Source organism: Thunnus thynnus, chromosome 5 (genome assembly GCF_963924715.1).
Source record: "Thunnus thynnus chromosome 5, fThuThy2.1, whole genome shotgun sequence".
In the NCBI taxonomy this organism is placed as follows: Eukaryota; Metazoa; Chordata; class Actinopteri; order Scombriformes; family Scombridae; genus Thunnus; species Thunnus thynnus.
In genome coordinates, this window is record NC_089521.1 from 19,230,114 (window position 1) to 19,374,292 (window position 144,179).

At 40.3% G+C, this 144,179-nt stretch overlaps 5 protein-coding genes and 1 long non-coding RNA gene across 11 annotated transcripts; 2 read left to right on the forward strand and 4 right to left on the reverse strand.

Annotated features, from left to right (window-relative positions):
• The first annotated feature begins 27,212 nt into the window (after nucleotides 1–27,212).
• Nucleotides 27,213–41,669, forward strand: bnip2 (BCL2 interacting protein 2). 5 transcript variants are annotated; one of them, XM_067589805.1, is made up of 12 exons: nucleotides 27,214–28,311; nucleotides 33,298–33,393; nucleotides 33,497–33,564; nucleotides 34,555–34,731; nucleotides 36,653–36,835; nucleotides 36,952–37,054; nucleotides 37,135–37,266; nucleotides 37,418–37,504; nucleotides 37,601–37,699; nucleotides 39,104–39,160; nucleotides 39,737–39,764; nucleotides 40,902–41,669. In XM_067589805.1, the coding sequence occupies exons 1-11, from the start codon at nucleotides 27,944–27,946 to the stop codon at nucleotides 39,756–39,758; spliced, it is 1,392 nt and encodes a 463-aa protein (XP_067445906.1). In that variant the 5' UTR covers nucleotides 27,214–27,943; the 3' UTR covers nucleotides 39,759–39,764; nucleotides 40,902–41,669. The 5 variants fall into 5 exon arrangements, with proteins under 5 accessions (XP_067445904.1, XP_067445905.1, XP_067445906.1 ...); XM_067589806.1 differs by having other exon boundaries at nucleotides 27,220–28,311; nucleotides 39,104–39,139; XM_067589803.1 differs by lacking the exon at nucleotides 39,737–39,764 and having other exon boundaries at nucleotides 27,213–28,311.
• A 554-nt stretch (nucleotides 41,670–42,223) lies between these two features.
• gcnt3 (glucosaminyl (N-acetyl) transferase 3, mucin type) lies at nucleotides 42,224–43,183 on the reverse strand. Its single transcript, XM_067589808.1, has one exon. The coding sequence runs from the start codon at nucleotides 43,166–43,168 to the stop codon at nucleotides 42,236–42,238; it is 933 nt and encodes a 310-aa protein (XP_067445909.1). The 5' UTR covers nucleotides 43,169–43,183; the 3' UTR covers nucleotides 42,224–42,235.
• A 657-nt stretch (nucleotides 43,184–43,840) lies between these two features.
• Nucleotides 43,841–64,255, reverse strand: LOC137183770 (proprotein convertase subtilisin/kexin type 5). The gene is made up of 17 exons (XM_067591071.1): nucleotides 64,166–64,255; nucleotides 59,625–60,009; nucleotides 56,631–56,834; nucleotides 56,257–56,325; nucleotides 56,038–56,080; nucleotides 53,146–53,291; nucleotides 51,560–51,754; nucleotides 50,077–50,163; nucleotides 49,794–49,992; nucleotides 49,455–49,678; nucleotides 49,095–49,337; nucleotides 48,033–48,278; nucleotides 47,125–47,320; nucleotides 45,995–46,200; nucleotides 45,720–45,820; nucleotides 44,799–44,970; nucleotides 43,841–44,719 (listed from the first exon to the last, which is right to left on the reverse strand). The coding sequence occupies exons 1-17, from the start codon at nucleotides 64,253–64,255 to the stop codon at nucleotides 44,337–44,339; spliced, it is 3,189 nt and encodes a 1,062-aa protein (XP_067447172.1). The 3' UTR covers nucleotides 43,841–44,336.
• Nucleotides 60,950–98,804, forward strand: otud7a (OTU deubiquitinase 7A). 2 transcript variants are annotated; one of them, XM_067589800.1, is made up of 13 exons: nucleotides 60,950–61,131; nucleotides 77,054–77,185; nucleotides 79,890–80,043; nucleotides 82,906–83,091; nucleotides 83,204–83,422; nucleotides 85,547–85,648; nucleotides 86,208–86,335; nucleotides 87,009–87,121; nucleotides 88,517–88,644; nucleotides 88,733–88,882; nucleotides 94,394–94,508; nucleotides 95,141–95,225; nucleotides 95,605–98,804. In XM_067589800.1, exons 3-13 carry the CDS (start codon nucleotides 79,959–79,961, stop codon nucleotides 97,168–97,170), a joined length of 2,877 nt encoding a protein of 958 aa, XP_067445901.1. In that variant the 5' UTR covers nucleotides 60,950–61,131; nucleotides 77,054–77,185; nucleotides 79,890–79,958; the 3' UTR covers nucleotides 97,171–98,804. The 2 variants fall into 2 exon arrangements, with proteins under 2 accessions (XP_067445901.1, XP_067445903.1); XM_067589802.1 differs by lacking the exon at nucleotides 60,950–61,131 and adding an exon at nucleotides 74,227–74,328.
• Nucleotides 98,805–106,203: 7,399 nt separating this feature from the next.
• Nucleotides 106,204–124,715, reverse strand: klf13 (Kruppel like factor 13). The gene is made up of 2 exons (XM_067589809.1): nucleotides 123,909–124,715; nucleotides 106,204–112,335 (listed from the first exon to the last, which is right to left on the reverse strand). The coding sequence occupies exons 1-2, from the start codon at nucleotides 124,345–124,347 to the stop codon at nucleotides 112,019–112,021; spliced, it is 756 nt and encodes a 251-aa protein (XP_067445910.1). The 5' UTR covers nucleotides 124,348–124,715; the 3' UTR covers nucleotides 106,204–112,018.
• Nucleotides 124,716–128,142: 3,427 nt separating this feature from the next.
• Nucleotides 128,143–133,574, reverse strand: LOC137183058 (uncharacterized). The gene is made up of 3 exons (XR_010928411.1): nucleotides 130,018–133,574; nucleotides 128,577–128,652; nucleotides 128,143–128,470 (listed from the first exon to the last, which is right to left on the reverse strand). It is a non-coding gene; the product is annotated as an uncharacterized lncRNA (long non-coding RNA).
• Between the last annotated feature and the right edge of the window lie 10,605 nt (nucleotides 133,575–144,179).

Below are 144,179 nucleotides of genomic sequence, written 5' to 3' on the forward strand. Positions count from 1 at the left end.
GATGAAAAAGAGAATCAAACAGCCACTTTCACACGTCTGCCCTCCTCTGCTGCACCCCCCAAACACAATAGGAAACAAATGTTGTTAAAAGAGGATCGATGCCATTCATCCTAAAGCAGCGAATGATAGCCAAACAATATTGTCACACTGAATCGAGTTGAGATATGCTGCCACCCAGACCCAGAGAGGGGGAAAAAAACTACTATTCAGGGAACGATTAAGAGAAATTTAAAGCTAAGAGCGATGCTTATTACACAGGGAAACACACATTCATGGAGTGAGCTAATATTTGATAATGTATAATAAATATAAACAATCGGATTTCTATTATAACTTTTATTTAATACCTAACATTTGGAGATGTGAGTACATTTTTTTGGGGAGGGGGGATCAATTTAGGCTTTATTTCTGGGGTGATTTAAAATGTATGTGTCAGTCAGTCTTTACTACATTTTCAGATCTCTCAGAGCACTCGTGGTGCTGACTGTATATATGAAGCCTTGACTTCAAGCAATGTAGATTTAGGCCACTAACCAACTAATGAATAAACAAATTATTGCTAGAGGTGTACAAATTCGCATTTTTAAGGCAGAAACTTTCCCTCCCCAGTGAAATATAAATGTAATCTTTTATCATTTTAGATGCTTCATTTTTTCCCCCCTTTATCATTAGCAGGTCTGTAGATTTAAATGGATTTGCTATCGACTGGCCTCTGTGTCAAACACACGCCTCAGTGTGACAGTAACGCAAGTAAAACACAGTTAGTTTCTCAGACTCTCCAACCAGCCAGCCAATAGTCCTGTGCTTCTAATTAAGTCCGTGGTGATTTCAGCCCCCAGAGATGTTTTACGGTGCAATTAAGGACGCGCTGATGATATGGTATGAATATTCAGCAGAATGACAATTAATTAGCAGACAGAGGGCTCTCTCTCATAAGAACCTCCTCAATGGCAAATTTAGCCCATATGAGGGCATATTCACACTTCTTGAAGGCCATCTTCACACTCTGGCCCCCTTTAAATATGAATTATTGACCAGGAAAGGAAATCTGTAGCCAATAAAAGCATCATGATATCATAATTTTGGTGAATATATACATTTTTTTTGTTCATGTTTATTTGGTCAAACAGCGGGATTAAGGTCCTCCTCGCAGCAGCACTCCATTAGTTGTTTCTGGGTGACATCAGAGAGAGGGAGTACCTGGAAGAAGACCTCAGGGCATTCAGAGCATATGCTCGGATTATGCTTAATGGTCTAATTACATAAATTAGGCATTCATTATACGGCACATCATCTGTAACAGATATCTCAATTGTACAGAGGCGGGAACATCTAATTCAATTTGTCTGTGAATATTTTCATCCAATTAAACACTGAAAGACATGAAAAAAAAAAGGCGAGGAAATATCGACCAGTAGGCTTGATTTGTGGATTTATTTTACCCAGAACACCAGGGGGGTTTTGTTTTTTATTTTGGAAAATTAAATTTGTTTTGGGACTCCTTTTTTTCTGTTTTGTTTTTTTTTGCTCAGCAGCACTCAGACTAAAAAGAGGCAGCAGTTTCACTACATGACCATCAGATGGGGACAAGCTCTGGAGTCTGAGCCAAGAGTTTTCTTGGTTAACACACAGGCTGATAATCACATTCAAAACTTGTCAGCTAGGCCAAGTGATTCAATACATCAGTTATTTTACAAGGATAATTACCAGGTTAAATGAGTCATATTGGTTTTCCAGGATGAATATAGCAATAAAATGACAACTGCAATTGGAAGTGAAAATGAAAAACATCAGCACATCTTTCTTTCTATCTGTTTTATTTCTATCTATCTACTGTATAACTATGAAATTGTGTCTGCAGGTGCATGTGAGTGTGTGCATGTGAAAGTGTGTGTGTGTGTGTGTGTGTGCAGGAGGGCTGTCCCAGTTCATTGGCTCCATATGGTGAGAAACAGCAGGACTGATGAGTGCACTACCTGAGGTCCGTGTTTGTGCTGTCGACTGTAACCAAAACAGAGGCCCCCTGACCCCCCCTGCATAATTCATTACAGACAAGACAGTGGCGCTCACACTCTCATTTCATCATTTAGCTTTTTGGTGACAGATGACTCGGTGACAACAAATCATCCTATTAAACTACACACGATACTTAGCCACTGACAGATATAAAAGGGAAGGAGCAAAGAGCAAGAAGACAGCAGCTCCGGAAGAGATGGTGAGACTGAAAAAAAAAATGTAAATGGGAGAAAGATGAGAGGAGGAGAAAGCAGAATAACAATATGACAGAGTACATTTCAATATTGAGAAGAAAATGCAGAAGCCCTCACTACTATACTATGTATTATAATGAACTAGTTTCATATGAACAATAATCATGGAAATTCTATGTTATATTGTTGAAAATGAGAGAATAATGCAATATTAAGCTTTGTGAGATCATAATATATTAACAACAAACTCAACAGGAGTGAACTTTCACCGTGAAGCAGAAAGATAAAAGGGCTATTATGCAAAAAAAAAAAAAAAGAAAGAAAAAAAGATTTGAATTAACATAGTTCAATCGCATACAAAGTGTTACCTTTCGCAGAGGATACAAATGAGACAGAAGCCTTTGAGATGGATAATCATGAATCTGTACAGCTGCACAATGAGGAAAGGATGACAGGATGAAATAATATTAATGGAGGGAGTTTAAAGAGAGATGTCTTTAAAAAATCACAGTGTAGAAAACATCAAACAGATGACAGGTGACATATTAACTGAAGTGGCTAAATGGATCGATACACTGGGTCACTTTAATTATGACCTCTCGAGGTCAGAGTTGTAGGTTTAACCTTTCACCCCTCACTTCTCTGCTGTGTTTACTTTTCCATTATCTGCTCATTGCAGAGAAAATGGTTATTAATAACAGTAGAAAACAGAAGCTTTGCCTGTTTTTCCCCAAATTAATTACACCACCAAGTTTGTAAGGATGGTGAAGGATAAAAAGCTTTGAACTCTGGGATCAATTCAGAGGAAGTTGATATTGTTGTTTGTTAGACGTATCCTCGGAGAAGCCACAAACACGTCTCTCCTTTGGGGGTTAGTGTGCAAGTCATCTAACTGAGGCAAATCCTTTTTATTGTGAGCTTGCGTGGTTGGAAGGCACGGTCCTTTGTGTGGCTCATGTTCATCCAGACCTTGGCAGTGATCAGGACACACTTAACCAACTGGGACCAAATGAGGGGCATTTTGTTCTGTCTTTCATCTTATACATCAGGGAAAATGCCTGGTCTCCAAGGATGGCTAACCGAGCCAAAGAGCAGAACGACACAATACACAATAACAATACGTGAGTGTTTACAACGCACGTAAACAAAAACACACGGCTGATGGTGAGGACACCCACAGGGAAGGTAACAGAATTTAAAAAAAATGAAAATATGAATAAAAAAAGTTTGCAAACATAATCCATGCTTGGACATCTACTTGTCTAAGCTAAAGAGAAGCAAACTGGAACACCTAAATTAGGTTTTGCTCTTCCTGACCTCCATCTTCAAGGTGGCCTGTCCAGAAGAGACAACCTTTTGCTTTAATGTCACTTAATATTTGTATTTTACAAGACAGGACTGTAGCCACCACAGTAATGTTGAGCAATGTATTGCTCATGGATGACTAACACAATGACCAATCACCAAGTGCCACCTCTATTGATATATTTTAATTGGTGTGTGATATATGCTGCTGTAAGGCTCAAATTTGCATTGCTAAGCATAAACAAGCCTCACAGTAAATCACAAAGAGCTTTAAAGAGAAAACGCAAACAAGCAGTGTCGCATGGTACGCTTCGCACTGCTCCTTTATGGTTGACCAGCTCAATGTGCCTCCTGCTGAAAGGTAATATGCATGACACATTTCCAGGCACTAATTCATTTGTTTAGTAATAGGGGAGCTAACCTGTGCTGAAAACATGGGTGCAGTGAGGAAAACATAAAGGTCCCGTTAATCCACGGCTAATCAAAAGGGCACAGGAAACAATCCTGCAGAAAGGATTTTGTCATATTAATTAAGGCGAGACTTGAATATTTGTGCGTCTATAAAAGCACGCTCGTAAGGCAGGACACAGTGCAGACTCGGCATCTATTATTCCACCTGACTGCTGTGACACTGTCAGTGTGAGGATGCAACCCCCTAGCTGGTGGTCAAGGACCTCAGAAAGCATGGCTAATATCTAGAGAAAAATATGTGTTAATGTGTCTGAAATCTTGTTGATTAAGGGTTCTTGAAGCAGCATTGCAGCTGATATATGAGATTTATTTTTGAAGGATAGTAGTGATAGAACTGATGAACTGTGATGTTGATTACTACACCCTTAAGGGTCCGCACTTGAAAATAATGTTGTTGACTCTGACCTGTTCAGGAGCAAGTACTTCAGATGTGACAAAGCATTTGAATTATAGACGGGAAATACACACAGACTGCATGCACACAAAAGAATGCAATTACATTTCTATCAAACAAATTTAATCTGGAGTTGAGGTTTACGCTATTATCACAGACTGATGGAAAAGCACAGGAAGAATCCTATGAAATGTCAAGTACTGCTGCATATCAGGAGAGATCTTTATTGGTCACAGCTACTGTAGGCACAGAGTATTAACAGCGTTATCAGCTGGGGAAATGTTCAGTTCCCCTGCTTAAACCAAAGCTATTACAATCCCAAATAATTAACTTTCAGCAGAATTGCCATGTTGTCGTGTCAACTGGGATGTAGAACATGTAGAACAATTTTGAAGAAATATCTGTGTTTCACAATGGAGACAAACAGCCGCTGTGGAAGTGTGTTTCTCACTACATCTCTACAACTAACCGGGTTCAGACACCAGATGATAATGACAAAGTACATTTTAACTTATATATCATGTTTTGACATGAAGAAGTCATCAAAAACAAATTCACAGTCTTGGTGTAAATGTTTCCACCTTCTCTATCATAGCTGTCATACACTGTATCTCTCTAACGTTTCCATTAGTTGCCTTTTCTGAGAGGAGATATAAAGTCTTCAGCAGTTTGGTATGATATAGATTTAGTCAGCTCATACAACAAAATTGATTCCATTGCTATTGTCTGTGCATTGATCTAATAAAATCAATGAAAGTGTCATTTAATGAGCTGATTGAAGAGATTAGCACACTTTATTCCCATATTAAGTATTGCTGGTGTTAGATGTTTAAATGTGACAAAGTGCAGCACATAATCAGCTACTGACTGCCACTGAAATACTTCTCATCACCTGTTCCACTTGTTTTTTTCTTGACTCGTTTGTCTACAAAGTTTTCAATACGTTGTGAGTCGTGCAGTCTTGCACAAACACACCCATGGAATATTTAGGCAGGCGTCTTAATGTTGAAAGTTAACAGCCATGACTGGGAGGGAGACAGCATTTCCTTTAAAGTTAGTATATTCATGGTTTATTCAAAGAGCCGAAAGTCTGCTCCAGTTCTGAACTGCCCCCAAATCAGCACTGTTATTCAATCATTACTCTGTTTATGTCCTCATCCCAGTGACAGACTTCAACAGGCGTTAAACCAACTCAGGTAATATGGCCTAATAAATCGGGACCAATAAAAAGCATTTAATCGTGAGTGTCAACATGATTAATTGTGCACTAAAATCCATGTGAGACCTCCTAGTCATGGGGGCAGTGAAAAGGCATTTTGCATTTCAGCATAACTGGCACCAGGACAAGCAGTTATGTGAGTCTACCATGGAATGATATGAATATCAAATTAATAATTAGTCATGTAATTTCTCCTCAGGAATTACTATGCCTCAAACTGGTTGGCGAATTTAATTATTAGCAGCCTTTTTGTTTCCATGTCCCTCTCATTACTGTCAGGATTGATGTAACGTAAACTTCATTAAAAATTAAAGCAAGAGTCTTAATTATGAGGCTACACTGACTGAAGTTAGAATTAGCCAACTCAGTGATGTGCAAATGAGAGCATTATTTAAGAAACATGCTGGAAGTAGTTATGCTAATTTCAAGAGTTCACAGTAGCAGACCTTTTCACTTGCAGTTGCATATTCATTAAACACACTATGCAAATTTAATGTAGCAGTCTTAGTAATGCCTTGTTAATTTATTCAGATTTATTGAGTACGACTTGTAAAAAGTACCAATTTAATTACCCTATCTCCTTGGAAGGTAAGGGATATGGCCAAGGTTTTAAACTGTGTAAATCAGGATTAGTGTGGTTTGATGGAGAAAAAGGGAATGAAAGGACACTGCTGTTAATAGCCATGCATGAAAGACATATTGATTTACTTAAGACATGATTTAAGTAAGAATATCTAAAGCGTACTCAGGCAGCCAAAAAAAAAAAAGTAAAGATGGGCAGCATATATGAACTGTTACAGTTGAGATGGAGTTAACAAACTAATGCATAGTAATCCTGTCAGATAATCTAGCACCAGCTTCCTGTCCTCTGTAAAAAAAGGTGTGAATTTATAAACTTTATGTATTTGTCCAGTGAGGGACATGTCAGGGTTTTGCATAATACCTACAGTGGAGTACAACATCAAGCCTGGCTCTATGGATGGCAATATCAGTCAGTCCAAAATATCTTTACAACTGTTGGATGGATTGCCATGAAATTTTGTACAAACATTACTGTTTTCCTCGAGCTTAATCATATTGGTGATGCCTTGACTTCTCATCTAGCGCCTTCATCAGGTCAAAATTTTAAACTAATACTTTGGTTTATGACCAATACCTACAAAACTGATGACATTCCTATCAGCCTCTAATGCAAATTAGCAAATGTTAGCATCCTAACTAGGGGTGTGCTCAAATACAAATACATTATTTGGCAAAGCACAAATAGTGTTTTTTTTTTGTTTTTTGTTTTTTTATGAATAATTGTCACAAATATTTTTTAAATTATTTGTTTTCAGGAAGAAAAAAAAAGTCAAATACCAGCGTGCAGGTTGGTTACATCGCTTTCTCAGTCTCTCTCCTCTGCTCCGCTGTTACATCTATCAGCAGGTCTCAATGAGGGGAGTCACATCCAGCTGCTACATGATGCACATTTCCTTATTTGGACATCACTCTTGGAGTTGGGAGTGTTCCCCAGAGATAAAGCTGAGCTACTGACATATGCAAAGTGCTTTCAAGGGACTCTCCATAACCTGTTGTTCCCCTTCTCCTTTCCACAAAGTTATTTTGCAAAACATAGGCAATAAATTAAAAATGCAAAGCAAGAATAACCTTTGAAGTTCTTCCCTACACATTACATGGTATGCTGTCTCTGTGTTATAGGTGTATAAATAGGTAGAGGTCTGTCTGCAATGAGGCGATGAGTAAAGTTTTAGCTCAGTAGTCAGCACAGTCGTCTATGTTCTGGGAGACTCCAGTTTGAGACCCAGTGTGGGGACCTCCTTCCTAAGGTAGTGTATTGTTTATTCATGAACACTTATTGTAACACATTAATTTTCTAAAATGAAAAGTGTATTAAAAAAAAAAGATTTTTAGGTCTCTTTCCACTTTTATTTGAATACAAATACAAATACAAATTATTTTGCTGCCTCAACAAATACAGATACAAATACAAATACTGGGCCCTCTGTACATTCCTAATGCTAACACACTAAACTAAAATGATGAGCATGATAAAAATTATACCTGTTAATCAGCAGCATTTACCACTGTCATTGTGAGCATGTTAGCATGCTGACATAAATATTTGGCTCAAAAAATCACTGTGCCCATAGAAGGTACAGCTCACAGAGCTGCTAGTGTGGCTATAGACTCAATTAAAGCAACAATCAAACCTAAAATAAAAAAAGGTCTTTCATTCATAAGAAATGACTCAATTTATTCAAAAATTTGTAGCTGCTGTTATCTGTCATTTCATTGACAGGGTAAAATACACATGTAAGAGGTTGAAATACTGTTCAACTGTCTTTTTTATTCACACATTATCAGTAAATTGTACAAGCACTTGTCTAGAGAGTATATATTAAGGGGTAAGTACAACAAAGTACTCACTCAACCAAAAGCATTGAAAAAATGATTTTGCTCATTTGCATCTCTTCCCTTGTAAAGGGTGGCATGTAATTAAGGAAATCCTCTGTTATAACTTTATCTCCTCTAAATAACAGCTTGTGACGGCTGAATTAAGACTGGACTTGTTTAAAAGACATCTGAGACTCATATTTTCTTGGCCTCATTGGATTCAGTTGTAAAGCTGTTTCCACAGAGCGCTCGTTTATGTCTGCTATGTCAACAATGAATGGGGTTGAGTATAGTGCATACTAGCCAAAACAATGAAAGTAAGACACAGACAAGACAAAATAAGAAGATTTTCATTGGCAACTCTCAAAAAAGTGCAATGAATCACTGTACAAGACAAATGTACTGTCTCCAGCAATAAGTTCTATAAATGTATGAGCACCATCTGGATTGACACCCTGCCAGCAATAGCGGGCAGAAAAAACATGACACAACCAATAGATTCATTTAATCCCTACTTAATCAGAGATTATCAACATATTATTATTTTAGTAAAAAATATGTAAATGCTTCTTCAAAGACTGTGTTGTAATGTTTGCTTGTCAGTAAAACACAAGAGCATAGAAACCTTAACTGGAAATGTCATGAGTCACAGCAAGTGTTCATGCTTTTTATTAAGTGAGCTTTTTTGAAGAATCTCCTTGAAAAACAAGTGTCACCAACACAAAGGACGAAAATGTACCACTTCAAACAAATCATGGACATCTTCCACTATGGAGCCATATAACTCTTCATTACCATCCAACGGTGGGTCCAATCCTATGTTTTGCAAGTCACAAGCACATCTCAAGTCTCAATGCTCAAGTCCCAAGTGAAATCTCAATTTACTACGTTTAGTTAATAATGTCAATAATGCACTCTTCACCAATGTTGATGCTATTTTAAAATGTAAACATGTGTGGGCACTGATGGGCCCAGTACCTTTATTTTATTGTGTATGTCCACAACTCTGGCTAAAACAGCATAATTTGAGCTGGAGATGGAAAAGAACACATTTATCAAAGTTGAAGGCCAAAGCAATAGTAAATAATCTACAACATATCAATCACTGTGTGGTTTTGTGAGGATTTACTGTTATATGATTATATTGTGTGTAGAAATGAAATTTTCCACTACAGCAGTTGGTGCAGTGAATAACTAAAAAAGCACACATGCAGTTTGGGAAGTAACTTTAATAAATACTACTAAAAAAGTAGTGTGTGAAGTAAAGTGTTACCAATGCTTCCAGTTTTACTTCCAAATAAGTTGTTTGGCTAATATAGTAAATTGAGTGTTTGCTCACAATCTGTCTGATCATCACTGGACTCCAGTCTGGGGTTGTTGCTGTGTGCCCAGATCTCAGCATAGTAGAGAAGAGGAATGATAGACGATGTATGAAAAATAATCCCCAAGGTTGTATTAAAAATGTGGTTTTCCTTGAAGTGCCACCCTCTGTATTTCAATTTAAAATATTCCCAATTTGCAATCTGTAACTGTTGTGTCAGAGCATGTAAAATGCTGGTTCAATGAAAGGTGACTATTACAAACAACACAGCAATAAACATTTGCATCTGAGAGCATGTTTACTGCATTGGATCAGATCCAAAGACTTACTGCACAAAGAAAGGGGTGTTAATTAATATGCACTTTTAATTCAATATGTAAACCCCTGAAGAAGAAAATAAACATGTCCGCACACATCTGGGCACTGCCAGTTTATAATAATAAACCTACATTTTACAGTCACATATTCTTGTGGAGCAGATTTTGATCTGTAGACTAACAACAAACCAACAAGACGTCAAGAAGAATGTCTTCTCAGGTAAGAAAGACTTTTTTTAAAAAAAAGGAAATAAATGGACAGCTACTGCTCAACCAAATAATCTTGTTAGTTTGAAGTGGTATGGTCAGTTGTCAGTGACTAGATGTTATAGTCCTCAGGGACAGAGTTGAAAGGCTGAACTGGAGAAAAACATCCTTGGGGCTTACACTGGAAGAAGCCCAATCATTGCAGTGGTAAAAACAACCTGCAGACGAGCACTGAGGGCCACACAGCCCTGACCGTAGCACAGCAGAGCTCACTGACTACATACACCACTTCAGGAGATAATTACACTGACTGGGTGTCTATTGCTTGGGTCTGTTCATCACCCCCTGTTGTCCCTCAGGAGTCCCTTGGGGTGTGTGTGTGTGTGTGTGTGTGTGTGTGTGACACTGTGTGTGTGTGTGTGCTGGGGGACCCTACAAGCCAACAGACCAACATTGAAATCAGCTCTTACTGTTTTGCTGAATGAAAATTAAATGTTCATGTGTCTGACGCAGCCATCCAAACAAAAATAGAATAAAGGCAAAAAAACCTGTTAAAACACACTCTGCACAATTACGTTGCTCAGGGTTATATTTATTTTGAACTCAAGGCAAAGGCCTAACTTGTTGTTTTTTTATTACTATCTCCATAAATAAAAAAAGCACTCTGAAGAAGCAAAATCTAAGTGCCTGAAAATATTGTACACAGTATAAACTACTGATGTGTGTAGGCGTTGTAGCGCTGTACCACAAACACCTCTGAGTTGATTACATAAATATCACATTACTCAATTATTTATGTGTTATTAATTAAAAAACACTTACTTGAAAAGGAAAATATTTGTAAGTAGAATCACTGGACTTTTGTTTAATATATTGAAGCATACTTTAGTAGCATAAACATTGTTATTCTGTATGCTTGGGGTCAAAAATGACCCGAAATAAAGTTTGAAATTCAATAAGAATAAATAAATGTTGTCTTTGTAATAAAGTGTAATACTAGTAGTAGGTGTTATAGGAGAGAATTTAAATAGTATTTACATGTAATTCTTCAATGGGTTGAAATGTTTGAAGAGTTGTATTATCTGTAATGCAGAAGCTTGATTACATATCTTATTTTTACCACCATATGAGAAATATATATCACTGAGTTTAAACATTGTGCACAAGCTAAAATAAATCACAAAACTCTCTTATTACTATATTTATTCAGCCAAATATATAAATACATATGTACATCTAGATGTGGTCATATCAATTGACATGCACTGACGTCTATCCTCATAACAAAACACTGTACATAATGCACACGCACACACACTTACACACACACACACACACACAGACGCATACACAGTATGTTCATGTTTAGATAGGCAGAAAATACTAGAGTCAGTTGTCATTATCTCTGTATACTTTGTTTTAGTAGATGGGGTTGTGAGTTCTCCAGTGCAAATGATGGTATCACATCTACTGCTGCTGCTATTTTTCCACATTATTCTGACACTCTATAGTGTTGATGTCAGAATTAAAATGCTGATCGTATTCATCCCTGTTGAGCCGCCAACCAGCAGATGACTTAATATACATCCTTTATCATCTTGAGGGGAATCATTTCCATTTTTCTCACTAAGACTGACAGATGTGAACCATCCCATTGACCATAATTAATCTGTGTTTAAAATGAACAGGCCGCATCGTAGTGGAGGCATAGCCCAGGGTCTGAGGGCCCGTGTCACAGTGCTATCTGTCTGGCCCCATGCATCTCAGTGTAATTATCCCATTGCCATGAATAATGGGACAAGGGGGATCAGAGTGATGCTTTGATAGAGATGAGATTAGTTTAATCAAGTTCATTGCTTGGGCTAGGCCACCGAATCTCATCATCCTTCCTCTCAAATCACCAGACCCTCACCCCACCCACAGAAGCTCCCTTTACGCCTGCCACATTAGCCAGAAAAATTTATGACATCGTTAGTTTTAAGTGCTACCTCTGTTAGGACAATGCATACTTAAAGCAGAACCCTCTTCCAAAAGGATTCATATCAAACAGGGCAACAGCAGGAGCCCTGAATCTGTGGCCGGTACTGATATCATATGGTCTGAAGGCACAGTTCCAACACAGAAAAATTTTTTTAGTGAAGTTATTATATTATGGTATAGTTGTGCTAGGAGTCTGCTTATATTAATAAAACTGCTCAATGATATTCTGTACTTGTTTTCAAGTTAGATATAACCTTGCAAATAACTCAATAATCACTGCATCAGATTCATTATAAAGAAAAACTGTTGGTTTTGAGTAGTTTGGGCATCTCTCATTAAAAAGTCAAACATGGGATTTATCACTGTAATGTGTTGTCCCCCTGAGGCAGATATTCATGTAAAACAGAAAGAACGTCACAGGGCACTCTGTGTATTTACAGACAACAAATCATGTTTGTCAAAACTGACAAACTCAGCGTGAGACAAAGGCGGTGGACTCCTAGTGATCTTAGCTAGGAGAAATCCATAAACACATGTTCCCTGCAGCGCACCATCACTCTCTGCAGCCAGCCTGATGTCAGAGGAAAGGGCTTAAACTGTCCACAGAGGACAGCAACTTTGCAAACAAAGCCCCAAGTCCAGCCTCTCAGAAGTCCCGACTTTGACTTTCTCCTAGCTTCATGTCAATACGCTCCACAGCTCTTCTCGCAAAAAAAAAAAAAAAACACCACTATTACAGCACAATTTGGGAGTCATTCATCAAATAAGACATTGGATTAATTAAGCCGGAGGACTGAATTAGCCTCCCTCTTCACTCATCAAGGTGTACCCTTGGCCTGGGGTTGGAGATGGGAGGGGGGTGGGGGTGTGGGGGCTGGTGGTGAGGGGTGTGGGGGCAGGGATTTCATAGCACTACCATGTGTTTAGTACACCGAACATTCATGCTTGGACAAAAAAATTGAAAATCCCTTTATCCCCAATTTACATATGATGTATGACAATAAAAAAACTCCAGAGGGGAATGCTACCACAGTGCTGTTCATTACATATTAGTTTTATGGCAATATATTTATAGGCATGAGACACTTTGTAGGAAAAAAGTTGCAAAGATTGAATAAGAAAACTTCTGTCACTGCAGGTATTTTTTCACACCAAAACAAAAACACAAATCTGTTTCCTGTGTGTATCAGCTGTTGAGGGCAATGACTATCATCCCTGATACATCACAATGACATACGGTTTTCAATATTGTTTTTAATTGAGCAGTTTCACATCCAACACAAGGACAATGACAACAGGATCACACCAGACAGACCAGACTCTTCCCTTCATACTGAAATATGATGCAGGTGCTGTATGCTTTATGTGATGGCCTGTTATAAGTAAATATTTCCTCCCCTATGTACAGAGATATGACACACATACAGGTACATTCTTACCATGTACTGAGTTCATTAGTCCATAGCATCCTGTCTCTCACTGCAGAGGGTCATGCTTTTGATGAATGGACTGTGTGTAGCTTGTAGCTTCAGGCTAGGATTCAGCACCTCGAGAGGCAGAGAGGACTCAACTCTGGTTAGGGCAAAGAAAGAGAAGAAAGAAAGGAGGAAATGAGGGAGTGAGAGAGGTGGAGAGAAAGCGAGAGATGAATTTGGATTACCCAGGAGTTCTGTCTCCCCCGAGTCCTGTATCTGAGAGACATTAGGAATCTAATGTGCTATTATTCTCTATCACCCCCCTAAGCCTAAAACATCTGTCCTTGGGGTGTCTCCGGTAATAGACAAGGGCTTTCGGACCCTTCGCTAAGACAAGATAGCAGCTTCTACAAGGGCCCTTGACGTCCTGCCGACTTAATCTGCAAGTACTTCCACAAAATTGACATTGCCTAGAGAGTAAAGCAATCAGCAGACACGGTGTTACAGAGCATTTATATTTCTGCTGTGCTTCCAGAGACAATGAAAGCTGACCTTTAGGAGGCCTGGCAAAGAATTATACTTCTTTTCACTGGTTTTTCTAACTTTCAAAAGGGATTGTTTTGCAAATTTGAGTTTCTTCAAGGTTAGCAGGTGGGTGAGCTGTGTGTGTATGTGTGTGTGTGTGTCCTCTGTTTCTATGTACCGTGGAAATGAAAAGGTATTATAATGGTTGTATTTGTATCCCAGGAAGCTATTAGACAGCAAAGCAAATATGACCATCTGGATGAATCTCATATGACATCGAATGTTTTTTCTCTTATAGTTTTAATGTATAATGGCCTTATAACAACAGTCTGATCACTGATGGATTGAATCAGTCAATCGCAGTCACTTATTAAAGTGCTCTAACGAAGAACACCACCTCGACTTTCTGTTATCTTTGGATGTTTCATCTAAGAATGTAAATCCAAATCTTTAGATAAACTCTGATCCCTTTCTTAGATTGTGTGTTTAAAGGATAAGTCTGGTGATATTCTGTATTTTAGTTTAGTTCAACAAATCCCATGAAAAGACTAAAACAAACAATGAATAATAACAAATACTCTTATTCCTCTGCCATAGACCTTCATTGTTGTCTAAAAACACATCAGTGAGCCACACATTTGCAACGACTAAATGTTCTTTCCATACAATTAACACAAAAACTGCTATTTTGAATCAATCCCACATATACCCTCCTAGTGCAGTAAATAACTCACTTGTGCAGCAAATCTGCAGTTGAAAATAGTGCACAACAAAAACATGTTACTACAGTACCCAGCTTTTTTCAAGGAAATTATTCAGCCTTTAAAAAAATGTAATAAAATAAAAATAAATATCTGTGATCAGTTTTTTTTTTAAATTTACATTTTCAATAGAAACCTACGGGCTTAGGGTTGAACGCCACAGAGAGGTTAGGGAAGTTGAAAAGTACTGAGAGACGGACTAACACATGGTTTTGGTCTTTTTCATTGGATTTGTTGACAATAGCAAAAATCAGCCTTAGACTTTAAGCACAAAATGCTAGAAAATTCCATGCTGATGATGAGTGGATGATCCAGACATAAACCAGTGCTCTGTTTTCACCACCACGTGACCTCTGATCCAGTGTAGTATTTATCATTTTGCCGCATTAAATATGTTGTGTGAGGTGCCATTTCATACCAAACCAACCAGTGAATATGTGGATATTATAGCCCAGACTTTTAGCTCGGAAATTAAAATAAAATATAACACTACCTGTACAATAGAGAAATTACTTATACAGTTTTTTTTTTCTCCACAGCATCAGAGAATAATTGTTTTCATATGACCACAGATGCAATATTCATGATATTCATTTTTAACATGAAAGATCAGTTAATGGAGGCATAGTATTTGATGTTGTATTTCTACTAATTGAATTAAATCTAGTCAAAGAGCAGAAATATTTGTCTTAAAGGCTTTTGGGCCCCCGAGCTCTGATTATAAATGCACCCCTTTAAATGAAAAGAATATATCTTGATTCATTAATTATTGATTGGTAGGAGGAAAAAAAATACTATGGGTACTCATTAATTTAAGAGAAATAATGTCTCATCTTTACGCAGGACAGCATAGCAACAATTCTGTGCTGGGAGAAATGACGAAGTCCCAGTAGATCCATCACACAGGATAATGGAAACCATGCAAACTGTTTAAATAAAAAGTTTCTCTGCTAAAGAGATGGTGTAGACGGAACAGATGGCCAAACCTGTGCCTTTCACTACTGCTTCTGTTGAGCAATTAAAAGTTTCTGGCTGTTTTTCTCCCTTCCCCCCAAAGTACAGATTGCAAACATGACAAGAGGTCAAATATCTGCAAGGGAAAAAGGAGTGGAACAACTGTTCCACTGAGCTGCTTTGGCCTCAGCTGGTGTGCAAGCGGACGAGTATTCACCTGAACGAGGACTGGTAATCACCCAACACCGAAGTGAATAATTAGTGTAATAATTACCAGGCTTAAAATGAATCTGCGAGCTGCCCTCTCTCACAATGCCATCAAGAATAACAGGTGTTGAAAGTGCCTTGAAGGGACAGAGATTAAAGATTATTTCGTTATCCTGGGTCTCCTTCAGGCACAACTGTCTTGTGTTTTATCCTGTCATCCACAGTGCGGGTCGTGTGGGGGCTCATTTTCCTCTGGCTTGGCAGTTTTGGGAGCTAAGCATTTGACAGAGAGTGAATGTTGTTTAATCTGGGAGTGTGAGCCGTCCTTGAGCTTCCTGGACACTCCATGTCCACATAACCTCCAGCTACATGGAGTTAGGTTGTACTAATGGTTATTATTAGCTGCCACACTGGCTTTTCCTCATAATAAAAAATCCTAGATATACTGAAATATCTTATGTTTTGTTGTATACAGTATATTACTATAATGTAAACAAAACTGTGAAAGAAATGGAAAGATCACAATCCAAATCCAAATAATTACATGCAATAATGATGCTTTTGTAAACTGATGTCAGTGTCACCAAATTCATTTTGTGTTTACACCCTTTCCAACAACACAATAGCCCTATATTCTCCAGTGATGGCCATGTAAGAACATGAGATTTCTTATTTAAAGACTGGGCACTACTTATCTGATTTCCTTGGCAGCCTAGTGGCTGTATGTACTCTGTTTTGACTTAAGCAATGAAGCAAGTGAGCCTAGGGGTGTTTGTTCTTGTAAGAATTACTTAAAGACTTGTCAAGATGCCACAACTCGTGCTTGGGTTCCCAGGCTCTTTCTGTGTTTGTTATTCAGACTTCCTGTGTGTTTTTGAAATTGCTACAGCAGGTGTAACAGATCTTAAACACAGCAAATTAAATATTTGTTTCCAATCTTTAACAATGTGTTTTTTGTAGAGAGGCTATAAATGGTCATTATATTTCCAGCATCACTATAGTGGGGTGGCCGGGAGGAACCATAATGTCATTATGATCCTTGTGTCACACAAAAGGATCTTATAAACAAAGCTATTTATACCTTAGTGTTTCCATGTGAATGTCTATGCAAAATCAAGATGAATGTGCAGTTGAAACAGACATTGGTTGACTATAGTATCAGTATGACATCCTGCACTTTATCTTTCACTGTGCCCTGTTGTCTTATAATGTTGTATCATTAGTTTCCCTGACAGTGATTTAGCATTCAGCCTCCTACCCCATTGACCTGTGCTGTGTTTAAATGTAACCTTCTTTTAGCCCTGGCCATCATTTGTCACTTCTGAGCTGTCAAATACACATAAATTGGACACAACCTGCCGTGGCCGGTGACAGCAAGACACAGAGGGGCTGCAAAACAGAAGCAGGGCAATCAGCTGCATCTATTACATTTACATGGTCTGGGAAGGTTAGCAAGTTGTTCCTGAAAGATTACCACCTCTAATTTCTTTGGGGAGGATGGGACCTTGGTTCTGCTGCCAAGCCTGCTTTTCAGGTCAGGGCCCCCTGAATGTTAACTAAGACCCAGGAGCAGGTCAAACAGGCAGGCCAAGGGACTGGAGGAAACCCTGCGCCCTGCTCTTACACTGGCGGCCAGCAAGTCGTGCAGAAAGTCGCCATCCATCTTTGGCACGATGCTAATGATCCATTGTGGGAGAGGTCTGTGGTTTGGAAAGCTATCCAGGTAGTTCTCCACTGGTGCCTCCCCGCTGATAAGTGCAACACCAACTCTGAAATCTCTGCCAGCAAAAAAAAGACAGGCTCACTTAACAAAAATTCTCTAGTATTTCTTCAATAGGAGGCAGAAGTGTTTGATGTCCTCACAACTGCTCGTCAACCCTCTGGTTGTCTTCTTTAAGCTATACTGCAAGAAATTTTCATGTGGCGCCACAAAGAGCCCCTTCTGCTTTCACTTTTTTTAAACTTTTACTTTGATCTAAATTATTAAACAGTTTCAAGTCTATTTCAAACTGCGATGAGCACTGCAACTATTGCAGCCCCAACAAGTCCTTCTGTAACTGTTGTAGCCCTAGGCCTAGATCATGCTTTGAATGCCACTCAGTGTCTTCTCTATGTTGTAGCCTTAGACTGAGTGAAACAGATAAGCAGAAAATATGTAATTAAGTTCGACTTTGAGATGATTGCAAATATTACTTTACATGCATATATGTGAAATCAAACAGTCACAGAAGAGTTATACATTATATGTGGACATAAACAGCTCCCTCATATGTATACATGCATTATAAGAAAATTAAAATTATGTATTCATTAAAGTAGAATGAACTCTAACTACATTCAGTAAATTTAACATCTGCAGGAAATTCAAACTCTGTTTAAAATCCTATTAATTTTTTTCCACTACAGTGCGGACATATAGTATTTACATAATAAACATTGCCCAATATATACTGTCAAAAAGACCCTCATAATACAAATCTATATTATAACAATACAAACATTAATAAACACCTATGTTTGCATAATAAACAGTACACGTCACAACACCCACCTTTAATAAACAGGTCATAATAAACACCTATATGGACATAATGTAAGCTTACACCTTGTAGTAAACGTGCACATGTAGATATATTTGTTAGTACTGTCAGGTCCCGCAACACTTTTAGATTATATCCTTTATGTTTGGTGAGGAAAATATAATATCATTTATCATGGCCATATATCATTAGAAATAAAAAGGTAAAGAAGACAATACACTATCATATTCTTGAGCAATGTGCTTCATGTCATTTTATCTAATTTGGTTTACAATGAAATGGCCAATTAAAAATAACTGCATTACTTTGTTAATAAAGCACAAGACTGACTCGGGGGAACATTTCATTGGCAGTTAATTATGCAGTCTGGTATTCTCAGATGTTCTGAGCAAATGTACAGTGAGACTATAAAGCTGTTATTGTGCTCTGCTTCCATTTCATATTTGCATAACAGAAAGAGCACCATGTGTTTTGCTGCTGCCACCACATGCAACGGCTCAGCATGTTTAGAAAAACGCTGGTGTTATTTCTATCAGTGGAGAAGCATTAGCAGAGCGTCATACCTCACTGGATTCAGTTCCTGTGACATAAGGTGGTAATCCCTGTTGTTTGATTTTCAAAACATGAGTATAATCATATATTTATGTTGTTGATGCTCTGTAATCCACAAGTACACTTACACAATTCACTGAGGAATTTAAGTCCACTATGTATACAAGCTACTTAATGTCTAAATGTATAAATAAATGTGCAGGAATAAAATACATACAAGTTATGGTGCATCTACATCTAAATTTCTACAGTCTATGAACTGAACTGAATTCTTTAATGCTTTTACTCAGTGAGTTGTGCAGTGATGCTTTCTGTGTTCATGTCTTTCTGAGGTAAATGATGCTTGAACAGCAGGGAGATCGCTCACTGTTAACCATATGGTTTTGTGCAAAAGGTCACCAATGTTTCTGAGGGTTAATATCAAACGCCCAAACATAGACAAGAGGGACTTATGCATATTAATGACAGTCTATATTCCCTTGTGCAAAGAAGGCACAGCAAGGTGCCAAATAATTCTTTTTTTAAGACAACTGGAGTGTTTTTACTACAGTTTGAATATCTATATGAAACACGATTAATAAATGAGTACTTTTATCACAGTCTGTTATAATTACCTGACTAATATGATGATTTTAAAAAAAATAGGCTAATGTGAAAAAAAGTCTTACGGCAACAATAAGAAAGGATTTTTGTTTCACTTCTCTTGCAGTATGTCAGTTATTAAACCGTGTCACATTACACTGGGATGAACTGAACTCACTCATAAAGTTTAAATATATAAACTTCACAAAGAGTTACATTAATAAGTGATTTTTCTCCTAGGTATGATTTTTCCACTTTCTTTTGTCGACATTTCTCTTTACATTGACAGTGAGAGCGAGATCAGCCTCCCCTCAGCCATAATAAGAAATATTGGCTTTTAACAGCCACATTAAAGCATATGGATGCTCAAGGCCATTCCAATATTGTGTAAAAGCCTGAAGGGATTGATACAGTGTTGTTTCCCACAAATCTGCAATGCGCACCAAAACAACTATCACTTTATGTGAGAATTAGCAAATAGTTATCATTTCTATGGCATAAAAGGGTCCACGCCAACATGCACTGAAATAATAAAATATTGAAACGTCTATGAAACATAAATGTGAATTCTTGCTACATCTGTCTCTTGGTAATTGAGTTGCTACCAAGAATGTTAGTACTCTGGAGAATAATTTGTCAGTGCAAAACATCGAATGGACCAATTTATTGGTTGCTGCAGGCTGTAGAGTTCCAACAGTCTTTGATCAACCTTTTTAGGTCAGTATCTCTCGAAATACAGAGAGGAGAATTACATAGCAGAGAAAATATTTCATCTTTTTTAAAAGACAAGGAAAAGTATTTTTGTAGTTACACTGTGGCTGTAATGGTGAATAAATTCTTTAGAAGGCTTGAAGCCAGAGTGGGAAAACAGCAGCTTTTGTGCACAATATTTATTGTTTTGTGTGGATGGTAACTTAAACATTTATCATAAAAAAAGTGACAGAAAGAGTAATTATAAGTTTTGCTTTTACTCATCACTCACTGAATGGAAGACATGTGTGCTGACAGTTACCGGTAGGCTTTTCTGACAACACTAAATTAAAAAGGTGGCTTCAAAGAGTTTTGTGTTGGTTGAAAGGTTGATCAGTCTTTGATTTTGAATTATTATTGGCATTCTAACAATGGATGTACAAAACAGAGGTTGTTTGATAGCTCAGTCAAATGTCAAAATGCAGTTTTGCCTCAAAAATACAACAACTCTTTACAGTTATACAGTATGCAAGTCTTTTCCTTAGTGAACCTCATATCAAGGCAAATTCACTGTTACAGTATCAATAGTACTGTGCCTTAATGCATATGAGAAGAAACAAACAATCTTTTGAATCTGAAAAATTATAGTTATGTTGCATGTCTTCATTTTTAATAGGACAGTAAAATGATTTAGCGACAGCAAAAGTTGTGCTTATCATAAGATATCATTCACACTGTCGTGAAAAATCAGAGTTTCAGTTCATGTTGTAATTCCATTTTAATAGACAGATTATAAACAGACCCCCTTTAAATGTCATTATCAATTTCTCTTTGGACAGTGATGTCTAAAAATGCAAACTGACCAATGCATCATTATAACCAGAGTGACAGTAATGTGAAAACATAAAAGGTAATTGCACATATTGGTAGCCCAAAATACAAACAGAGGTAACTGTCTGAATACTGAAGACTGAGAAATTGGGAAATCATGTGCCCATATTCAATGTCTACAGTGTCCAAGTTCAGACTAGTACTTTTACATCTCCTAATAATTTGTTAATATTACTTACCTGACATCAGTGCACTGCACACACCTTAGACTTACATTTCTTCTTTGTGTAAAAAAAAAAAAAATTCTTCTGCAACTCAATAAAATGCTTATTTATTTGTCTTTTTGTTAGTCAATTCCACAATCTCTCTGACCACCCAAGAACCTGTGCTGTTTCTCCATAACAACCCTTGATGAGTATAAAGACTGTTTACTATTTGTAAAGACCCTGCTTTAGCACCAGGCACCCTGGGCCTTGTTACCATAGAGACAGACAACAAACCCTATAGTGACTGTTTTAAGCCATTTTCCTTGTTTAGCTGCATTGTAACATTTCACAGTAACAACTGACTGCTGGCTAAATCCAACTATGTTGGGAGTTTCTAACATAATTCTGATACAAATAGTAAGACAATGTATTCTCTAAAAATCTAACATATTTATTACAGTAGACATGTGACATATTGTATTGTAATAAAACAAGATAACATCTGGCTTTTCTCTTATCATGCACTAAAAATGGCCAAAGAGTCAATGCTGATCAACACCATATCCCATTCATTATACCTGTGAATGGTCCCTTGGTCACATGGCTGGAAACTGCAGTTATGCTATAAGGAAAAGTCAAGTGGTACATTCAAAAACGCTGAATTGCTTTAATTAATTTGGGGATGGTACTGGAAAGACTAGACTTAGCTAGTGGAAGCTTATTCTCCTGTGTCCCTTCAGAAATGCTGTCTCAACACTGCCAGGCCATTGCTTTGTTTGACTGTGCCCACATGAATCTAAATGTACAGTATCTTTGCTTTATTATGTTTATTTTCTCCATTGGTTTTCAAAGAAATTTACAGAGATGCTTGCTGTTACAACATAAAAGAGATGCTGGTGTCTTGGTGCAAATCAACAAAAAATATTAAGTGATACAGCAACAAATACCTTATGTTTCAACCACTATCAAAACATAATCACAGAGCAAATATCTGATTCACATTTCATTTTTAACATAACCATAATGGAAAAAAGTCAGAATCATCAGCAGAGGACAGACATATAAACTAAAACATGTTTGCTCGGAAGATATCCACACTCCATAACAGTGAGGTCATATTATTCATTTCTACTCAAAACATTTCAACGAGGCCCTCAAGATAAGACATCAGGTTGTACAGCGCGCTACATCATTAGCTCCCACATGTACAACGTCTCAGAGGACCTTTAATTTGAGTAGGAAAAGTCTGTTCCTTCGCTATGAGGTTAAAGTGTGGGTGACAAGTGAAGAAAATCACAGCAGAATGCATTAATTAGGTAGACCTAAAAGCATATTTATCAAAGGCTAAGTCATATGGGAATTATCTTAGAAAGGATCTCATAAGGACAGGACAGGTTAATAGAATAAAAAGCCTTGAATAGAATGTGTGCTTATACATAAAATATCAACCTGATCTCACATGTAAACGAATCATTAGGATGTAACGATTAAATGTTATGGCAAGCGGATCCTTAACAATTGAAATGACCTTCATGTGGTTTGACAGTGACAATTGGCTTCTTATGTTCACTCTGATTAAAATGTCAAAGCCTCTGACTTAATTCATCTCGGCATTTGAAAGATTCCACATGAAACGGACCAATATTTGCTCAAAGTGAAAAGACATGATTACATGAAGTCGAACATGCTGAGATAAAAAAAAAAAAAAAAAAATTCATGAACTCCCTTAATCACAAAACAGCACACCGGCCCACAGAGGAAATAAACAGCCCGTGATTCTGACTGAATCATCTAAATGGTGTCAATCACAAGTGAATATGGAGGGGCTCCCGTCCCGCCTGGTGATGACTGATGGCCCTTCAGTGGCGATGGAGACAGACGGAGCTGATTGAGAGAGCTTATCTTTATGGTGGAGCCATGGAATTGTTAACAGGATGTGATGGCTTGCGTCCGCTGAGTTGAGCTGGGAAATAAAGCTGTTGGGCTCGGGCTGCCTTCCCATCATTCACAGAGGTAATGATCTCTGTCTGGCTCAGAGGTAAGTAATAGTCTGCCCACAGGTTAGTGAGGGCATGACACAGCGAAGTTGAACTTGGACAGACGAACGCAGGTCAGTACACTGTTACATTTTTAATGCATTTAATAGGCAATTTAATAAAGATTGGAATATATTGTAAAACCTAAGGTTCATGAAGTTTAAGTAAAAGATGACTGGCACTAGATTTCGAGCCATAGCCAGTTTTAGATTTTTCCTTATGATCCAATAATAATGTAGAGTAGCTGTGGAGGAAGATGACTGCAAAACTAAAATACAGCCCCTAAAAAGTCACACAAAGAGGTGTTCATGAGCAAGGTTATTCATTATGACCACATACTGTAAATGATGATGGAAATTAATGGATTGGAAGGCAAGAGCATGTTGAGAGGAAGCAGTCAAATATCCAGCTTCACTCAATTATCTTTAGCAGGATAATTAATCAATTCAGTATGCACATCCAAGTCTCAGAGGCGTCTTTGAGATAATTGTTCTCATTGACTTGAATAATTATTTGTTTGCTGATTTAATTATTTTCGCATTTGGAAAACAAATGAACGTGTGCTGGTACATACTACAGTTTGGTTTTTTTTCTCTTTTGATGTCAGTAGGTGAAATTCACAAAATGTGCTGTAGATGCAAGTACCACACTGAAACACTGATGTTATGATAAATCCTAACGCAGAATGTCTCTTGAGAAATTAACTGCAACCCTATTCACAATATGTGTTTTTTAAGAACCTTAACCTCAACTTGAGGAAGGTCAATAAAACATGAATTGTTTCTGCCTCGTGGCATCAATACAGACTAGCTACACTGAATCAAAGGCTAATATTTCTCAGCTATGAGGTCAGCCCTGGGTTACAGACACTATGTCCCTATATAATGACTGGCGTGTTGAAAACAATCGTCTGAGTCCTGAGTTCACACCATTATGAGTATGAATGAGACCTTATGGAGCAACTACTGCAGCAAATAGCACAAATTACGAGGGCCACTTTAATGGCACTCACTACTATTTATCATGCTGTTTTAAATGTTTTGCTCATTTGTTTCCATTAAATATTTCATCTTCCCTTAAATATTCATTTAACTTCGTCTTTAAATTTTTTACCAGTCTCTTTGCTGTTGCTATCTTCTTGCCTCCCTTTTAGGCTTTGCAATCATAAATAATTATTCATCTACACCCAGAAAGAGATTGCATAAAACATGCACATGAATCCTTTTTGTCTTTTCTCATTAGTGATATACTTCGAGTTGCCTAAATACTTCCCGCTACCCCACTTATGGAAATTGGTTGGAGAACCTTCCTAATGATTCTGCTTCACAAATAGGTTACAGCTTCCATCTCTGATCTCAACGTTCATCCCTCCTTTCATCATGAAAGGAGGGGTCTGCTACAGCATCTGCATTGAGATCTGGAGTTCTTGTGTTATTTTTAAAAAAAGAAGGAATTGGATACATCCTGCATCTGACAATGTCACTTTGTTTTTTATTTTTTAAACCAATTGGTATAGTGGACCTACATGAACAACAATAGCTGCTTGCTGCTACTTAATTGTGCACTGAGGAGAGAGGTTTACAGTAATGAACAATGCAGCACAAACACTACAGCATTGCTCTTTCACAAAGACGACTTTCAATCTACTTCTTCTTGCTTCACAATATCTTATACTGGTAGCAATTTTGCTAAAAATCTTCCTTATCATCATTTATCATAATTTGCATTTTCCCACACGATTTCAGGATTAACTTTTAAAAATAAAATAAAGGACTATTTTCTTTGAAATTTTGGGTATTAATGAAGTGAATTTACAAGCAGTATTCATGATGAATTCTTCTATCTGTGTTATGTGTGTTAATCCTCAATAGATTTATCTTGGATAAACAGGAAACATTTGTCTTAATTTGTTAGATAATTGCAACATGACTCATTAGCAAACAGCACCACGGTGGAAGGTGGAAGAAGAAACTCTCAATTTGACTGGATTATCCTTTTGTGATGAGGCCTAATGATCCAACAGAGTAAATAGCAATGTGTTAATTAGAAATTACACTGAATGATCCGCTGCACACAGAGGAGGTATTAACCAGGCGGCATCATTATATTAGATCTATAGCTGTCTTTCTTCCTTTTTTTTTTCTTTTTTTTTTTTTTTTACCATGATGTCTGAGTAAAATGGCAATTACAAGTATCCCCAAAAGAGAACTTATGGAGCATTTGTTACAGTTGACTCCCTTCTGTTTGGAAGTCAGTGTTGCTGATTGAGCTTAAATATAGTCTGACACTCTCTCCTCTGTCCAGAAATATTAATTGATAAGGCCACACCTGAAGGGTGATTCCAACGGTATTAATTTGAGAGTATCACAATAAAATAAGATAAATGTAATCATTACTGAATTATAAAACAGTATGTAAATGCTAAATTCAGATAAATAAGGGTTCAATCTGTAAATTTAGGTTAGAAACTGTTTTTTAATGTAATTGGCCAAATTATTCTCATTACATCTCACGCTTTGGTCCAGTTTGCTCTTCTCAAGGGTTTGAGTTGTGGCAGATTTTTACCAACAGGGCATCCTTTAGACTGTAGTGTTTAAGTGAGTATCTGCCTCCACCTAGTGGCAAAGATTCACCACTGACAAGACTTATTGAAGTGACTAGCTGTTTCAAAATCAGATTCAGATCTTATTGTAAAAAAAAGTATAATTAACCACAAGTTATTTGTATTAGATGTAATAAAACAAATACAAAATAAGTATTCAGATATATTATATGTCACAAGTTAAAGTCCTACATTCAAATTTCTTTTTAAGTAGAATTATAGAGGTATGAGAAAAAGTAAAAATACTTGCTATGTGTTATTATATGTTCTGTATAACTTGATTACAATAACTGATTCATTAAATGTAAGCAGCAAATCAATGTTGAAACTCGACATAGTGGTGCTAATTTTCACAACTTTATATATTGGGTTGTTAAGTCAATAACAATGGATCATATCTTGAAAAGAGATCAGACGTTTTATGATCTGTGAAGTAACTTACTGTACCGTAATGTACAATAGCCCACTTCTCTCTGAAATGAAGTATAAAATAGCACAAAATGAAAATAGCCTATGTCAGTCACATAAGTAGCCTACCTATAAATTATATTTCTTGAGTAATGTAATTACTCTCCACCACGGTAACAGACTTATTAATACAACTTATGCACAACCGAATTTTCCGATAATTATGTTGAATCACAATGTTTCACAAATATTTAAAGACTGAAATTGAACTTTTAGCGAGACCCGATGCAAAGCTAACGCATTGCTGTCTATAAACTCGTAGGTAAATAAATGAGTAAAATGAGTAAAACTCGAAAATGCACATTTTCACGATCAGGAGAGAGCAGTGAAACCATAGACGGTCAGTGAAACCTTGCTGGGGAAGTGACACCTCACGGAAGAATCAAGGCAGGGGCGCCAGATTTGTTCATTTTCCATGGAACAGTCAAACACAGGATACTGATCATCATACCATATATGAAGCACTATTCAAGTCTCTAACTCTAGTTATTTAAATTATTTTCAATTTTGAATTGTAAGTTAGTGAATTTTGGACTTGGAGAACAATGCATTTCATCATCTTTGTTTTGATCGTATAAACTTTTGTGGCATTATAAAGTGACAGGCCTATTTCATTAGAAATCAAATAAGTAATTACACAGCAAGAAGACATAGTGAAAAACATTATTTTCATAAGTTGAAAAACAATCCGCCACATTAACATGTATTGTAGCTGAATGTGTTTTTAGTATGTTTTATGCTTGACATATGGAGGTAGAAGTAGCCTACTGACAGGAAACACAACTGGCAACTCCACAGTATGTTTGCTACCGCTGGCTCCCTGGAAAAAAGGGTCGTGTCTAGATGGTTACCCTAGATTTGCCATCGCGAGATTTGTACGCGTTGTTTCTTCATTGTGCGCGCTGTACAAAATAATTATTTGTTCTGATGTGACAACACTGTGGTTGAGGTCTGGTTGGGTTTAGGTGCAAAAACCACTTGGTGATGGTTAGGGAAAGATCATGGTTTGGGTTAAAATGACCACTCTCGCGAGATCTTTCGCGAATCTAGGGTTACCATGTAGACACGACCCTGGAAAGGAACAGAGCGCTTCTCACTTACCGTAGTTAGTTACCGTTGTTAGCAAATTAGTCTTTTGTCGCCGCTTGGCTGAGACCCGGTTAGTTAAATCAGCTGGTACTGATTTTATACTTAACATTGATCCAGAACAGTTGTCCTAATGTTGTGTCGCAGTTGACAACTGACTTTTATGGATTATAACCGGCGTTTACTGGACAACATGTCTGTTGCTTTGGCTAAGTTACGTTAGCGAACTGTAGGTAGCTACAAGCTAGCGTGAGCAACGTCTGTTACGTTTGCAGGAGAGCATTCTGACTTGGGAGGAAGGAAGGAAGGAAACTGATCAGTAGGATCACTGCGCACCGCAGCTAATGCAAAGCTAGCATTGTTTTTGGACTCCTGAATTCACCCTGTGACGCATTTAGGGAAGGTGACTATTTCTGCACCCTGTGCGACATTTAACACTATTTGGTTAATAAGATATGCAGTTAGTTGTCAAAGCTGTTAACAATAACAACAGCAGTCGTCTTAGGTAGCTGTAGAGCGGACGAGAGCTAGCACGCTAAACACAAACTTCTAAAGAAGTTGTGAAAGTCTGATGCAGCTATCTGAGTGACTTTGTTAACTTGAAAACCGGTGTTTCAAACGTCTCGTTGTCGGACCCTTTTTCACTCTGAGCGACAGGAGAAAACTCATGGCATCGGATGTGATTGAGAGTGAAGCGGTGCTGAAGGGTGTAAGTGATATGAATTTGAACAATAGCAGCCCAGATTTTGTCACACCCAGGCGGACTCATGAGGAGTTGGGAAACAGACATACGTCTAGTCCCTCGTCCTCTGGAGTGTCGGGAGAAGGTGATGAGGAGGAATTAGACGATTTACAAAATAGCACAGCTTCTACAGTGGAAAATGGCGAAGAGGCACTCCAGGAGAGTCTAACCAAAACAAGAGGTACGCCACAGGAAAGGACAACTCCAGACAATGAGCAGAAACAGCCGGGAGCAAGAAGCTCTACCCCAGTCAACCTTCCCCAGCCAAGCTCACCACCTGGACCCAGTGGAAGGTCTGTATATCCCCCTTTTTATGTTTGACAGTCTGACAGACCAGTGATTCTTTCTCAAGTAGAATTGCAAATACAAGTCCTTATTGCTATTGTTTGCTGTGTTCAGCTCCTCAAAAGAAACACAACTGTTTGACCCAGTTGTGAAAATTAAAGTTCCCCACACTGCCTTTCAAACATAATCTTTTATAGCCTGTGTTCAGCAAGTTTACAGATGTTTTTTTTTTCCTAAATCAGTGATTAGCCTACAAACAAGCATTAATACCAAAAGAAGAGGACATATCCTTTTCAAACCTTTTGGCATTCCCCTATTTTAGCAAGCTAGACAGAGGCGGGTGTAAAATCTCTTTCCTGAGTATATAGTGGGTGGACACAATAACAGAATCAGTCAGATTTATTGCAAAGCAAGTTTTCACATGCAAGGAATTTGTCTTGGTGTAGTTGTGCACAAAAGTCAAAACATTGAAGGTAAGAGAAAAAACAAGTATAACTACCACAAAAGACAGTTGGTGTAAATATATAGAAATTTTACACTGTGCTAGATGTGATGAGTTCACAGATGTGCAATATAAGATTATAGATTTCACATCAATATGACATGTAGTAACTAAGAGCGGGATAGAGTCCATGTCAGTGGGGTCCCGGGCCTTGTTGATGAGGCCAGCAAACTGTTCTTGTGGTTAGAGGTTTTGGTCAAGATAGACTGCAGCCTCTTGCCGGAGGGGAGTGTTCGGAAAAGTTTATGTCCGGAGTGGGAGGGTCGGCCATGATCTTCCCTGCTCGCCTCAGTGTGCTGGAGGCGTGCAGGTCCTGGAGGGACGGCAGGTTGCAGGTCACCCTCTCAGCAGAGGGAATAATATGCTGCAGTCTGCCCTTGTCCTTGGCAGTTGCAGCAGTGTACCAGATAGTGATGGAGGAGGTGAGGATGGACTCAATGATGGAGGTGTTGAAATGCACCATCATTGGCTTTGGCAGGTTGAACTTCTTCAGCTGTTGCAGGAAGTACATATTCTGCTGTGCCTTCTTGGTGAGGGAGCTGATGTTCTGCTCCCACTTGAGGTCCTGGGTGATGATGGTTCCCAGGAAGCAGAGGGACTCCACTGTGTCGAGTGGGGCGATCAATGGGAGTGGGTGGGGCTGGATTCTCTCTGTTATTTTGTCTATCTGCAGACAAAACATAATCAAACAAAATCATATTACATTATGATGCCATCCAGTATAACGTCAAAAACTACCAGTGTTCAATCAACAACTTTCTGGTGCAGTCTAGCTACTTCGGTCCTGGTATTGTGCATGCTTAATCACTGTCACACTGTCATACTGAGACACTTGGAACAGAATAGAGCCATTGTTTATGTTATTAGTAACGCCTGTGCTTTTTCTTCCATTATTAGTCAAAATGTCCGCTGTGGAAAATGCTATATATTATATTGTACTCTATCGTACGGGTGTTCCTGTCATTGTCTCCAGCCCTTGTAGGCAGTAAGCAACCTCTGTGGACAGCTGAGCAACATTACATACACACAGCATCAGAGCATCACTTGGCTGACCTTTGACAGACTTATTAAGAAGAAGTGTAGCAAACGAGTGGATCAGTTATCACCAATATGATTGGAAATCGATATATGAAAATAGTTACACCTGGACAACTGCAGTGGGCGAATTTTTATTTAACCTTTAACAGATGACATTTCAATATATTGTCATTTCTGGGAAATGCTCACATTGCTGTGGTGTGCCTTTGCCCATTTAATCATCATGTACAAGAACCAGCAGTTTTACTGACAGAAGAAACATATATTTCAACTTAGAGAGTGCTTCTCTATCTGACGGAGACAGGTCTGCTTATGCTGTGCCAGGCAAATTGGAGACTTTCTTGCTGTGGGTACAAACCAGCTTGCACTGCATTGCTGTAAAGGAACTAAATATGAGGCGTATATGGTACCCCGTCCTTTTCATCATTAAGGTGTGAGAAATGTTTTTATGCAGGTATTTTGAGCAAGAAGCAGAAATCATGTAACAAAGATATCAACATTAAAGACTTTTTCTGTAAAGACTGATGTTAGAAAAAAATACTATCAGTTAAACATTTTGGTCAACCGATCCAATCTTGTTTTGACGTTTCTTTAAACGGGTTTGTGGCTTGTCTTGAAGGAAGTCTTGCCCTAGAATTGCCTGCATGGTCAGAATCAATAGCCTTAAACCATCTACCATTGATCTGCAGCTTAATTCAGCTCACCACTAAGTGCATTATTATTATTATTATCTTTTCCATTTGACTCTCTAATGCTGATTCCATCTACAATGTTTCTAGGTCTTCATTGCATTTTCAGGAAACCACATTCCTGTAGCACTTCTACCTCTCTGAGTTGGATTGCAAATATAATGTGGGGATTAGCACTATACATAAGCAAGCAGCTAAACTGTTGTGTACCAAATGCCCAGAATGTTTTTGTGTCTGGGAGCCAAAATGCAGTTGTGTATGTGATTAATGCATCAAAGGGAGCTCTGTACAGGAAAGATACAGATACCATGATCTGCATTAGCCAGTAGCCTTATGGTTTATAAACTAAGCCCTTAACACAAGCTTGTAAGCTTTTCAAGAAGCCAGTGATCTGATTATGTGGCCATTTGCAAGCTGAAACTGCTAAGTAGATTCTCGATGCACATGCAGGACTTTGAATTATGTATTAATTAACTCTGCCGCACACTGCATCTGTCTATTACTAATTAGTGTAAGGAAAGTGCCATTGTTGTTCCCTTCTCATATTTAAGTAGTTTACTTGCTGAAGAAAGGCAATAAGTCCATGTCACCTTTGAGCATTGCTGTGTTTGATAGTTAAGAACTACATACTGCGTCGTATAAATAGAAATAAACAGGGTTTTCTCTGACACAGTGTGATGCTGAGGTGATGCGTAACAGGCGGGGTTCACCATGGCACATTAAAAGCTCTTTATTATACAGTATGTATTGGAGGTTTGAGGTTCACCCTAAAAGCGCTAAAGGCCTTTTCCACAGATTTGCTAAGGTGTTTGAAAAATGTCTTTCACACTTTTTATAGTATGTCCAGCTGTGAAGTTGAAATTAAAATTTAATGTTGTAAATAGTGTGTGAATACAAAAAGTTACATGCAACATGTTTCATCTCATGTTGCATTTTGTCATCTGATATTGTGGCTTGTAAACAAAATCTCATCTAATACAAACTGCAAAGTGGGGAATAAGCTATATTCATGTTGGGTGTTACTGAGAAGGTTGTTATTCAACATATTAGCCAGTTCATACCAAGTATTTGACAATGCGTCACACACAATCTCATATCAACAGCTCTTCAAACAGATTAGCCAGTTATACAAATATGTATGTTGATAAAAAATACACATAATCAGGTCAAAGTGTTGAATCAGTTTATGATAATAAGCTCTTAGGACCGCCAACCCTAAAATATTAGAAACCAAGGGAAACAAAAAGTTATTACATCAAATTTTAAATGTTGATCTACAAACTTAAAGAGGTTCAGTGAGACTGTTAGTGGAAGCTGCTGTTTGCCTATCAGAAGAAAGATGTTATCAAGCTTACATGTCAATATGTAAATGATGTGGTCGGACAGTTTTCTGTTTGTGCAACCATTTCCTTTGACTACTTACAAACGAAATCAACTTTTTCTTAAAGAACCTTAATTTTAGATCCCCACTCTTAATTGTACACTCTGTAATCATGTGCATTTTTTGCCGTAAGGCAAGGCAAGTTTATTTATATAGCACCATTCAGACAAAAAGCAATTGAAAGTGCTTTACAGGGGGTTTTATAGAAATACATTGAAAATAAGACATTAAGAAGACATTAAAATTACATTTAAAATACAATAAAACACTAAAGCAAAACCAAGCAGATAAATAAAGATTAAAAAGAAGTCACATATTTAATTTATTGGAAAGCTGCAGCAAACAATAATGTTTCAAGCCCTAATTTAAATGAGCTGACAGTTTGTGCAGACCTCAGGTATTCAGGAAGCTTGTTCCACAGGTGGGGAGCTGTTTTGATCCAGGGAACACTGAGTTCAAACCTGTCCCAGATGACCTGAGGGGTCTGGATGCTTCGTATTGTACAAGTAAATCAGAGATGTGTTTAGGCCCAAGACCATTTAGTGCTTTATAGACAAGTAATAGGATTTTAAAATCTAACTTTTGACACACAGGAAGCCAGTGTAGTGATTTACCGGTGCAATGGGCTCCACTTTTTTGGTGTTAGTGAAGACTCTGGCAGCAGCATTCTGGATGAGCTGCAGCTGTCTGATTGATTTTTTTTTTTTGCTAAGACCTGTGAAGAGACCATTACAATAGTCTAGCCTGCTGAAAACAAATGCATGAACACGTTTTTCTGTATCTTGTTTAGACAGAAATCCTTTCGTTCTTGCTATGTGTCAAAGGTGATAGTTGGCTGATTCTGTAATTGCCTTTATGCGGCTGTTGAAATTCAGGTCCAAGACTACATCAAGATTTCTGGCTTGATTTGTAGATTTTAGTGTCATGGAGTCAATGTGAGCATTGACTTTTAATCTTTCCTCTTTTGGGGCCAAAAACAATTATTTCAGTTGCAGTTCAGTTGTAGAAAATTCTGGCATTAAGTACTTTCCACTTTCCCATGGCTTTTATCTTTTAGTATTTCATCTCCGTCCCTGTTCAAGTCCAGTAATTTTGTAGAGGTTTTAGTCACTGACGTGTTAACCCGAGAACAAAAATTGCTATTGACTCTTGGCAGATCAATAGAACTTCAACATTTCCCCCATAATCCTCTGAGGATTGTACAAGTCACAAGCAACTGTTGACAGTTAAGCAATTATGTGTTTAGATTTTGTTGGTCACGTAATTTCTACTAGCCCTTCTCTGAAACTCAATATATTTATCACACAAGAGGGCCTTTTAGCAATCAGACATCCTTAAACAGAAAAGATAGCATAACCCTTTTTTTTGTTGTTTTTGTTCCTAGCCTGGAGCGCCAAGAATCCGTCGCCACAACAGAAGCCCGCCTAAGGATGGAGGGAGTTGAGCTTAAGGAAGAGTGGCAGGATGAGGACTTTCCACGGTAATGTGTCTATCACTCATAATGTTGTAAATCATGTGTTTGGGTTGTGAAGGTCACGTGTACAGTAGAACTAATGAAGGCATGATCACTGTTTGATTATTAGGCCTCTACCTGAGGAAGAGGAGCTTGACGATGAGCTATTTGCTGGAACCTCTGAAGAAGGGGACCCCGGTAAGGAAAACAAATAAGTATACATTGCTACAGCGACCCAGGAGAGCATTAAAGGATAGGTTCAGAGTTTTTAAAGCATATCTAAAAAACATACTTGCATACCCATTCCCATATCGGTTGCTGTGATAAGGCATACTTTTCTGGTGCAACTTCAATTAAAGAGAAGAGGGACAATATTCATTCTTGTTAACATACAAAAATGAATTGTATGAGGATTTCTTCCAACATTATAGTCTTTTTATGTACAAAATTTTCTCAACTGTTGCTGTGCTGAGTTGCAGTGGAGGGATGTAACACAAATTTTGTATTAAAGAGACAATTTGGAAAATGTCCACTTGATTTGTGCAACTTTAGACTGATGAAGCCTTTGGGGCTGTTCAGATGTTGTGTCTAAAAACATGTACAAAATGCCAGCCGTGCGGCTTTCATTTTTTTATCCAAGGTGCTTGGGAGGTTGCGCCACTGTCGCGCCTGCCGTTACTGAGCAACCAAAACTGCTTGTATCTTTTTGGTTTTCTAACAGTGGTTGGCATCCAGCGTTGGTTGACCTTCCAACTGGATGTTGTGACACCCTTGGATGGAAAGGATGAATCAAGTCCTGTGGAGCTGATTGGTTAATTCTTGTCACATGACCTGTTGTTTTCTTGCTGCATTCAAAAAAGTTGAGATTTTTCCATCTCGGTGTGCTGTGGACACGCAACGGGTGCGCCACAACGAATGTGTGCCGCAACGGCGACGCTTTCGATTTGTGTATGCAAAAAACGCAACATCTGAATGGCCCCTTATATTGGCTTCAGCAGATCTTCAGAAAACAAGCATTGTTGATTTTGTGCTGCATCGCCAACATTAGAGTTGCACTAGGAAGGAATATCCTCACAACATGTGAGTAATTTTTTAGGATAGACTTGAAAGAAATCTGAACTTATTCTTTAAACTGGTCTTACAAACAGTATTACTCTACAACTACTGATGACTCGTCATCTACCCTAGACTATGCAATGAACCACGGCAAGAGGGCGAAGAAAAAGCTTGCAGCTCCGGACATCAGTCTTACACTCGACCGCAGTGAAGGTTCTCTTCTCTCTGATGAGCTGGATGAAAGTACAGAGCTGGATCTAGATGACATAGACACACCTTCAGACAACAGCAATGAGTTTGAATGGGAAGGTAAGGAAGTTTTATAATGTGATGAAATGAATAGTTTCTAGTTTAATAGTTTAATAGTTTTAGTACTTGGATAGTGTCTTTCAAGGCTGTTTGTTCCAGTTATGTTAATACAGAAGATTAAAATGTTTTAGGTTGACTTAATGTGATGAGAGGTGCATTTTATACTTAAAATATGGATGTAGGTGAAATCCACAGTGCTGTGATTTGTCTATGAAAAGACGTAATGCAGGAGCAAGTGTGTTGTCAGACCAGTCTTTTATGTCCTGGTTCTTGGATCGTTTGGCATATTCCTTCCTTGATTTTACAGGTTTGGGTAAGCAGTCAACTCTCTGAAGTGTAGTTAAAATATGCTTTGTTGTGTTTGTGTTTCCACACTGCTGCCTTCCTCTTTTTCACTAAGAAGAATTGTTTCCATTCTCTGCCTGGAAACAGGCCGCAGGCCAGCAACAGGTTTCTCTCTACCTTGTGGTAAGGTCTCGTGGACAGCCCCCCCGATGTTTTTTCTGCCAACCACTGGTCAATCAACCCCTATTGTCCAGATTATTTTCTGTCTTCAGTTGTTTTAACAAATCATGGGGCGTTTCATTTTTCATACCCTTTTCATTTTCATGTTTCTGTGCATGTCATTTTTCCTTTTCCTGAAAATTTCCTGTTTGAGGAAACAATCAGTTGCAAATTTTCTGTTAGGATGTGGTTAATCCATGCAATATTCCTGCAATTAACAAATATTATATTATAGCCATTTTAACTTTTGTGCAGTTTGGTTATTAGATTTTATAAGATATCACACAAGATACAAGATAACAAGAAATGACAATAATAAAAAAAAAGTGTGCCTAATGAACTCAGTTGCAACATTAACATGTGCCACTTAACAGAACAACTAAGATCCACATTACATGACCTTTTTTAAAAATAAAAAATAATCATTCATTTCATAGTAAATGATGAACATATGACCCGTTATTTTTATATCTAAGTATGTATGTGTGAATCATATGTTGCTACAAACAGAAATATATCAGTTTGTTTCATTTGGTACATTTGCTATATGTAAGGAAACATGTTCTCACCACTTCATAAAAGTGTGTTGATGTGATCTGATTTAATTACACTATTTACTTGTTTGTAATCCTGCTTGTTGCATGCTTGATATTTTCCAAAGACACATTATCATTTGAACATTTTGTATAATACTTGCAGGATGTGCAGAATTCTGCATTTTGCACATCCTGTAGCTCTGTATCTTACAAAAGATTCACCTAAAAATGTGGTCACATTAGCCTTCTGTCCGACGAAACTGCCCCTCATGCAGCAAATTGTAAACAGTCTGTAGTGGAAACAGGGTGATGGCACACATTAGAGTAATGACTTCTCCATTTCCTGCCACCCCGCAATTTGCTGAAGATTGCATTGAAAAATTAAATGTTCATCAATTGAAACGGATGTGAGTCGGAGCGAATATAAGTTGGGTGGAAGTGTAATGAATGTGACCGCACCTTAAATCTTCACGGTTTGTCCTCAGGTAATTGAGAAGCAATTCTTCCATATGAATGGTTGTTTGCTTTTTCAGCACATTTATTTGTATGAGAGTTACACCATGACATGACTGGCTCATCCAGTAAATTACAACAGTCACCTTTCTATATGGTTGCAAGATATTTGTAGCAAAGAAAAATGCTTAACCTGAGTGAAAGAGGAATATGAATCAGAGAAGGCATGCAATCCAAATGGAAAAGATGGAAATTAAATGTATGAAAATGTCGACTGATTAAAATGCATGCGATTAAAAAGTTCAGTAATTAATTTTTTTAATGATTTGATCAAAATAGATGTGATTTGATAAAAACCTGGAACCACTCACATGCAGGGGGTGCAGTAACCAATCTGTAAGTTGAAAATGCCTTTTCTCCTTTTTTAGATGATCTCCCAAAGCCAAAAACCACAGAACTACTACAGAAGGGCGTGGAGTCCGTTCAGGAATACTCCGCCTCAGAGGAGAGGGATGAGGGTCGGCGCTGGAGGGTGTTTCGTATCGGAGACCAGGAACACAGAGTGGACATGAAGGCCATCGAACCTTATAAGCGAGTTATCAGCCACGGAGGTCAGTGGCAATACATGTTTATGTTTTAATCAAAGTCAAATGTCATTGTAAATAAAATGGAAATAGCATCTCGATACTGAAACATCTTTTTTTTAACATTTGATAATTCACTGCAGGTTACTATGGAGACGGTTTGAATGCCATCATTGTGTTTGCTGTGTGCTTTATGCCTGAGAGCAATCAACCAAATTACAGATACATCATGGACAATTTATTCAAGTGAGTGTTTATTTGAATTCTTTTGGCCTTGTGAGCAAACATTTCAGAACCGTCGCTAATGGAATTTTCCCCCGTCTCAGGTATGTCATCGGCACACTGGAGCTTTTGGTCGCTGAGAACTATATGATCGTGTATTTGAATGGAGCGACGTCTCGGAAAAAGATGCCAACCGTCGGCTGGCTCAGGAAGTGTTATCAGCAGATTGATAGGAGGTGAGTCTGAGTGGTTTTTTACAACAGCTACAATAGAGGCACACCCCATAATATGAACCCAATCCGAAGACTGTAGGTCAATTTCCAACAGTATCATTATCAGGGATGCGTAATAAAATGGTTGACAACTCCTCTCACTCCTTGTTTACAGATTAAGGAAGAACTTGAAGTCTTTGATAATTGTCCATCCCTCCTGGTTCATTCGCACCCTGCTGGCACTCACAAAACCTTTCATAAGGTAACTTTAATGTTGAGAAAAGTTCATTAGAATAGTAAAGTACTGATCTGCTTGGGTATGTTTTTAGATTCTAACGTTTTGTTCTTCTTTTCACAGCTCAAAATTTAGTCAGAAAATCAAGTATGTGTACAGCTTGACAGACCTTGCAGAACTGGTTCCAATGGAGTATGTGTCCATACCAGAATGTATCAAACAGTAAGTGTGCTCAACTCAAACACACATGCACTTTTCAAGCTCTTTTTAAACAAGAAATAGTTGTAAGTTAATAAGGCTGTAAAGACATTTTTGGGAGTTGGTTCTCTGACCAAATTTACGGTCCTGTGATGAAAATGGTGCCCAAGAACAGAAATACTTGTTTTCTTTCCATATGAGGTGACTCTGGTGATGGCTAATTTTACAAGATATCCCCTCCAGACATGTTTTGAAGACAAAAATACTTTGAATCATAATTTGTGTCTGATATTACTTTGTTAAAAATCAAATTAAAATTACACCTTCTCCTTCTCGGAATCTCTGAATTTGCAAATATCGGTTATTTCAAACTTCTATACAAACATCTGTACACAAGATGTGTCCTACTTCACTACAAGGTCCGTTCTCAGTGTATGTGTGCCAGAGGCTTCAAGCTTCCACATCACACTTATGTAAGTCGCATACTGGACCACGATTGGCTGGTGATGTCACAAAATCCTGGTGGTACGTACTTGTGTTAAACTGAGATTTGAGGTGAGCGCAGAGAAACTTCTCTCCTTCAGCAGGTGAATGTGAAAACATCCCAGTCAAGGAACAAGGAGAAAAATTCTCTGGAGTTTGACTTAAAAAAAAAAAAAATACATGGTTGCTCACCTGAATTGGTAAATAAATAAAATATGACCACATGAGTTTAGGTCACCTTCCATTTCTTCCCTTTTGCAGATTTCATCCGGTCCTCACCAAATTTGGTACAAAGTATAGTTAAACAATCTGTGATTTGCCTGCTGTTTTCCTCTACTCGGCTGCCTATTTGGCATAAACTGTAACGCTTTACAGTTTTGTGCAGATACACTATCAGCTCAACTGATGCTGCAAAATGTGATTTCCTTTTGTCTGTAGGTGGTGCTATAGCCATTTTCTGTTTTTCCTGTGTGACCAGTGTAGACAACATGTCAGTGGTTGTGAGTCTGACTCATTTTGCATTAGTTTATCTCCTTAAAAAGCCCTCATATTCCCAGGCAGGTTTTAAATATCTTCCAAAATCACGTATGATTGTCTGACATATTATGATGGAGAAGAGATCCAGTGTAGACTACAAATATTTAAACACTGTCAATTGTAAAATTATACATTTAGAGGATAGTGTAGCCTTGGTGGTATGCACTAAGTTCTTTAAGTGTCAAAATTACTGAAAAGAATACAATCCGAGTGCATGCTGAGAAATCGCTCATGCTGTATTCTTCTTTGATATGGCTTAACCGGATCCTGTATTCTCGCAGCATTCGAACAGACTTCAGCACAAATACTTATCTTTATAAAAATGTTGTTGCTCTTTTGGATGTTTGGTTGCTGTTGGCTGTGTGTATTTCTCCTTTCCTTAACTCCGTTTCCCTGCCCCCTCTTAAGGTTTGACGACGAAAAAAATAGGAAAAGCCGTAAAAGGTATATGCACTTTCACCCAGGGTCAGTCTCAGCTCACTTTTTTTTTTTTTTTTTTTTTTTTTGCTTTTCACAAAACTAACAAAGAAATGATCCGTTGGCTTTCAGAAATGCACCAATACACCTCATTCTGTCCCACTTTTTTTTTTTTTTTTTTAATTGATTGGATGATCTATTGTTACCTTCTGGCTAAAATCAACAACTTTCTTCCCCGATGTCCCACATTTTCAACTGATTGAGGACGTCCCTGATAAGCAGGCTGATGAGCTATTTGATTGGTTTCTAAAAATAGGTGGTTTGGTGATGTTTAACCAATTTAATCCCATTTCTGAGCCAATTCAGTTAATCTCATAGCTAATTCATGTAAAATTTGTTCTCTATTACCTCAAAACTATATCAGCTATTTGTATGTGGTTTAAAACATACCAGATGCTCTTATAGCTTTGTCATTTATTATATTTATTTTTAGATAGTGTTTCTTCACCGTGATGCTGCTTGTCAAAGAATAGTTATGGGAAAAGTCATTTAATTGCTACTTGTTGATGTGAAAGTGGGGGCATCAAGTAGCATTTACTCCAATGTGTCTTTTTTTAAAAACAGGTTTAGAATGGGGATTGTTTAATATTTGGTAAGTTTGTTCATGTTTTGACCTGAACTGGGTGGAACAAAAAGGAAGTAACTGGACTTAGTCACTTTGGTGTGTGGTTGCACTGTAACCATGTCCTCACATGGTTCCCCACCAGCATGTCCACACACACACACACACACACTCACAGCTCTTTGCATGACTCACTGCATATTTAACTGCCTGCTGATGTTCAGTCATCGCCACAAACCTTTGTTGGCTTTTGTCATGCACACAGAAATGTTCTGCTCATTACAGATAAGTAGTGAGTGTTAAGTTGCTGAGGTTATTCATTTAATTTGCAGATAAGGCGTGGGATGTTTAAACACTGGAAAATTACAGTAACCATGTTATTTTAGAGGGCACATGAGGCTGTAGAAGAGACTAGTATTATTAATAGTATTATTGTGTGTTCTCTTAAGATATGAAACCCTGCCACAGTAAGTTGTACTTCTTTTATTAGATAAATGAGATTTTAAGTTGACTTGCATACTTGCAAGACAAATGCAGCTGTGCTCTACAACCTAAAACATTACCATGGAGTTAAAGCAACATCAACAACAAACAACAACAAAATTGAACAGTTTAAACAGTACTTGATTGTTTACAGGTATGCAAAAAATGCAAAAATTGCACATATTGTACACATAAACTTAATTAGCATGGAGTCTACCACTATTTGCAGTGTCCTGCAGATAACAAAGGCAATCTATGCACTTGCATGGATTTTGGTCATTGGAAATTTTGTTCCATGTTAGTGCATTTGTCTTACAACAACTGATGTTGACTGATGTGTATTATTGTGTGTATGTTTGTAGTAACTAGAGCATGAAGCATATTTTAGTTGTTTAAGGTAGAAATGATAGACAGACCAAATTAGACATTTATTCTGTGAGAAAAGGTCTGGTACATTTAAAAAAAAAAAAAAAAAAAGATCCTGTACGGTGCACTTTGGTAAATACTCTTTCCCTTTGCAGTGGTGTAAAGGTTATGATCACATTCCAGGATGAGATCATATGAAAAGTGTGTTTGTGGGCAGTGTAGTCGCCTGTTATTACTCTGATTATTAGTTAGCCTTGTTAGACGCGATGCCACCGCAGTCACACAGGCGTCTGATGACTGTTGAATTTGTCTGCGCAGAATCGACCAGGACATGCACGGCAAAGTGGAGATCGCAGCTGCTGCTGTTCCAGAGTGACCCTGCTGGCAATGCAAGATCTGGAGGAAGAGAGCGATGAGGAATGTTCAGAACCACAGCCACTCTTGTGTTTATGTTCTGGGCCACATGACTGGAGACTCTTAGTATCAGGAAAGTGCCCTTTTGAAACTATGCTGCCTGTTACATTGTGGAACATCTTGCTGTATTACTGTGTCAAGCAGCTTGATCTTCAGCCTTTTTCCACATGCTGTCTGAAACCTTTTTAATCCTTTTTATTTACTGCCGGTATATCATGTCAAATTTAGCTTATGGTTGTTTCCTAGTTACTGTTGTATCTACACTTTATTTAAGGCACTCTGTTAAAATGGTTGATGCATGTTCTGCTTTAATACATTTAAATATATATTTATATTCAAAAGGTGACAAAGGAGAGAAATTAATATATTTTTATGGTTGCTCTGATTTTAAACTACATTTCAGGTCTCTGACCCACTGAGTGGCATTTCATAGAACAAGTTTTGACCGCACCTTTTTCACTGTTCACTGCTGACGTCTGTTAGAATCCTGCCTGGGGAAAATAAAGTTGTTGGGTCTTTTTTTTTTTTTTTTTTTTTTTTTTATATATTACCCCTCACTTGAATGTGCCCTCAGACTTGTGGAGGGACAACATTTCTGAGAGCAACAATCTGAAACAAATCTGTAGGTCTTAAGATAACATTATTTACTCCAAGTAAAGTCATGGATCCACATCATCGTTTTGTACTTTTTTTATTCCATATAGTTCCACTTTTGCAGTGGTAACAAGATAGAGATGATTATACAGCATCAGTAAATGCCTATGGCAATGTTGTGAGTATGTTAGAAAAGATTCAAATAATAATCACCAAGCCACTGAAGGTAATGTAGTGTGTGTAATGAGTATCCACTAGATGGCAGTACTAATACAGATTTCATTGAAATCATATGAAGGCACAGGAATTACATGACAATATCATTAAAAGGGACAGAATATTATAAGAAATTACATGAGATCCATAGCAAAGTTTTCACAGCAACATTTAAATCCACATATTACATATTACATTCATATTACATGTGAAAATAACATTAACAGGCACATAATTAAGAAAGGACAAGATCTTAACTATTTTTGATAATAAATTAATATGGTTTCTGTAAAAGTGGTTCCTGTAATAAGTATGAAGTTTTGCCTTATCTCAAAAATTACATTTCAAATCTACATTTCAGGTCACTCAGAAAAAAGATTTTAATCTCAATGAGACTTTTACTTGGTTAAATAAATGATATATAAGCTTCACAAAATGTTGGAGTATTGTTCAATCAACTGTGGTTCACGGTCCAAAGCTTTGAAAAACAGAACTGACTCCATACACCTCAGGGCGATGTCATCAACCTCTGGATCAAACTTATTTGCAAAGAGGTGGTGTTGTCTCAGGAGCCACTTGAGGTCCCCAGCTCCGTACACACAAACTGCTCTTCTATAGATCCCAGTGCATGGATCGTACGGGGCTCCGTCTCTCATATCTCCTGCTAAATAGCTCCACTTCACCACACGAGCGATGGCTTGCATGTCTGATGTGTCGTACTTGACATTAGCAGGCATGGATCCAGGAACGGAGGGCATCCTCTGCAGAGTGGCCCACAAGTGCTCATCAGGGCTGTATGTGTCCTTCTCCCACTCCAGTAATTTCTGAACCTCTCTGTCCTGCAGCACATGTTTCACAAAGGCCCTTGTGACCACAAAGTAGGCATTTCCTGAGAACATGGGGCTCGTAATGGGAGGGGGGCTTTTCCTCACATTCGTCTGGACAACTTGGTTGGTGACATTGTAATGATAACGCCAACGGTTTTTCTTGTAGTCATTGGTGGCCTCAGATTCCATGCTGTTTCTTCCGTTGAGGGACTTCAGAGCCTGAACCATCTCTCTATTGGTTTTGATGGGGAAGTCAGTCCCACAGGTGTTGAGCAGGTACCTCCACTGGACGTGTGACCCCAACAGATCTTTCATGCAGTTGAGATCCGCCTGCACTCTTGACCATGAGGCATATACCACTCTTTCTAATCTACTGGCCACAAACACATTAGGTAAGCAGGAAACAATTGCCTCTACAGCCTTCTGAAATTCCTTAGTGGATTTCTGGTCCACATGCACACAGTAGATGTTCTGAGGAGTGTAAACAGCTCGTAGAAGGCGCTCAAACATCTCAATCTTCTCATGGATCACCATGGAGTAGGCAATGGGAAAGTCTCTCTCCTCCTCACTGAGAGGTGTTGTGATGAAACCTCTCTTTTCAATGTAAGCTTGACAGTCCTTTGTCACATTAAGGTAGAACTCCTCAGATAACAAACTCTGTCTTTTCTTGGATGCCAGAAGCACTTGTAATTTGTCTTCCTTGCCCTGAATTTCACCAGAGATGATAGCCGAGCAGCCAGGCAGGTCAACATGGTATTGCACTGGTATTTTGATATCAGGCAGTGACTGTGACCTTTTAAAGTCAGTCTCAAAAAGAACAAAAGAAAGCAACATACCCAGGAGAACGAGAAACAGGGTCCTCAACAGCGACTTTGCAAAAGCCATTTCCTTAATTTCCAGAGCTTCAGTGTACAACAGAGGTGACCTTCAATGCAGATAACAGTTCGGCCAAATGAGGAGAGGCTGCATTGTATCATTTAATACAGCAATGACAATCGAATCAGCCCTGAGTAGGTGTGTCAAACTAAGGTGTGGAAGGAATTTCTTGACTATACGCAGTTCTTAAATAGGATGTAGCCTATTGACAGTCCTAGATTCTACATCAGTGCTGTATTTACTTAGTTTAAATGTCACCAACAGCTGAGGTTGAGCCTATAGAGAACATTTTCATATGACTGCAAAGGAAAACTGGATTTTCGTGTATGGTGCACGTAATAACCTCCAATAATACATTTTCTACATTACCAGCAAATATTCTCAGGATAGCCACCATAAGTTTTCAAGGTGCACTTGTCAAGTATAAAAGACTTTATTACATGTATATTTCTATTTACAATAAATGATGTTGGAATTCACTTATCATACATGATCATTTCACCGTTTCACAAATACTTTAATTAGCACGTAAAAAAAAGAAGAAAAAGTCATATTTTATGTTTTTATACATATACACACATATATGTATTTTTTTTCACTATTTACTCACAAATGCTCTTCTAGGAATTTGCATTACAGTATACAGATACAGGCACTTTGTAGAATACAATAAACACCATAACTCATCATTCCAAAGAAAAATACCACCACATTCTATTTTTAACATTTTTAACTAAACTACTTTGAATTCATCTAATATGAGCCTTGATATTGTAAGCATCCACAGTATTTTCCTCAGCTACTGCAAACTCTAGGTGGGATTCACCTAAGACTGGTTGAGACAAGTGCTCTCGTCCACATCCTGATCCGCATCTGTGTCCTGTTCATGGATGAAGCTGTAGCGTCGATATACCGATCCTCCTCTACTGGTGTACACCACATCCACCTCGTCCCCACTCTCTGGCTCGGGCACGCCGTGAGGCATGTTGATACTGGCACTGCCACTCAGTCTCTCATAGCTCTGGCTCCAGCAAAGCCTTTTCCTGGCATGAGCCTTGACTAAGGCAAACACAGCCAGAGCCAACCCCAGAGCCAGCAGCAACGCAATAGGCAAGGTGGCTGAGGTGTGCTTGAGAACTCTAGATGATGTACTCAGGTCTGTTGCCCGGTCATCTCCTGACTTTGGTTTGGGAGCCTCCACACACAGAGCTAAAACATAAAAAAAAATGCCTTTAGTAGTTGGTCTATCCAGACAATCTTATGTTGCTTATGATAGGCAGGACTCTACCTGAACGGCTGTCACAAACACAGCAACCAGTTTCATTCCCTCCAGCCTGACAGCAGCGGGCACAGCGGTTCTCCACAGCGTGAAGACCAGAGTCTCGGTGACATGTCAGACACTGGTCAGTTCTAGGGCCGGTGCAATGCCTACATGAGCTGTCACATGGCTCGCAGGTTTCCTACAATGGTACAACTTAACAAATGAGTGTACTGGAAAAATAAAATAATAAAAAAAACAAAAACAGTTGTAGACAATAGGCCAGTCAGGAATTTGGACTGTGACTTGTGAAGCACATTGTGTTACTTGTTCTAGGAAGATGCTACATCAGGCAAAACCCCTGAAAAACAGGGTTTTAAATCTTAAGTATTTCTCAATAACATTGAATATCGATTCAAAACCTCCAGCTGGTTGTGGTTTCATCACATTTGGTTAACAGTTGCCTGGCAACACAAGCAAACAATCAACAACTGTCATCAAATATTGCTTCATCCTGATCAGTGCATGGAGGCGTGTTACATATTTTTTCAGCTAAAACCAAATCAAATTCAAATGCACAAATACAGAATTTGAAATAACCAAAACTGTTCTAGCTTTGAGAGAAGTTTTTGTGATCATAAAATCACCCATAATACAAAGGTGATTGAGAAAATAGGTTTTCAGGTACTTTAATTATTTACTTATATATGAATTTGACATGCAAACAAAGGACAACACAGTCATCTAAGCATTTCATTTATGAATATAACAACCACAGCAGAACCACTTTTACGATGTACAATACGGCACTGATTTACTGAGAAAATAATGTGACTGCTTTGCTCTTTGTATTAGATTAAATTAAGAGGGAAACACTTTTCTTTTGACTTCACTTTTTATGATTATAATAATCAAAGCAATACAGTACAGCACACTCAGCTCAGAACACACCTCTTCTGAGAAGTATTGCCCCTCCTCACAGCGTGGATAGCAGATGTTGTCCTTAAGAGTGCTGCCCCTGTCGCACGTTAGACAGCCCTGAGGTGAGGCATCTGCAAACACAAGCATATCTCACACATTACGCAAAGGTGAAATATGAGTCAAATATTGACGCGTTGGCAATAGACTATAGATGATGTTTAGTAGCACGCTAATATCGAATTCAAACAAAAAAATTGTGCAATCAGCTTTTACAGAGCCGTAATTAACAGTTGTTTGATATATACCTGTGCAGGTCTGACAGCTGATGTGGCACTGTTTGCAGATGTCGTCAAGCTGATAGAAGCGGTGCGGGCAACGCTCCAAACACAGCTTAGTGCCCTGCAGCTCCAGAAGAGGAGGTAAACAGGCCCTGCAGGACTCAGGCCCTGGTCCCGTACACAGCTGACATGACTGGTCACATTTCTCACAGCGGGAGCCCGCTCTGTAATACCTGTGGAAATGCATCAAATTATATAAATATATATATACACATATATAACAAGTCAGACATGTACATAGATTTCTGATTCTTGCAGACTTATTTTCAAGATTTATTAGTAAGCGTCTCTCTGTGGTAAATTCAAAGTGAATGTAATCATAAGTCAAAAGTAAAAATCCCAAATCAGCACCTAAAATCTTACCACGGGGCTAAAAATACAATTTCTTTTTGCTATAATAACTTCTAATATCTCTGTATATAAAAAATATGATTACATGCACTACCAGTAAAAAATTATGCCTCACTTTTTCCAGTTTCTACAGAGATTTACATAGTTTAATGTCTCAGTGTACTCTGAAATTAAAGCATAGAACAAAAACAGATTTAAAAAAAGAAATCATGGAAATTTTTTGTTTGACAAAACTGAATAGAAATCACTTTTTGCAGTAAAGCAGCTGAACACACTCGTGATATTCTTTCTTTTTTTCAAGGTAGTTCTGACAGCCTGGAAGTATGTTTTGGATCATCATCTTCCTGTAGGATGAACCTTTTTCTTTTTTTTTTTACCTTTTGGAAATTTGCTACTCATTTTTGTACCATTTAAGGCTATTCACGCGACTTGGACTGCTTAAATTTCAATAAAAAATTGGAAAAATGGGAGTGTCCTAAAACTTTTGAGCGGTAGTATGTATTGATAAATTTCGGTCAAATTATGTCACATTTGGAGTTGGAAAGTTCCTGAAGGAAGTTGCTTTATTGCTGATAACATTATGGAGAAACAATGTGATTCTGTTGCAATCTGTTGGCTTGTTTCCAAACCAGGAATTCTCTTAGGACTCTTTTACCAGTGGACAAAGGGTAAGGAGGAAGTCAAGCTTGTGTTTCAACACAAAGTAAACATTTTCTGAGATTATGATGGAGCATTCAGCTTTGTACCCTGTGGGACAATGGGTGACACATAGGTGAAGGAGACGTAGGTATCCTGGGGAACATGTGAGGCAATCTTTTGGTGATGCCCCAGTGCAGGTGGAGCAGACGTGGTCACAAGGCAAACAGAATCCCAGCTCTGTTCCATCAGCCTCCTGTCTCGTGTTGTATGTACCAGCTGGACACTCACTCACACAGGTGCTGTCTGAAAAATAGCACACAGACACATTCCACCTGTTAGTTTGCTTGCTTAAGTGAAGCCATATAATTTTCATAGTGCTAATATTTACTTCTTTATTACACCTCTCTGTTATTTGGACACTTTTTTGGCACCTGACAATTGTTTTGGCTTAGAAACTGAAAGATGAAATTTTAATCTCTATGATATGTTTGCCTCTGTTATTTATTTTAAATATTTGTTCTAGTTTTAAGATATTTACCTTTAACTTATTTTTTAGGCTCCAAAGAATTAACTTTTAAGTGTTACTACATATTTTTTTTAAAAAGAACATGTAAATTAAGCCTTTTTTTAGTCTTACATGTACATTGCAATCACCAATGTATCCAGTCACTGTTGTTAACTGTTGTTCAATCATATGCAGCACATTAAACTACACTGAAACTGTGAAATATTCTCAGGAGAGCCATCATAATGTAGCCAGTTTTCAAGATGTATTGAGGCAATTATGTAGAAAGACTAGTTAACAAAATGCATGACTTAAATTCTATTACTCATCACGGTGATAAAGAGCATTATCAAGTTCCTGAAAAGCTGATAGTTTGAAGAGAAATTATATTGCTTTGCCATATGGTCGCATAATAAATGCACTTATACTATCTTTGCTGCTGATGTTGGTTTATTTTATACCCAGGACAACTTCAGTCTGTGCAGGTGAACTTTAGTGCAAAATTCTCACTGTGAAGGTATTTGGGTAGGGCACAGGTCTGGCATTCATCGTTGCTCGGTCCCTCACAGGAGTAACAGTGCTGGTGGCAACCCATGCAGGTGAACTGGTCGTCATGTAGGTAGGTTCTTGGTGGGCAGTCTGTGTCACCTGTCACACCACATAACAGTGTGTTTGGATCCAGCACAAGTCCCTTTTCGCACTGGGTGCACTGGTTTGCATCTGGGCCGGAGCAGCTCATACACGTCTGGTGGCACTCTGCACATAAATCAAACAAATCAGGTTGCATCACTGGACTGTCATATCACAACATTTACAGGGGAGGGTGTGATCCCTGTCATGTTTTAGCAGTGAATGATTATCAATAAATAAATACTGTATATTGTTATCACAAAGCTATTACAGATAATACATGGCAGTGCGGTTGCGGTTACAGATACTAGTGTCTGCACAAAATAGATGTCGTCATACAGTTGTAAATGTTATCTTCATCTAAAGTCCCCAGTGTCGCCAGCTTGTTGTGAAAGATGCTGTTCAAACATCACTTCTCTGATAACCTTTAAGTCTCTTTAACCTTTAACTGATTTTGCTGATCAGCCAGTTATTAAACCCCTACAAGCCTAAGCACAACACAGTCAGAGATCTTCCAGTTATGCTTGGCCCCCTTTAAGATTCATCATTTCAGATACAGTTTATGTAATGATATTTCTCTTTCTTCCATTTTCTCATTTTATTACTTTGTCTTTGGTACCTAGTGCATCTTTCCAAACCTTAATGTTTTCAAGAGTCTGAATCGTGCAGCCACAATTCTGTGTTATATCCCCTTATGTTTTTATTTTTTAACACAGCACTCTTCTTGTATTATTATTGTTGTGTTAGAAGCCATATAGCTCACTTTTAATGTGTATAAAAAAGGAGCTGCATAAACTAAGGTAAATAAAGTTTCATCAGGTAAGATGCACCTATACGTAAACAATGGGACCTAAATAACAAGATAGCCCAGCTAGATAACCCTGCTTATTCAACACTACTTAATTACCAAACCAAGTCACATCAAAGTACCGAGATGCTCACCTTGACATTCTGTAGCTTCAGTCTCATAGTAAGTGCCAGCGGGGCAGTCCTTCGAGCATGCACCTTTATAGAGTTTGGGGCTAAATGTTGAGCAGGTCTCACAGTCATCTGCCAAAGGCCCAGAACAGCTGCCACAGGTAGGGTGGCACTGACCACAGCGGCCCTCCTCCATGTCCTCATAGTAGCCCATGGGACAACTAGCCTTGCACGCACCGTTCAGCATCAGGTAAAGGAAACTGCATTCTGAAATGGTAATCATATGGAGTAGGGGTGGTAATTTTGTGCCACAAACAAGCCATTTCAGAATGTGCTATAAAGGCATAAAATTAATTTTAGCTGCGCAGTGAGCTAATAACTCACTGAAACAGGTCCTGTCGTCTGAGCAAACGTCACAATGGGGAGGACAGCGTCTGCAGGTACCGTCATCTGCAGGGTATGTCCGCAGTGAACAGTTCAGTCTACACAAACCACTCTCTAAGTAGTGGCCATCAGCACAGGACAGACACTGGGACTTGGTACCATCACATGTCAGACAGGAGCTATCACAGGCTTCACACGACCCCTCTGCAGTCTCGAAGAAACCTCTGTAAGTAAAGTCAGTAGATATTTGGCATAAAGGGGGAAATACAATAAACAAAAACACACCGTCATTACAAAGGTTTTTCTTCATTCTATTGCTTAGTGTATACAACAGCTTACTCTGGGCATTCCGACCAGCACCTCCCCTGTTGGAGAAAAAGTTTATGGCTGCCTTTAGAGCAGCTGATGCAGTTGTCACTGGTGTCCACACAGGCTTCACAGTTGGGTGAACATGTCTCACACAGTTGAGTAGCGGAGTTTGCATAGGAGCCAGTTAGACAATGCATTACACAAGAACTGTCCTGGTCCAGGAAATATCCTATCACACACACAAAAAAAAAACACTGAGTGATAATATTTTAGTTTATTTTGGCATGCTGGAAGATAATGTAAATATTTGAACCTTTGAAACAAGATGAACAGTCCTGTGGTTGTGGGCCAAAGCAGGTATCACAGGATGCATCACATGCGTGACATTCACCATATTTTCCTGAAATTAAAACAAACAGAGTAACATTACCAGAGCAAAACATCACATGGACAGGAAACAGAGATACATATTGAATCCTGTTAAACCTAAGGCACTATGACTTGAGAATGTTTTGCTTTACCTATCTTTACCACTAGAGGGAAACATAATAAGCTATAAGCATAGCCTTGCTACAGTGTAAAAGTCATAGGAAATGCTGAATAAGGTGCTTGTTATCACCAATTGCTCAATACTGTCAGTCAGCAGTGCAGGCACATTGTGTTAGTTTGTATGGGACCTGCAAAATGTTACCTGCTATTGTAGAAATCTACATGTCTAACATGTCTACGACCACTCTTCCATTAAGCTGAAAATGGAGGGCGTTGTGTGTTTAAAATGTAATTTTTTAATGGCCATTTATAAAAAAAAAAAAAAAAATTATGAAAGGCGATGTTTTGGGGGAGCTTACTGCTGAGATGAGGTAAGAAAGATTCTCACAATGGGGAGGCCACGGTGTGAACCATGATAACATGCAAACCTTTGATGTTTAGCCATAATACCCTGTATATGAATAAGGCTACCTTTCATCTTGCACTTGTCGTCTTTTTTTTTTAATACTCTGTATTGCAAATGTAAAACTAAAATCCACCTTGCAATGCAACATATTGCTCTGAGGTTACAAAATCTACTAAAAGTTTTTACTCACAATGGTCAGCAGTAGGAAGTTTAGAAAATTAACTAAAACTGCTCTTGATAGTGTGCATCAGACTGACAGATCCGTGCAGGGATGTTAATAATCAAACCAGTAACATCAGCCTGATTCCCATGTATGGTTGATAACAATGCAGTACCATATTCCTATCTTTGTTGACATTAATAATACTGTTGACTCTGACATCGAGGGGGTAGCAGGTAAAGAGTCCAGTGCTTGACGCAGAGAAGCCTTTTAAAATTGCTCCATTACTAAAATGGCTCTTGAATGAAAGGTGACGCAGTACATGTGCAGCAGGGTGACACAGTGAGTAGCAGACCGTCCTTCAACCTAGAGGTCCTTCAGCAGGGTTCAAGCCTCTGTCTCAGCTGCAAAGAATCCACCTTGTTAATGTGTCCTTGAGCAAAACACTGATCCCTCCAAACTCCTGGGACACTATACTGACGTCTGCTCTGACCTCCCGTTAGAGAAAAGTTCAAAAGGAAATTATTGCCATCAGGGAACCAACCAGCCAAGTATCATGTTATTCAGTATAATCTCTGACTGATGCCTGATACTCATTTGCCATTCTCATTTGCGATCAATCACATGGGATTCACTAGCATATCAATTTACTCATCTCTAAAAAGGCAAAACAGTTTCTTTGAGAAGAATTACCAAGATTAACAACTATAAATTAGGCCTTATCATAAAAGTCACCCTTACCATCAAAGTATTGTCCCATTGGGCAGTTCATCAGAGGGCACTGCCCATGTAGAGGAGGGTTCCCACCAAGACACAAGTCGCAGTCTGTTGACCGCGGCCCGTGGCATGTCTGACATGAGCTGTGGCAAGGCTGACAGCGCCACCCACTGGAGTCACTGAAGGTTTGCTGTGGGCACTGTTTAATACAATCACCTCCTGATGGGACAGAGCAATACACACATGAAAAGACATTATTTTCCAGTACAACACTTGATACATCTGCATTGTTTATTGTTTATTTGTTAGGATCCCCATTAGCTGTGCCCTAAAGCACAGCTAGTCTTCCTGGGGTCCACATTTAAAAACATACATTAAACATTACAGTCAACACAAATGGCATACAAAAGACATATATTAGAGAATAATGTCAATATATATGAGTAGAACTTACACAGCAAAAACTACAAATCAGCATATGCATAGCATCCTACAAATATGTTGTTCCTAAGTGTGTCCTTATTTGCTTTTTAAATATAGACTTCTGTTAATTTAGTCAGTGACAGTGATAAAGAATTCCATGTTTTCATTACTCTATATACTACTGTATGTTTAAGGAAATTAGTATTTGCCTTGGGAAGTGAAAACCGGCCTTCTGTTGCCTTTTTAGTGGCATATGTATATGACTCTAAATTGTGTTTTAATTGATTGTACTGATATGATGACATTTTGGATTGTAAAACTTTCCATGTTGCATCAGCATTGATAGTCTTGAACAACCTGGCAGACACAATATTATAGATAATATCTCTATCTTATCTTTATCTCTCAATTACTGAGACATGAATCATGCAGGGTATGTGCATGATAGCACTAAAAAGTCTTTCTTTAAAAATGCAAAGCACAATGTTTGGGATTTTTTTAAACATCTCATCAATAAACTGGTAAAGTCGACAAAAAAATATCTGTACATGTCTTCAATTGGTTAAAAACTGTGCAAATCCTTCTCCTCTGTCTGCTCTTCTAGGATCTCTCCCTCTCCAAATTCCATCCAACTGCCCAGGCACAAAACAATGACCTAGATCTTTTGAAACTGGACCTTGTCAATGAAGGGGAAATAAGCAGTATAACCCATGATAGATCCTGTCTGACACAATGTATAATCACATGCCCATCAAATATGTACCATAACTGTGCATACTAAAATCATATTGATAGTGTGGTGGTGTTCTTGCTTATCTTCTTTTTTTTTACAGCTACAAGCTTTATTTACAATCTCAAAGCTTTTACTTGGATGCCCATAGAGAACACAACCTAACAACACCATATTCATTCCTTGTTTGCATAAACCATATATTTACATATCTCATGTTACAGATTTGCTGACATGGACATGATTTGCAATCCAAATGAAGACTCAGGAGTGCCATCAGTTGTCTTTAACAAGAATGATTGATTATTCTCACCTACGTACTGATTTAATTTAAGAAAAACACAATATCCACCAGTACTGTATAGGATGAAAAGGTCTTCTGAATGATGTTGAGTATGAGACATTGAGACAATAGTAAACAATACATAGAGAAATTATTATTCTTGGCTACTTGTACCATTCAGGAAGTAACCAGGCTGACAGGCAAGGCAGTGTGCGTTACTCCTGCAATCTGTGCATGGTGCTGGGCAGGACAGACACACACCCCTGCCCCAGTCCTCATATGTGCTCCGGGGGCAGTGCTTGCGACACTGGTGTCTGAAACTATAAAGTGAAACGTTAATTCAAAACTAAAAATCAAATAGAATATTTATTGATAATCCATAACAATTAAAAAACCATTCCAAAAACCATCCAAACCTAAGCTTGGTCTACGTGTGTGAAACAGGTCAATAACTGATCGACTAAAGCTGGCTGTCACAGCTATTAAACAAAAGGAGGTTCTCTTTTTTTTGTAAAGCAAACATGCAGAGCAAAGCTATTGAAATATCAAAGACCTGATGAAAACTATTGTGAGTTAATGGCATTTTCAAAGCTTTTACAATGAAAGAAGTATAATGTTGCTGCAGGCAGCTTCTTCCTACATGGATGAGTCTGAGGCTAGATGAACTGAAACCAGAGAGAAGACAAAAACACACCACATGCAAGAAGCAATCCCAACATTCACTGTGTCGGTCCACAGCACACCTGCAGCTGTATTGTTGACTACAACACCCTCCTCAATCAAAAAAGGTGCACTTTACCATCAGTAAGGATGGCAAACAAAAAAACCCAATAGAGGCTGCTTTTCTTCAAGCTTATCATGAGTCTATTCTTTTCTTAAGGCAGAAAGTTAATTGGTGTTTTATTTGTAGCCCAGAGGCATGGGGAGATTTCTGTCATTAACCTGTCCTACCAGTCCTTTGGGGCTTAACTGAGCTATTAAACATGAGACACTGTCCTAAAAAATAAAATCTAGCCCAAAGCAGCTGATATTGAGTTGCAAAGATGTCACACATAAAACATTAAAGCAAGAATAACGCCTACTTTACAGACTTGCCACTCTAAATGAAACAAGCTAAAGAGCAATAAGCCACTAACTTATATAGTACAACATCCTCTGCTGCCTCCTCTGCCACCTTCCTACATGAGAGAATCTGACCACTGACAGCCCAGGCTGCACTCCCCACTGTGTCGCTGTGAATTTGGCGCTAAGATGCGTTGGTTGTTTGAGGAGGAACAGCTGGAGGCGCCACACTGCATCCATCAACTCACTCACAATAGCAGCTGGTGCAGACCAGGCCCTGTCTCTGGCCTGGAAACAGTACACTACTTAAGAATCTGCGGGATGTTTAAGAATCCCTCTGTGCAAATATTAGACTATCCATTCCAGGAGAGTACATCAGCATTTCCAAAGCAACTTTTGTTTGGGGTTTTTTTTACTCCTCAGGTTAAAGCTAAATGGTAAAAAATATGCTGTAAGTACTACCTGAAGTTAAGAAAGCTTGAGGAAATGAATGGTATAACATATTGAGAATGAATCGCAGCAACTTATTGGTTTAGCTGCACTTAGCTCCTTAGAGAATAAGGTAAATGTCAATAAATACCAAGCATCCATCACGCAGGCAATGATTTATGTGAGAAGAACATTCGCCCCACAGATTGAGATATGCCAAGGCTGTCTAACATTTTTCATTACCACTAGCAAACCTCAAATAGTGGACTTTCTTTAAGTGCTGCAAACGGTCATAATCTATCACAGCGAGGCTCATCCTGCAGTTCATGATGGCCCCATGTTCTATTGGGTTTCTTTTATTGGTGTTTGCCTTGCATGGTAGATGCATTAAGTACTGCAGCCACAGAAATTACTGATACTGTTATTCAAAAGCTCTAAAACCCTACTATGAAAATAAAAGTTACTCGAGTAGATGCAGAAGAAGACTGTGTGTCTTACTGCACCTACAGTATGTAACAGAATTAAAAAGAGGTGAGGGCAGTGGAGTGGTAGATATTCCTTAAAGCTTCCTCTGCTGTGATTCACATGAGTAGTCAGTGAAGTCAAGATAGTGCACCCTATATAATCACACCCTGCTACTGGCTATGTTTTCCACTTATGCTTGCTCCCTTTCTCCCTCCTTCTCACAAGTAACATAAAAACACACTCTGTTAAGTATCTCTGTGAAGCAGACCTCTCTTCTGTGCACAACCGTGGCTCAGGTAACAGCGTATAACTCCGAATGGAAGGTAACCTGACTCACACAATACCAGGAGGCCTAAACTCGGGGGAGAAGTACACAATTGGAGGTCTGTTCTAGCTCTCTAACCTGTGTTACACACTGTGTCCAAGTGATAAGCTCGTGTAAACAGAAATACAGGTGAAATATAGTTTATTGTGGCGTGGAGAATAACTAACCACAGTGTGCAAAACAATTATGGAAAGGTATATTACCCACACACTGAACAATGATTTACTCAACTCTAAATCTAGCAAAATGATGACAACTCAAATAAAAACAATTACAAGGTCATTTTGAGGTTAATTATTTTTAGGCAGCATATTTAATGCCCATTAATCTGCTGAAAAATGTTTGAATAAATTATTGCACCATTATGTCTACTTTATGTGGAAAAGACAAAACATTCATTTTTCTGTATAAAGGATTTGACAAAACATTAATTAGCAACAATTTTGATGAACGATATACAATATGTATGAGCCATTTTTAAGCGAAAAATTCTCTTCCAGCTTCAAAAATTTGAATATTGTTGCCTTGCATGATTGCGAACTTCATATCTTTGAATTTTGGACTGTTAATAAGGCAATACAAGCTATTCAAATTTGTTGATTAACCAAGAAAATAATGGGTAGATTATTCTATAATGAAAATAAACGTTAGTTGCAGCCGTGGTACCAAATGTTAGGTATCTCCAGTAATACCTGAGAACGCATTTGATTTTGTATTAGGGAATATGGGCCACCAGAAAATTTCACTTATTAAAAGATGATAATAAAACAAGGAAAAAAACTCACAGGAAGTAACCTTCAACACAGCTGTTGCAAATCTCAGGGTCTCCTGTGTACAAATGAAAAAAGGTGATTAATTATTCCACTAAATTCAAATTATGATGCACTGTGCACTATTATCACTCACACACACACAAGTTTTAATATACATTGCCAATTCTCCACACATTAAGGAAGAAACAGTATAGTGGTGTTAGCCTGATACAGCAAGCATGTGTGACCTACCTGTGGAACATGTTTTGCATCCCATCTCACAGTCAATGCACTCTCCTGTATCAGCATCCTGCACCTGCCCTGAAACACAAAGACCCAGCGTAACAAGCATGAATGTCTTTCTCTTAAAGGATAAGGTTGGCGATATTCTATATTTTTCTTATTGTCAATTAATTCCATGAAAAAGAAATGTGTTAGTGCATCTCTCAGTACTTTCTGGCTTCCCTAGCCTGTCTGTTGCTGTCAGCCCCAAGCTCATTAGCTCCTTTTAAAGAATATTTAAAAATGGGCCACACATATGTTAGTATTTCCTTTGGATTTGTTGACAATGAGAAACATGTAAACTATCAACAGACTTATCCTTAGAGATTCAGCTTCACATTTACCTATGTCACAGAGCGCTGTTTGGCAGACCCCATTCTGGAGTTTGTAGTGTTCTCGACATTTAGCACATATGTTGCCATCTGTGCAGAGTTCACAATTGGCTATGCAGGGCAGGCAGGCATAGTGACCCCTGTCAGGATAGAGTCCCCGGGGGCAGTGTGTCCGACAGCGACCTTGGTGGAGGAAACGTTCCTGTCCATCTTCATCTGAGGAGGAGGACACAGAGAACTTGTTAAAATAAAGCCTATTCCATTTTCTCCTCTGATGAAGATGCCATTAGCCATGTGGAACTCCCACCTGGAGACATCCTTTCCAAAAATCTGGACTCTTCTGAGAGTGAAAATCAACGAGCTTCTCGTAATAAATACACAGGTAGAGACAACTGGGCTCGACAAGTACATGGGATGTAGGAAAGATGAAAGTACGTGCTGCCAACTGTGTGAAAGATCGTGCCTACAGGAAATTACAGCCTAACACATATCACAGGGATCACATTTTTTTTATTGAGAGGAGAGAGATGTCATGTGGTTTAACAACTGAACTGCTGGCAATTCTTATATGTGAGGAAACTGAGGATTCATATAGCATTTCATTACACATTACTGACAAACAAGACTAAGAATCTACAGCCATGCTAGCAGCTCTTTGAGGCTGTACTGCGTAATGTGGTGCTTTGAGCTAAATGCTTAAGTCAGCATGCTAAAATGCTCACAATGAGAACACTAACATGCTGCTGTTAAGCAGGTATAATGTTTACCGTGTTAACAATCATAATTTAGCCCGTTTCATTGAAAATCACAACCTCATGGTGGCAAGTAGAAACATTAGGATATCACCAAAGTCCTTTTCGATTCATCCACTGGGAACCATGAATGATTGTACAAAATTCAGTAACAATCCACCTAGCAGGTGTCGAGAAATTTCAAAAGATAAGTGAAACCCTTAACCTGCTGCTGGCACTAGAAAAAAAGTCAGAAAATCACTAAAGTCAGTAGAATTCATCCTCTGGGGACCATGAATGCCTGTAGAAGATTTCATGGCAAACCATTAAATAATTATTGAGATATTCCAGTGGTGGACGAACCAACCGACAGACCGACATTGCCACACCTGACACCATGCCACTAGCATGGCTAAAAACTGATAATAATGGCAGCACAAATGGATGTCAACCTCATAACTGTGATAAACTGATAGCTGCAGCCCAGCACATTGACTGTAGGCCTGCAAATAACAGATCACAGTGTGAAATCACTTCCTGACTGATGATGCTCTGACTAATGTAAACAAGGGCAATCACAGGCAGATGAGAGATCAGAGCTGTGGGCAGAGACAGGAACTGGTGTTAGCCCTAATGATTAATACTCTGCCACCTGCCACTAGGCTAGCTGTGGCACCTGAGGCGTCTCTGGAAGCAGCTGAGTTACAGCATTGTCTCATCTGCTCAGCTCTGTACACAAGATGTGTGAGACAGGGAGGAGAGGGGCCACAAGCTGCTGCTGCTGCCTTTCTAACCCTTCCACTTCTTAGAGGCTCCACCTCAGCATAAGCAGAGAAATGTGACCTCTACATGACAACAAACCAAAGAGAATGAGGAGACTTTTGATGTTCTTTCACAAAGAACATCAAATTTATTTATCCATTTATCCTTTACTTGGCCAGGATGGTCCCATTGAGATACAGGATCTCTTCTTCCAAAGAGTCGTGGTCAAGACGGCAGCATAAGCAGTTTCACGTTAAAAAAAAAATTCACATGATAGAACACATAAAATACATAAAAGCTACACAAGGGAAAGAGTAAAAGAAGAGAGGCATATAGGCCATAGCATCGATATCCATAACTCAGTCCACCTCAAGTCAAGGTTATATAAAACAGCAACATTTTTCCTTCATGGCAGTTTGTAAAGGACCTTTGAAGGTATTCAAAGAAGGGAGTGCTTCTAAGGTAATGGTATTTTGCAGTTCATTCTATGTCCAAGGTGCATAAAAGGAGAAAGCAGTTTTACCGAGCTCTGAGTGCACACTGGGGACATTTAAACGAATCAGATTAATAGATCTAGTATTATAGGATAAAAGGCTGGAGATATAAGTGGGTAGTTTACCTAACAATGTCTTGACAATGACACATAAATATATAAAACAAAGTTTACACACAAAACAATATCTACAGTAATATACGTAGATGTAGGCATTAACAGCAGACATGCATGATTGTGTCATGTCAAAATGCATGTATTCAATGTGTGTGTGTGTGTGTGTGAGTTAGAGAGAGACAGAGAGAGAGACTCGCAGGTTAAGCCCATTGAACTGCAACAGTAATACTTCTAGCCTGAGGGGATATTTTCTCCTCTCCCTCTGATTAACAAAGGCCCCATTCTGACATGATCAGATTACACTGTGAAAACTCAGGAGAAAAATGATCACACCTTCATTTCTTACCAATTTCAGAAGGTGCCTCTGCGACAAAAACAATCAACAAGTTTCTACAGCCAATCCCTAACTGTTTTAACAAGGGTAAATGTTAAACCAGAGCTGAATGACCCTCCTCTGATTCCAAAGCCTTTGAACAACTTTGCTTTTGGTAACCATTAAATAGTGCTGCACCTCCTTTCCTGCTCGATTAATGAGTCTGTGACATGGCTGTGTTTTAATCTAGCATCTTTGCCAAAAACATTTTAAAAAAGAGGAATTACATTGACCAACTGCAAGCAATTTAGAGATCATATTTGCACCAAAATACAGCAATACACATATGTGAAATGTATCATTTGAAGACCGGAGTGGCCTATTGTTTAACTTAAGCCTTTGTTAAGCTGGTGATTTTTTATTTGTAGCCCTTGTGAATACATTACTTTACAAAACTGTTAGGCTATATCAATTGTATATGAAGAAAATAAAAGATTGAACATGTATATAGTTCGGTTTTTTTTCCCTTTGGCAGCACCACCCATCATTTTTGCTGTGTTACAAGTACGTATGTAGGAAATCCTACTCACCAACTCCACAGGTAGTGCATTCAAACAGCTCATGTCCGTCGCACTCAGAGCAGGTGGGATGACAGAGGACACACTGGTTCTTCAGCATAAATTGTCCACTCGGACAGGGGGACGAAGGTTTGCATCCAACAAATCCGACGTAGTAGAGAAAGATCAAAATCGCGGTGAAGCACCTCATGGCTGTACCAGAGGACTTTCGCTGGAAGTGAGAAAAAAGGCACTCAGGACTGTCTCCAAAGACGCAGTGTCCGTACAGCCGCAGGTATGCCGGTAGATCGATATGAGGCTCTGTGACACCAGCCCAGAAATAACTTGCTGGACCAGTTCGCTCAAGAGAAGCGCTGGACAATGAACGTGGACTGCGGTCAGCATTTAGTAAACGATCCTAACAGAAAGAGGGAGAGCACCCAGCCTCTGTGTCACAATAGATAGAAATACCTGATAAAAAAAAAAAAAAAACACCTGTGTGACTGCAGCAGACACAAAATATCAATATTTATAACCACCGTGCTGCATACTCCGTTTGCTGTATAATATTAAATAATAATAATAATAATAATATATTTAATTTGTGCCGCAATTTTCATTCGTAGTGAATCTCAAAGTTATGCAGCATTAAAAACATACAACAAACAATATAAATAAGATGAAGAAAGTAAGTACAATAAGATGAAAAAGAATTACTGAAAAGAAATGTTTTAGGCTTCTTTTTTTAATCTCAAGATTAAAGGTATAAAACTGGAATTATATGTTTGATTTTTTTATTTTATTTTATTTTATTATCAATTACAAATAAAACATATATCTACTGTCAGGTAGATTTTAAATTCATACGCCACGAATTTCAACTGTAATGTTAGCAAGAAATTTAGGATTCAGCTCAATGGCATAAACAGAAAGTAATTTCTAGTGGCTTACAGATTTTAGTTATGAGATTTTGTGGTTTTTGAGGCTAAAGAGAAAACTATAATATCGAAATAAAGAAAAAAAAACGATTCATAGGCTTCTTTTGCCTTTTTTGTGGGCTACTTTTCAAGGTCTATATTGCTTGGCGGAAGAATAATATTTAACTGCCATTAGCTTATTACTCACAAGCTTTTAGACGTCTTGCATTGATTGTGGTTTAAAAGTCAAAGACGCATGCAAAGGTGTCTTAATATCGTCGTTCTATATTCCATATTTATATATTGTATATAGACCTCAGACATTGTAGAAAACTCAAGCTATTGTGATTTGTCTTTGCTCCGACACAGCGGCCTCTCGCGGCTCCTCGCCGGACGTGTCTCGAGGGCGTGTGTGTGCGCCGGCCCAACCCAACCCCTTCGCCGGCTGACGTCACGCCGCTGTTCGAGGAGGCGTGGCTTTGTTCTGCTGCAGCGGAGAAATATGACATGGGGATGAGCGAGAGAGAGAGGGAGAGAGTGAGACAGCCTGATAGGAATTAACGGTTCGTCAGAGGTCTGGACTGAAAACGCTACGATGGGGAGTAATGACTGAAAACAGAACGGTAAGAGACACACTTGTTTGTTTTGTTTTTTTAAGTGTGTGTGTGTGTGTGTGTGTGTGTGTGTTTCATTACACGGCGCGACAGACCGATTCATGGCTCATTTGATACTGAACACAATGGGGCTACCACTGCAGACAGGTGCACCTGTCTTTATGCGAGTACGTGCCTCGATACATTCAACTTCAGTTTTCCGTGCGAATACCTTTTTGTATTTTAGGTCGAAGGCAAATACATCGAGGCCACACATCTCATCGACGGTCTGGGATGAAATGTTAGCCGGTGTCTCAGAGTTAAATGCTGTAAACATGGATATGGTCGTGAATCTCTATGCTTAGTCACATACCTTTTGTGATGTACAGTAGCAATGTAATATAGCCTATATATACGTGTGACAGCTGGGTATATTATGTGATGGTAGCTTAGCCCATTAGCTTATTGAAGCCTATGAAGTCTTGAAGGCTATGATTGTATTTACAGACATGGAATATTAATCATCACATTGTATTTTGGGGGCAGATGGCTTAACATGTGATGAAATGCATAACAGCTGCATGTTTCATAAAAGATAATGCATAGCAGGCTCACTTCTAGCTACGTTCATTTTCAATTGAAGGAAAGCAGCCTGGTATTTTATTCTGGTGCCCATATGCTGTATTTTTCTCTTATTGTTGGCCTAGTTCACAATATCTCCCAACTATGCCTGCGTGTAAATATGGTGAGGCCACTAATTCACCTCATTCATTGCATAGTATGTTTAAGATCATATTCCTGTGCCTTAAAACCTTCAATAAATCATGAATGTCAGCTTATATTCAAGCTGGGTGCAACACTAAGTGGAGTAAACTCACACAGCGTTTCCACCTGTTCATTTTTTAAGATGAGGATTTACATCTCATCAAGTTGTTTGCTGTCTCACCATTACAACATATTCTGACACCTCTTACCACTGTCCGCATCCTGCCCTCGGCTTAGCGAGACAGGCAGCTGACAGTAGTCGAGTCTGATTTGGAGACAGCTCGAATAGACGAGGCAGAGCTACAAACCGGGGCTGCCAGGCTAAGCCAGGCCATGCCAGCTCTACGGAGGGCTTCGGTGCAGCAGGGCACTGGGGAGAGGGCGCTTGGCACCTGATCAGTTACCACAGTGAATTCTGTTCCTGTCACTGGCATTTAGCTACAGAAAAGCAGAGCAGAGATGACGGTTGTTGTTGAACTCAGTTGGGCTTTCATGTCACTGTGGCAGCAACGTTGTATCAAACTGCTCTTCAGCTGATACAAAATGACATTCCTTTGCAAACATCTGTGCCAGATGCCCACTACCCACTTCAAAAACCATAGCAGATAATTTATCTTTATCAGCTATGATTGTAAAAAAAAAAAGCACTGGTTGCTTTGTTGAGAAGCAACAGCAAAGGGGGATAAAATCTCCTGTTTCCTTGTTAAAAGAATTCCATGTTCCATGTTCCCAAGTTTAGTCCTTCAGGGTAGATGAAATGAGTCAAGTGCCCATGGTAATCATGGTCCAATCACTGCACGGCTTTGAAGTGGGCCCTGTTCTTCAGACATCTCTACAGGTGGGTAAGCAATGTTAAGTGTCCCGTCTGCAGGCGGAGGGAGGTCAGCTAGAGGCCATGGAGGCAGGCAGAGGGGCTCCTCTCACACATCGAAGTAGGGGAGGGTGGAGGGGATATCGGTCCTGTGTGAGTCTGTACACGGGACTTGATGTTGGATAGATACTTTTGGGGAAATTTGTCACGGTTTGAGCAAATCCATTTTCAAATATATGTGTGAAAGTAAATATGAAATATACCCCCAAATCACAGACAAATTAAGTCGTAAGCCTTGTGCCATAAAGCTGTAAATCCTTACACTGCGGTTCCCCTCTCATGCTGTGGTAAAGGCTGAAACCACCGAAGTGTTATAATACATTGACTGCAGGAACCATTTAACAATGATTTATGAACTTTTTTTAATAGTGAAGCTAGATGTGAGAGTGTTAAACTTGCAAGGTCAGAGCTTGTGTTTTCTATGTGTCTGATTTTGATATCTGAATCATTGAAGGGGTCCAGAAGAGATCCCACATGTCTTGTAAATATAGTCTGAAGGGACCTATAGACCCTTAGTTTTCTGAAAAGATATTAGGAAACTTGAATTTAAGCCCATGTTGGTAACTTATTGTGATTAGAACATATAGATTTAAGCCAAAACGAGGAATTCGGAGTTAAATTGACGTGGGACAAGGAAGTCGCAACCACTGTGGTTGTTTGTGACAGTGCGAGACACCTGTTTCACCCTTAATGTTCTCTTCAAGAGTAGTATTTTCTAAATCAACTGACTCACTTTAGCTATATAGTGACATTAGCTTGGGGGAACTGTATTCGCGTCGGCTTCATCTTTCAATTATGAAGGCTACTGTTTGATTTCTAAAACCAGGAATGAGCTTCTCAGAGCACGGTATAGTCTGACACCTCAGTATCAAGTTGTTGAATCCAGATGTTGAAACCAACACGTACAGGTTTAAAACACACTGTCTGCGCATTTAACCACACGTTATGTCGCTTTAACAATATAACGCTCTGCTACTCAGGAGCTACAAGAACTCTCACTGCCTATGTGTGGATTTGACTTTTTGATTACATAATAGCAAGGTTCATTACAGTATTTATCGTGAAATACTGCTTAGTGATTGTAGCTATTATTGTGTTAAACAGAGATAGCGGTTACTGACGTTCCCACAAGATTTGCAAAAGATGATATTTCTGTGAAACGTTTTCATGACGACCAAAGCTTGGTGTTTTCAGTCGATGTTTTTTGGCTTAAAACTGTACCATATACACATTTTTTTGCTTAGTTTTCTCCTTGTTTTTACAGTTGCACACAATATCTGAGACGACCAATGATCGCCCTCAGAAAGAAAGAGAGACCACAGGTTTGTCTGTAACAGCCATGGCCTGTGTGTGTGTGTGTGTGTGTGTGTGTGTACGCGTGTGTGTCGTCTACTCCTCCTGCACCTAATTGCATTTGTGTTGCTTCACTTGTCTGGTGCTGAGTCTGGGAGCAGGCTGGCTGCGGGAGACGTCTGCCATTGTAACATTCTCCCCACAAGGCCCAATGGGCACAGCCATTCCCCGTCCTGCCTCGAATCAGCATGGGAACACTCTCTAAATCAAACAAAACACAAATGCAGAGGATACCCTCGGTGACTCAATTTGCAGGCCCACAGCATAGGTCATTTTCATTCATCCAGAAAAAGAGGTCAGGCCTCCTTTTCTCTGCGAAAACCCAGCTGCATTTGTTGGGAACTCAATGTATCTCCATTTTGTCTCTGAGTATTTCCATTGATTTAGATGTTAAAAAGGGAAGTGCAGGTTAGACACTACAGAGCAGAAGCACTGTTGTTCAGCGTGCTCTCTACGTCATTCATTATCTTAAGTAGAGAAAACAAATGCTCTGCTGTCTGTCACTGTCACTGCCCTTTATTTCATCTTTACTCCATCAGAAACAGCACATCTCATCAAACGCTAAACAAAACAGTCATGGAACACTGGGGAGTAAATTTACCCTTCTTTCCAGCTCTAGTAATATATTCCTCCTATCTTTGTTGACTTCTTCCCGGCGTAATGAAGAAGAAGAGATCTGAGATGACTAAAGAGGGTCAAGAAGGACTCCTATATAGCCTATATTTTCCTACACTATATTTATCCAATGAATGTTTTCAGGGTGTCACCATATGTTAACAGTCATACAGTTGCATATACTATAAAATCAGTTGTATTCATTTCACAAGCAGCTGGGGTCTGCACTGATTATTCACCCTGCAGCTACTTTCCTCCCACTGCTTCTTTATGCCTCCCACATACTCTCATAGGCATATTGGCCTACTACTCACCTACATATTTTCTCATCTTTAGGGTCTGGACCCCATGTGAGGTCTCTTGATATGTAATTGGGGTCACTGGAAATTTCTTAAATGGATCTATTGTGTTTTGATAGATATAGTCTATTTGTTCTAATAGTTAGTCAAATTTCATACAATTGGTTTGCATCCGTCCATGCTTCTGCAAATAGAATATACTGGTACAAGTATGTTCAGCTTGACAACTCTGCTGCTGTGGTCAAGAGAATCTTAATACCGTAGAATCCAGGTTCGGGGTCTGAACAAGGTTGAGAAGGCCTGAGCTGCAGTAAGATCTTGTACTGCATTCGTCACAGTTTTAGAGTTTGTTAATGTCACATCAGTGACTTATAATGATTGCAATGAAATGCTTAGTATATACACTAAAAGCGGGATAAGGTGCTGTCTTTGTACGGCACACATCATTGCTGCTGGCATATCTGAAATAAAATTATCAATAATCAAAAGAATGGTATATAATATTACTCTTTCTGGATAGCTCTGATGCAAGGAACTTAAATCAGGAACTTAATTGGCTTTAAACTAGCAAATTACAAGCTTACATACTGACATACAAAAAGCCTTTTACAAAATTAATCAGACCACGCCAGATCAGTGAATCACTTAAACTAAACATGACACATCTTTCTTCTATAATGCACCCACACCCACTGAATGCCCTCTATGTGGGTGCTCTTGAGGCCGGGGCGGAGAACATGCATCAGTTCTCTAAGTCCAGGATTTTCTTTTCCATTCACGAGGACAACTTAAAAGTTGACATCAAAGATGTTCGTGGAGCAGGCTTGGATCCATTAATCTCCTGTGCTGTTCCTGTGTAATGGGAGTTAATGACACATTCATCAAATTCATAGGATCTGCACTTCTTTTGCAGCGTCCATTAATTGTTGACTTGTGCTCTGGTCAAGTGTTCTCAGCAGGCACAGTTTGGGTGTCAGATAAAATGAACCGTTGCGGTTAGCATCAGTTCCATTTGGATGGTTATTTGTTGTTCCTTCAGCCAAACTGACCACAGTTAAGTGCCGGAAGCACTTGGGGCACTTTTGTAGCTTCCTTCATCTACAAATGTCAGACTATATTAGTGAGCAGTGCAGTCTGTCCTGTCTTTTTGCTTAGAAATAGTATTGTTGATATTGTGCAGCACTCAGATTATCATTTGAACAACAGTCCGTCTTGTTCAGCAAATTCTTATTCATGTTTAATTCTGTACAATTGTTTGCATCTGGAGAGCTTTGGCATTTATCTATTACCTCTGACAGAATATATTTGCTAAGGTTACATTTAAAGTACAGTATACTGTATGTGTTGTTGTTCTTGAATATTCACAGCCACAATATTTTTCCTGTACATGCAACAAAGACTTATGTTCCACCAAGGACAGGCGAGTTTATTCCAAATTCAGGTTTTTATAGAACAGAGACATTTTTGTTGCCAACAAATGGTGCAACTCAAGCTACTTTCATGTACTGTATATAATGTAGCTTGCAGAAAAGGTGTCTTTTTGTCTAAATGTGCATGTCCGATAAACCCAGTGGCAGTGTCATGAGGCCAACGGTCTGCACGAACCAACTCAATTAAATTTCATTTTCAGAGAAAATGCAAATAGATTTTGCCCTCTAGCCAGTAAACATGCATGTTTCTCAAACCGTGAGCTAAACAATAGCATGTAATGATTAACTGACATTACATAAAACTAATAATTATTATTAATTTACCTTTAATTGACTTCATTCACCTACAAACTGCATCCCAGGTGCTGGTATCCTTGAGACCTGCCTTACCCCTAGATTATGTGGCCCTCTAGTGGGAAGGACACCAGGAAATGAAGAGTTGTAACCAATCAGTATTTGTGGTCATTGTTAAAGTGCAAAAGTGTTGAAAGGGAGGAAAGATCACCACAACATTCTTGTGATTTAGCTGCTGGTGGCTTTCTATTGGCCGATCCACCACTTTGATCCAGACTAAATTATTTCAATACCTACTGGATGGATTCCAGTGAATTGTTGTACAGACATTCATGACCTCTAATGCTGCAGGTTGACACTTTTGGCTTATTGTGAAATATCTCAACAACTATTGGATAGATTGCCATAAAATCTGGTGAACATATTTATGCCCCCCTCAGGATATATTATAATGACTTTCCTCCCCTGACTTTTCATCCAGCACTACAATTAGGTCAAACATTTTTATTTGTCCAATACTTCAGTTTATGATCAAATACCTGCACAACTAATGATATTCCAGTCAGCCTCAGCGATGCCTTGTGTATAATGTTAGCATATTAACATGCTACACTGGTGGTGAACATGGTAAACACATCAGCATGTAAGCATCTTCATTGTGTGCGTGTTAGCATGCTGACATCGGCATTTGTTTAAAGCACCGCTGTTCCTAAGTCAGGAACTAGAAGTCAAGAACTGAAGAGTTTACATGGGGTTTTAACGCCTTTCTGTGCAGAAACTAATTTAAGAATTAGGTTATGTGATATTGCCCTCTCCACCTACTTGAGTGTATATGCACAACCGTCCATGTGCCCACACACACACACACAATCAGCCCTATAGTTGTGCCACACTGTGTAATACAGGTATTGTGAGATCAAAACAATCTCTTCTAGTGTTTCCTTTGTTGTTGGAGCTTCTGTTAAGATAATAAAACTTATTTTTGGGTGTCATTGTAGGACGAGGGTGTCATATGATTGAGTTTCATCAGTGTCAACTGTGTGTAAGTGTTTCACAGAGATTTAATCTCTGTACATCATAAACACTTGTAAAAAAAAGCTACAATAGTACATGATTCTCACTAACATGACATTGTGCACTGCTGTGCAGGGAATGCCATTTTCCTATTTTTTTTTTCATGGTATCAAAATGAAATAATCAGGTTGACAAGAGAACATGAAGTACTGTATAGCTTCTTAGTTTAGCTCTATCTAGCTGTGTGTGTTTCCTATCTGAAATGGAAAATGTGGATAGCAGACATTATTACAACCTACTGCACATCCTCTGGGCTTAGATGTAAAAATATACACTATATATACAGTAACAGTAAACTCCCAATAATCACTGATCGGTGTGCAATGACAGTAATCTTTACAAATGAAGCCTATCAATACCATAATATTCAAAGAAATGTTCAGAGTGTGAGCTGCATGTAGGTCTTGAGCTGGGCGAGGAGTGTGGTAGCAAGCAAAGGATTCTGTGTGTTCAACACTTGAGAGGACACCCTCCCTCAGCACAAACTCAAATAGGAAACACCAGCTGGCTTCAGCTAGTTGGTCTGTTTATCTCACATGGGATCAGAAGATAAATATTCAGATAGCAAGCAGTTCTTTACTTCTCTTCTGTGCACACCTGAAGTCTTAAAAACTCCCCTTTAACCATGTCATTAATATACCTGTTAAATGTGCAATTTATAACCACAGCATTAATGGTTTCTGCTTCTTTTTTTTTTGTCTTCTTCAAATCAACAAAAAAGTGAAGAACCTTCTGCTCTAGAAGGGCTTTGGTCTCTGGTCACAGCTGTCTGCTTGTGGCACTCAGTCAAAAAGGGTCCAGTCGGGAAAAGAGGTATTGGCTGCTGTGGTAGCGGGGGCTGGAGGGACTGACATTTTAAGGGGTTATGATCTTGTGCTGTGCCCCTCAGCAAGCAGATCTTTGTTTGGGTGCATGCTGCTGCACACACAGCTGAGCTTTGTCTTTAGCTCTGTTGGAACTGAAGATATGACTTGACTTTAAGGTCAGACATAAGAATTATTTCTTTCGTTGTTACATGGATTTATCGCTGGTGGTGTAAATGCTGAGCGTTGCTTTTAGCGATACATGTCGTGCAACCTTTTGTGTCTGTAATCTATGAGAGGCACAGGTGTAGCGGTGGAAATTTATGATTGTGACGGTAAATTTTAAAATTGTGATTCACCTGGCCTCTAACAAAAACCGAGTGTCCCTCAGGTGCATTGCTCTCGCCGTCCACTGCGGCATTCATTGAAATCGACCTCAAATATTAATGCGATGATGCATTTAGTGCAAATTGACAACAACTCTCCACTCCATGCATATGCTGTGCTGGCAGTGTGCAGCGCAGCAATGAGATGCAAAGTGACATTATTGCTTCTAGCAGCATCTTTTCTCCCTGCATGTGAAGGGCTGCTGCACAGAGACCAGACAATTTTTTTTTTTTTAAGTTTAGAGAAGGATTAACAGAAAGAGAGACAAATTATTTGTGTAAGTGCATGAAGTCAAGACTTCAAAGTATTACATCCTCTTTCTGCCTCGCATCAAACAGGAGCGGTAAATGTTGGTGAGTGACGTACGGAGGATCTTTACTTCCTGGCTTTCTTTCTGTATCTTCTTCCCCTTGCTGTCTGTCTTTCTCAAAAGGGGGCGTGGAGCTCAGCATTTGATTTCTCAGGGTGACAGGGTGCTCTAAGGTCACGGCTATGCCATCTGTGGGTCCTGAAGGCAGGGGAAGTCCCACTGGTGAGTAGAGCGTAATGGAGGGGATGAGGAGGGACTCGGCACACACCCAGGTGGTGGGTGAAGAGAGAGAGACAGAGATGGAGCTCTCAAAAATCAAAATGGTTTAACTTGATGAGCCGGTGCTGCGTGAAGAGCCCTCGCTGGAGTATGTCAACCCAGGTACTGATTGAGACGCCGCCATTCATGCCACAGGCTGTCTGTTATGCAGTCTAGATGGTGGTGTTTATGCACGTACACACGCGTGCACACGTTCGCTGTCACACATGTAGCTCCTGCACACTGAGCACTGGTTAGGCACATACACAATCACCACAAGTACAAGCTTGCTATTGTGGCTGCAAGAGGAGGAGGGACAGAGATCGAGGCTGACTGACTGATATGAAGGCTGAATAGCAAGTGGTGCTTCCACTCCACATTGAAATTCTCTGATTGAATCTTGTGCTCTCAAGCAAGGACTTTGAAATAGCGGAAGTGCTTAGTTTATAGTTTAGTGAGATATTATAATATCCTGTTACATGAATTTCCCCATGCCTCTAAAGTGTGCCTTTATACGAAAAACACGCTAATGGATTTTGTTGATTTTTCAATATTGATGCAAGGTGGAAATGATCAGTTTCCCTGAAATTGCGCTCATTTGTTTCTCCAATATACAATTACCCCAAGTCATACGGTAACAGTATGTGTTCCATTTCTTTTTCTGCCTTTTATTTGTTGAATTACATCATTAATAGCTGTGCAACAACACCATTTTGAAACTGTCGTCTGCTCTAAATGTTTCCATTTTGTTGTATATTAACATAGTGAAGCTGTATCCATTGTTGTTGGAAAAACAGGTGTTTTTTTTTTTTTCCCTGTCCTCTAACCATAACTGAGAGGGTGGCCTGACATTTTTCTGTGCACAGGCATGTGAATACGTACCGGATAAGAATGAATGCCATCTTTTATTAGCTATCTTCTGTGTTTTTTGGCAGCCCTTTGTGGAAGCACTTGCCCTGTTGGCTTTGATTTGGTAAACACATTGAGGGCACACTGAGTGGTGAACATGCAATAAAACATGCTCAGTGTTTTTGCACACACACACACACACACACACACACGTATGCACATTTGTGTCGCCACACACTCATGCACCCCAGAGAGGGAGGATCACAGGGTGTTTATCTACTAGTGTTGAACACAGCAGTTTCAGCTTGTTGGTGTTTGGCCCCGCTAACTGCCGCTCAGCTCACCCGCTGGTGATGAGACCATAGTTTGGCCCTACCGAGCTGTTTGTCCGAGCCAGAATGTAAGATTTTATTCTCTGCCTGCCTTGAAGAGTCCAAAATATTCTGTTCAGGAGAGGAGAGATCAGACTTGTGATCATCTAACAAGCCCGCATCTCATGTCCAACCCTTGCTGGACAGGTCTATTGCCACTATTTTGTATATCAGGTTTAGGTTTCAGGTTTCAGTGGTCCTGTTTACTCTCTGAACTACTATACTGGGGAGCTGGGAAGTGAGCCAGTCCTTCCCAAGCAGGATGCAGTCAATCGCTTAGATCAACTATCACATTTAAGATCAACAAATCGCTCAAATCAGAATATATCAAACCAAGATATATAGCAACTAATTATTATTTTCATCATCATTTAATCAAAGGATGCATTTTTGATTATTTTTTTGGACTATAAATGTCAAAAAATACAATTACAAGCTCCCATCATACAAGGTGATGTTGTCACATTGCTTGTTTTGTCTGACCAACAGTCAAAAACTATATGATATGCAATTTAGAAAGATTAAGAGCAAAAATAAGAGAAAAGAGATAAAGATAGAGTCTGGAATTTCAGAAGCTGGAACAAGCTAAAGATATATTAAATATATTTCAGCCCTTAAAATACACTGAAAAAATTGATAGAATCTAGAAAACCCTCCCCTAGCTGCTAGGCCTCCTCACACGTCCTCTTGGCTGGAGGCGGGTTGGAGGCTGACACCAGATGTTGTGCCACTGGCAGGTTCAGCAGCAGCTTGTCACAGTCTTTATAAAAAGGTGCAACTCATTTACTTATTAGAATTAACAATTTTCTGCTTTGTCAAGTAAAAATGGGGACTGATTTTGCAGCAGGGCAGGTAGTGACAGGTATTACTAGGAGTTTTTGATTGGTCCAGGGATATGAGACTATGCATATAACCTTGGGAATCACTTTTGAAGCTTTACTATTCCAGTTTACTTTTTTACAGTGTGCTAGAGTTTCATGTGTCAAATTATTTTCTTTCTCCAATAATTTTCCCAGTTGATTGTTTGTCGTAATAACCATAGAATATTGTCCGCAGAGTCCTGGCTTTCTTTCAAAGAAACAGAGACAACAACAGAATTTAATCAAAGACTGTAAAAAAAAAAAAAAAAAAAAATATGGACGTAGCCACCGTGATGTCACCCACTGGTTTCTGAAGAGTGGCTTTGAAGCTCGAAGTGGGCGCTCCGGCCGTCGCCATCTTGGCAGTGCCTGACTCCGCCTAACTCCCGGCTAATCCAAAATGGGCAAAGATGTGGAGCTGAGGCGGGCTGAATGAAGCCTGGTTGCTGAAACAAGCCACCTAGCGGCTAGTGACCTGTCACTCAAAGTGGCCACGTCCTTAATTATGCATAACTTTATGGCTTAATAAAAATTAAACAAGTGAGTTATAAAAAAATGTACCCCCTGTACAGTTATGATCGGGGAAATTAGCTATAGAGACCAAAACCCGTTTTTGTTTCTTCTGTAAAGTTGGGCATTTTAACATGACAGTCTATGGAGATTGACTCACTCTTGGAGCCTCAAGTGGCCAATCGAGGAACTGCAGTTTTTGACACTTACACATTGGCTTAATCTTTCAGCTTGAATTTAACATGTAATGATGAAAGGACCAGGCATAAATTGAATAATGTCACACTACATATCGAACAAACAGTTTCTTAAACATAATTTTAAAGAAAAATATTCTGCTTGGAGTTTTGGTTTGCTAGTATGAACATTTTAAGGGAGATTCTACTTATTAACACAACAAATACATCTCTGGCTTTAAAGTATTTTTTTAAAAATTTCTCCTAATGTATGTAAGCATTTCTAAAATGGCTTGAAATGACTTTGAGGTACATTTTTCTCTTTGGAAATGATTTTATTAAAAAAAAAAGTTTTTCTTTTACAAACCAGACTACTCTTTAACTTAATACACTGATATTTTGATGTATTTGTTCTATATTTATCATTTATAAGTTTTTTTTTTTTCAAGGTTTTTCCACCTCACGCTGTATGCTACAGTTTGGTAAGTGACACATGCGTCATTACATTTCCAAATTGAGCGAGCCCTTTCTCACCTCTTGCAGTGAGCGATGTAAGATAGATAAATAGACTTTATTGTCCCCGAGTGACAGATTTATTTCAACTGAGTCTAATTTGAATGAGAGCAACTAATTCTGAACATTGGTTGGTGTAATGATGGAGACTCATCACTGAAAGAAAATATAACCGCCCAAACATTTAAACACTAATCAGCCAACAATGAAGAACTGCTTTGTCTTTATTTCCAGCACAGGTATAGGCTATTAGAAATTCATTTTTAAAGTGACTTAAAGTCATATTGGTAAGTTTCAGGTTTTGATATCAGGCTCTTGGTTTTTGAACTGACATTTAACAGTCCTACACTAAGGAATCCATCATAAAAAAAAAGCAGAGATCCATTTCTCCATCGACATTAGCCTCAATAGACCAGAACAGTGTATTGACCTGCATAATATTGTGAGGTGTTCTGATTTTTTTTGTCCTTCCTCTGCACTGTATATGCGTGTATGCTCTCCTTTGATTCAAAGTTTTTTAGGATTGTTGAAACTTTCTGAAAATCAAAAGCCAAAAGTAGAAGCAGACAAGGCAGGTTTAAGGAAAGTGGGGACAAAAACATAAATTATAAGACTTTGAATGCAATAAACATAAATTAATGATGCCTAGAAGTGTGTAAAGGATGGCGAAGGCATACAGGCCACAAAAGAGCACTCAAGTGCACTCTGACATCTACATGAACTCACATTTGCAAAATATAAGTCAAAATAGAAGCGAGCATTAAAAAGCTTACTTAAAAGCATAACTGCAAATGTATACACTGCCACTAACCTGTGTGTACATGCATAGGATTTACTGCCTGACCATTTTCCAGCAATGGAGGAGATGCAGTGCATAAGAGAAGAGTATAAGTGTTTGTACAGTATGTTCACCTCCCACCTGCTGCGTATCTGCCTTGCATGTGGGCGATCACCGCTCCGTATGGAGACAATTATTTCAGCTATAACTCATCCTATTACTGTAAAATGGCTATGTGAATACATGTACATTGTGGAAAAAAATAGCCCGCAGCACATTTGCACGTAATGGTGGAAAAGAAAATTCATGTGAAATGACAAACAACTTCATGGGAAAACAACTGTGCATATTTTTTTCCTGTGACTGTCACTGTTCGCATCTATGTATGACACAGTGACATGTTCACGGAGTAAAAGGAAGTAAGTTTTTGTTGTGATGTAGATTCACTCACAGTAAGTCGCTTCACACTTAGCCAGCTGGTTTACTGGTGGTTTAAAGTAGTGAAGCTTCAAGTAGTGTTAAACATTAAAAAGGAAGTAGAGGGCGGGGAGCTGCTGTTCGGTGTTAGTGTGTCAGCTTGTTTTGCATCTAATTATTTTTTGAGGTTGAGTTAGAAACAGCTGTGTCCGTGCACTTACAAAAGTTCATCAGAGAAATGTTTGATTAGATTAAAACACCCATAAAGACCCCTCAGCTGAAGAATTCACACAGGTAGGTTTCCTGTTTTGTGATTTGAAGTGTACATACATGATTGATAGCTATAATGTTGAATTAAGTTTAGTACTAACTGTTAAATATATACACGACACTAATACTACATTTTTAAATGTCACTTACAATAAAAAGCTGCTTGTCTTTTGGTGTCTGTATTATAAACATCAGTGATGTAGCGCTCAGCGTGGTGGATCCAGCAGCTCCCCGGGTGGCTCATTTATAATAGTCTGTTATGCAATGTTGCTATCTTGTATCCAAATGATGGCTGTAATTTATGAAAAAAAATGTATTTGATGATGAAATCTGAGCTTATATTTATTAAATAGATGTTTAATCTATGTCATATCTGCGGTTGGATGCTCCATCTGACGGGAAATTGGAATTAAATTAATAATTTGAGGCTGTTGGATTTTACACTGTAAAGCTGCAGTGTTTGTGAGACGGCACTGTTATGTGAAGCACTGCCGGAGGAGAATTCAGCGTGCCGTCCTCCAGTGTTTGTGCAGGCAGATGATTAAGAGACGAGTTCAGTGTCTCGGTTTTTTTTACTGTCTACAAACGGGCCCTCGTAAATATGGTGGGACCGCGGGCCGAACGCTCACGGGTCAGTCGACCATAGGAAGTAAACAACACAGTGTGTGTTTGCCAATGTGTGTCTGTGCTTTTGTAAAGACAGTGAGGAGAACACACAACTTGACTCTGTTCTGTTACTAATTTGTCTGAGTCTCGGCAGATTGTAAGAGAGCAGAAACATCTGAGTGAAGAGAAGCCGCCGGTAGCTGGTTTGCGAGGCCACACGTTTCCCCTCAGTGGTCTTCTTAAACTTTAGTGTTTGCGTTGAGACCAAAAGATGAAAGATAAAACGTGCAGTGAACATCGTCTGTTCATCTGTGACCCAAATGTACAGTCAAAGCATACACACTATGACTAATTAGCAGGTGCAGAAACATACAGCTTGTGCTCTGAATATTATAATTTAGTAGCAATTTATGATTTATGATTGTACTTATGAATTTTGTAATATAAAAAAACTACTTTAAAAAATAAAAGAATCACAGAGAAGGTTACAGTGTAGTTATTATGACACAATGAGGCGAATTTGAGTTCATACAGAGGATGGAAGAGCGGTTTGACCATTAATTGTAGGACTGCTGGTCTGATCCCCTGACCCTCGTGTCCACGTGTTAAAGCGTCTTTGAGCAAGACTTGCACCTGATGTGTGTACGGGGAAAGAAATGTAAGTTGCTGCAGATAAAAAAAAAACATTTGCCAGATGTACTTTAATGTCATTTTGAACTTCTTTTCACCTAGAAAGATAGATTTCCTGTAAGGAAAAGATGGTCATCACTCGCACTAAATTGGAGAGGTAATTTGGACTTTTTAAAAAGTTAGTGGAGATCCTGCAGGGGCCTTTCATTATGACTGGTACTCAAAGCAGTTTGCTATTTTAGAACTTCTGCTTAATTATTTTTCGACACAAGTAATCTCATTTTTACTTGAGGACAATGTTAGTCAAGTAGCTTGAGTGGAATGTTCTTGTACTATTCGCAGCCCTGATAATTATAAGTGGTTCTCGTAAACTTATTTATTTTTTGACAGCCATCAGTTCGCTGCAACGGTTGAAGTAGTAATAATTCACCATTTTCAAACACTTACACTTGTATTACTGCTAATTTAATGGTGGAAACTGTCTCATTTGAACTATAACACGGTGCTTTGGTGGAAGTCGCTGTGAGAGATTGTACAAATAAATAGAGGACACATACAGTATATGAACCTTTTTACTGTTTGTGTGAATAATGCATAACACTGAAGGATATTTCAGTCCCACTTAGGAGAGCTTTGACACTAACTCCCCAGCACTTGCCAGCGCTCTGCTGAGAGGGTGGAGAGTGGCGTCGGCTGGTGTGAGCCACTGGGGAGGATGTCAGAATATCCGCAGAGTTTCCACTGCGGCCGGTCAATCAGCTTTCTCTCACTTGTTCCGTGTATCTTTGCCTCCCACCACACACTATAATCACATCTGTGCCTGCTGTGTCATGCAGGATCGTCCTGGAGCACTGACAGTGACCTGCCTTTAGTGGCGTCAGCATGTTTGCGTTATGTTACGTAAAAGCGAAGAGTGTGAGGCTAGCGCTGCACTTTCTTCATCGTGTCGACACTGGTGTCAAACACACCTGCATTCTAGGGAGTGGACCTTTAAAACGTGATAACGCCAAAGTAAATAATGTCATAAGGCGGTGTCTTAGAAAAAAAGCTGCTGTCACTATGTACACTATAGGCTGTTTAAAGAAATCTCAGAAGAAATAAAACTGCTTCATCGTGATTTTACAACAGCTGGCAGGTGTAGTTACACACGTAAGCTGTTGTTCTCAAAGCACTCAAGCATGGCATCTTCTTAAAATGAAGCAAAAATGGTTATCAATCTTTGATCAATAATCAAATGATAACAAAATGTTGACTGATAAGAGTAATACTTTCTGCCGGTCTGATGAACAGGTGGTGGACAAAGTGGTTTCTAAATGACACATGATGAAAGTAATGGCTTGAGGGGTAATTTTGGATTAGTGCATTAACACAGACGTGGTCACAGGTGTGTGTCGGTCGGGTGTTTTACAGCAGCTTCAAATTAGACTCAGCCAATCAGAACTAAGGGCCATAACTTCCTGTTTTAGGAGAATAACTTTCAATGTTGCTGTGTGTGTGTGTGTGTGTGTTTCAGGGTTCTCTGCATCCCCAGTGTCTTCCTCACCTCTCCGCTGCCTCTGAAGCCATGGACTAGAGCTGCTTCTGGTCCTGACAGTCCGACGGTCATCAGATGGCTTCTCAACAACCCTCAGCGAAAATACAGAAAGTACGTTTGATAACTGTAACACTGTATGCCGCTGTGTTCGATAACAGAAGAGAGTTGATTCACAATCATTTACACCAGCTAAATAACATTTTAAAGGATAAACTTGGTGATATTCAATATTTTTATGATTGTCAACAAAACTCATGAAAATCCTATTAACAAGTTTCAATTGGCTCTTAAGTTCCTCTGGTTTCTTTAGTCTTCTATTACAGTAAACTGAATATATTTGGATTGCGGACTGTTGGTCAGATCCAAAGAAGAAATTTGAGGATGTCACCTTGGGTTTTGGGAAACACAGTGTCATTTTTTTTCTGAGAGAGTAGAGAGATCGTGGAGATACAGTTCATGGTTGGGTAGCATATTTATCACATGGCTATAAAACAACTTCAGTGTCTGCCTGGAGTACTGCAAGACATGTTCCTTTATCACGATGAACATTTACTTCAGTTAATCTCACATATAGTGGTATTAATCTGTTGCTGAAAATAGGCCCCAACAAGTGCACCGTTTACTCCTTACAATGCAGAACTGTGCCCAGCTTTAATAGGAACAAATGGGCTTGGGGCTGAGAGCCACAGACAATTTAAGGACAGAATATCACTACAGAATTTGGCCTTCTCACTGCATTTTTTCAGCAGTAAGAAAAATAAAGAGTAACTACAGCCTTGCCCTTTTTAGTTCACTATGCTGCAATACCTTCATATTTTTGCAGAAGTCTGACACAGTCTGTGTGACAAAATATGCAAATTTCCATTATGATTAAGAGGAATATGGACAGTCCCGAGGTCCTCTGGCCCACATGTTTTCATGCCAGATAGAAAAACATGCAGTTGGGTGTTTCTGAGTCATAATTACCTCCCACAGGGAAAGCGATCTGAATAGGGCCGATCTTAAGGGAAGAGATGAGGTCATGACTTATAATATTCAGCTATTTCTGTGTGTCACTCCTCATCACTACACTCAAGGATTTCTGCCCTGCGAAGCAATATTGTGATTCTCAGTTGATGGGTAGACTATTATTCGGTACTGAGTTAAGTGTCTGCCCCTGGAGAGTGTAGTCATGTGCACATATGTTGTCTCTTTGGTCCTCAAACAATAGCAGCTACCCCACAGAATGATTTCTTTTGTATTTTCCTGTAAGCAGTGTCCTACAATTGAAACGAGTAAGCCTGTATTTTAATATTATAAATAAACATTTAGTTGCTCTCTAAGAAAGAAGTCTACCAAATACACATCATATTCATGTTGGACTTTTGATATGATAACATGATATGCATCAACCATATCATGTCCATAACATGATCTCTGACAATCTTTGGTCATAACTGCTCCAGGTGACCACCCTGTGTTTCCTGTAGTTTACATGTGCTTAGAGTCTCTCAGTACAATAATGCACATGCAACACAATGCAAATGGCTGACAGTAACTAGGTCAGCTAAACTACAGCTTAAGTGCAGCTTTGACTCATTAATAATGCATATGATAAAGACTAAATTCACTGGGTCTTGAACAAAGATATTTTCTCTCTGATGCCAACAATCAGGCAGTGCTCAGCTATCTTTTTTTTTTTTTTTTTAAACGTTGTCGTGAGCCCTTAATTCTCATGTGACGATAACGCTGACTGAGAGGACATTTCAAACCTGAGATTGTTCTGTTAAATCCACTAATATTCTTCAGCCTCAGAAACAGGAAACAACAGCATTTGTTTTGTGTCAACTCTATTTCCAGAACAGACTGTGTGTCTGACAGTCATGTCATGTGGCACGCTGAAAGTTAGAGCCTCTCTTCTTCTTCTTCTTCTTCTTGCTGCTGAGAGCCGTGGGCAGAGTATAGATGTCTCCAGCATGCTCTAACTCCTCTTAGGTCAAATCCACGGACCTGAGCAGCCTTCTAACCTCTGGTCCGCACACAGAGACCCGGTGTCAGAGCTGCAAACCTGTGGGTGTTTGTTTCTTCACTGACAATGCTCTGAGCCGCGCTCCTCTGGCTCCCACACAGCCTCAAGTGGAATGACAGCTATGCATGGACTCATTCATTCCATGGGCCGAGGGAGTGTACGCGTGTGCACCTTACAAGTATTGTTTATGACTTAACAAGGCAATGCTTGTTGATAATTAGAGATTGAGTGCTAAATAGCTGTGATGTAAATATGTTCTTCAGCTACCATCACACTAAATAACGTCACACTGATTCACACGGCTCCTAAACCCGTCGCCAGGCATCCTTACTTTCTGACCAACACAGATATGGTTCAAGATACTGGATCATACACAGAAACCTCTGGTTGACACTCAGTGACAGGAAGAGAGTTAGTGTTGTTATGATCATGGGCGGCTGGCCAAAGGCTTTGGAGATAGGCAGGTGTGTCCTGGATACGACCTCTGGCTGTGTTGTTGATATTACATCTGTGCTGCTGGATATTGTGTTATGACTGACTGTTAGCCGGAGGAGGAGGAGCACTGGGAGTGGAGTGCTATTCACAGTACTATGAACCATCAGCTCTATGAAGCATTACACATCAGAACAAGCAGGCAGAGAGTGTACTGGCTGGGATTTAAAAAAAAAAAAAAAAAAGAGAGAGAGAGGACATCCAGAAACTGTTTTCTCATGAGTGAGTGATGGGTTTTCAAAAGTGTGTCTGAATTGGATTTACCGTAAAACATACATTGCTGTTTTTTTTTTTTTGTTTTTGTTTTTTTTTCAGATGAGAACGTGAAGGCTGGCGTCCACCAAGGCCACCGCTGCACCTTGGGCAGCGCACACACATGATCACATGACTCTGGACATGGACGCGGTCCTGTCAGACTTTGTTCGGTCCACGGGGGCAGAACCGGGTCTGGCAAGAGACCTGCTGGAAGGTAAGAGACCACCTGTATATCCAGCACTGGAAACAAATTATGACGTAGAAGACTTGATATTTGGGGAATTTTTTGTTTTGATCAGCTGCTCCCTGATGTGCTACAGTTGCACTGAAGTATGCAGAGGGGATGAGAGGAAATAAGGGGAAAGGAAAAGAAAGGAAACAAAGGAGGGGTGGAGAGGAGAGGGGCCTGCAACAGTGAGCCAGCTTGCTGATTTAGAGGCCAGTGTGACGGTTTTACGAGTGCACTCCCCGGGGAGAGCTTTGTGCCCATTCATTGGAACTCATTGAGGAGCAGAGTGCTACTGGCACTTGTATAGCTTACATATAGTACCACTTGGAGGAAAAAAAAAACACAGGAGGCAACAAAAAACCGGTTGATGGTCAGTTGAATTGACATCAATATGTAGAGATGGCAAGTGATGCTTTTGTTTTTTTACATGTGCATTCCAATATCTGCTCAAACTTAAGTGAAGAAATGCTGAACTTTAAATGCAGACATAGTTTTGTCTACTGTACAGGAATAAAAGCACAAATGCATCACACTAATCACACATCCATTAGGGGATGAAATCCTCATAGTGTGTACGTGTGTGTCCTGGAAAGTTTTTGTCTGTGTGTGTGTGTGTATATAATGCAGCTGGTGTCTAGTCTGATAAAAGAATTAAAGTGTTGGGTGTCTGTCTCTCTCTCCCTCCCTCCCTCCCTCTCAGTCATTTTTCTCTGATTCTGCCTTGGCAGAAAGCCACAGGGGCATACGTGTGACACTAACAGACACCAAACAAGACACTGCACTCAGACAAGACAGACACGGGGCCCCGGACGTCCTGTTTCAGCCAGTCGTATAATGCCAGCTGCCTTGATCCGGTGTTAGCTTAGCTTTCCAGACCTGCATCAATCAGCTGCTCTGTGACCCTCTGGTCTGAGTCAGGATGGTGTGATGAGACAGACAGGCAGACATCATGTGGTGCTTCCCCCTAGAGGCTGGTTTATGTACTGAAGAATGTTTTCTGACCTCTGTGGTTACATTTATTGAGAACCAGGATGTTTTTTTTTTTTCTCAGGTCTTAGGTCAGAGTTTTTAATTTTCACAGGAAATGAAAAAAAGGTTAATAATCACAGGTGTTTTAGTTTTTAATCTGTTAGAGTTTAGAGAATACTTGTTCAAAAAGATGCAGTTCTACTGTGTCGAGCTGCAACAATCTAGTAGTCAATACACAGAAAATTAATTGACAATGATTTAGATAATTGAATAATAATTTAATCAATTTTTGAGTGAAAATGGCAAAAATTCACTGGCTCCATCTTCCCAAAAGTGAATGTTTTCTGGTTTTCATACTCCTTTATGATAATAAACTGAGTATCTTTGGCTTTTTGATTGTTGGTCGGACAAAACACGCTATTTGGAAGAGTAACCATAGACTCTGAGAACTTGAGATGGACGTTTTATTGACATTTTATGAGCCACACAAATAATTGATTATCGAGGAAATAATCAGCAAATGAATAAATAATGAAAATAATGGCTAGTTGCAGCCCTTCTACTGTCCCTGTATGGAAAATCCTAATGAGAAAGTTGGGTGGAGCTACTTTGTTTCTAATGGATGTGGTGTGGAGGACTTATGTTCTTACTGCAGATGAATTTAACAGTGTTCCTTTTGCTGACGACAGCCATTACAAATAAGGGAGTGAGCTGAAACAATGCTCTCCATGTTAAACTAATTGATTGATTTACAATAATGTCGAAGCATTTAAACTGCATGCATTAGGTCACGAGTGGCTCCGTCGCTCCACTTTAAGTTGTATGCCTGGATTTGATCCACTCAAGCTACTGAGATTCATACAGTAGGGTCAGTTTTGCATTGATTGGCATGAGAGACAGCGAGTAGTGGTGTCAGGTTTCATGTTCAGACAGCAGAGAATCATCATGTCTGCAAGTCAGGAAGAAAGAGGATAACTTCCTCCAGGTCTCTTAAACAGAGGGTCCATTAACGGACCCCATCTCAAGAACATGCTCAAGTTACATGCAGATACCAGACACGCGGCCCTCTGAATGTTTTCAGGCGTTAATGTGAGTTTTATAAAGACTGTTTTGCAGACGGATCCTTTGGCATCACTGAGATAAAATAAGGCTGTGGCTTGACTTGCTTCTCTTAAACCTAGAAGGGATTTCTGTGAGAGAGACGGCACCCAGAGGAGACAACTGTGTCTGTGTGTGTTCATGGCATGTATGTGTGTATGTGTGGGTCCCTCCTGCTTACCAGGATATTGCTGTCACTCTGTTAAAGGATCTGTCTCCCCTCACTATCTTCATTTTGGTGGCACCACCCAACCTCAACCTCTAGTTATTCTCCTTATGATGCAGCATGTTTTCCTGCGCTGTACAGCTTTTGTTCCACATGTCCCATATGAGCTATATATAACATTATATTTGGGGATTGTTATTTTTATTTATGATTTTTTTAAATTATTTATTTTAAATAATAAAAAGGAGATGAAACTTTAAAGGAAACAGATTATCAAAATAGTATTACTTGGAGAGAATCTGACCTATATGCAGCAAACTCAGCAGTTCTTTTGCATTTTTTTCCCCAAGTTTCTTCTTCACTTTCTGCTATCTGTAGCATATTCTGAGTTATTCACCATGATATAACTTTGTTTACTGTAAACTGCAGTGAACAGGGTCCTGTTGCACCAGGAAACAGAGCCACTTTTTGATGCGTGGGAACATAGCATTGAGTGAAAATCAAATTTAGGCTGCCCTGATTCTTTAAAAATGTCGGATATTTTTCAGTGAAAGTGTGTTTTTTAAAAAAAGGAGTTATCATATATTAGGAGCAACATTTGTTCTGTCCCACAGGTAAAAACTGGGACCTCAGTGCTGCTCTAAATGATTATGAGGAGCTCAGGCAGGTCCACACTGCCAACCTGCCGCAGGTCTTCAATGAGGGCCGCTACTACAAACAGCCAGAGACACGTGACACACCCACCCATGTCAGCAAGATCGACAGGCCGTGTGCACAAAAGCAGGAGGACAATGCACAAGGTAGCACGGCCGTCTCAACAAAATATGACACGAATGACCTCAAAAGTTTTTCTCTCTCTTCGATTTCTTCTCCCACTCATCTGTTCAACTCTCCCTTCTTTTCCTCTTATAGAGAAGCGTCTGTCCCGCGGGATCTCCCACGCCAGCTCTGCTATCGTCTCCCTGGCGCGGCTACAGGTGGCCAGTGAGTGTACCAGCGAGCAGTTCCCTCTTGAGATGCCCATCTACACATTCCAGCTACCGGACCTCAGCGTGTACAGCGAGGATTTCAGGAGCTTCATCGAGAGAGACCTGATAGAACAGTCCACCATGATGGCTCTTGAGCAAGCTGGTGAGTACTAGAGGATATAATATAATAAAGCAGTTATAGTACTCTTTCTACTGATATGAGATATGTAATAGAATCTTGCGCATTTCACAGTATTCTTTATTTAGATTACACTGAAATGCAGAAGCAGCAACAGAGAGAGGTGTTAGTGAAAGTCAGTAATGCAGACAGAGGAGGTAGAGACTCAGAGTGAAACCGAGAGTAAAAGAGAGAGTGAGAAGATCAGAGTGGCTGCATCATCTGGAAGTAAGACGACAACAACTAATTCAAAGCATCCGGGATCCCAAAGGATTCATCTCCCAGCTGAAGCTTTGAACTTACAGAGAGAAACTAGTTAGCGATATTTCAAATCTTCCTGCAGACTTTCCCACACTGAGACTGCAGCCCTCTCAGATAATTCTGTTCAAGATCTGGGAACAACTAAGAAGAATTTTGGGAGTATTAAATATATTGACCTCCATAAATAAAAGAGAAGCTGTCCTAATAATCTTATAAATGCATTTTCTACAGCGACTAAACCAACCAGATGGTGGAATCTGATCTCTTATTGACATTACAGTCACAAATTTTATCCAAATTTTATGCATTATAAATTGTGGGTAACACCACACCTATGAAATATGTATCTCTGCAATTAAGGAAAGGTCAAATAAAAAAACTAGTTGTGCATTTGCTTCACTTTATTAGTGGTTGAATCTCAGACACGATAGTCCATCCACACTGCATATGCACCGTTTTTTGACTGTAACAAATGAATGTAACACACTGGGATGGAATAGTAGTCAATCTTTCCAGAAAATTAACTTTGATATCTAACATGTGAAACAAATTCACTATCTGCATATTGAGAAATACAAAAACATCTGCATTTTTGAGCCAGTCTACACTGAGGGGTAAATCATTCAGAGCCTCTTCTGTGTTTACTGTTGTTAAATAAATGATGCAGTCAGATCACCCCAGGCTCAGAGCAGCGAGGCTGACTGCAGTATAGCAGTGTGCAGTGCCCTGGGCTGTGAAGCAGTCCTCTCTCCCGCAGGGACGCAGGCAGGGCGGTGATGGAGCGAAAACTGGTGATACTGTACTGAGGAGGAAGATATTCAGAGTGGTTTTGGTGGGGGGGGGTAGGGGGTGGCGACGACAGCTGGGTTTTTGAGGTTTGGTGCAGGCATATGGCCCGTGTTAATCATCCCCTTCAAAGTTCAGCCATCGAGGCTAATCATGTTTGTTGGCAAATAATTGTTCTCAGCGGGCTGTTACTGGTACCTGCTCTGGTAGTGCGATACTGTAAAATATTAAGTGACGTTTGAATATAAAGGTGACTGAATAGTTAACATGCAAAACGTAAGTCTCCTGTCAAGACCTGTCAGTGCACCAAAGTAGTTGGTGACATTTCTGTTTTTTCCTGAATCTGATGGATGAAAGGAGTCAAGATTTTAATGTCACTAAACAGACAGAAAAGTAACCATTGGCAATCTTACCACAAGATAGGAAACATCATTCACACATATATTTGGTTTTTAAATAATAAAATTAGGACATTAACTGAATTAAACTACTTTCACTCATTAAAAAGACTTGCTCCATACTCCACTTACCTGTCAGCTCCCCCTTTCCTGACCCCTTTTTTCATGGATCTACATTCTGAGACTTATTTATTTGGGGTTATTTTATTGTCCTTATTACATTAAAATTCAACTAATTGTTAAATTACTGTTGAACTCTTCATTATTGTTACTGTTACAGCTTTGTGTTCATTTATTTTGATTGCCTTTTTCCCACCTGTTGCATTCCTATCTATCCATGGAAGCAGGGATTTTCTCTACAAAGGTTTATATAATTTTTTTTTTTTCACTTATGTGCAAAGCCTATGTTGTTGTGGCCCTGTAAAGCCCAATTGGACAGAATAGTATTGGACTATAGCGATCTTACTTTTATTTCATGCTTCATTAGATAGTCAACAGTATAGAGATGACAGAAAGCCCAGCCCTGACCACCAAGCTTTTTTTTGAGTTTAAAGCATTGTGCTGGAGTCTGTTTGTTCCCTTCTGTTTCTCAGTTTTGTACAGAATTAATTTTTAGTTGCAGATATCCATCATGATGCACTCATTATATTGTGCATGTGTGCAGGTCGTCTGAACTGGTGGTCCACCATGTGCACCAGCTGTAAGAAACTGCTTCCTCTGGCCACCACAGGGGACGGGAACTGCCTTCTGCATGCTGCCTCTTTAGGTGAGCTACTTCTGTACACCATATTTTAACATACGGTTTGACCATAACATCCATCATTATTTCTTGAGTACAGCTTTAACAAGCGAACTTGACACGGAACATCTGTGCGAGTCTGTGACACAGTGTCAGTGCTGCATCACAGCCGCTGAATCCAGAGGAGGGAGTGAGAAAGAAGGAATTGGAAAGGAAACAAGGGTTAAAGGGAGGAGGATAAATGACCTGTAGATTGCAGGGGACTGTCAGCTGCTGGGTTCGGGGGATGATGGGATATTCAGGTACATGCTGAAGGAGATGGTTGACTCCCCAGTGTGAGGTGCTGTTGGGGTTAGAGGCACCAGAGCTAATGTAATCTGCACTGACAGTCAGACAACTAAAGCTCTTTGATGAGGGATGAAAGACATTTTTAGATATGAAGTTAAAGAGCTGAATGATTGAAACATAATAGTATCATTTTATGTAGTTTTGAACTGCAACCTCTTGTTTCAGCCTTCTAGTCGCAATGCTGTTACGTTCTCAATCTTAACATGCGGTAACGACGGCATTTGTCTGTGTTGATCAGGGATGTGGGGCTTCCATGACAGAGACCTGATGCTGAGGAAATCCCTGTACACCATGATGAAGAGCGGAGCGGAGAGAGACGCTCTGAAGAGGAGGTGGAGGTGGCAGCAAACCCAACAGAACAAGGAGGTTAGGAGTGTGTCCGTCTTAGCACACCGCACCTCCTAAATGCATCACATCCTCTTTGACTAATGACATATTAAGAAATCCATCTGAGAAAGCGGAGGGATGAGCCACTTGTAACCTCTGTTAATAAATGCTCATTTTAGCTCCCACATTTGGATTTTTGCTTCAAGGAAAATAGTTTTTCTACTGTATGCTACCAAGTGAGTCAAATCCTCCTCACTTTCTCTCCCTTCTCTCGATGTTCTTGGATTAAAGTATTTGCCAATCTATTAGAAAAAAATTGTGTCACCAAAGATAGCTCAGGCGAAGAAGTAGTCCAGATGCTTATGTTTTAAAAATGCCTGGGGCGTCCTGGCGGCCCAGTGGTCTAAGACGCATCACATGTAAAGGCGGTGTCCCGGTTTGAGTCTGTCCAGGGCCCTTTGTTGAATGTTGTGCATCTTTCTCTAATTACCCGTATTTCCTGTCTGTCTCTTTTGTTAAACTATCCATTAACATAAAAAACACAACAAAAAATGTCCACATGTGCAGATGCATAGAGCTTCAGGAAACAACCTCGAAGACACAGATAGAAACAGAGACATCAAATGAGAATAGAGACTATGTGGGTGAGGATGAGCACATGGTCACTAGAGTTTTCATTTTCATGTGTGTGTGTGTGTGTGTGTGTCTGTAGTCAGGGCTGCTGTACACCGAGGAGGAGTGGGAGAGAGAGTGGAACGAGCTGCTGAAGTTGGCCTCCAGTGAGCCTCGCACTCACCTCAGCAAAAATGGCAACACCAGTGGAGGGTAAGCTGTTTGACTCAAGTACACATTTATCCCCCCCAAAAAAAGCCTGCAAGCATTCACACCGTGGACTCCCAAGACACGACACATATTACATTTATTTAACCAGAATCCGGCTTTGTTTGCTCCATAACGTGAGACGGAGAGCAGAAAACAGAGCAGAGCCACAGTGTCGAGTTGTGCAGCTCTCATCCCACATCACACATTTACAACGCTCCTGCTGTGTTTTAATGCCTCGTGCATCGAGACACAGCAGGAAGCCCGAGATTAAAACAAAAGTGACGTTCTCACTAAGATGGATTTGTCAGGGAAACTCATTGCCTCCACTCGGACTGTTGCTCTTTCAAATTGCTTCCTTGATGTAATAACATAACTGAAGCTCACATGTGATACTGTGCCATCTACTGGCTGCCCTCAGTATTAATCATTTTGGCTGCAACAGCCTCCCCTGAGTTGTGGGTTACTTTTAGCTATAGCAGGTGATGTGATTCGTGCAACACCCTCCCCCCCCCCCCTTCCCCCTGCATAAACAACTGTACGAGTGGGTTTATCTCAGGGTACAGAAGCAGGTTGGAAACTAACTCTGGTTTCCTTTTTCTACGCACAACAATGTTGTGTGGTTTCTCTCTTGTTTCCATTTTCACTGAAATAAACATACATATTTTCTCATACACACACACACCAGGTGTGCCGACTGATCTGAAAAACAACATGATGAACAGGAAGAGATATAGTTTAATTAAGTGAAATGTCACCTAAGCAGGTTTTTGAGTCTCTTGTGTTGTCTTTTTACATGAATTCACTGTATTTTCAGCTCTGACTCGTCCAGCATGAAGCCCTCTATCACTTCAAATAACCCATTAAACAACATAATTTACTCATTTACTCTGGTGGTTTTAACCTCTCATTGAGTTTGACTGTAATACAGTAATCAGGTTAGGGATGTTTGATGGTCCTAGTGTGAGATGAGCCCCTAAATAGGATCAGTGGGATTCACATATTAAGAGGCTCTTTATTAGAGTGAATTTGGCGGCGTGGATGTTTGTGTGGCTGACAACTTAATTGTTGCACATCCTCTGGTTCCCTGGTGGTTGCATGCCTGAGAGCTCTGCCCCTGCTTTTTTTTCTTTTCCCTCCCTCTTTCTCTCTCACTCTCTCTTTCCTTCAAACACATGTAGTAAGAGATGGATCTTTGTACATTGTTGCCCAGTCTGTTAAACGTAGCCAGAGGGCAAAATGGATCCAAGTGGATCAGATTAGATTACGCAGGCACATGATTAGCATATGTATTTACTATTCTGACCGAGAATGTGCTTGTATCAGTCAGTATCAATTCAGGAAATTGTTATAGTATCCCATGATCCCTCAGTGTTATGTGTTTTTTTTTTTTTTGTGCAGGGTGGATAACTCAGAGGATCCGGTCTATGAGAGTCTGGAGGAGTTCCATGTGTTTGTGCTGGCCCACGTGTTACGCAGGCCGATTGTAGTGGTGGCCGACACGATGCTCAGAGACTCAGGAGGAGAAGGTAGACTCCATCTTGCCTCCATCTTCTACAATGCAGTAAGATAAGCAAAAGGACTGACGCTAAAGTCGGTGTTCTCTGTGATTTCCAGCGTTTGCTCCCATCCCATTTGGAGGGCTCTATCTTCCTCTGGAGGTGCCTCCGAGCCGCTGCCACTGCTCCCCTCTGGTCTTGGCCTACGATCAGGCTCACTTCTCCGCGCTGGTGTCCATGGAGCAGAGAGACCAGCAGCGAGAGCAAGGTATGCAATCGTCACAAAACACCCAGGAGTGACCCGATAGAAAAACTGGGTGACTTCTGCAGGTTGAGATCTGGGATATGGACCTTTTTATATTGACCTTCTCTTAGAAATCCAAAGTGTCACCTGCTGTAATGTGCAATAATTAGACAGACTTTGCTTTCAACTTTAGTGGGTAGATTGCAGAGTGAGGGCGAGTGGTCTGCCTGTCCTGTTAGAGATGAATAATGTATGAGACAGCAGTCTAATTACCTGTGATCCATTATTAAAACAGGCCAGTTGGCAGCAGGAACCAGGGAGTGGCCAGCGTAGAGAGAAAGTGGACAGTGGCTCCTTCTCCTGACTTATTGAGCATCGGCCAAATAATTTAAACCGTTAAGTTAGTGTACTGTATTTCCACAGTTTCTCTCTTTGAAGTCACTGTTGGTTGAATTTGGTTTGTTACAGTAGGCGTGTCTGTTTTGCCTCTTTCACAGGAATTTGTGATATGGTGCTTTGTGGAGCACATGGAATGGGTTATGTTGTGGCAAGTGACTGTTGATTTTCTGTTTTTTCTTCTTTTTTTTTTGTCCTGTTTTGCCCACTCAGATGCCAGTGTTCCCACTCCGGATGCTTTGCTTATTCTTGAGGTCAGAGTAATCCTCACATGGAGTGGATCTCCTTGACAACCAGTCTTAGTAGTCACGGCACTCTTCTGTATCTGACTCAGTGGGTGGAACTCGTTTGTCATTTGCGTGGGCAGCCGGCCAAATCTGTCTCTCTGACTCTTTCTCGCTCTCACATACAGACACATTTACGCAAACTGTTTCTTTCTTCCTCTATCTGTCTTCCTCCTTCTCTTTCTCTTTCTCTTGTGCTCTTCTTGTTCTGGAAGGCCCTATTCTCGGCCTATAAACACCAACCTAGTTATTAAGTCAGGATACGACCACTGAAGACTAACAGACAGGCATGATTACTAACCTGCCATCCCTGCCCTGAAGGCTTTCCCTTTAATACCAGCAGCTCATCAAATGCAGCCTTCTCCACAGCCCCTAACTATTCTGCACTCCACTTTTCTTTGGGTGTTCGAGTGTGGTAGACGGGATTCTCTTTTTGTCCACCAGATGGTGCATAAGTCCAAAGAACCCGCTGTAGCTGGATCATAACACCACTGGATGACTGTACTTTTTCATTCTGGTACACTGTGTCCTGTGATAGGATCAGAGCGCGTTTTGTCTGCAGTCTCTCTCCAGGATGTTATGAAAACACTTGCACACTTAGCTAAGTTCATTTGTGTGTCATGTGATGAATCATATTGCACAGCAATGATACAAATCTGTGCTGCTCTGCCTATGTTTTTCATTATTTTCATGGATGAAAGAAATATATTTATATGTTTTTGCATGCTATTTTAGAACCTGGGTTTTGCATTTCCTTATCATTTCTGTATTTTCAGAAACAATGTTGCCAAACTAGCTCGTATCTCTGAACAGATGCCAGACAGACAGGCAGATCTAATCTTCCACTGCCAATTAGGGCAGAGTAGCCCCAGCCGGCCCCTAAGCCCTCACCACATCACCACATATGGGCAGGGTCCCGGGCTGCTGGGGCCCCCGACAAACCAACCCTCTCTCCTGACAGTCAGGCCACTGTGTGGACGTCTCAGGTGGAGGGTTGCTCTCGGTTTCCCCCAGCACAGTGAAGAGCATCGGCGGGGCCGTTGGCCCTGTGTGTGTTCAGGTGCCAGAGGCTGGGCTAGAATACTGGCTCTTTCTTCAGCCCTCTGTATGGAAGATTATAGCAGAGTCCCTCCCAGTAACCTGACTCTAAATCACACTGACACATCACGCTACTGCCCCTTTTATGGCCTGCTTGCACGGCTGCTGGGGCTATATTGATGGTGGATGGGTGACCCAAGTCAGGGGTTATTGCAAAGGATCAAGATTTCTTTTATTTCAGTTTTTTTTTTCCTCAGCACATCCCAAAAGAGCAGTCAAGTGTTTTTTTTTTTTTGAGTAAGGTAGTCAGGTGACCTCAGAGCCCTGTCCACACAGGTATGTTTTCTATCAACCCGCTGCTCCTCACCTGCTGTGTGATAATGACTGGCTCCTCAGTAGACGCCGCTGGCCATGTCTTTTATCAGCTTGTTTGTGCTCCTGTGGTTAAACAACGTATGAGGGGAACTAGCCCTCTGGAAAACTCTGGAGCTATTTCAAGCTCTGGTCCCAATACCAAAACACTTCCAGGTTTTCTTTGGCATCCCATCATCAACCCTCTAACACCTATTTGAATGAAGTAAATGGTCGTCTTTTACACAAAGACCACCTACATAACAGTGTGGTGTAACCATCCAGCTCTGGCTGGTTTTCATTTCTCTATCTATTAAAGACACCCTGTGTATTACTCACCAGCCAGTCAGCATAATTAAATCAATATGGCAATAAGAATTAGAACGTTATTTGTTGTGGTTTTATGAGTTACTTCAAATGTGATGCTCTTGTAATTACCACCATGGTTCCGGCGTTAAATTCTGTGGCAAAAAGCTCCAGCTTGTTTATATGCATGACTGCTGTTTACTCTGGTGAATTGGGCCCTTTAAATCTGCAGCTGTGCAGAGTGACCAAAGTCAGGAATTCAAATTTGTTCATTTTCCAGACAGTACAAATTGTTCTTGAATCGCAAAACAGAGGAAACATTGGCTCAGTGTAACTGCTGTGAATAAAAGCTTGTAATGGGTGACTTTGTTCTCTGAAGGGAGTAAAGGAGGGGAGAGAATCCATTCTCATTCTGCTCTCGTGACAAAAGGCATGGTATACTTGAGGTGCTTATTGTGCACAAACAAAAAACAGACAAGACAAATATATTCATGACCCGTCAAACCCTGTGATATAATGCTGAGAGAGGTTATCTACCTCATTTCCAACAGCTGTTTCCTCACAAGTTACACCCAAGTTTCCTCCCCCTTTTTGTCAAAATGTTGCATCCCCCCCCCCCCCCAAAATCAAAGTTGCAAACGGAGCAAGGCGAGGCAGGCTAGCAGCTTCGTTGCTGAGTACACAGCTCGCATTCCATGGAGAGCTATGATGTCATCCACGCATAAGCTATGGGAATCGGTCATTCAAGGACAGCAAAACAAGGCTGCCAACAGGGATAGTAAATACATTACAGCACACTTTAGTCCCCCAGAGCTCAATTGGCAGTGTTGAATCTCTGAACCTGGCCTGAGCCCAAGCGGGAACAACAGCACACACAGCACTTTGGAATGGCGAGAAAGGAGGACAGCTGCATCGTGGGAGCCAGGACGCCACCTCACAAACCTCCGCTGCCTGCTGAATGACCCGAGTGGGAACTGAGTGGGAGCCGGTTCACTGTCTTCTGTCTGTGTGTGTGTGTGTGTGTGTGTGTGTATGACTGGATTTTTCTGGGCAAGACTGTTCTAGGCAAGACCTCTCTTTAAGGAAACCTCTTTTCTTCTCTCAATTTTCAGTGCTGCCATGCAACTGCTCTCATTACTGTTTGACACTGTGGCCAGACTGTGCTACAGGCATTAGTCATGCTTTTTTTTTTTTTCTTTTTTTAGATAGATGGTGTAAAACGCATTGTAATTTGCAGGTATGACGTAAAGACAACCTTGACATCTCTGGATAAATTTCTGGACAAGCCTAGTTTGTCAGCATACTATTAATGATATATTTACCAAGCTGATGGAATTTGTTTGCTTAGCAACTAGTGGTATCAGATACGAATAAGTGGTTATGTTATCAGTGTTAAATGTGCAAGTGCGGGTGTGGTTGCACTAATTCTGTTCCAAGAGCGAGAGACATCATCACAATGCATGTATCACCAGTATTTTGACACTTGGCTAATTTAATCGTGCACTTCACACATACGCAGAGGTACTCAAGAAGACACTCAAGAGGGAAAGAGTGAGGATTTGACCTGCAGTTTCATCAGGAACACAGGAGGGGCCGTTGCTGCTAGTGTCTGTGGCTCTGTGAAGCCTGCAGAGCGGAGCAGCCTATTGGCGGTGGAAGAATTGATGAGGCAAGGAGGAGACTGTATCTTCCATCTGGGGCTGACAGTGAAGGCTGGAATGTCCTCGGCTTGAACAGCCTGTCTCTCTCTGCTGTCATGTGGACAACAGCCCCCCACACTAGGTAGCCTGAGGAGAGCTGTCATGTGGGCCAGTGGGGTTTAGCTAGTCCTCCACACACTCCTGTTTTGAAAGGCAGCCATGCACGTACACGGCCGCACTGTGCACATACTGTAAGCACGCCTCCCACGAGAGGAAGCCCGGGTGGGTGTCTGTTTTATGTTCTATGTCCAGTGATTAGTGTTGAAAACCTCTTCCTGCTTGTAAAAAGCTGATCATATCAGAGGAAGATGAATGAAATTATTTCAGCACTCCTGCTTTTATCCTGCACTTCTGTGTCTGATTGCACTCTATTACTAAACCGAATCATCATGTACAGACCCGATCAGCTGTAGAAGTACTCAGCTCCTTGTAAAAACAAGTTCAGACAACCATTTCTTCTAGTACTGGTTAAAGGATAGTACTTAGATCCTATTTCCGTAGTTTTGGTTGTTATTTATATTGGTAATAATAACATTGTACTCACTAACTGCTGAGATATGGGAACTAAGGGGAGGAACGCAAACTGTCATAACAATCATAAATTGTAGGGGTTAAAACAAAGTCCCAGTTTAGCCAGACTTAATTGGAGGACAAAACAGAAATGACCCAAACCGTCCGTTGTAAACATCCCTCGCAATTTACAGACTGACCTAGTTCAACTTTGATCAAACATGCTTGCCGCCGTTTTCCTGTGAAATGAGGCATTATTGCCAACATTTCAAATGTGGTCACTTAGGGGTTTCTCTCTAAATAGTAGCAATGTCGCCCTGTCGCCCAGAAATTACTCTGTAAGTGCAGCGTTATCATAAACAAAATAAATGATCGCCACAACTATGTAAATAAAACCCAAGCTGAGTTCACTCCTGACCTTGGAAACAGCTGACAAAACAATCTCACCACAAGGTCAATTTAGTAGCTGTTTAGTAGCATTTAGTAGCATAGATACTATCAAAAAGCTGCTCAACAACTACAGTTTAAGTTGTAATAAATCAGATCTTTCCTTCCTTTCCTTTTTCTTCCTCATGGTAATGGTAGAAAGACTAGTTACACTGGACTAGAGAACTGGGACCAGGACAGGACCAGTTCTGTGTTACAAGAGAAGCAACCATGTTAAAGCTTTTAAGAGTCACAGGCAACTGAGTCCCTTCACTGTCTGGATGAGTCAGTAAGAATGACAATCACCCACTCCGTGGATGGCAGATAGAATACACCCACAGTATACTTTACCCCACACTGACAGGCATCTGGGATAATTAACGTGGCATTATTCTAGTGTGTCATTTGAGTGTCACTTTAGCTCTGACACCACGATGGCCTTGTAAGAATGCGTGGCGTGTATTGTGGTCTCCGGGTTGTAAAGCTAGACTAAACTAACCCTCTGATAATCTCATCTCTTCCAGCTGTTATCCCTCTGACCGACTCGGAGCACAAGCTGCTGGCGCTCCATTTTGCCGTGGACCCTGGCAGGGACTGGGAGTGGGGGAGGGATGACAATGATAACACCAAGCTAGCCAAGTAAGTCCTGTATAGTACATCACAGATGTGTTGATGCTTATCAACAAAGAACACAAAGGCGCTGACTACCAAAGCAACCCCACGAAGAGTGAGAAAGTAAAAGCTGCAAGCCAAGGCAGATCTGTTAGTCTACCCACAAGGCTGTATATGGGGGATTTAACCCTGACTATGGGCTCCAGGCTCAGGTCGCTTCAAAGAGTGAGCAGAGAGAGAACAAATTGTGAGTCACGTCAGTCATCCATGGCCTCACTAAAGCAGCAACACCCTCCCTGAGTTTAGGAAAGAGTTTATGTAAGGGTTTCTGTTTCACATTCCTGCCAGTCAGAGGGTTAGCTTATCCTTGAACAAGCTGCAGTATGAACAATGCAGATATACAGAGAAAAGATGCTCAAACTGCGTCTTTACCCCACCTCCTTATTTTACCCTTTATTCATAGTATGTATAGTTTAAGTAGGGGTTCTTCTATACATATGCTGAAATGGAGCAGGTTTCTGTATATTTTCAACTGTCTAAATAATATAATTGTTTCTGGATTCAGTCATATAATATGTCTTGAGGGGAAAAAACATTTGTCAAATGTCAACTCTGTTTCATGTTTACCAGTGGTTAAACATAGACATGTTCTCTCGCAGTCTCATCTTGTCTCTGGAGGCCAAACTCAACCTGCTGCACAACTACATGAATGTAACATGGATCCGAATTCCATCTGAAACAAGGGTATGTTTTTTTTGGCACATGTGTGTCTTGTTTGTCATGGTTAATTTAACTTTGGAGAGGCTCCACTCCAGATGTTCTTGAAACCACAGAGTCCAATCAATCACTTTTATTTACTGTCAGAATACTGTAATCTCAGACATCCATGTATGTACTGATTATGAATCATACAAAAAAAAAAAACAGGTAACAAAGTTCTATTTGAGTTTGAGTCGTGAATTTGCCTGAAATACATTGAGAATCTTTTAAAGCTCTCCACTGATCAACTAGATATACATTTTTGAATTGTCCCTTCAACCAAAGCATTATGAAAGAGATATTATTGCTTATTCACTGTTCTGTCTTCATTACTGTTTGTGTTTCTATGTTTGTCTCTTTTCAGGCTCCCCTGGCTCAGCCAGAGTCTCCCACAGCCTCTGCAGGTGAGGATGTCCAGTCTCTAGCTGAGTCCATGGACTCTGACCGCGAGTCTGTCGGCAGCAACTCCAACGTCAACACCGGCAAGCCCAGCAAGGAAAAGGACAAAGACAAGCAGCGCAAAGACAAAGACAAGAGCCGGGCTGATTCTGTAGCCAACAAACTAGGTAGCTTCAGCAAAACCCTGGGAATCAAACTGAAGAAGAACATGGGAGGTCTGGGTGGCCTCGTGCACGGCAAAATGAACAAATCCAACTCTGGCTCAGGTCGTAACGGGGAGAATGGAGGGGAAAAAGCAAAGAAGAAGGAGTCTAAGACATCCAAGGGAAGCAAGGACGACTCAGGCCAGTCTGCCAGCTCCACCTCCTCTGAGAAGGCCACTAGCCCCTCCCCTACAGATAGAGACAGACCCTCCAGCTCCTCCCCCACGGAGAGACAGGACAGTGCAGGGAGAGTCTCAGGGGACAAGACCCTGGAAAACTGGAAATACAGCACGGATGTCAAGCTCAGCCTCAACATCCTGCGGGCTGCCATGCAGGGGGAGCGCAAGTTCATTTTCGCAGGCCTCCTCCTCACCAGCCATCGACACCAGTTCCACGAGGAGATGATCAGCTACTACCTGACCAACGCCCAGGAGCGCTTCAGCCAGGAGCAGGAACAGAAGAGGAAAGAGGCAGAGAAGAAGCCCCCCGCCACTAATGAGGTGACCACAAAGAAGCCTGAGCATGAGAGTGTCTTCCAGAGGGAGAGATCGGACAGCTCGCCTCCGGAGAGCTGCTCTCCCGTCCTGCCCCACCACACCCACACCTACAACCACAACTCACAGCCCCCGCTGGGTCTCAAGATGCAGGGCAGGAACAGTCCCACCCCTGCAGCCCCCCTTGTGTCTGTCCCAGTCCCTCCTCTCACCCCACCAGTCTCCCACCATGTCTCCCACCCAGCCCCAGCCCCTGCGCCTTACTCCTCCCCCAGTATTGGTGCTAAGAGACCTGGGCCTGTTCCTGTGTCTGCCCACTACAGCCATACACCGCCCATCCAGAGGCACAGCGTGATTCACTTACAAGATGTCAACATGCAATCCTCCATCTTCCAGGATGACCCCTATAAGCCAGTGGTGGGCACCCTAAAGACATGTGCCACCTACCCCCAGCAGAACCGCACACTCTCCTCCCAGAGTTACAGCCCTGCTCGCTTGTCAGGGGTGCGCACTGTTAACACCATAGAGACCCTGTCCTACAACATGCCTGGCGAACACAAGTCCCACACCTACACCAATGGATTCGATGCGGGAGACATTCAGGACTGCCTGGAGTTTGCTGATGAGGACAACTCGTCTCACACCTGGCTCAACCAAGACAAAACCAAAGGGCGGAGCTCTGGAAGCCCTTTGTACTGCTTTCAGCAGCGCCGCTGCAAGAGGGAGAACTGCTCCTTCTACGGTAGGCCAGAGACAGACAACTACTGCTCCTACTGCTACAGAGAGGAGCTGAAACGCAGGGAGAGGGAGAGCAAAGTGCAGAGGCCTGCATAGCCATCACCGCCACTTCAGCCACTTGTCAGCAAGGCCACAGGAGACTGAGGGAACGACACCATCTGCACTCTGAATTTAGAACAACATGATGGCAAACATTTTCTTATTTTGTTGAAGAATGCTCTTGTATTCCTGTCACCCTTCCCTTGTTAGTAAAGATTATTACTTTATGATGGGGGAAGCAGAACTTGAAACAGTGAGCAGCTTTGGCCAGACATTGTGCTTTTTTTGTTTTCTTTTTCTGTCTCATTGAATTTAGTCTTTTACTTGTTTTAGAGTAAAAGTCATCTCTCTGTGATGTAACTTTATGTGAGGGAAAGTTCTTTATTTTTCAAAGTACAAAAGATTTGAATTTCATCAGGAGAGATCATTTTAGCTCTTTTAATCAGTTTGAATGCAATACCTCTGCTTGGTTCTTCAAAATCTCTGTGGAAAATTTGTAGTTGTTTTGCAATCAAGAAAAAAATTTAACGGGAGATTAATATTAGACTTTAAAGCAATAAATTGGTGATTTTTGCTACACCCTCTCCCAATTTTGTCTATGCACCAATAATATAGTTACTGTAGGTTAACTGTGTCTTGTAAATTGTAAAGGATTGTCACGGTGTGCTTTTGTAAGCAAATTTGAACTACAGGAATTAAAATGTATAAGCATTATAGATTGTAATGTTGGATTAGGATGAAATGTAAAACTATCTCATTTGTTAAGTGTACCTTTGTTCTTAACACGGTGCAAAGGGTTTGCTGTGTCTGAATTGGACTCAAGATATTGTGTAAGAAATCATTTAACATTTCTGCCCGTAGTCGATCTCCTAACGACCACAAGCACTGCCAAACTGGCTTCTTTAAAGAAAAAAGAAAAAAAAATTACAATTCAAATTTTCAAAAATGTTTTTCGTGCCAAACACTGAACAATGTGCATATGATGAATTGCTTCTCAAATATGCAGTGTTTATGGTGTGTTTTTCTGAGTCGCCTGTCAACTACTCTAATTGGTAAATGTCTTAGATGAGAAGAATTGTGGGTAGTGAGAGCAGGCCGATGCGTATTTGTCTGAAGTGTGATTACGTGTCTCTTCCCCCCTTATACACACAACACAATGTGCAATCATGCTATTAGCACTATGTGGTGACCTGCAGTATAGATGTGTCACCGGTCCAGTGTGAGATTGTCTGTTCTTCTTCCATATTTAGAGGCCGTTTAAAAGAAGCACCTGCTGCTAAGAGCACCTCAAGCCTTTGTGATCATCAGTGCTTTAACCAATCAGTGGGTTTGTAAAACCCTGGGCCTCCAAGTGCTTTCTGCTCATTCGACATGACTACTGTAAAAGACGCAGTGTTTGTGTTGCCGTTTGTTCTGGTGATGCTTGGATAATGTACCATGCTGTCCTTAACTAAGTGTGTCCTGGCCAAGGATGTCCACTGCGGTTCGCTTCTGTCTCTCTCCTGTACACACTGCAGTGTTGCTCCTCTTTGTTTCTATGTGACCAGTTCATGGACTCTCACCATGTTAGGACTGTAAGATATGATTTTGTATTCCTTTAAGAGTTTTACACTACTTTAAATTATTAATTTGCACATTAGGTACAGATGTAAATATGAAAAAAAAAATAGTTTATTGTTACAAACATGATGTGTCTGTGTCATTTTTGTTTTTCTTCAAGGAGGTGTAATCATGAAAAATCCAGAGATTATAGATTACATTTTTAGACTGAGGATTTTTTTTGTTAATACTAAGTTATTTTACAAGAAACCAGGGAGATCATATTGTTTAGGTCTATAACTTCTTTCTTTATCCGCATTCAGTATGTTTATTGCTGTTCGCTTTAATCTTCTTTTCTGTTTTCTAGCAGGGCCTAAAAGCAGACAATAATGGGTTGAAATTACTCTATTCGTGTACCAGAGCTAATCAAGACACTGAACACTGACATTTGAACGGTCTCACTTTTTGCTGGCAGTTGTAATCAATGCTTATAACTATCCCATCATCCTTAAAGGGGTGCTCCAGGAAATTTAGTATTGCACTTCCATAATGTAGGGGTACTTGCGAGAGACATTTAAACAAAGAATGGTCAAAATCAATGCAGAAGAGGCAGAATAGATATCTTAAAGTTGCTAGTATTGATCAAGCACCAAAAACATCGGATCCTACAATTACCATAATGTAACTTGATAGTGTCTCTCGTTTGGACCCTTTCTGCTCTTTAAAACTCCACATCCCTCAATTTAATGCTTTCTGTAGACAAGACTAAGAGTCTACAGCCACCCAGCACTGGAAAGCTGTACTAAGCTAAATACTAAAAATGACAACATTAACATACTGATGTTAATCATGTGTAATGTTTATCACAGTCACCATCTTAGTTTAGCATATTAGCATGCTAACATCACAAAGTACAGCTGTGAATGATGGGATTGTCATTAATTTTGCTAGTATTTTGACATAAAGTAATTGTCATCAAGACATTTCACTCAAAGTCACAAATATCAACCTCATGGTGGCGCTAAAGCGAAAGGCAGAGGATTGCAAAGTCAATAGGATTCATCTAAAATGTCACAGTGCTAGCATGCCGAGATAACCCCGGTGATATCACCAGGGTGTATTTCTTAATGTGCGGCCTCTGTCAAACAAATATTCGATCCTATTCCCAGTCTCTTGTATTGAACCCCGTTTCAATACAAGAGACTGGTTTCGGTGTGATGTCAGCTGGCTCTGGTGGTTTTGCAGGTCAGAGTTGACCTTTTTTCAATTTTTACCAGGTAGATGTGCTCAGTTGGCTAACAGAAACACTGCTGCATTGTATTTGGAAATGGAGAACTTATTATTCTAGTGTTTTTCATCACCATTTTTAGAACATTAGCACACTACCAGACTAAACTGTAGTGTCACTCTTACTCTAAGTTTGTGATCCCTATGATTAATATTTATTTATTAGCCATCACACCCTTTTCAAAGCCAGGGCAGGGAAACTTCATGGAACACAAACGTAATGACCGCACTTTGAGACTTCAGCCCCAGCTGAGTAACACACCCAATGATGACTTAATAGATCTTCATATGTGAAATTGGTGACTTTCTCCTTTAAAAGACTATCATAATTTTTAGAATGCAACACTTTGGTTATTTTTAAGACTCAGCATGAATGGAAAGAGGTAATTAATCCTTGGTTGACTTTTGAATGAGTCAAAGAAAATAGAATGAGGGGAAAATTCCCACCAAAATTGGTCTGAGGTTACAGAGTTGAGATTCTTAGGAGTGAACTAAGTAGGGCAGCGATTCCAGAGAACTGCAACTTATTCCTCCAGAGGCTCTCCTACATTGGCAAGAGGATTGATGCCACGCAGTGAAAATCTGCAAGTGCATTCATGTGAAGTATCTCCTCCATCCCTGTGATGGTTATATCTAGTGAGGACTTGCTCTATGTGAGCATAAGTCATATCAAACACCACATAGAAATGACTCACCACATCCACAGAGAGGTTTAATCACGTATTTGTTATCATAGATATGACTTTAGTTACAACTTAATTTAATTTTCACATGAGAAAGGAAACTTCTCATGAGAATATCTCAGTAAGAAAGGTTTCATCCAAATGCATTAAACACTGTTACCAAATTGGCTTTCATTCAAAATTGTCAACATTGATTTTACACAAGCAGCCATCATTTTGAAATTATACAATATCTGTAGATGTTCAGGGTTTGGATTATTTTGTTTTTGTTTTTTTTTAAATTGTAAGCCTTACTGGCAGCAATGCTCTAGGGATGGAAATGTCAGTCTGTCATCCACCACATCAAAGCTGAAATATCAACAACAATTGGATTGCTTGCCATGAAATTTCTTACAAACATTCACAGTTTCCGGAGGATGATTCACAGTTCCCAGAAGATGAATCGTAATGTTAAACTGTTCTTTCAGTGCCACAAGCAAGTTCATGTTTTTTTTGTTTTTTTTAGTGAAATATCTCAACATATTTGGTGAATTGCATGAAATTTGGTACACACATTCATGTCCCCTTCAGGATCAATTGCAATCTCTTTGGTGATCCCCTGACGTTTTATTTAACGCCATTATCAGGTCACAATTTTAATGTGTCAAATTGTTTGGTGTATGTCAAAATACCAGCAAAACTAGAGACATTAATGTCCCCTTTAGAATAATTTGTAATAACTTTATAAAATAAGTTACCCACAGATGCTGACTTTTCATCTTTAGCGCCATCCTCAGGTGTAAATTATATTGTCTTACCTACAAAATATGACATTCCCATCAGCCTCGGCTGTAAGCTTGTGTTTCTGCTAATTAGCAAATGTTAGCACGCTGACATGTATGCTAAACTGGCCAACATTGTAACCATTATACCTGCTACATCAACATAGAATTGTCACCAGTGTGGCTGTATAAAGCACCCACAGATTAAGAAAGGGCCGTCACAGTAGCCAGAAGTGTTAACAGAGCAACAAACCAACCCCTACACCATCTTTAAAAGTACTGATAAACTATAGGTGTTTAATCTTTGTTAATAAGTAATCTCTGAGTAGGAGGTAAAATTAGCCTTTGCTTTTAAAGTGTCCACAGTCCATACAGGAGCAGAAGGCTGAGTTGGTGGAGTGAAAGTGAGGAGAAGGTTGCTCTGTGGGCTGCAGCCTGTTATGTGTGGGATGAATTGCATACCTCTGACTGAGTGTATAGTCTCGTGACCGGGCTGCCAGAGACCTCTCCAACTGTTGCCCCGTGCTTTCAGGTCATGGTTGCGGACTGCGGCTGCTAATAATATGGAATGACTTGTGAAGCTTGGAGGATGAATTACATCTCCACGTGATGTATAATGTTAGTCACAAAATGGCACATGAGGGCCTCTCTCCTCACAGCGATATATCCCGAGCTCTTGTGTCCCGCTTCTTCCATAACAAGTAGCCAACTGAATGAGACAGAGTGCATTGTCTTGTTTCTTGGATTCCCTTTTCTCAGAATTTCCTTTGAATTTGCATAAGGGACCTCCCTTTGCTTCTCAAAGCAACAAAGAGCTCTATCAGGCTTACAGCAGTCGTTTGGCAGGCCCCTCATCCTCTCAGACAGCACAGCACAGCCTCCATGTTGTCAAATTCACTGAACTCATTTCTAACCAAGACTCATACTAAAAACACCCGGATACAGTATTTCTGAACAGCCTTTTATTTCGCCTTTCAGATGCATCCGTCTCCTTCCTCACACAATTATAAGCCATTAGAAGCCTTAATGCAACACAATAGTTCATAAATATTGATTTTTATGGTAAGTAGTTGTCTCATTAAGACGGTGAAATTAAAACGTGGAACAATTATGCATGTCCGTGGGTATAAAAATTGAATATTTAGATCCTCTTTTGCTCTATTCTCATCAGCTGTTCTCATTAGCTAGATTGTAAGCCACTCTACCTGACAGTATTTACAGTGCTGTTGTGTTTTAAGCAGGGTTGCTGTCTTTGATGCCTCTGCTGCAGTGAGTGGTAATGCCAAACTCGCCCCCACCTCCCATAGCTAAGCCTTGTTCTCAGCCAGTGCCAGCCTCCAATATCTGAGCTCATCCCACCCGCTCCGCAGGATCTAGCGCCAGCCCTGCCATGCACTGCACTCGAGAGTGGGTGGCATCACATGGCCCTTCAGCCTGCCTTCTGGGGTTTGGCATGGAGGAAGAGGGACGTACAAACACACACACAGGCCTCTGTGTGATTAGGACCACTGCTGCTGCTGCTGCTGACCACATCTCTCTTTTTCTCCAGATTAATTCCACTGAGTCTCAAAGTCAGCGATGCCCACTCACCTCAGTGGAGCATAGACCCTTTTCAGCCCACAGAGCCTCCCACGCTGACTTTGAGTGTGTCTAAGTTGGGTGCACCAATGAGAGCTGTGAAACGCCACCCATCCACCCCCTCATCGTCATCTTACATCTCTCTCACATACTGTACTTTCCTCTTAAACAATGCATTGAAAATAACTCATGGCTGAAGTTCTTCCAACACTGCAAATACATGAGTTTATTCTGCGTGCAGAATTTCACCTGGAGACTGGGTGCTCAGGAGCTGATAATCCAAAGAAAAGGTGTGACTGAAGAGATAAATCAGTCAAACTGAAACCACCTCCTCCGCCCCCACATCCTGTCTGCAGGGTGATACCAGTAGAAATGTGCTCTCACTGCTCATATAACTGTCTGTACTTTGCCCTGCATCTGCAGCAATATAACTCACTACAGAGGAGAAAAATGTGTCATCTTCAGAATAAACACGTGATTGAACGAAATACAACCCAGAGAGAATATGTGCCTCAACCACACAACCAGCACAACTTGAGATCTTTCTTGTAATACAGTGTGATCTGTGTGAATTAGCTCAGTGAGTGGCCTGCTGAGGGACTCTATAAGTGGAAACTCTACTTTCACACGACCAGAGGCTCCGCATTCAAGCCAAGGAAAGATGCAGGATATGTATATTTAGGAGCTCGATGTTTCCTTGACAACAGCTCCCTGCCAACATTCAAGGCTTAAGACAAAATAATGAGATAAATATAAACACATTAAAAAAAAAAAAAAAGAACTATGCAGAAGTCCCTCATGTTGCCACACAAATATGAAAAACAAGCTCTGGGAACATGCCGGCTGTGATGGCACACCAAGTTGTGTGGCTGTGCCAGGGGTGGCAGCTTGTCGGTTTGTGTGGCGTGGTGTGCTGGTAGCTCCAACCTGCCTGGAGACAGGAGGTGTACAGATTGAGCAGGGAGAACACCAGGCTCTTCATCAAGAATTTTAATGCCCTCGTTCTTTCTCTTCCTTCCTGTCTCCGTCCACATCGCATGATTCATTGTGAGCAGGAAAGGCCAAGTCTGTGATCTCTGTTGGAGTCGGTGGGCACACTTGGCTTAAGAAAGGGATAAAGGCACATTGGCAGAGATTTTGCAATGCAGCAAATGCAGATGGAGTTAAAAGTACACTTTGTACATGAGGAGGGAGGGTGCAGGTTGTAGAGAATCATATTCTTCTGAAGTTACAATTGCAATTGGTCTATAAAGGAAACTTCACACAATCTATCACAATATTTGGTCCTGAAATACAATAAGGAAGGAAGGAGTCCCCAGCATTTGGTGCCCCACCCATTGTTGATACCCCAGCAGTTACTGTAAATATTTGCATGGGTGCAATGAGGGGACAAGGTGTACTTCCTGTTGCAAGAATAATACTAAATCACATGGCACGCATGTGAGAAACGTTATCTAAGTGAGGGAATATTACTCCACCTATTAACACTTAGCCTCTTTCTATAGCTGTAATAAAAGGCTACTTTAATGTTTGAAAAATGTTATAATTATAAATGAGGAACTGACAGGAACTGACACGATTCTGACATTAAAGAGAGAGAGAAAAAAAAATGTGATTCATCTTTGAGATAAAAAACTAATTTCGTAAGCAATAAAACACACCCATGCTCAGTTCAATACACTCAGGGGGTTTGCCTCTATAACCTCACTTGGTCTGGTATGATCAGTAGCTTATGATGGCTAAGCAAACTTTAGGTAGATATTGTTGTGGAACTGATATTACTGAGTCAGCTCCCTGGCTTACAGGAATAGTTTGACATTTTGGGAAATATGCCTCATGGCTTATTTGCTGAGCGTTAGATGAGAAGATCAATAGTCATACATCCATGCTAAATGTAAGGCCAGCAGCCAGTTACCTTAGTTTAGCATGAAGGCTGGAAACAGGGTGAAACGGCTAGACTGGCTCTGTCTGAAGGTAACAAAATCTGCCTTCCAGCACCTCAAATGCTCACTAATTGTCACTATGGTGAGGTGCTAGCGGAGACTTGAGGAAGTCATTGTTTCTGGCCAAGAAATAGTCATGCAGACCCTTAAATTCCAGCTTAACCTCCTTAAAACTGGAACTTGTTGTTTTTCCACTTAGGTTTTTATACGGATTAAACAAAGATATAACATATTAATTACTGAGCTTACCAATAAGCAGATTTTCTTACCTTTACACAGAGCCATACAAATAAGTGAATGGTAATCTTCTCATCTAACTTGCTCCAAGAAAGCAAATAAGTGTTTTTCCCCAAATGTCTATTCCTTTAATGACTCCTCTCTACTTGTGCTACTGCTGTTCTACTAACATATGTTCAGCATTAATCATCCTGAAATGTTTGAATTCCTCTTAATTGCAGCCACAGTGGCACGTCTACCCTGTCTCTCGAAAACAAAACAAAGCACAGAACAAGTTGTAGCTGCTTATTTTATGAATTTATTTCCAAATGTAAACTTCACTATGTCATGCATACAAGTTATGACAACATACATTATTCAACAATCTGTTATTTTTCATATTTGCATAGGACATGGTCACAATATATTGTCTAACATGTAAAAAATAATGCCATAAAAAGGTACAGCAGAGCAGCTAAGACCAGCACATTAGATGTGTGTAGAATCCGAGGAACTGTACAACTGTAATACTTGAATGTAGTGATTTTGGTTTGCTGAGAGAAAAAACAAAACAAAACAACACCTGAAGGTTAGAGTGAGGTCATTGGAGAATGTACTGGCCATAGCTGAGTCAAGAGTTATTTACAGATTGGATTATAATGGCGCTGAGAGGGGAAGCAGCACCATGGAGTCACTACAACAGGCAACTGATGGTGATGGGCAGAGGAGAAACGCACAGAGGTATCAAGAGAGCAACATTACACTGAGGACGTACATTGAGGACAAACAGGGACAGAAAACAGAACCAAAAGGCTGGTGAGAGGCTCTCTCTTTGCAATCAAAGGGAGGTAATTGACAGCACAGTTTGCTGAATAACCTGGAACAGACAAATCCTTTAAGGGCGACAATATCCAACGCTTGAGACTTTTGTCAGCGTGCATTTCTATAGTAAAGAGCAAACACCACACAGAGTCAGTTCAAGCAGCTGAGCAAGACCACACGGTCAGCGAAGGGTACTAACAGATATGGTCTGCTACCCTGCAATGCTGCATGTTCCTACTCTCTTTTGTTTCTTATCTTGTACTCATTCAGAATTTGTTTGCTCGTGATTAAATGGGTTTTGTTCATTCAAGTGTTATAAAAAAAAAAAAAGAAAAAATAACAACAAAAGTTGCTTACTGGAGATGTAGAAAAAGGTCCATATCAAGCACAACATCCATTGAACAACACTTACAGTATGTAAAATTGAACCCAGCAGTCCAAACTGGGTTGGGTTCAAAATTACTGCAACATTCATCTTTCCCTTCATAGCCTTTGGTAACAACTTGTAACTGGAGCCTCCGATGAGCTGCGAGAACTCAGAGCTCCTTCTCACTGCTCAAACCACCACTCTATCCTATCATGGCTGCCTCTAAAACATTTCACTTTCCCCACCTTTAAAAGGCCAATGTCAGAGGGAAGAAATGCTCTGTATGTCGTTAACTTTTATATATTGCATGTACGTTGTTCATTTGAATTGGTTTAGTCTATCTACACAAAGAGCCAGCGGAGAAGAAAGGAGAGATTATACCTGGGAAATGTTGACAATGAGAAACGTACCTTGTGCACTACTCACAACGTGTAAAAACCTCACAGTCAAGACAGACTTCTATTCATAACCTACAGAAATGCATTGGGTCGATGTAAGCAGCACATTTATAGCAAATGCAATTTTAAATCCTTTGGAATGGTTGGGCGTTTGTTATCATTAAGATTGTTTATGTCAAAAAATACCTGTAATAAGCCATTATACATTGCTTGTGTAATGTACAGCAAAAAAAGGAAAAAAAAAAAATTAAATAACAAGAACCAAATGAAAACAAAGCTACACAATCAAAATGTTTACATAAAGCAGAAAAGAAATATTTAACTTAGAACACTTGCATATTAAATATGCAGAGTTGCTTCATTAAATCCTGTACACAACATAAAAACATGTCACACTTTATAAAAACTGTACAAGTTTGTTAAATGTCTGATAGAAGCTAGGTTTATTTACCCTCAACATTTGTATGATCTTCATGAAGTTACCATTATAGATTTGGCACACAATTGCATCAATCATGCTTGTACGTTGAGATCAGTCATTATGAATATTTCAGTTGAGACGTCTGATCAGTGATATATTCATGTAATTCATATGAACTTTTTTTTTTTTTTTTTTTTTTTTTTTTTTTAAATAGGATTAATGTTAGTTCTTTACATACTAGCAGAAAAAATATTTACCGGTACAATGTTAGCATCTTGTAGAAACCTTGTATTTCCATTTTTGCCATTTTTCCATCTGTCTTTCTCCGACAGATGTCAAAATCTGTAATCTTACTGGGATTACAATTGTAAAGTTGGATTTAAAAAATGCTGAAATGGAGTTTCATAGTAATTTACAGCTGACATCATCCCACACATAGAAAATGTTTAACCCAAGACAAATATGTGGAGCTCTGTAAGGAAGGTATGTTTGAACGATTTTTGTACATACATAAAATAATTAAAAAATCTGTTTTTATTGTTTCCTGGAAAGATTACTTTTTGAATTTACAAGGATGTGCAGGACCCTGACAACATGTGATGATTTTTTATAAAATGTAGCCCAGTGTTTTCTTTTCTTTTCCTTCTTTCTTTCTCTTCCTTTTTCTTCATTCATTCATTCAAGTAGGGACAAATAAACCACCAATTATTTGTGCTACTCATCAAGCAAAACATAAGCTACATGATGGATGTTTTGAAAAGATATGAAGGTACAACAAAAGTCAAATATTTTAAGAGGTATGATTTTTGAAAAATATACAAGTTTAAACATTTCATATGAGTCGAAAAAATAATAATAAAAAGTATGACTACATTGCTAACTCACAATGCTGTGGTCTCTATTCTTATGGAAAACTTTCAAAAGAATCTAAGTAACAAAGAAAATTAGTCACTCCATCTGAAACTGACGTACATAGAGGTCTGGATGTTTCTTTTTCTTATCGTCGCCCCAAACACTCACCAAACTATCCTTTCATTTTCTAACTTGGAGGAATTTTGGATAACAGGCTAACTGGAATAACCTGCATCCTGACATCAACAGAGTATTAAGTGTTTCTGATTAAAGGGGTGAACCCCAAATGGGGCTAAATTATGTCATTTAAAATAAAACAAAATGATGCCTATAAACAGCCAGACAGACAGACAAAAATAGTCAACCTTAATGCTGCGATAAATTCAAGAGTTGCTTAAATGACCTGAAGACAATGGAAAATCTAGAAAAAAAACCCAAAACAATAAAATAAACCAAACAAAAAGACTATACACCTTTCTCCAGAGACGTTCATAATTATTTGACAACAAAAGCAAGTACAGTAAAAATGGACATGTACATGTACAACTGTGTTCAATGGCCTTTTGTGTTGAATTATTCAAGTAGATTTGGTACAGTGAGAGTAAAAGTTATGAGACACCTGTGGAGGCCTATATGTCACTGGTGCAGTCTGGATGGATGGATAGACTGGGATGTTTACATTGTCACAGTCGTTTCATTATCAGATGGTAGGAGCGTCGTGTTGCCTAATGTAAGTCCACTGACACTAAAAGCTTTTTTTTTTTTTTAAAGGGGCATTTCACTGAAAACAGCGCCAGAGTGCCCAGTGCTTACTAAGGCGTGTAGCGGGACTGTAGGATGTAATGAAGACATAATAGGCAGGAGCCGGGCCCATATGGAGGCGTTCCTGTGTTTCCAGTGTGGTCGGACACTGACCAGCAGTGAGCACTAAGCACCCAGGAACACCAGGGGAGGCTGGCAGAAAATTCTGTGCAGCAACTGATGTTACTACAAAATCCACAAACTGTCCCATATCTGCTGCTTTGCGGATGTCGACCCTGAGGTAAATGTGCAGATTATGGAGAAGTGATTCATGAAACCTGCTTGAGGGTGAGTTACTCTGAATTCTTCTTCTGTTTTTCTTTTTTTTTTTCTTTTTTTTTTTGCAAGAGAAAGTTACACTACAAGTCAACAAATTGACTATGACAAAAAAAAAAAAAAAAAATTTACGGATAGATCCCACAAAAAGCTGCTCAACAGCAATTTGAAGAATTTGTTTGTGAAATGGTAAATGTATCTCAGTGCTTCTCTCACTGAGAGCTGCTGATCAGTGGCATTCAAAGTGTCATCTTGCAGCCTGGAAACTGTTTTAACAGAGTTCATCTTACAGAGGGTTGTGGGTTTTTTTTTTTTTTTAAAAAACGTGGTGTTTTGGGGGAAAATTACTGCATTGGATCTAAATAAGGGATGTTTTCTTTCTTGGAGGATGTGACAGAGCTGATTCTTCACAACTTTAAAGAGAGATGGCTGCTGTGGAGAACCGGGGGGGGGACAAGGCCTGCCATTCATGAACTTACACCTGCCAGACCGCCTCAAAAACCCTCTACGCTTTTCAGGGCGAAGTTGTTAACATGCATATAGTGTGGAGCACGGGATTGCAGGATGAGAGCGGGCCAGGTTGAAGCTAGCACATGCAACTGATGATGACAACAATCTGGATGGGTTTGACGGGACCAAACTACATGGATGAAACGATTTCCGACCACAGTGCTGAAGCATTAAAAGAAAATGTAGGCATAACACAGACTGGCGGAGCTGCAGCAGTTTTGATAGTGGTGCCTGTTTCCATGGAAGGTTTACTGTGCCTTTTGCCTGACTTATTGAGGCATGTCTGTCTAGAAACACAAGTCAGCTTTCTCACGGGACATCTGAGCTTCACAGGCAGGACGACGTGAGGCTGGTGAGCACTGCACTTTGCTGATATGTTCATTTTGGTTCAAATGTTTTTACAACAGTTTAAAAAGCCCCTTTGTTTTGTGAGAGAGAAGTTTGAAAGCAGCTGTTTGAGAGCTCGGGTTTATCGGTGTGAATTTGGAGCAATGTTTTCCTTGGCTTTGTGAAATTTGACTCTCCAGCAGTAGTAGAGGATTTCTCCCTGTGCTTAGGATGGAGTTAGGTGCATCCCACCCACACTGCTAGCGTTGTCTAGGTAGTACTGTTGTTCATACACTTCTCTTTCTACTCTTATCCTACAGGTTGGATCAACCCCGCTAATTACAGCTCACAGTTTCTACAGTTGGAGGGAGGAAGGGAGTGAGGAAACAAGGAGGAGATGGGGGGGTGTCTGTGACTGGGTGTCTCCTCCTCTGTGCTGCTCAGCTCATGATAAACCTCTCCTCTTTTATCAGGACCTACCCCCTCTCGCCTGTCTATTGCAGATAGATGCTTTGTTCGCTCTGTTCTCCACCATGTCGCAGCCCAGCCCTACTCTGCTCTCCTCTGCCTAACACTCTGGCCTACATTTGACCCCCCCCCCCTAAGTTAGGCAACATTCTGCAATTTGGCAGGCTCGGAGCTTCACCACAGGACTCACTCTCTGACAGGACAGGTAGAACCAGATGGGTGAGGGAAGACTCCCCGGGAATGGCATGTTACCACTCCTCCTGCGGGCTGTGAATAGCTTCTTGTGGGATGCAGCTGTTTCCTCCAGGGAGGCCACAAAAGGCAGAGCCAGGAGGAGGGAAACGTGCAGGCTGTCTGGCTCTCTACCTGCTACACTGCCAACCACCAGCCTCAGGCCTCAATGAAGGGCAGCTTACAAGACTGAATAGAAAGCTTTCATTCACTCTTGTCTTTGGTACTTTTTCCTATGTGCTTGAGAGCGGGATAAACATTGTTTCAACTAAAGTCCCTTTGTGTCCATTTTGTGTGAAATACTGGCTGATGATACATAGCTTTTTTAAAAAAAAAAAAAAAAAAAAAAAAAAAAAGCATGAACAGCTGCTTTGAAACTTAACTGTCTCTTTTTAAGTTTCTTCAACTGAGTTTATTTATAAAAAACTGGTAACCCAATATAATCCCAATCCTCAAGCAGTGCAGATTTACACAGTATATACTGCACACCACTGTTCAATGAAATACATATTTAACCCAGTGTAACTGCAACTGAATATTAACGTTGCAACGGAGAAACACATGTATTTTTGTTTACCGAGGTGGGGGTTTGGGGATCGTTTTCTTAACACACAGCAATTACATTACATATGAACCCCGAAAACACACAGGAGAACAGAACATGAGTTTTGAGTGCGATTGACCGTATGACCGTCGGGCTAGTTTCCTCGAAAAAACGTGAAAACCAACAAAAACAAAGAGTGCAAATTGTGTTGAGTGTAAGGCTGATATATATGTACTGTATGTTTCTCTTGTTCACTTCTTGTATTCATTCTTTCAAGCTAACAAGGCCATCCCTGAGCAGGGCGTAAAATTCAACCCTTGTTGAATTTCAGAGTAAAGTGATGAGTATATTGTGCAGTCAATGTAAGTACTGTTAAGTACTGTGGTATTACAGAAATAGCAACTGTCTTCAATCCTGAGGTGTGTGTGTGTACCCCTTCTCCTCACCCGTTCAAAAAAAAAAAAAAAAAAAACAAAACAAAGAAAAAAAAAAAAAAAAAACCCAAAACATTTTGATAAGACTTGTCAGGGTGTCTGTTTTTTTCTTCTTCTTAACCTTGTTTAGCTGACTGTGAACATACATTGGACAACTAGCAATGATCAGAAGCTAAAAAAATACAGACATATGGTACAGAATGTCAATATTGCCATCTGGGAAAGGCATTACCTTCTTTTAGGATCACACAAGTAATTGCACTACAATAAGCAGTTATGTACAGTATGGTACACCACAGCAAGCGCAGGAATAGCAAAGGGGGGAGGGGGGAAGGGAGGGTTGCTGACAACTGTGCAACACAAGTGTTATGACAAAAAAAAAAAAAAAAAAAAAAAAAAAAAACAGGCCTCGCAGGTTGGAGGCGGAAAGTGCGACTGGGTTTCAGTTTAAGGCGAGTTGGCAGGGCTGAGGGCGGGGCTGAGGGTGGGGCTGGAGGCATCCGAGCGGCTGTAGTCGCTGAGGGAGCTGGGACGTGTGGTGCTACCGCTGCTGCCGCCGTGGGGCCTCTTCAGCATGCCTGGTTGGAAATCTGAGTGGCGCCGTGCGTGCTTCATCAGGTGATCGCTGCGCATGAAGCGCTTGTCGCAAAGCGGGCAGCCGAACTTCTTTTCCCCCGTGTGGGTGCGGTAGTGGCGGGCCAGCTCATCAGAGCGAGCGAACTTCTTACTGCAGTCAGGCCAGGTACATGGGAAAGGCCGTTCTCCTGTAGCACACAGAGGAAAACAAAGACATGTCAGTGTCTAATCACACAAGAAGTTAGCAGCATGGCTTTCAGGACCATATCAGTGTTTTTGCTAAATGGGCAATGTTTTAACTCCTTGAGAATTTACCATTTACTTTACATTACTGCCAACCATTTTCATATGCTTTTGCACTATTTTCCCCATGTGCATCCTCATCAGTATATTTTGCATGTTTTATTCCATTTACCAGTGTACTTTACATGTCTGCTGACGATTTGAAAGCACATCATGGTTCTATGGTGTTGATTTCCATTGATTTCAGTCAAATATGAAAATCAACCTTTCAAAAAAGATGTGAAACCTTAAGTAAGGAGACTACTGTGAGGATCCAAATAGCTTAGTAAACATCATGTGTGCTTTTTTTCTTGACAAAGTTATGTGATTGTTGTCTGGTAATACACTGCATCTCTGTCTGAACTTTTAAATGTCATTACCAGTGATAGTCACATAGGCTTGACAAAAATAGAAGTGGAAATGATGTAATATGTGTATAGGAATGACCTGTTACATATCACATATCAGCTCATACAGTCATTTTAAAACTGTACTGGAATGACTGGAAGACATGGGCTACCTGAAGGGTTGGAGGAATACACTGAAAGCAGAATTATAACCCATTTTCCTTTTCAAACTACTTTTGAGAGAATGGTGGGCAGGAATGTAGACTATGCATAATTTGTAGTAAGTGGTGACACTATTTACATCAGATATCACACAAGACCGTTTCAGGCCTACTGATTCCGTTGATGAGTGTAACATGAAACAAATGAAACTCACAAGTGTGTTCATATTTCTGCTCTGTAATTACAAAACTGGTGCACTCCATGGCTCACCACAGTGAGACCAGTGACTCATTATAGGATGTTTACAGATTAACAAGTCATGAACACTGCCATGCACAGCTAAAAGACATTTTTCAGTGAAGACTAGGCCCGCTGAACAAGACAAGTGTGTAGACTCTTGTGTCATCAAGGAATAATGAACACGAGGTAATTAGGAGGTCTGATAGGTTAGTGAGGGGAATATCAAGAACCACTCAAGAAATATTTGAAATATCTGGAAAAATGAGACCAAAAAAAGGCCAAGGGACTTGGGGTAAATCACCTAAAAATTGGCGCTGTGCTGGAGGAGCAGACACAGTTTAATTATCTAAGCTCCAGATGCTAATCACACTCACAATGGTTACCCAGCCCATTTTCCAACATGCAACTATCTGTGACTCGGCACATGGGAAATTACACCCTTCCCCCCTCCTTCAGGCAATAAAAGTGGGCTTTGACACAAATCTACTCAAAGCCAGATGGTACTATACATCTTGTGGTTTCCTTCCATTTAGATGTGGAAACAGTGTGTACAGAGCCTAAATGCAGCGTTTTGCATCCCCTGGCCAATACGTCTAATACTGTACTCCTTTTAGTTCCATTTCAGTGAGTTTCTGCCTGACAATAGCTACATCCAGCTTTCTAATTTTACCAGCCTGGTGACCTTGCAGTACTACAGCAAAGGGCAGGCAGGGCATATTCTTTTAATGTTACGGTTCTTCCCAGAGAATATGAATAATCAATCATCATGTGCAAATTTGTGGCCGGGATTTGAGGTATGAAAAGGAAGAGACGTTGAGATGCGTGAAAGTTTGTAGGTGGGCATGACAAATGACTACATAATAACAGGCCTGCCAAATTTCTTTCTTAGTTCTGTGGTTTCCCCCAGGGCCAGAATGGAAACAGTACTGTTCAGCATCAAACACTTATATGCTACCTGATGCCAGTGAGTCTCAAAAACAAGAACTCAGTGCACTACGAGTCTCGGTCCCTCCCCCCCTATACTGCATGGTTACAAAACATGCAGACAGACAGAGCAAGTCTAGACAGCCCAGTCTGTGTTCCTGCCTCTGACGCCTCACCTCAACTCCAGACAAACTCAGTCAGCCCTGCCCACTACAGTTCCTGCGGGCTCATACAGGACTCTGTGTATGTATGTAAACTCTAACTGACATATGTACATTTGCATATACACATGTTACACAGCCTTGTCTCCTTTTTTTTGCCAAGTATGTATAATGTTACCACTCTCCTGCTAGAGTTTACACATGCCCATCTCCCCTGCATAAAGTGTAAAGGTACAATTTATAAAGATGAGGAGGCTGTGGTTGTTTGAGCCAGTTTACATATCCTGGATTACACCCTCTTTAGAGCACAGCTCCTGGAAAAAAAAAAAGGAGGCAGTGTAACTTTTAAGGCCCTAATCTCATTGAAGAGACTCATGATAGTCTGATTTCATACCTTATTAGCAAGAGAAACAGCCTGTGCTGCCACTGCAAAACGAGTTATTGGCTGAAAAGTAGAGCTAAACTCTGCAGGCTGCTTAAGGCTCAATAACCAGTGTAACGGATCCAACATCATTAATATTTAACCAGACACCAGAGAGCTAGGCTGAGATATCCAGTCTAACTGCCCTGATACAGTAATACAGTCATAGTGGAAGCATCAGGTATCTAACAGCAACTCACCAAAACCAATTATTTAGAGCTCCATGAGTTCTAAGAAAATGTAGAATTAACGGGTACGCTGCCCATTTTCACCTCACATTAAACTGGATCTGGCATTTAGGTCACAATATGAATATGTATTTAAAAAAATCCTGCAGCTTTAATGTCAGCCTTGATTCACTCGCATGAAGAAGAAAGAAAATATGCGATGCCCCAATTAATTGTTGTGCTTGTTTCATAACATGAGGATTGAGAATTCCATGAGGGTGGTAAAAAATGATTTTTGCTAACAATAGGGAGGTTTAGGGAACAAACGCTTGGATCCTGAGCGGAAATGATGATAGGGGCTATTACCCTCAGTGGTGGGAGGATGTCACTCTCCAAGATATTTCAATAGACTGCAGCTATTACTCAGCATTTCTGCTCAAAGAAGAATGCAGCAAGCTACTCTTCTTATCCTGCTGCTCCTTTTCCCCATCTAGCTCCAGTGTTGTCACAGCAGGGCACTGGGGCGACCGTGACACCAGGCCCCACTGATTGGTTATCCCATCTCTGGCAGCGTGCCATATCCAGGGTGTGGTTTGTCTTTCTCAGAATGTGTCAGTTGCAGAGGGCGAGGAGGGGGGCAGTAATGAGGGAAGCTTTTTCCCTAACGAACACAGTGACCCACTTACCCGTGAAGTGAGTTACATCGTGCACGCAAACTGTACCTCTACTAAGCACTAGTGTCCCCCCTCCAAGGCGATGCGATTATGTCACAGGTACTCTTGTTATATAACTGTTCTCTCTGAGGCCACTGGGTCAGTAAATAAACAGCTCATCTCTGCTCCTCTCCCTCCATCCTCCTCTCATTCATATCTACAGTAAGATTTTTGGCTCCTCAGTTTCTGCAGAAACAGTTAAGAGTAATGGAATCCGAGTTCGTCTCCCCGGTGTAAGGGATGCTGTCTGCAAAGGCGAGATCAAATCGCTTTTTGACGTGATCAGCAGCGCAAGAACTCAACTCGCTCACCTGCTCCGACAACGGCTACCAGCATTTCAAACAAGAGTAGATAACATTCCTGGTGTGTCCTCAGGCATGGGCCAAACTCACACAGAGTACAGCTGAAACCTCCATGCCAGTCTGTCATAAGAGAGCCAGAGCAAATAGCTCTGCAGGGTAAGAATGGAAAAAAAAAGTACGGTTCCTGTGGATACATCAGAGATCACCTTGAAGTTAACTTTGCTCTGCCTGCATAGTGAGAACCAGAACAGGAAATATCTTTTACGGAGCTCAGAACAAAAACAAGGTGCACACTAAACCTGCTGAGACTTTTACAAGCAAACAGCTAAAGAAGGGAAAGTACAGTTGGAGCTACCTCGCTTTAGCGCTGGCTTAGTGGTACAGCCAGCTTGGCAACAAGAAATGTGAGGGACACCACTAACTCCAGCGGCAGGGCTCAGTACTATCCTGTAATTTGGTTGCATGTTTACAACAGACTATGACCTGTAACCAACCAGGAGCCAGCTACTCTGCCAGCAGACAACCATCTACAGGATTTTGGATAATACTAAAATGACTGCTGAGGCCTTCATCAGCATAACCACTGGAGCAGACAGGGTTAATCCAACCGTACCCGGCCTCTCCCTTTACACGCACCATCACATGCCAAAATGATATAAACACAAACATGTGTGCGCAAAACAATAAATATACATTAAGGCTTGTGCAGCTCCTTTTTTCATTGTTCAAACGGCAGAATCGCAGACTATGCCTGTGCAAAAAATAACAACAAAGGCTGACAGAAGTTCTGTGGTCTGTAGAAAAGGAAAAAAAAAAGAAAAAAAAAAAAGAACACATGCTTGATTTGAAACACATAAGAGATCAGAACAACTGTTTACGTGGCTGTTTGTCTATGAGAAATTAACTCAGTGGGAGAGGAGTCAAATTACCAAGAAAATCTCTCAGTCAAAACATGTTTGCTCAGACGCTCCATTCAAGAGTTTGTTTCACACAAGAATCCGTCGTCTCTGCAGGAGCAACAAAAGGACCCTTGGGTGGGTCAGGTGCTCATGATGAGGACTGGCAAGCTTGTCGGGAGAAAACTCCGAAAAACTGGGAACATTTGATCTATTATCATCTTTTGTCTTTATTGAGAGGGACCTTGTTCGCCATTGAATAGCATGCCTCCCCTCGTGGGCCTATAGCTGTCAGGTTGTGAACAATAGCAGCAGCTTCGCTCCCAGCAGGAGAGGCACTCCTGTAATGCATTTCAATCAGAAAGGCTGTGCGTACTAACCGTAACTCACTCCCCTTGGTCTGGCTATTGACATTCACCCAGAGACATGCAGCGGGGTCGAGTGTGACTGTCTGATTCCTGCACACACTTTCATACATTACTTCATCCCTTTAACTCTTTAAGGGAAAGGCATGGATAGCACGCCGGCATTGCCCAGCTCATCACATTTGCCTCAATTAGTTAAAGTGGGCACTCTCTTTTGGCCTTGAGTGCATGCTAAAACAACTTGCAGCCTTGATGTGTTGCAGCCAGTCTCCTTATCTTTTAAAACCTGGTTAACTAAGTACGTGCAAACAGCTGCAGCCATCAATGGGTGTTTACAGTTTGTCCACAGAGGCAGGTGGGAGCAGGGATATCCCATCAACCGTGACTCTCACTCACGCAGTACAATGCCAGCTCATTCCACTGATGGAGTCTGACACTATAGCTCATATAAGACAGACAGCCTTGCTACCCCAGTGCCAAACAAAGAACCATAGCCCTGCTAGATCCCGAGAGGCCTCAGAACACAGTGATAAGAGGAGATACAGACTGGAGATAGTGCAAGTTGTCCAATGTCATACCTGATACTCAGGGGGTGAAATATTTTCATGTCTCAGTGGGAAATGATTATGCCCTTCTTCCCCTCCACAAAAATACTCCTCATCTTGTACCGAGGGCCACACCCCGGTGTGTCGTGGTCTGCCACAGACTGATTTATCACACAGAGAAAGGGGACACACCTTACATACCGTAGGGAACATAAACACCCCAGCTAGAGACAAAACACTCCCTCTGACATTAGCTCCACGGCAGTTTCAGCCATTCCTTTCCTCTTCAAGCTGTGCTGAACACAACAGAGCGGATATGGAGCCGAACTCTCAGATGGGACCCTGTAAGTGCCGGGCTGCCAGGGGTGCTCTCTGCTGCAGAGTCACAGCCCTTCAAACGTTAATCAGATTAGCTGCAGATGCAGCTGAATAAATGACCTACATCAATGGAGGGCATTGACAGTGAATATCCTGGTATCTAACCCCACCCCCACCCTGCCGCACTGTATATTCTCCGTCTTTGTACTGCAGATCCCTCCCTCGCATGCAAGATGTGGTTGGCGGTTTTTGAACAGTGTAGATGAAAAAGTGCACAGTGTTCCACAGGTCTGTATCCCACTCTTCCTGCTCCTGGTAATCAACACCACGCCACAAGCCATGGCCGGGGTTCGGCCTCGCAACACAACACGCTTCAGCACCTATTTTGCTTCGCAGGCGGGAGAAGGATGGGAGGGGCTGGTGAGGGGATAGACAGAGCAGCTTTTATAGAAGTACTCCAGAGCTAACTAAAGAATACATGAGCCCTGTGGGCCATTGAAAGCAGCACAGCCGGGGAACTGCCTGACAGGGCCCTTTCAACATTATGAGTGTCCATCATGCATGCTTGGCTGCTTAATCACAGAAAAATCAGGTTTGTATTCCAACATTAGTCAAGAACTAGCTTACAGTCAGCTTTACATGTACACATAAAGGGTAGCATATGGACGCCATGTGCACTAGCACGCGCCTTGTAGATGTCTTTCATGGAGCAACAACACTGTACTAGAGGATTAGAGGCAAGATGGTGGCTCCAGTTTGGTTTTATTTACATCCTGGGGATCAAGTAGATTTAACTAATACCTTGTTTCCATTGGACACATACTGTACAGCTAAACGTGGCCTTCACAGGCAACCAGATTTTATTCTAGAGGGGTGCTTCAAGGGAAATCTCTCATCTTATTGCAAGAGAAAACACTAAAATGTATGCATCAGTAAATGTATAATGAGACTAAGAGTCAACGGCCATGCCTCTGTGAGGCTGTATTTTAGGCTCAGTGGTGCTTTGAGCTAAAATGATATCAGCCAATAATCTCACAATGACAAAGCTAACATGTTGATGTCTAGTAGGTAATGTTAACCATCTTAGTTTAGCGTGTTTGCATGCTAACATTTGCTAATACCCTGATGGTGCTATGTGAAAAGCAATGGGTCACCGAGGTTATTAAAATTCATCCAGAGGGGAACATTAGCTATATTTCTGCATCAAATTTGATGGCAATCCATCAAATTGTTGTCAAGACATTTAGCTCAAAACTGCAATTGTCAAACCTCATGGTGGCGCTAGACAAAAGGTCAGGGGATCACTTAAGTCAGTAGGATTCATCCTCCGGGGACCATAAATGGCTGTACAAAAGTTCATAGCAATCTATAGCAAAGGTTGTTGAGATATTTTAGTCTGGACCAAAGTGGTGGTCACAATGACATTGCCACACCTTGAGCCACGCCGCTGCCGTCGCTAAAAAAAGAACAACTTGTAACGTCACCAGAATGAAGACAAATGGAAACTGTTGAGCATCTCCTGACTGAGAAGTCATTTGTTTATTACACGTCAGGAGAAATATTGCTCAACTGGGAGAGATGGTGGAAATCCTGCCGTGTGGCAGGTAGACAGACTGACCTCTTGTGCCCCAGTAGAGTTTCTACCCATCGCACTGCCAAGGCCAGGCTCAAGCAATAGCAGGAAAACCCCATCTCCACCCTGCTACCTCATCACTGCCACCAGCCACACAGGAACACTATGCACTCTGTGTAGCAGTGCAGGCCAAATATAAAACCACTGGCAGAGATGCAGTATATATAATAAGAGAGTCCTGCTTCTTTTTTTCCATGTGGAATTCGGGATAATTTCACACTAAAAACAGTGTCATTAACCAAAATTATTTGACCAAAAATAGAAAGCATGCATGAATAACTGGGTCTAAATGGCAGTGGTTCTGTGCTGCCAGGTGGTGCCACTTAATTTTTAGGACAGACAGTAAAGGGCTTTACAGCCATCTCACAGCATTAGAGGTACCCCCAGCAGAACACAAAAGAGGTCCAGACAAAATGTCAAACCAACTGTAAAATATGTCATTAGGCTCTTTGTCTTTCGGAAATATTGACCCTGTTCCTCCCGGTGATTCAAATAGTTTTCAAATAGGTCTTGTATACTGGCAAGATGGCCTTTTGTGAGGCCCAGCTGTGGGGGGCACAGAAGGCCCGGGCTGTTCTCTCTGAAGAAGACATGACTTGTAATGAGCTTGTCAGGGGCCATCTCTCCTTTGGAGATGGCAGTCCACATGACATGACCAGAACACAGTAATGAGGCTTCACAGAGAACACCATGTACTCTATGACCACAAGACACCTCATGGGAAAACGGGTCTTCATAGTTAGAATCGGTTAAGTTTCTTAAGACAAAGAGTTAAAAAAAGAGTCACTGAAAAGAAACCAACTGGTTTTGAGAGAAGTCTAAGAGAGAATCAGATGCAGTTTCACCCTCATGGCCTTCATTTGTTCGTAAACTTGAGTTTATCTGTGTATCAGCGTTACATGATTGCGTTTCCCATACTGCAAGATAAGTGTATGTGTTAGAGAGAAGCCCCACCTCCCGCACCAGGAGATCAGACAAAAGCTGTCTGGTAACCTTAGACCCCTAAAACTGCTGTGGATTCCTCGGCATCAAACTCAATGCAGTATAATGAGTGATTTAAATTCATCGTGTACTCCCATGTCTGCTACATCCTGGTGTCCCTCTTACACAGTTGGAGGAGACAGACTGGTTGAGAGGAAATTTCAAACAAAACCATTTTATGTTAACTGAGGGATCTTTTAACCAGGAACTTTTTAATACTTTAAAAGAGATAAAGTTCCCAGTTACTTAATCCACAGGGCTCGCTCTGCAAAGTTATTCTGCCATGGTTAATGAAAACCACAGTGAGGTTTGTACATTACCCTGAGTACACTGTTAGCCTCAAACACACTTTTGATGAGCTTTTCAAATGTAATTTTTAAATCTTTTTTTAATTTTAATCTTTGCACACTGAAAATAAACTTTTATTCAACTCCATTGTACTGGAGTGGCAACAAATGTCTCATCAGAGGACTTCTCAAAACCTACGCAAATAAAACTGAAACCACCTTCATAGCTAAGGTAATATGTCATTTAGGGGAACTGAGCCTGAACAATGTTTCAGTGGTTAGCAACAGACAATAAAAGACATTGCAAAATACAATATACTGATACTGTTTCTGAAAACATCCCTCTTTTAGAAAAAAAAAATCAATTTCCATACTTTCAGTCTATATAACTAATAAGCCATAATACTTCAAAGTTGCTTAACATTAGCTAATGTGTAATAGTTGATGTCAACAAACATCATTAAATAAACTAAAAATCATTTTTGCATGGCTTAAAACAAAAATTCCCTACAAAGACATTACTATTAGGTGAAGTTTGGACTAGTAATGGGATTGATTTCTTTATGTAGTGTGTAGACATTGCATAAAAAAATACAATGTAGTTCAGGTTTCAGCTCCTCTTACACTCCGACAAATCACATACACAAGGATTGCAAAAGCAGGGATGATGAGGCTTTGGGCGTTACAGAAGTCAAGTGAGGACGCCTGTTCCCTGGCTCTTTGTTCAGTGTCTATAACAGTGTTTCCCCCCTCAATTAGATAGCGGTGTTTGGCTGGGACTGACTGGGCTGGAATCCATTCTCTCTTGACTCTGCTAGTAGGGGCTGCAGGGAAGCACACTGCTAGAGTTTGGCTCTGTGAAAGCACTGCAAGGTTGACTGAGGCAGCCCAGCTGAACTCAGATGACCCATATTCTGGGACTATCCAATCAAATAAGCGGAAACAAGTCATTATTATCAGAATTTATGGGACACAAACCAATCGTGAAGCAAGGCGTGGGAGCGTATCCAAACAGAAAAGCAGGCTAAAGGACGCTTAATAGGCAAAGAGACAAGGGCAGGGCTAATATGGAGCAATAAAACTACACTAAAAACACATGGTCAGGGCTGAAGGGAAGCACACTGACTGCTGGGGGCTAGCTGCTGCAAGTTTGACTGAGAGAAGGCAGCTGAACTGAGATGACTCACGTTCTGCAACTAGCCAATCAAATAAGCACAAATCGTCCTTATTATCAGAAATTATGGGACACAAACCAATAGCAAAGCAAAGCACAATAGTGTATACCAAAAGAAAGGAAGGAAAGGGATAAGCTTAATAGGCAAAGAGACAAGGAAAGGGCTGATAGACAATAATAAAAGTGCACTAAAAACACACAGTGCAGAGGATACAGGCATTGTATTCCTTTAGGAAGTCATTTAACTAATGATACTGGAGCATTATGAACCCCTTTGTTTTCAATACACATAAATCACATTAATGTTTCAGTCTCTCAGCATGCTTTTTCTTGACAAACACTGATTACACGCCACTGAAGTCAGCCCCAAGCTGCAGCTGATGAGTAAAAACAAGAAATCGTGACTAAAACACAACAAATCCAATACAGAATCATCTACAAGGAAATATAATATATAACAGGCTTATGGTGTCATGTAGTGTGCATTTATAGTCTTCCAGTTATTTTTAAGGTCATATGGCATCCATATGCTATTACTCTGAAGAGTAATAAATCTCAACAGAAGCTTAACAGACAACAAAACAAGAATGTATCCTTGTAGATGTTCAACTGAGGCTTGTATTGCGCAAAAAAAAGAGGGGGTTTAACATCAAGATGGTGTCCCTGATATCTTGAATTTTGTGTTGAGTCAGGTGTTTTTCTTGCACACTCTTCTGCAGAATTTAATTTTTGTAAGACTCAAATATGGGTCAAGTTCACACAACTTATGTGATGCAGATGAGTCTGTTTGTGGTCTGACAGGCAGATATATGTGTGAGAAGGGTTGAGGGAGGAGGGGGGGGGGGGTGTGAGCTGCAGTCTACAGAGCAGAGGGAAGGAAAGGCTCCTCAGTCGAGGCTCAGCTAGCTGAGTCTGTTGCTGGCCAGATCAGCTGGCAGTCTGTCTAGCGGGGGTGTGGCACATCACAACAAAGGGCTTTGGGCAGACTGCACAGCTCTTATCAACCCCCCAGTTTGAGTCGATCTGCATCTTTTCCCCCCTCTCAGTAGCTTATCCTGCGGAATGCAAAGCGCAAATATGGAGGTACGGGTCGTTCAGGAAGGTCATATGTAACATACTGCTGATCTGGAGCGCATTTCCCTGCATTGTGTCGGTACACTTACTGGATTTGATCTTGAAAACTTTTTTTTCTTTTCTTTTTTTTGCATGCCCGTGTTAGTGCACACTTGACTTATTCTGTGATGTGCACATTACAGGTTGTTGGAAGATTTTTATTTTTTTTTATTTTTATTTTTATTTTTCCTCATGTTGCCATGAAACAGACCCAACGTTTGCTTTAATTAATGCGCGCAGAAGAACGCTGGAAATCTGATCTGTGTAATTTTGTTCTGCATTTGCACTGCAGTTTACTGTCCAATGCAGGGGAGGGTTGCAAAGAGGAAAGCCGTGACAAAGCTCTGAGACTTGAGTGGGAGTGGCACTGTTTTCGACTCCCTCCCTCCCCAGAAATTAAAAGGACATTTCGCAAAGTTCATACAACTTAAAGGAGCAATGCAATTAAACTATGCACCAATTCTGTGGTTTTTTTTTACTGTACTCCATGTGTTGATTATTCCCATACAGGGTAGTGGATCCGTTTATACACACTGATATTTATAGGCTACATATGACTCAATGAAATACAGCAATCACCCTCCTCTGCACAAATATCGCTTCATGAGAGAGAAACCACACTTCTTATCAGTATTTTCGGTTTCAATAATCCCATCCTCTCTCATATAGGCGAAGGGACTATAATAAATCATGTTCACAGCAACAAACATTTGCACCCAGTGAAACTGACCTGTATGTGTCCTTAGATGGGCTTTGAGGTGGGATGATTTGCCATAAACTTTTTCACAACCTGAATAGTGGCATTTGTGCTTTTTCTGAGGTGATTCTTGCTCAGTCCGACCTCTCGATCTTTTGCCTCTTTGTTTGAGCGAAGGATCGGAGATGGTGGTAGGTGTGGCAGAGTTTCCATCATCTATGAGGTTCGGCATGCTCTCATCCTTTATTTTTGCCTGCTCGGCAACATTGTTGGGAGTCTGCTGGTTAAAATCCGCCAGGATCCGCGCCACCACATAAAGAGAGGAGTTATCTTTCACCAAAGGCTCTTTCATTTCCTCTCCGTTCTTGGAGGAAGATGGGATTTCTGGTTTTATCTCCCTATTCCCTTTAGGAGCGTGAACAATTGCACGACTGGACATTGAAACAAGGCACTCTGCTGCAAAGTGATCCATTTTGTCTATCAAAGAGCCCCCTCTGATTCTTTATGACATTCAAAAATAAAAAATGATGGCGTGTGAAAAAACAAAGTACTTGTTCCGTGGTTCCCTTTGTGTGGTGGTGGTGGTGAGGAGGAGGCGGTCGTTCTCATCAGAGAGAACTGACTTTATGATCTTACCCGGCTTTCCAGTATCATCAACATCCTGTGAGAGAAACGCCTCGGACAAAAATGCAGACAAGCCCCCTCAGAGGGAAAAAAAACAACCCCAAAACAAAGTCTTTGTTTAGTGCAACGTCGCTGGTAACAGGAACTCTAGAAACTCGGATGTGTTAACTCCCATCGCGGCTTCAAACACTCTCCAGCATAGTGAGTGTGTCTCCTGAGCGCCTGTTCCTGCTGGCTGTTGTATCCATGCTGGGGGCGTGTCGACCGGCAGCGCTCAGCAACATCATCAGAGTAGCCGCTCATTCATTGGGTATTGCTTGTCCCCAAATGCACCGCACAACATGAGTTACTTGAAAGTTTCACCACAGGTTGCCTCCCATGCATTCAGATGATGTTTCTCACGGGCGACACGGTTATGTATTGCGAAGACCTTCAGGAAGATCACATGCAATAGAGTAAAAAATATTTTTAGGCTGGGTAGGATGGACTATTGTGCAGTTGTGCCTTTTTTTTACTGCAGCATCCGGCTCAAGCCTGCATGCATGTGCACTCAGCTTGTTTTGCATCCTAACACAGTGATTCATTTTCACACCAGGACCCCTATAGTGACACACATTAGACCACGGACCCCCATCTGATAAGATTTTTGCTTTTAGATGTTTTATTACAGAAGGTGTATAAAACCCATGATCAAAATAGTCATACATACATACATTGTGTTACTTATGGATGAAATTATAGTGAAAATAAATTATTCTCCTTTTTGCTGAGGACCCCCTCGAACCCATTCAAAGACCCCTGGGGGTCTCTGGACCCCACTTTGAGAACCACTGGCCTAACATAATGTTAAAACTGTATTTGATAGTATTTTATAGATAGTATTTTCATAATTAAATCAATTATTCAGAAAAAAGGCTCCTTATAGTTTCTTAGAGCCCAAGCTGATGTCTTCACTCAGGTTTTTTTTATCTGACCAACAGCCCAAAACCCAAATATATTCTATTTGCAATCATATAAAACACAGAAACGCTGCAAATCCTCACATTAAGCGGAAAGCATCGAATATTTGGCATTCTTCGCTTGAAAAATGACAAACTAAATTATTAATCAGCTATCAGGAAGTTGCCATTTAAATTTCTGTGATCGACTATTTGATTAACAGACTCATTGTTTCAGCTCTACTGGTGGTAAAAATACAAGTGGGTTCGCAGGAAATCAGTATAGAACCATCAATTTACTGATGTCCTCTTTATACACTGAATGTGCATCATTTTTTTTCCAATTGATGAAGTGAGACCTCGTTGACTTCCCCCTGTTACATATCATCCAATCACAAATGAGGAAATGTTAAAAGAAAAACACAGAATTCACACAAGAACTCCTCTGAGATAAGGGAGTGGTTTTCTGTGCATCATCAGGAAACCGTCCCTGATATACTTTGAATATTATTGTGTCACCTTGAAGCGATCAGCACACTCTAGGGCCTCTGGCCAACGAGAGAGTGCACCAGCAGAGAGCTCACATGTTTCTAACTGCCAAATTATTGGCTTAGCGTGCTGAGATTCCACACAGGGAAAATTATTCTTCTTCACCGCCTCACAAAGGGTTTTAATTACATTCTAGTCAAAGAGAGGATAGTGGTGTAAACGTGACGTGGCAATAATTGTTACAGTTGTTCAAATTCCTTTCTGTTAATTAAACTTTTCACTGTATTGCAGTCTTACCAGAGTGCATTGCTAGCTTTTTATGATATTAAAAGACAAAAGCTGCCTGATATGTAATGTGTGGCCTCCACCCCTGAATGTTCTGCTCAATCTAACATCAACAGTTTGCACATTTTTTGGAAGATGGCGTCCTCCTTTCAGTGAACTAGCAATGTACCCCCAAAAACCCTCCTCTGAGAAACTCCGAGGTCTCTGCCAGTTGAACTCCAGCCAACCTTCTCCAGTTTATCTGCAGACAAGAGCCAAGTGACACCACTGTGGAGGGAGGAAAGAGTCAAGATACAAAGCTGTGTGATATGAAGGTCTTTGGGTCATTATTAGACAACCATTTATTTCTTACAGCTAGTCAGTCTGGACCTATTTCCAGACAAGTGAAATTAAATCCATTAAAAGGCAATTTCTTATTACTTTTCAACTTTAAAATCTCCAACTTAGAAGCCAGTCGGGTGTGGAAAATAGCATGTCACCAGCTACAAAGTCCTGGCAGAAAACAAACCAGCTGATGCTATTGATTAGCAGCGAAGACACGCTTGAATGACCATGTCCCTGTTTACCCCGTTCACCCAAATTAACCAAAAAAGTTTTCAGGATGCATTTGTTTCAGATTAGGAACATAACAAAATTCTACTTTGTACATAATGTTCTCTCAGTGACTTCTACATTTGTATCCAACTCTGAGCCCAGCTAACAAAAACAGTCCATTTAAACACATTTATTGAAAATAAGAATAAATGTGCACTCCACCAGTCCAGGATTAGACCTGCTTTCCTGCAGCAGCTGATGCTCTCCTGTGAGAATGAATGCACACTTTCAGCACTGTGCACAAAAGCCCACACTAGAAAGTTCCCAGTGTTCAGTGTGAGCAAGGCGATGTGGCATTCAGAAGGCCATCTGGCTGTATTATTTTACATATTCTTTCACCACAAAAACGTGGTGTTCTTGTGTTTCATGTGGTGCTTTGACGATCTTTTCTAACGATAGCACGGCAAGAGGGTATAGTTCCTCTTTCACAGGGTTATTTCCCAGCGCTGTGTAGAAACTGCAAGTGTTTATCAACTCCCGCTGGGTGTCAAGCACAAGAACGCCAAAAGAGACAGAGGAAATCAGCTGCAGCTTACACAACCGAACCTCTCCAAAGGTAACACGCAGCTGTAGAAGTTGTCATTTTTTTCATTTAAATCTGACTCAGAGGGAAACAGTGAAATGTCTCTCTCTGTAGCTGCAGCAATGTGATGATTCAAGAGACCTTTTGTACGTTCCCAAATCCCAGCATCAACCCCCAGTGCACAGTGTCCAAACAGCAGTGTCTGGCACTGACATAAAGTTCTCAGGCGGGAACAGCGGTTTGATTGGCCTCCTCACACTCTGTTTGTAATGGGAGAGATCCTCTTTAAGCACGGGACAGCCTGACCACTGTAACAATCTGACTGGCTGATGTGTCAAGGCCGGGCTCTCAAGGCAGAGAGAAGAAGAAGAAGAAAAAAAAACTATAAAACCATGAAACACCACAAGTGGGTTCAGATCGTTGGCTGAGTTCTCTCTTCTCTGCAGCAGGTGTTGATGTTCAGTGGAGGGCTGTGACCTCTGCCTTATGACCTAAGTTTCATCTCTACATTTGGGTAAAATATTGTGTCAGACACCAAGCTGTTGTTAACTGTAGGTGGAGAAGCATATGGTTGTTACAGCAACTTTTAACCTTCTTTCACAATAACTTAACATACCTAATATGAGTCAGACTCATTTTCTTATTCGCTAAATGTGTTGAGGTACACATTTAGTCTATGAGAGTGAAGTTTTCTCAGTTTACTCATTTACTGAGTAAGAACTTTCATTTGCGTTTCCTTTAATCCTGATGTTGCAAGAGCCTTCCAACTTGTCAAAGTTCCCGATATGAAAACAAATCAACTCTTATCAGAACATAAGCAATAAAGCACTTAAGGGTGTTAAATTGCATCAAGCCAGTCTTTTTCTGGGAGTGCCATGTTCCCTGTTGGTGTTGATTTATAGGAGAACAATACAGACTGAAGGGTTTCCAAATCACAGACAAAAACTGACAGTTCAAATAAACTGAAATTATTTGAATAGTAAGGAATGATGTAGGACATGAGGGGATATAGTGTGGGCACCTATAAATACTATGCTGTACTCTCTTTTTTTGTTGATGTTCTGCAAAGCTGACTCATCCTTCGTGACACACCAACAATCGTGCCCCGTGAGTAATGATGACAAAACAGGCTGCGATTCCACCTGTGTAAGAAGAAAAGAGGATTAGTCAGACAGAAGACGCCATACAGTTGATAAAGAGTAAACATGTTCATGTAAGTCAGCAGTGAGCATCAAATCTAACACCTACTTCCTGAGCCTCTCTGCAACAATGAGCTGCATGTGCTGGCTTTTCATTGGTGAAATATTGTTCCTTGTTCCTTTCACTGAAAGGGGAAAAGAGCACCAGATCAGGTACAGCATGTATGAGCGCAGTAATCACATGAGGTCAAATGAGTCAGTCAGGCGTAGCTGAGACGGGTAAACAAGTCCAAACTACGTGTTATTGTAACAAAGTGTGGCCTGGCTGCTGTCTAGCAGGATATACTGGTTACAACTGCACTGGTGTCACTGGGTCCTTATCACCAAGACTGTACTGTCATAACATTACTGACTGTTCAGGACACCATGAAAGCCAAATAATTACCTAGCACATGTACAAATAGGATCCCATGGCCCTGCTCCTTTTCCAGGTTGTTGTTAAAAATCACCCTGTTTTGCTTTTCAATCATGGATTATTTGGTTATAAAAGGTTTTGTTTGACATTTGATTTTAGCCCAAAGAGAAGGTGTTCTTTTTTTGGGTAAAGCATATCACCTATTCTGACATTTACAAGAAAAAACCAGCATACTACAAAGCTCTGGACATGGACTTTTCCTTTTAATCTTGATTGCTACTATCCAAAAAGTCCTGTTTGTTGATAGATTTAATCTAAAGTTTTGGATTTCCATCAGGAGGTCCATCAGGGAGCCCCATTTTTAAAGGAAAAGTTTGACATTTTGGTAAACACACTCTTTTGCTTTCTTGCAGAGAGACAAGTTAGATGAGAGGATTAATACCACTCTCAGGTCGGTACAGTGATACGATGCTACAGCCAGTCGCTGTTTGGCTTAGTTTAGCATAAAGACTGGAAATAGGGGGAAACAGCTAGTCTGGCTCTGTCTAAATGTAACAAATCTGCCTACCAGCACCTCTAAAGCTCACTTATTAATATATTATATTATCCTGGAGCCTTGCTGTGAACGGAGATTCCCAGAAGTCACTGGTCCAAGCCAAGAAATGGTCTTGCACATAACCCCTATAAAATCACAACTTGTCATTAGTTTTTTGGACAGATTAAACAAATGAGATATCATTTGTGAATTACTGAGTTTTAGGGGTGTTGGTAGGTGTATTTTGTTAGCTTTGCACAGAGCCAAGCTAGCTGTTTCCTGTCTTTAAACTAACCCACTGCTGGCTGTAGCTTTATATTTAACGAACAAATGTGAGAGTGGTATCGATCTTTTCATCTAATTTCCAGCAAGAAAACAAATAAGCATATTTCCCCAAATGTTAAACTTTTCATTAAAGTAGCTATGACTAAATCATATATGGCTTTCAATAGCTATAAATAAAACATTTGCATAAACAGGTGCAAAAAATGTGTTCAGTTCACAGAAGTCCTGTGGAAACCATGTGTAAACAGCTTGTATATTCAGGTACGTACTGTACAAAGTGTTCAGGCGTTCAATGTGCAATCAGGCAGCACTGACCTGCATAGATATGTGCAGTTGGGAAAACATACAAGCTGAGGCATAGATTATCCCACAAAAGCAGTCCAGGACAGTTTGTATTGACAGTGCCACGCAGGTGTCTTTCTTCATCTGCAACAACTAGTAAACTGAGACTGCAGGGAAGACGAGGAAGCATTGTGAGCACTCAAAGGTGCTTTGTGAGGCACCTTGCAGGAAGGGGGTGGAGGTAAGAGGGGGTCGGTGCATCAGTTCACGGAAGGGTGGGGGGTGTTGTTGAAGATGGAGTTCAGTTTGGTCATCATCCTCCCTCTGCCTGTGCCTCCAGGCTGTCCATGTTCAGCCACACAACAGAGGCAGCCTTTCTCACCAGTATGTTAATCCTGCCTGCCTCCCCCGCCTCGAAGCTGCCTCCTCGGCACGCCACCACAAAGAACAGAGTGCTGCCCAGCATTCATTGATAGAACATGTTGAATTGTCTGTTGCATAATTCGATAGGAGGCAGCCTCCTCAAGATGAGTGCTCAGTTGGATGACGTGAACGTGACGACTGTCATGCATGTAGAGTTGAGTTCATAATCACGAGCTGAAATCGATGTCACTCACTTGACCCTGGGCTGACGCTTAGCCACTACTGTTTACTGCCATCATTGTTCCTTCACATCACAGCATGGTGGCTTTGTCCGCCTCACACAATGCAGCTCAAAAGAGCAAAATGAAGCGGACACAGTTTTGTTTTTGCACCCATTTGCTGGTCAGTAGTGACCCTATTCATAATGCATTGATCAGTGCAGTGGCTGGAGAGGGATGTGCCTCGCAGGCACCGGTGAGGGGACCTGACTCTGAAATCCACCATTCAGCTGAGTGGTGAGTCCGCAGGCGCTGCATTAACTCGTCGTGCTGATGCTATAGGATGAGGGTCTCTTTTCTAAGACCATTCAACGGGGGCACTTATATGGCACGTCATCCATGCTCAAATGCAAAGACTTGCAGACTTGCAAGACCTCACACAGTGCTGCAACATTACACTGAAATTAAGCCACAATGATATCTACATTGATTCCATGTAAATTATTATGACTGCAACTAACAATATTTTCTTTAAATTGATTAATCTCCAGATTATTTATTTGATTAACTAATAAAATCTGTTGGAAAATAGTGAGAAAATACCCACACCTAAAGCTGATGTCTTCAAAGTCCAAACCCCACATTGAGTTTACTTCAATATAAAGCAGAGAAAATAATCAAGTCCTTGCATTGAAGAAGCAGAAATCAGAGTATATTTGACTCTTTTTGCTTGATAAATGACTGAAATGTGGTGTATGATAACAGCTGTGACCTCCTTTACTGTTTTGCTCCACAAAATAAATTCTGAAAAATACATAAATAATGTTAACCAACTTTCTGTAGCTACTGTAGACAGATAATCAAAGGCAACTTAAGTTATGATCCTATAAAAACTCCTTGGTCTTAAAGGTCTTCTGGGGAGAAAGCTTTAATATGGTCTCTGCAGTCTACTTATGATAGACTGCCAATTTGAGCACTTGGTGACACAAATAAACATATGATCACATGACTTTTGCCCTCATTCCACCTTTGCGAGTACTTTCTTTTTCCATTTTCCGCCATTTTCTACTGTTTAAGGCAAACATTCCCCATCTTTTCTTCAACTCGAGTATTGCATTAACAAACTTGCTTGCAATTGTGCCCGGTTATGATGCGTTATGATGGGCCTGTAATTTTGGTGCAGCGCATACACTCCCCATTTAAATCGTTATGTGGTGCAGAGAGAGAGAGAGTTCAAAGGGAAAATAGCAAGGTTGAATTTCAAAACATAGGATTTCCAAAGAGGTACTCTTGCATCACATGGCTGTTTTCACCGCTTCGGCCAGAGTGCGCTCTAGAAGTCACCGGGTTCACATGTGGGCGAGGCTCCACACAGACTGTAGCGGTGCACGAACCAGGCTGACCGCGGGGGGACGCGCATGGTGAGAGGAGAAGGGGGGGCTTTGAAAGGAAATGTGAGAAGTTGCAGCATCTCCCTTAAAAACTTCTCGCCACAGGTCGTTGTGTGGCGCTCCCCCCCCCCTCAACCCCCTAACGACACCGTCTACAGGGGACACACATTGTTTATCCTCGAATGACCCCAATGCTGAAGCGAGAACATCCCGTTCCTGAGATATTAATAGCTCCCCTTGCGTCACCAAACTGTGGCGGACCGCTTTGCTAGACACGCAAGGGAGCCACAAACTGTGCCAGCAACACATTCTCCTCCAAAGCAAACATGGTTATAAAACAGGTAGTCATCATTCTCCACCAGCTGTCTGCGAGTCTCACAGCCAATGTGATTACCACTTGTAAGTGTTACACACGTTGTTATTAAGGTGGTGAGAGCTGAGCCTCGATGACAACAACTCAGCCAGTGCACATTTGGGGAGTTTAGTGTCAAACTGAAGGGCGATTTATTTGCGTTTATGCATAAACAGCAAAAATGAGCCAAAATTTCAGAAAACAAACACTGCATAAGATGTAAAATGCGCAGTGCAATTTTCCACCCCAACAATTTTTTTTTTTTGCACCAGGAGGAGAGCCAGTGTTGTTGATGAGCTGAAAGCCATAGCTTACAATGCACAATAAGCCATATGTTAACTCAGTCCCTTCCCCCAATGCCGGAGCCAAGTGAGGCTGGAGCTACAGAGCCTGGCCCGCATAGCTCCAGAGGGAAAGAGAGAGAGGTGGGAAGAGAGTTTCTGTTGCTATGTTCAGTGGGAGTCTCCTGTCTGGAGAATCTATGGGCTGGCGGATTTCTGAGGGCTGACATGGCAATGTTGTATGTAGGTCAGCAACAGTAAAACAACTTAGGCAGCCCCCAAAGCGCACTGGAGGAAAAGTGTTCTGGCAATGGCTTACAGTAAATATTTACATACAGTGTTACTGGTATGCAAAAAAGTGACTGACTGGGGTTGAGTCTCAGCCAGTCATACGGGTAGTGCTTGAGTTAAACCTGACATTTTTCCGAATTCATCTCTTTTATACTGTGACTGCGTGGCTTCTCCACACCTGCACCCATAAGCACAAGAGTTGAGGCGTTCACCACTGGATGATGCATGTGTTCAGCCGCCAAAGAAAACATCCTGTGGAATCGTTAAAACTGAAGTCATAGTTTTGCAATATCTCTGTGCTGAAAGTAAAATAATAAAGTTGACAAAAAACAATCTCAGCTTATTGTTCACTTATTTTTTGACTGTATCACATGATCCTCATCGGCAGATTGAGTTTTCTTAATTGCCAGGGAAATACAAATGTTCACAATTTGCATGAGTTTGATCACCTCTAGGATCTAACATCAACACTGGCTGCAAACTTGAGCTTGATGATTAATTCTGTGACCTTGGAAACAGAAACAAACTCTATCTGCAGATGAGGACCATGATACAGTTGAAAGCTCCGAAACAAATGAATAAATGGACCTTGAGTTGAGATTGTTTGTTCGAAACTGTTGCAACAGTCAAGAATGAAGTCAGCTTTAAAAAGTGAGTGTGTCATTGTGAGCTTAGTTCGATGTACTATTTAAGATCAGGGAACTGTTAATTTTTGACTATAATAAATCATTTATTTATTTTATGATTCCTTTTTATGTTTTAAGTGCTACGTGCTGCATAATCAAGGTATGCTTTTCTGCAGGAGGTGTTTGTATTGTGTGAACTTCTGTCTCAGCCAAACAAAACTTCCTGTAAGTGTGAGAAAACAATTTGATATTAAAGGAAATGATTTGATTTGCGCAGATCTGAAACCTCAGCAGAAACAGACAAAGGCTCAAGTCCTAACTAGATTCAATGATCAGAGTGTTTAGCCTCAGTCAGCTTGGGTCTTTAAAGATTTGTCTGCTCCCGCAGTCCCAACCGATTACCTTATTGCCGTTTGCTTAGTCTCCCACCACCATCTGTGTTTCAGATCATCCAAGGCAGTTCTAATTACAGTCACAGGCAAGAGCCCATAGATAATGACAATGCTGCTATGATCAGCAGGATTAGACAGGTGCTTGTCGACTTGCTTTGACTTGGGATTTTATGGTCTGTAACACACCCTGGACAATCAATGAGGAGATGAAAACCTCACTGTTTCGTCTCCAGCTCAGATACACCAACAATGCAGTTTCTTTTAACAAATAGGTGTTTTTTTTCTATGTCACAGTTAGAAGTAAGAAACACTTTTGGGTTGCCGGGATGTGGAAAATCCTCCTGTAAATCAAACTTGTTTTGTTCTTTTAGCTCTTTAGTTCATCAGGAAAACCCCTCCAATAGACTGTTTGGCTACTTCCCATCTAGAAAAAGACTTAAATACATTTATAAATAGCTTATTAACATTTATAACTGCAGATTTGATGGATTACTATGAGAACCAGGTATATGAGACCAATTTCAGCTGTTGACAAGTGTGTCTCACTCAGCATAGGGCACCTTTGGGGTATTGATTAAGTGTAACTGGTTAATTTTCCCCTATTGATTATAAAACAGAATTCTGGCTTAATGTTTTATGTAGATAAAATGCAAGTTTAGGATTTTATTTTCACAGTTCCTCGTGTATCTGTGGTGGGTGATATGAACATCTTTGTGAGAGGCTTTTTAATTTGGATGTTGGTTGACGGGTACAAGACTTCGATCTAGGGCAAGATGTTTTGACACAACAGGTCAGGTTGCTATAAAATTTGGCATCAATATTCAGTGTACCCAGAGAGTTATTCCTAATGACTTTGGTGACCCCTTGACCTTTTGTATAGCACCAGCCTCAGGTCAAAACTTCCTCTTATTAAAGGAGACATACGCACATTTCCAGGTCTAGATTTATATTCTTGGGCTCTACTGGAATATCTTTGAATGATTTACAGTTCAGAAAACTCCTACTTTATCTTATGTTGGCTCTTTATGCAGCCCTTCAGTCCAGCCTCTGTCTGAAACTGGCCGTTTCAGCTCCTGTCTCTTTAAGGCCCCCCTCCTGAGGAGCCCACTCTGCTCTCACTGGTAATTCTACAGAAAAAAAACAGAAGTAGTAGTTTTTTTTTCTCATTTGTTACTCTAAATGTCAACTTCTCAAACACATCTGTACATATTTGACCTGAAATCTGATTGGAAATATGCGAGTGGACAACGTGAACAACTCACGGAACAACCTTAGCAACAAAGACTACAGAATGGACGGCCGTATGTTGGCATGTGCGAATGATCTGATGTCACTTCAATGAGGAAGTAGAGGAAGTAGAGGAAACCTTGCAAATGGAGTTTTCAGACCAGACAGAGGCCTCGGCCTCAGGGAGCACTTTTACATATGTTCACCTGATGTTTTGGAACTTTTACCATGTTTAATGTATGTAGACACCTGACATCATAACAGTATATAGATGACAGAAAATCACAAAAACCATGTTATGTCCCCTTTACTCTTAAAGTTATCTCCAAAAGGTATGCCAGGATTTCCATGCAGTGGATATTCATGCTCCCCAGAAGATGTATTTGGTGACCCCCTGACCCCTCATCTAGTGGCATCATCAAAACTGTCACTTGGACATAAGATACATCAAAATCTAAAGCCCAGAGTGCCAATAAGTCTACTGAGCACACTCATGTTCTCCACAGGATGAACCCTCTCCATTTTAGGCACTCCCTCTATTTCCCTTCCTTAGGTCAAACTATCAACTTGAAATGTACAGAGGACATTCAAAAGTAATGGTAATATTTGCGTGAGTTCTGCTATACATAATTATAGTTAGAATCAAATTAAATCCATCATTAGTAAGGCCCCAAGAAGGACTAAACTGTTAGTGTGATGTTCATTTCATCCAACTCTTTTGTATTGTGGGCTGTAATAGAAATGGCATGTAAGGGCTAGTGAAGCTTTAGACTTTAAATTTGTTTTTCTTATGAGTGTTTAACTGGAGCCTTAAACCACATCAGTTTGTGGCCATGTGATGAATGGTTATCACAGCTTTTGGTTTGGACACATCAAAAGAGCTTTAATAACTGCAAAAAACTTTATTCAATAATTTATTCAGAGATAAAAACAAATCTTGAACTGTATACTTTTACACTGATTCAGCACACTAACCCACATCCATGTGCTTTAGTAATTCCAAGTATTTAGTGTATAAATGTCTGCACTGGCAGTTGAGACCGGATAAGAATAGTCAGAGCTTATGGCTTCCGCATGCCAGATAACACTATGTTTTACGTATGACCCATTCGTAGAAACATCTTTGTGGATTCAGAGCTAGCATGGCATTAAAAACAGCCTGCGGCTCGGATGAAGCACTGAAAATATTGACTGTTTTTGGTTTGTAATGCTCAGTAATCCCACTCACAGCAGCTCTTTGGTTGCAGAGGTAATCAAACAAGCATAGCAACGACTATTGATTTTTTTTTGTTTACATCCGTTTCTGACGTTTATTTACAGCATTTATTCAACTGTGGTCATGGTCTGACGCAAAGACAACTGTATCATGTGCACTAGGTTCCTGGTGCAAAAAGTGTAGATCAGCAGTTCTGTGCTGTTTGTCTGTCTAGCTGTCTGTTCCCATCTTGCTTCTCTAGAGTGGTACTGGAGGGCAAATCGGGTCTTTCTTTGATCACATTCATGTCCCTAAAAAAGTCAGGGATGTGTTGGGTTAAAAGGCTTTTGAGTGTGAATCCCACATCTGGTTGTTTGGATGTTGGACGATAAGTTGAAACTGGAAGTTTACGCAGCTGAGTGTAGGACAAACCGCCCCCCTCCTCCAGTGAGAAAGATCTCCTTCACTGCTCCCTGGGAAAGGCTTATGGGCCTCCCGCCTTGACGGCACAGACACTGCAATCACAAACATGGAGGTTTATGAAACTCTTCTGATCAAAGGAAGGAGCCACTGTTCAGTTCGGTATAACAGATGTGAAATGGAGTCAGTGGTTGCAGCAACTTCCTGCAGGTCAAGAGAGCTGCTGTTTAACAGCCCCAGTGCAGCATATGGATTCCCTGTTAACCTTTGTGTGGGCCCCAGGTCAATCTTGGAAATGCCTTACGCCAGCATGTGCTCACTGAGGAGCAGAATAGAGATGTGTACACTGGCCCGGCCGTTTAGCTGCACCGAGCAGGAGATTCATGGAATGCGTTTCTCCCAGAGGGGCGGGTTTCCAGGAACAGTTTTGCTCTGTTGGTGTGCAATGAGCCAGTCCGCGAGCAGACAGCTGGGTGTGCACGAGCTTGCCCTGGTGTTCACCAGTGAAGTTGATAGCCACAAGCAGCCGTACAGTCTGCCACGCCTCCTTCCTGTCCACTTCCCTAAAATCCATTTTGTGCTGACAGCAGAGTACAGGGGGACCACTCCTATAAACATATAGACATGTCTTATCGTCCGTGTTATCCTCATGAGTCCGAACCTTCAGGAAGACTTTTGTTTCAACGCCACTTAGCCATTTTACCCTTCACCCTACTCCGGCCCTTCTTGAGCCTCAGACATTGTAAACATCCTTCTTCGGACATTGTTGGACTCCACAGAGACTCAACTCTGCAGCTCATAGACACGACCCACAGGGGTCTTCCTCTTCTACCTTTAAAAAAACCTCCATATAATTTACACATGTCACATTCATCACCTGCTCATTAAAATGGCTTTGAGGAACTAAATTATTACTTTGACAGGAGGATTCCATGTCGTTTTTAACCTGTGAAGAGTTAAGAGCCCAGCAAAAGTTTACATCCCCTGAATATTACCAGAATCAGCTTTTATCTTATCGTGCATATTCAAAGTTGTGTCAAGGTTGTATATCTTAGATCCGTGATTCACAACCAGGAGCATCGTACACCCGGAGGTACTTCTGCAGCTGCCAGAGGGCATGTGGAAAGATTGTGGAGTAGTTCATCTGATAGGACTGTGGGGGTACGTCAGACAAAAAAGTTAGGGAACATTTTTCTGCACATCAACAAAAATGCACTAAGAATGAATTTAAGATATTGAGCACTGAATAAAGGAAATACCAGAAATACTAGTTTGTATTTGCAAGGCATCAGCATGCAGTAATGAGCCACAAATTAGTCTGTTTGACTGAAAACATAAACATATAAAACACGTCTGTTTTTATATTTCAATTTTTTATTGTTTTCCTTTTTGTGCCCAAAGGATACAGTATATAATATACTAAATATAAAGATTGCCTGTAGCTTTATGTCTTCAAAAACTGACATAGATTTGTAGTTGTATTCTGTTTTTATATTCCCAACAACCACAATTTAATGGTGACTCAACAATATCAGCAGCCAACAATACAAAGTTCAGTCAATTTAAACTTCAGAGACTGAATCTGGTTCATATCCAGGAATCTGTTCCACACCTCTTAAATATGTCTTCTTGTTAGGTTTAAGACACACAGATCAACTTTTTACTGTGTCACGCCTAATAAGTGGTTATTATGTGGGGAGCTCACGGTGCTACCTATGGGCATGCTGGGAGTAGAGAGAACATGCCCCAACATGATCACTAAAGACCGTTTCCTGCCCCTTATGTTCAGGCAGTGTGTTTGGTCTGCTGAGGGAGATGAAATGTCAGCACTCACACATTATCCCTGTGTTTTAATATTTCCCTCTCCACATGTAATGTTGTGTTTTTAAGCTATTTGTCCAACTGTGTGCATGTTATAATCAGCTGCTTGCCCTCTCCTGCTGTACTAAGGGACTGAACACACCTCAAGCACCGTGTCTCAGGTGAGTGTACAATCTGTTTCCTTAGCAGCCAGGAAAAACACTGGCTACAAGCAGAGTCAAAAACACGCAAGTTTTATTGTTTTGTCACTGTAGGTCACTGCAGATCTCCTTGATAAAAAGCAGCACACGCGCAAACAAAGGAGGACATACTTGGTCTTGTTTGGTGTTTTTCTCCTGCAGGTTTCCGCAGAACTCATGCTCCACATATTTAAATGTTTGGGTTTCCTTGCCAGGGGTGGTGACTACCTCTAAGCACTTCATAGGAACAAAGAAGGACTTCCACAGTACAGTTTAAGTGCACAGGGTGAAACATGCCCTTTTCCTTGAAAGGTGTCTCCTTCCCAGCTATCACACGTGGAAGCTGTTTTCACCCTAACCTGCTTTCCAGCTGTTGGCTGTATCCTTTCCAGCTTAAGTGATGAGATTAGTCACACAAGGCATTTACAAATTATCAAGTAAAACAACTGAAGGTAAATTGAGCTTGATGCAAAGCAGAAGCAACAAATAAAATGTGAGGTATGTGGAAGCAGTGCAGTTTGTGAGGATTTCTTCTTGTGGTACTGGCTGTACAGATGGATAAAACAAACAGAGAACATAAAAATACATACAGCATCAAAGCAAGAAGTCTAACAACCGTTCTATGACCCCGTGGTCAGAGTTATGCATAAAGTATGTGGTCATAAAAGAGTTCAGAGCGCCCTCTTGTGGCTTACATTGGGCTGTCTCTGCTTTAAAGACACCTGTGCCCACAGGCTGTGTCTCAAATAGTCTGAAGTCTGGAGTAATATACATTGTGTACTCCGAGGGTATATTGTTCAATGAATCCTCAAAAAGACTATTTGAATCTCATAAAGCTGACACATTAATTTTAACTGAAGAATAAAAAAAAACATGATTAGTTGAATGAACTGACTTAAAATGTACTTCATAAGGCATCATTTTCTGACATGCATTGTGAACATAAGGGAGATTTATTTTTAGACTACTAACTACTCACCTCCTCTGCCAACAATAACCTTTTCAATGATGCATTCATGTCAAGTTGGATTTACTTGAAATATTAATGTCTGCCTGAAAAAACAATTATGCCAACATTACAACACTATTGTAATTTTTTGTGGACTTTTTCATGTCTTCTGCTATAGTGGGTGTTACAAATGGCCAAAGTCAACAATGAACTCTGCAAAAAATCCACAAATGTCAGCAGCCCAACACAATAAAAATCCAAACCACCTATCACACCTATATATATACATATACAATATAATGTACTAGTATGTCGCTTGCTGTAAATTTATTGTTGAACGTAAAAATCTATTTATTTAATACCACTTTTATGTTGTAATGTAGCAACAAGAGTCATCTTCTTCTGTTTATGTTGAAGTGGCATATGTGTGTAGTGTTACCCCACTTTGAAAATTATAATGTAGTTATGCTGGCAGCTTTTTACTCAAGATTCAGCAAAGTTGTGTGTGTCTGGATGTGTGTCTGAGGAAAATCTTAACAAAGAAATAGAATTTGAATACAGAAAATTAATTTAAAATTATGTTAATTTCATTTAAGCTGTATAACACAGTTGTTGAGTAATGCCCAACATCATTCAAATATTCAGTTTTATCCACCTTTTTCATCTTTGCACAGTTAGTTATACATTTTCTACACGTTCAAGTCAATATCCCTTCTTGCTTCTGCCCTCTCAGTGCTCTGCCTTCTTCTTGAGACAAATAATCTCCTCCACTGACACATGCACAGCTACCAACAGATGATAAATCTCATTTGCGTCTGCTTACTAGGAGAAATTACGCATTATCCATTCTTAGAGCAGACAACACTAAGACACACATGGCTGCAGATCCTCCATTCATGTTTCTTGTTATTTGTTTACTGTTTTCAAGATAATTTTTTGCGCCATGTTTGAGATAAAGACTGGAGGAATACATTCTTCACTTTCCAAAAGAAGTATGCTTGTATGCTGATGCGCAGGCTGATAACAGCACAGTAGGTACTTGTTGATTGCATGTTGTGGATTTGTAGAATAGTTACCTTTTTGCTGCACTCACACATGGTTCTGCTGGGATTTTTATTTGCAAAAATGTGCCTCTGTGAATATTTTGTTTATATACTTATATACTTTCCTGGAGGTGGATCAGTCATTATAAACTCACGCTGTGCAGCCAATCTTTGTTCAAACTGGCATGCATTTATTTTGAGATCCCAAAGAGTACAAATATGCCAAATATGTTGGGCTCAATTCAGGGAAAATGTGTATTTAATGCTGCATCAGACATCTAATACATAGCCAATAATATACTATAGCTTTAATAAAGGACTGGGACAAACTGACACACTATATACAGTATGTGATACTATTAGACAGAGATGATTTTTATAACCTTAAAGTTACTTAGTTGGAAATGAAAGTGAAAACTGGATTTTAAAGAGTTTTGCCAAGGAAATGATGGAATTACATTAATATAGACAAGGTCAGTTTGGCAAACTATTGCGATCATTATTTTCTACTTATAACCATTCCAGTTCGTATCCAGTAGAGGGAGTTGCTGCATATCTAATTTGTCTGTCTCAGCTGGACTGAAACTTGAATCTTTTCCCATATGTTGCTCAGATGGTTGCTCTCAGTTTGATTCGAAAAAAATGCTAAATCTATGTACAAAAATGCACACACTTTGTTTTTTGATGTATGTAACAGCCTGTAATAGATCCGCTATATGGTAGACGATGATTTAGATTCTAGTATTTAGAAGTTGAGGCACTTAAATTTGTCATTTTCTACTCAGCTAAACATTCAGTAGAAATAATGAGTCATAATGACATTGCATAACCGGTTTCAGTTGGTGTGGAAGTTATAAATTCAGCATTAAAGTGATACAGTTCATTACTACTGATGTTCGTTTTTTATTATCAAGCCCGGTTAATGAATAGCAAACTATTTGTCAGGGTAGGCCAAATGCTGAGTGGTATTAAGACTTAATAGTTTCATTTTCCATTAATTTTGTATGTATTATATAACAGGTCAAACTCTTAACAATACTTAACATGGAGCTTCTCTAAATCTGTGTTGTGGGACTACTTTATGTGGAGCTGAACAAAATATTAACAATAAAATGTTGTCATTAAGTGGAAATGAGGGATTAGATACAAAACTATAACAGCTATTACAGGACATTTTGTCCTGGTGATAATGACCATAGTTCTTTGAGATTGGTTTAAACGACGGGACAGGCAGGTACAAGGTGTGCAGCTTGAAATTATTGGAGTGAATATTCCTGGTGTGTTTCTCCCAGAGAGCTGGCCTCTGGTAGATTCAAAGTAGTGTTCATCACTGAGAATTAATCGTGGCTTTTTGCCTCTGCATCACATTCTGAATCTCTGCATACCTTTCCGTTTGCACCCTGATGGGATGCTCCTGTCTTCCCTTTCAAACATACTGAGCCTCATCTGGTGGGACAACCTTTGGCTTTCCGCCGGCTAACTTTAGCTTCACAGCATGGTCTCTCTAAGCCTTTTTTGGGGTTGTGGTGCGCCAAAGTAGATTTACCTTCAATAACCATTTATTAAATCTCTATCCATTAGACTCTGAGGCTTCATAAGAGCCGGCTGCATTAAGCCTGATTATGGGATGCCCGGCAGAGGAAAAGGGTCTATGTGTCAAGTGTGTCATCGAGTGATTTATATCCCCAGCCGGGATCCCTGTCTTGTCAGTCGGGAGTAAGCTGAGCGAGGAGAGAGAAGCACTGAAACGTTTAATGATGGTGAATTTTGCTAATTTTTAAAAGTGTAAATCCAGAGGTTTTTGTCATGCCTCGTTCCTGTAGCGGCTCTCTAGGGTTTCTGTCTGTTTCTAATGTTTACGTTGCTGGTGAACCCTGACCTGACGCTGCTCTCGAAGGATCCCTGTCTAAAGTCAGTCTGACTTGCTTCTGTGAAGCATAATCTGAGTCTTCAACATGGACAACAAGGGCCCCAGTGGCACCTTTAAACGGTCCTCCCTCAAACGCTCCACATCTGGCTCGCAGAAGGTAAGATGAAGTCTGTTCAGCAGGCAAGTGTCACATTCAACAGGTGATTCTGTATTGCATTACTGAGTTTGCTCCTTCCTCTAATTTGTCTTGAAAGGGTTTTATGATATCCTGACCTTTTTATTGAGTAGTGGCATTCATTTTCAGAGTTAGTTAAATGTTTGGTGTTGCTCTAAAGATTTTTTATTTATAATAATTGAATCTTAGTTGCTTTTTGTTAACTTTTTGAACCCAGAAACCATATGAATATATATATATATATATATGAGTGGCTTTTGTTGCACAGTATGTCACATGGAGCATTACTATGAGCTGGCCATACTCCACATTAAGTCCTAACCAATCATTTTCCAGACCCTGTGTCCCGGCATAATGACACGCTCCATTCAGGACTGCTAGTCGTATATCTCGGTGTGCACATGGTCTGCACTCCCATCCCTGCAAACTTACTTTTAAGTGATGTTTGAAGCTGAGCAGGCTTCAAGAGCTGCTCGCTCCAGTACTGCCATTTAATCCTTCATAATGGCCCAGTATGGACAACCACGGCCATGACAGATTAAGGACTTTCATATATTTCTAATGTCTGCTTTCATGTGATTAACACACTCCTGTTAACATGTCCTTGAAAGCAAGAAAGATGTAAATTGTGCATACATGCATGCTTCTACTCCCAATCCATCGAGCAGTGTATTCTGGGATTAGAGCGTGCACACTACAAACTAACTCAGTGTGCACTTTTGTGGATGCATGTAAGTACAGAACAGAGGTGAAATGTTGAAGAGGCTAAACTATAAAAAGACTTTCTTATTCAAATAGTTTAAAAATGATGAGCAAATTTAAACAAAGATTCCAGTTTTCCAAAAAAAAAAAAAAAACCAACATGAAGAAGGAAAATAAACCATACACTGTGTAATATAAAACACATAAAGCACATTGGGTTTCAGTTTTTATAGATAACATGTAGTGCATAGTCATAATCAGTAAATTAAAAATGTATATTTTAAATATCAAGGGAATTGTTCTCTATGTGGTTAAATCAGCCTGACTCCTGATGTATATTTTTAACAGTAAATCTGACTCAGACATCATCAGACGAATTTAGTGTGATGGGTTTCTGTACATTAGAGCAAGCTTTATTTGGCGAGATTAATATTCTTTGTATAATCCAGAGCCTTTTTAAATGAGGTTTTTTACTCTGTAAAGCAATCAGCAATGTCATGGCTCTCAACTGAATAGCGCTGCACTTTTAATGAGATCGGATATGTTGCTAAATATAAACTCATCAGCTACAAAGACCAGACGGCAAAGATATAATAATTGTCCCTTTTTTTTCTGATCATGCATATTCGTAATGTTGTGATGACAGTTTTTAATCATGGCTTTATCTGCGTTATTCAAATGACAGGCGTATACTTCATCA

What these genes read in the sequence shown, in the direction of transcription:
- LOC137183770 (XM_067591071.1), bottom strand. Translation starts at nt 64,255, where the DNA reads ATGGCTGTGCCCATTGGGCCTTGTGGGGAGAATGTTACAATGGCAGAC. An exon ending in TGCTGGTCGGAATGCCCAGA is followed by an intron (nt 49,679 to 49,793) that starts GTAAGCTGTTGT and finishes CTTTACTTACAG; the next exon opens with AGGTTTCTTCGAGACTGCAG. An exon ending in TGAAGCTACAGAATGTCAAG is followed by an intron (nt 48,279 to 49,094) that starts GTGAGCATCTCG and finishes ATTTATGTGCAG; the next exon opens with AGTGCCACCAGACGTGTATG.
- gcnt3 (XM_067589808.1), bottom strand. Translation starts at nt 43,168, where the DNA reads ATGGTGATCCATGAGAAGATTGAGATGTTTGAGCGCCTTCTACGAGCT.
- bnip2 (XM_067589803.1), top strand. Translation starts at nt 27,944, where the DNA reads ATGGCATCGGATGTGATTGAGAGTGAAGCGGTGCTGAAGGGTGTAAGT. An exon ending in CAGGATGAGGACTTTCCACG is followed by an intron (nt 33,394 to 33,496) that starts GTAATGTGTCTA and finishes TTTGATTATTAG; the next exon opens with GCCTCTACCTGAGGAAGAGG. An exon ending in ATACCAGAATGTATCAAACA is followed by an intron (nt 37,700 to 39,103) that starts GTAAGTGTGCTC and finishes CCCCCTCTTAAG; the next exon opens with GTTTGACGACGAAAAAAATA.
- otud7a (XM_067589800.1), top strand. Translation starts at nt 79,959, where the DNA reads ATGACTCTGGACATGGACGCGGTCCTGTCAGACTTTGTTCGGTCCACG. An exon ending in GGCAAGAGACCTGCTGGAAG is followed by an intron (nt 80,044 to 82,905) that starts GTAAGAGACCAC and finishes TCTGTCCCACAG; the next exon opens with GTAAAAACTGGGACCTCAGT. An exon ending in TCTGCATGCTGCCTCTTTAG is followed by an intron (nt 85,649 to 86,207) that starts GTGAGCTACTTC and finishes TGTGTTGATCAG; the next exon opens with GGATGTGGGGCTTCCATGAC.
- klf13 (XM_067589809.1), bottom strand. Translation starts at nt 124,347, where the DNA reads ATGGATCACTTTGCAGCAGAGTGCCTTGTTTCAATGTCCAGTCGTGCA. An exon ending in CCATCTAAGGACACATACAG is followed by an intron (nt 112,336 to 123,908) that starts GTCAGTTTCACT and finishes TGTGTGCTACAG; the next exon opens with GAGAACGGCCTTTCCCATGT.